General features: G+C 43.2%; 3 protein-coding genes across 8 annotated transcripts; all 3 read right to left on the bottom strand.

The window, feature by feature from the left end:
* Positions 1-11845: 11845 nt before the first annotated feature.
* Positions 11846-42181, bottom strand: LOC310846554 (calcium-activated chloride channel regulator 1-like). 2 transcript variants are annotated; one of them, XM_083743329.1, is made up of 15 exons: positions 42080-42181; positions 34035-34212; positions 31638-31778; positions 28633-28783; positions 27607-27718; positions 25510-25678; positions 24018-24239; positions 22506-22730; positions 20675-20852; positions 19923-20029; positions 18885-19109; positions 17772-18042; positions 16696-16860; positions 15235-15474; positions 11846-13208 (listed from the first exon to the last, which is right to left on the bottom strand). In XM_083743329.1, the coding sequence occupies exons 2-15, from the start codon at positions 34185-34187 to the stop codon at positions 12715-12717; spliced, it is 2853 nt and encodes a 950-aa protein (XP_083599455.1). In that variant the 5' UTR covers positions 34188-34212; positions 42080-42181; the 3' UTR covers positions 11846-12714. The 2 variants fall into 2 exon arrangements, with proteins under 2 accessions (XP_083599455.1, XP_083599456.1); XM_083743330.1 differs by having other exon boundaries at positions 34035-34251; positions 42044-42166.
* Positions 42182-46642: 4461 nt separating this feature from the next.
* LOC310846549 (calcium-activated chloride channel regulator 1-like) lies at positions 46643-73330 on the bottom strand. 5 transcript variants are annotated; one of them, XM_083743320.1, is made up of 16 exons: positions 72928-73330; positions 66408-66502; positions 65734-65936; positions 64024-64164; positions 62882-63032; positions 61888-61999; positions 60464-60632; positions 58767-58988; positions 56960-57184; positions 56592-56769; positions 55180-55286; positions 54127-54351; positions 51790-52060; positions 50704-50871; positions 49385-49630; positions 46643-47407 (listed from the first exon to the last, which is right to left on the bottom strand). In XM_083743320.1, exons 3-16 carry the CDS (start codon positions 65905-65907, stop codon positions 46827-46829), a joined length of 2970 nt encoding a protein of 989 aa, XP_083599446.1. In that variant the 5' UTR covers positions 65908-65936; positions 66408-66502; positions 72928-73330; the 3' UTR covers positions 46643-46826. The 5 variants fall into 5 exon arrangements, with proteins under 5 accessions (XP_083599446.1, XP_083599444.1, XP_083599443.1 ...); XM_083743318.1 differs by having other exon boundaries at positions 72932-73330; XM_083743317.1 differs by lacking the exon at positions 66408-66502 and having other exon boundaries at positions 72932-73330.
* Positions 73331-74957: 1627 nt separating this feature from the next.
* On the bottom strand, positions 74958-99214 carry LOC310846553 (calcium-activated chloride channel regulator 2-like). The gene is made up of 14 exons (XM_083743328.1): positions 98952-99214; positions 93816-93953; positions 91644-91794; positions 90207-90315; positions 89415-89583; positions 87928-88155; positions 87161-87388; positions 85824-86001; positions 85521-85627; positions 81798-82019; positions 80941-81211; positions 79835-80005; positions 78041-78277; positions 74958-76468 (listed from the first exon to the last, which is right to left on the bottom strand). Exons 1-14 carry the CDS (start codon positions 99138-99140, stop codon positions 76041-76043), a joined length of 2826 nt encoding a protein of 941 aa, XP_083599454.1. The 5' UTR covers positions 99141-99214; the 3' UTR covers positions 74958-76040.
* Between the last annotated feature and the right edge of the window lie 8390 nt (positions 99215-107604).

Genomic DNA, 107604 nt, shown 5'->3' with positions numbered 1-107604 from the left:
CGCTTATAAAATAAACTTGTTTATTTGGTTCAATTTTAGCAACTGTCTGGACTTAGTGTTTTACCCGAGAGTAACGGGTTGTTGGCAGCGGGGAAGCGAGCACAATGGTGGCACAGGGATCAATAGACTGTTAAACGTCCGGGGACCCTGTGTGATCGCCACAGCCACCTCCAGCTTGATTTCTCTAGCCGTGCTGGGCAGGGATGCAGAGAGCATTTACCAGGTCCATACCTGCCAGACCCTGTTCATGTGATCGAGTCGCATAAACTGAAATTGATGCTGCAAAGTTGGACAAGATGCAACTCCGCCCCCCTTCAAAATGGTGGACCAGGTGATGGCAGAAGACCTCTGTTGCCTCCAGGTGCTCATTCAGACCAAGAGGCGAGGTCAAGTTCTGGACAATCTGAAAAATATCTACTGGACGTCTACTCCACCACCATATAACCATTATCTAGCCTTGCTTTGCTGCCTTGAACTCAGTAGAGTTGTGGGCTCCACAGTGCCGGAGAGGGTGCTCAGGAGTGATAAATGTAACAAGCCTTCTCATCTCGCCATTCCACAATGAGATGAGAGCCTTGACCAGAACACTGGCTCTTTCCATTGGGGAACCCCCCAGAATGTTCAGATGGATCTATCAGGATCCTCAAGTCTCTGAGGGTGCATGGCCTTAATCGGTCAGCGGAATTGGGTAATTTGAAAAAGGAGAAGTCTCTGAATATATTAAAAAGAGGAAGCCTCTTTCTGGGTAACGACTGGAAAAGGTAGATAAGAAGCAATCCATATCCTCTGTAGATGGGTGGATGGGCTGGTGCAGTTCCATGTAGTATTCAGCAAACTCCTGATTTATACCTTTAGAATGAAAGGTTTTTATCCTGCTGCCATCGGAGTGAATAGAATCTGGCATTTAGCTTTCTCTCCTTTGAGAACATTCGCTAGTAACTTTTATCATACTTATCCTTTTGCTTTATATAAACCATTTGTTCAATTCTTTTTTCCCTCAATCTCTAAGCACTCCAACTATTATGTTTAGCCAATTACCTGTATCTTCTTGAAGAGTGTTTAGTTCTGCTTTTAGTCTAGCAATCTCCTCTTGCAGAGCCACCACGGCTGCTAGTTGTGTGTGTGTTTTCCTTTGTCGCTGACTCTGATAATAATCTTCCACACACCTGCCTACCTAGCTTCCCACATTAATGGGCGGAAGCGGAAAAAGGACCTCCGGCCCTAGGAATTGGTTCCTAGGCGTGCAAGTGTGTGTCCACAAACACACGAAGCCTTCATTTGTCCCCCCCCCCCCATCCCAAATGCTGCAGTCCTATGTGTAACATCCCATTGCACTCAGTCAAACTTTCTTCTGACCTATCCTACCCCCAGATGTTTTCACACACACAAAGTCGCAAAGCAATACAAGTTTATCCTTCCCACTGTTGGCGTTTTATGCTCTTTCGTCTCCAGGAATGAATGACTGACTCGGGTGTAGCAGCAAGTAATGTGAATACGTTACATCAGGGAGAAACATTCCGGTTATATTAGGCAAATCTGCACACAAAAATGGGTGTGGGGAGAGAAATTTGCACTCAAATGCTAACAAATGATCCTGAGGACTTTTCGTTTTTAACAAAATGCAACCATGGAAATGCGGAGACTCAAACCTGAGTTTGGACAAATGAGAAAGTGAGAAAAATCAAAATGGAGACATTCACGCAGTCCTCTTGATTGGCTCACTGGGCTGCTTGGATGAAAGCTTTCCTCACTCAAGCCTCACTTTAGGATAGCACACACGATTTCTTGCTGAAAGTTGCCAAACACCAAAAGACAAGAAGTCAAGTTTGCTGCCGCCCATCCATTGACAGCATCCCTCTGTCCCTTCCAGTGCCTGAAATGCAAACATACCTGTAAAACTAGGTGGTTTTTTAATGCTGATTCCAACAGGTAGGGAATATTTTGAGTAGCTCTGAGGGGATATATAGCTGGGTACCACCCATATGGAAAGGAACAGAAAATTATGAGGAGTTTGATGTTTTATTGTGCTTTTAATATTCTGTTGGGAGCTGCCCAGAGTGGCTGGGGAAACCCAGCCAGATGGGTGGGGTATAATAATAATAATAATAATAATAATAATAATAATAATAATAATGGCTCATTCCAGTTCATGACAGGGATGGCTCTGGATCACGTTTGTGGAATGCTGTCCCTGGAGAGGGGCATCTGCCTCCCTCATTACTGACTTTCAGGAGAAATTTAAAGGCATTCATGTTTACCCAGATATTGAATTTGGTAACTTTGAGAGTGTGTGGTTTCTTTTAAGTGTTTTAAGATGGTTTAACATTTTTAGATTTATTTATTTTTTAAAAAAATATTTTTAGGTTCACTCCTTGGGGAGGAAGGACTCTGTTTTAGTAAATAAATAAATGCATCTGATTCTTTTAATGCTGACTCATTATTCACCCAAAGGCACCGTTAAGCAACCATTCCATAGAACTGGTTATGTAGAAAGCATGGCAGGAAAAGCCACACTGGCGGTTGACTTAGGCAGGTGAAACAAAGGTCTTGACCGATAAAGAACATTAAGCGAGGGGGTTGCCTTTTCTTTGCACAAGATAACTGTGGTTGAAATTCAACATTGCGCTCTTCCCATTGTTCCGTCTGCACAAGCGTTCCAATTTGCAAGACAGAATAATACCTGCATGTCAATTTCAGGGGGGACATTCAGGGGTGGAATCACAGAATCTTAGATCTTAATACAGAATTTATATTCCTTTAACATCTGCCAAATAAAACTCAATGCGAAAGGTCACCTCTCTTCCAACATCCCTAATACGAAAGGTGTTTTAAAAAGGATGTATTCTTGCCCCTTTTCTTTTTAGTTTATTTTTATCAGATCTTCCAGAGCACATTAAAAAATAGAGTCACATGCCCCCAAAACCAAAGAATGTTATAATGTTTAATGTTCTATTATTGCTTTATATATGTTGGAAGCAGCCCAGAGTGACTGGGGCAACCCAGTCAAATGGGCAGGTTATAAATAGAATGATGCCGATGATGATGATGATGATGATGATGATGATTAAATAGGACACTCCTATTTTCATCAGAGAAATGTTGAAGGGTATGCAGATATGGTTAAAGCATATTGGTTACAGGCTACAGTGTGGGAAGAATGAAGGTAGTTTAGTTAACTTTGCAATACAGTAGTACCTTGGGTTACATATGCTTCAGGTTACAGACTCCGTTAACCCAGAAATAGTGCTTCAGGTTAAGAACTTTGCTTCAGGATGAGAACAGAAATCATGCTCTGGCAGCGCAGCAGGAGGCCCCATTAGCTAAAGTGGTGCTTCAGGTTAAGAACAGTTTCAGATTAAGTACGGACCTCCAGAACTAATTAAGTACTTAGCCTGAGGTACCACTGTATATGAGATTTGTTAAAAGGCAAGACCTCTGCCCAGTGAAAGATATCTTTCGTATCTTGGATCATGACCAGCCCATAGCATTATAGGGTCAGAGCGCTGAGCTGAGCTGAACTCAGTTCCAGAGAAAAGGCTGGGGAACAAACCACTGAAAGGACACTGAAAGTCGTTGGCAAGCTTTTTCTCTCTGACACATAGACAAAATCTTTGGGAGTGAAATAACTATTTTAGGAGAAAACCAAAGCCAAAAGTGCTAAAGGTCATGTTATCGGCCAATTTTGAATTACCGTATTTTTCGCTCCATAAGACGCACCTGACCATAAGACGCACTTAGTTTTTAGAGGGGGGATGCAAGAAAAAAATATTTTTAAAGGGAACGCTGGGCAGAGCCTGTATACATCCCAGGTTCTGCTCAGCGCTCCCTTTAAAAATATTTTTTTTATTGCATTCCCCCTCTAAAAGCCAGTCAGTCTCTTCTCCCTCCTCGGGGAAAATCCCGCAAGAGCTGCTTGGGGGCTTTTCCTGCCTACATTCGATCCATAAGACGCACACACATTTCCCCTTACTTTTTAGGAGGGAAAAAGTGCGTCTTATTGAGCAAAAAATACGGTAACTAAAAGTGCAAGGGCAAGGCAGCCTGTCATCCCGCCATCACCATTATGGTTTGTTTTTAGAATTAGAACCATTAGCTGTAAAAATAAGAGAAAACAAGCCGGTTGATCCAGGGGCTCCCGATGTGCGGTGTTGCTGCAGCCCAAAAAATTCTGCTCAGCAGCCCCTTTCTTTTGTTTTTGGAGGAGATTTCAACCACAGGGCTTTGGCCTTTAGCGCTTCTGTTTTTTTATATATATATATAATATTTATTAAGGGTTTTTAATTACAACACAAAAAACAAAACATACAAAAATATCACATTTTATAACATATTTTCTTATCCTCTTTGGACTTCCTCACATCTCCCGCTCCTACGTTCCAAAATTATAAAAAATTAGTCCAGCAATTTATCACCTTGTCCCCACCTTACAATCTAGTTTTCCAATGTTATATCTTAAATTTTAGATATATTTGTTTCGCTCTTTAAAACATTTAGCTTTACCTAATCATTATCTAAAAAATTGATTATTTCATGAATTTAACTTATCTTCATAATTCACTTCATCTGATTCGATAGTGCCAAATTGTTTATGATCAAGCATCCTCCTTAACATTCATACAGTTTACAATATTTTTGCAAATAGTCCTTAAATTTCTTCCAGTCTTCTTCCACCGTCTCCTCTCCCAGGTCTCGAATTCTGCCAGTCATCTCGGCCAGTTCCATATAGTCTATCAGTTGCATCTGCCATTCTTCCAGTGTGGGTAAATCTTGGGTTTTCCAATGCTTAGCAACGAGTATCCTTGCTGCTGTTGTTGCATACATAAAAAATGTTCGATCCTTCTTTAACACCCCTTGGCCAACAATACCCAAAAGGAAGGCCTCTGGTTTCTTAAGGAAGGTATACTTAAATACCTTTTTCAGTTCATTATATATCATTTCCCAGAAAGCCTTCACCTTGGGGCAGGTCCACCAAAGGTGAAAGAACGTTCCTTCATTTTCCTTACATTTCCAACACTTATTATCAGACAAGTGGTATATTTTTGCAAGTTTGACTGGGGTCATGTACCATCTATATATCATTTTCATTACATTTTCTTTCAAAGCATTGCAAGCAGTGAAATTCAGCCCAGTAGTCCACAACTTTTCCCAGTCTTCAAACATAATATTATACCCAATGTCCTGTGCCCACTTTATCATAGCCGATTTAACCATTTCATCTTGTGTGTTCCATTTTAACAGCAAGTTATACATTCTTGAAAGCACCTTAGTCTTAGGCTCTAACAGTTCCGTTTCTAACTTCGATTTTTCCACCTGGAATCCTAACTTTTTATCAAGTTTAAAAACTTCTTTAATCTGAGCATAGTGTAACCAATCCCGCACTTTGTCTTTCATTTTCTCCTGACTCTGCAATTTCCAGTTATCTCCATCTTTTTCTAAGATTTCCCAATACTTCGGCCATTTGGCCTCCATATTGGGTCTTTTCCGGGCCTTAGCTTCCAATGGTGAAAGCCACCTTGGAGTTTTATTTTCCAATAAGTCTTTGTATTTTGTCCAGACATTAAACACTGCTTTTCTGACAATATGGTTCTTGAAATTCTTATTGATCTTGACCTTGTCATACCATAAATATGCATGCCAGCCAAACGCATTGTCAAAGCCTTCCAAATCTAATACATCAGTGTCCTCGAGAAGCAGCCAATCTTTCAACCAGCAGAAAGCTGCTGATTCATAATACAGCCTTAAGTCTGGCAGGGCAAAGCCCCCTCTTTGTTTCACGTCAGTTAATATCTTAAACTTAATTCTGGGCTTTTTGCCCTGCCAGACAAATTTAGAAATATCTCTCTGCCACTTCCGGAAACACTGTGTTTTGTCCACAATCTGTAATGTTTGAAATAAAATAAGCATTTTCGGCAATACATTCATCTTTACAGCAGCGATTCGGCCTAACAAGGAAAGTTTCAATCTTGTCCAACTTTCTAAGTCTCTCTTAATTTCTGCCCAGCATTTCTCATAATTATCTTTAAATAGACTCAGATTTTTTGCTGTTATGTTTACCCCTAGGCATTTTACTTTTTTAACCACATTCAACTCTGTCTCTTTCTGAAACCGTTCTGACTCTGTAACTGTCAAATTTTTCCCCAATACCTTGGTTTTCTGCTTGTTTAACATAAATCCCGCTACCCGACCAAACTCTTGAATCAGTTGTAATACTTTTTTCGTACTAGATTCTGGCTCCTGTAGGGTCAAAACTAGGTCATCTGCAAACGCTTTAAGTTTATATTGCTTCGCTCCGACCTGAATACCTTCCACCAGCCGGTCCCCTCTAATCATGTTCAAGAGCACCTCCAGGACAGAAATAAATAACAGTGGGGAAATCGGACAGCCTTGTCGTGTTCCTTTTTCAATTTTGAACTCTTCTGTAATCACATTGTTGACTATCAGTTTAGCCTTTTGTTCTGAATAAATTGCGTCAATCCCATTCCCAAAACTCCGTCCCACCCCCATCCCTTCCAAGTTTCCCTTCATAAATTTCCAAGAAATATTATCAAAGGCCTTCTCCGCATCTATAAAAATTAAGACTGCTTTTGTATTGATATTTGTTTGCAAAAGTTCCAAAATATCAATTATGTTCCTTGTATTAGCAAACAAATGTCTGCCTGGGAGAAAGCCTGCCTGATCTTTATGAATTACCTGATTCAAAACTTTTTTAAATCTACTTGCTAAAATGTCTGCAAATATTTTGTAATCCACATTTAGAAGAGAGATGGGGCGGTAGTTCTTAAGTTGAGTCTTTTCAGTTTCCGATTTTGGTATCAATGTGATAAAGGCTTCTTTCCACGATTCCGGCGCCTTCTTCCCCTCCAAAATTTCATTGCTAACCTCCAACAATGGTTGTATCAAATAGTCTTTCAATGTCTTATAGTACTTGGAGGTGAGCCCATCTGGCCCTGGAGATTTGCCCAATTGCATGTTCTGAATGGCTTGTTCAATCTCTTGTCGTGTTATTTTAGAGTTCAGGATTATTCTATTTTCTTGCGACAGTTTTGATAATCCGTTCTTTTTCAAAAATTGTTTTATCTCAGCCTCATCTTGCGGCCCTTGAGTGTATAATTTTTTGAAATATCTCTGGAAGCACTTTCTAATATCCACAAGGTTCTGAATATTTCTTCCTTCAATCTCTAAGTTTGTAACTGTATTTAGTTTTTGTCTCTTCTTCAACTGCCATGCTAGCAGTTTCCCACATTTATTCGCCGATTCAAATGTTCTTTGTTTCATTAGTTTAACTTTCCACTCTATTTCCTGGTTTATCAATTTGGAATATTGTGCTTGATAGAGTTTAATTTCTCTCAGAATCGGCTGTGACTTCGGATTAGATCTTAACTTCTTCTCAAATTCTTTAATTTTCTCCAAAATCTTATCTTTTTTCTCATTTTGTGTCCTTTTCTTTACAGCATTCTGTTGTATCAAGAACCCCCTCATCACGGCCTTACTTGCATCCCAGATGATTCTTTTTTCCACTGTAGTGTTCAAGTTTATCTCAAAATAATCCTTCAAAGCTTTTTGGGCTTTCTTGGTAATCTCCTGATCTCTAAACAAATTGTCATTCATCTTCCATCTAAAGGAGCCGGTTGGTAGTAGTGTCATGTTCATCTTTACGGCATTATGGTCGGAGCAGGTCTTTGGGCAGATTTCCACCTTTCCGATCTTAGGTGCCAGACCTCTAGATATCCATATTTGGTTGATTCTCGTCCATGTCAGTTGGGCTTCAGAAAAGAATGTTCCTTCTCTTCCCAAGGGGTTCTTTGTCCTCCAAATGTCAATCAAGTCCATATTGTCAGTCAGTTCAAAAAAAGTCTTTGGTAGTCTGCCATCTTTTGTAAGATTTTGATTTTGTGACTTATCCATGTTGGTTGATACCACGCCATTCATATCTCCCATCATGATGATGTTATCATAGTCCAGATAGTCCAGGACACTCTCATGCAACTTCTTATAAAATTCTGATTTCCCTTCATTTGGTGCGTAGATTCCTAATATCAAAAATTTCTCTCCTTGATATTGTATCTCAATTGCCAAAATTCTTCCTTGCTCGTCTTTGAATAAAAGTTTAGGTGATAGGCTCTCCTTTGCATAGATCACCACTCCTCTTTTCTTCACTCGGTCCGAAGAAATAAATTCTTGGCCCAATCTTTTATTTATTAGCACTTTTTTATGGAGCCTTGTCACATGTGTTTCTTGCAAACAAATAATATCCAATTGTTCTTTTTTCAATATGTAAAATAACTTCCTCCTTTTTTCCGAAGAATTGCACCCATTAATATTCCAGCTCAACAGTTGCAGAGACATCCTGAACAAATCTGTTATTTCTCAAGGGGTGGTATCTTTTTCTCTAGATCTTCAGGTTCCAAGGAAGAAGGTACAGCAGATGCTCCAGGCCCCAAAGGTGTTTCAATTCCTTTCTGAAGGTCCTCTCCGTAGGCACTCAAAAATTTATCTCTGTCTTCAAGTGTTTTAATCTTGACTTTCTTCCCTCTGAAGGTGAAGGATAATCCCTGAGGAAATTCCCACCTAAAGATGATTGAGTTGCTCCTTAACAATCTGACCAATTCAAGATAGGCAGATCTAAGGTCCAGCAGTTGTTTCGGGATATCTTTGTAAATTTCAGCTCTTCTGTCCAAAATGTCCAGTGACTTTCCATAGTGTAAACCCAAAATCTTGTCCCTTTCCTCCTTCGATCTCAAAGTTATCAAACAGTCTCTGGGCTTATCTTTCTTTGCAAATCTTCCAAGTCTGAAAGCCGATACAATTTTAAAGTCCTTTTCTTCCTGTATAGGCCAGAACTTGGAAAATTCTTTGGTCAGGAACTCAACTAAGTTTCCTTCTTCAGCTTCTGCTATTGACCTTAACCTTAAATTGTTTTCCCGGTTCCGCAGTTCTATCATAGACAAATACATCTGTTGCTCTCCAACTTGTTTACAAAATGGTTTTACCTCTTGTTCTAAGTTTTCAACTTTTTGGCTAGTAGCCTCAGCCAGTTTACGATTCTCTTCAGTGGCCTCAGTTAACTGCCTAATTGCTTGTACGTTCTGTGCCACCTGTCCAGTTATTTTGTTTAGACAAGCTGTATTTTGATCAATTTTGGCTGTTTGTTCATCTGCTTTCTTGTCCAAAGATTCTACTCTTTTATCCAAAGACTCCAATTTTTCATAAATTTTCTCTAAAATTGAAGCAGTTGCTCCTGAGGCCATATCTTCCAGCTGTAACTGCTCAGTTTCTTCTTCCCCTGCCAGCGGCAGAGTAGACACAATTTCTTCCTCCCCTGCTGCCGGCAGGGTAGGTACAGATGATCTACGTGTCTGTAAGGCTGAGGTTAAAGTTGTTTGTCTAGTTCTTGCTCCCCTTTTTCTTGTGCCGCTCATTCCAATCTTATCTAGGAGTCAAGGTCAAGCTGAGTAGTTCCCATGAGAATACAGCAGCCCAAGAGCAAACAGTCAAATAGGAGGAAAGGAAAAAGAAAGTAAAGTAGTGTCGCTGCTGTAAGTCCAAAATCCTCTAGAGGGAGCTTGGAATGTCTTGAGAGAAGAAGTCAAATCAAATAAGATCAATAAAGTCAAATTTAATGTCCAAAGACCTTCAGTAGCTAGTGTTTAGCAGAGTTAGTATTAACAGCATAACATTGTTTCTGACAAGTGCCAACTGGTATTTCAAAGTAGCAAGTCTAAAAATGCTCTGAATGTTGCAAGTCCAAATACACAATAACCAAGTCTGCAAACTGACAGTTCTGCTGTTCAGGCAGCCCAAGTACCTGGGCTTCTCAGTCAAAATTTGTAGTTCCCAAAGCAGAAGATTAACTCAGTCCAAGTAAAAGGTAAATCCAATAAATAAGTTAAATCCTTACTTTGTCTAAAAGCAGCTTCAATGGGTGCTCAAATCAGATGGTTTAAAAAGCCTCTACAGTGGCTCCACTCCTCCAGCTCTTTTTGCTTTGAAATTTAAATAGCAGTGGAAGACGGACTTCCTTTTAACATCTCTCCGCTTTCAGCCAAATTTCCATTAATTTAGACTCCAATTGTGAAAAGTCCCTCCTTACTCATGGGTTGTTGCTTTTCTGTTCCGAATATTTGAGGAAAAAAGGTCAGCGCTCACCGACAGCAGCTGCGCGGCTTCATTCTACAGAGTAGCGATCGACTCACAGCACCGCAACCCCCTCCACGATCCGAGGCTCCTTACGGGGTCTCTTCAACGCTTTAAGGGTCGCTTCTGGCACCCGCCGAGTCCCACGTCCCCAGGCTCTTGCTGCCTGGGGTTTTCCAGCGCGGGTCTCCGCTTTGCCATAGCGGACGACCCGATTCCGTAGAGCTTCCTTCTCACAGCACGAGAAGGACCGCCATTGTCGTTCGCGCCGCTTCCGGAAGTGGCCTTTAGCGCTTCTGGCTGCGGAGTTTCCTCCGTTTTTTCCCTGACCTTTGGGAACAGCAATTTTGAGCGGTTATTTTAAAGAACCTTGAATTGAGTTTTAGTGGGGGCGAAAGAGTTTAAGTTATAGTGATTCCTTTGCTCTCCTTTTTGGCTTCTGAGAGTTCCCTCTCTATAAGCTTGGTGAATTCTACACACACACCCCTCCTAATTTGTTTAAGGCTGGTTGGGGAAATTCCTGGGGCCGGCAGCCATTTTCCCCAGCTTATTGGAAGGGAGCGCCATTTTGCACTGGTGATATTGCCATTTCTGGCATCAGCACCATCTTGTTTTGGCGGGAGCGCCATCTTGTTTAGGGATCGCCATTTTAACGGTTAAAGAGTTTATTTATTTTGTTCTTTGGGAGAGCTTATTGAGATGCCTGTTAAAAGGAACCCTAGTCCTGCTCTCCCTACAAAAAGGGTAATTAGAGGCCTGTCTCAGTCGCTGCATTCAATGCAGCAGTTCCTCAGCAAACGCTGGATTGTCTGGGTGCTATCATGGCCAATATTGGCTTGGACCTTGTGGCCTTGACAAGGTTTAATTCAGAGCTTGAGTCATTAACCCTAACCCTGGCCCTTCCTCCTCTTCTACTGTTTATGAAGCCCGTGGTCCCTCTGATGCGAGTGAAGGGAGCGAGGCTTTTGAGTCCTCTGGGGTTTTGTGGTCCCAATTGTAGTTTTACAGGATTCCAGTCCCACCTAGTCCTAGGGGTCATCCCAGGAGTATGCGTGCCACGGTTCAGCAGACCTTTTGGTCTGGACTACCATGTTTGCAGTCAGCACACCCGGGTTTTGGGAGCTCACAGCTTTCAGCAGCACAGATTATGGGGAGAGGAACTTCTTATCAGCCTAGCACCTCACATGTTTTTAGTTCTGTTCAGGAGCAGTCGGTTCATTTGAGGGAGGTGCTCTACATCCACTCTTCTGAGGAGGATCTTCTGGTGCCCAGGGTCCCGTCATCTGGTGGCAAGCAGCAGAAGAGTCATTGCTCCAAATGCAGGGCCCAAAGGCACAAAGATGGCGATTCCTCCTCTTCTACGGGTACGGGATAGTCTCTGGTTCAGGTGATAGGGATGGGAGAATGCTCTCGCCATCCCTATGTGAAGGGTATTCCGTTAAAGGAATCCAGAGACTCAATGGTTTGGTCAACCCCTGAGAGCGGGTTGTGCCTGTGCCGGAATCCAGGGGGACATCTGGGTGGCAGAGATAGCCTGTTCCCAGCTTTCCACTTATCGAGGTGTTCACCCTAGGCTGACCTATGCTGGTGCCCTGGGTCAGCGCTGCCTGCAAGAGTGCAGGGAGCCAGTCGAACCAGAGCCTATGCAACCAGTCACTTTCTGTAATCAATAAAGTTGTGGCCTAAATTCTGCCAAAAACCGAAACTAAAATTTGAGTCAAGTGTGAATTTATTTAGGGGGGAGGTTTCTGGGTCTGAACACACAAAATGACAAGGATATTTTAGCCTGACATAGAATCAATCAAGATAGAAATTCTCTAAGCATTAATATGAAAAACAATTACAAATCCATATAAAAAAATTCCTCTGAATCTCCAGACTTCCCCCCACCCCCTCTATGGGTCCCAAGGTCAACGTTTACACCTGCATATCAGACTTTTATCAACATTTTTTTAATCCATCTGAATTGTCCATAGTCATAGTCACCTTACAAGTAAGATTAAGACCCTGCTAATGTTTTCATCTGCTTACAATGGTCTCCCAAGTTAATTATATTTTCCCCATTCTTTTTTAAAGTTCTTGTCCTCTTGAGCTTTCCAGTTAAGTTTTGCCAGAGTCCATTATAAAAATAATTATGAACTGTTGCACAAACAGTCCGAAGATCTTATAAAACAGTGCAAAATACTAAGGATTTTTAAGTATTTGTGGCCTCTTTTGATGAAGCAGAAACTATTAGACTTGCCTTTTAATTGTATAAATATATTTGGGGGCGGGGTATTGTGTTTGCTGTAAGTCATTTTTATGTGTAAAGGGGCTAATAAATACTACTACCAGTGTTTTCTTCTTCTTCTGGGGGTACTATTTGCTTCAGTGAATCTACTCTGAGTAAAACAGAGCACTCTACTCGGAATACAACTCAGTATAATTTACAACTTATCCACTTTCCTTCATCTGAATTGTAATGGTACGTCATTACGATATAACTATACTGTACTGTTCATTTATTTCCTTTGTGTTGGCAATATATGACATATTGTGAAATGTTGAAGAAGTGGCTATTTTTTTATATAAAAAAAGAGCTCAAGGAGCAACAGTAGTACTGGTAGTCGTCGTCACATAATTTCCATATTTCCGCTTACGTAGAATGCAAACTGCTATACCTACAACAGCCAAAAAAATAATTACAGAAATGCATGCAATTATCACAATTATAATTGTGGATTTGTCAACTGAGCCAGGATGTTTGTCATCTGGACTAGACAGAATAATGGAATTGTCAGCTGGAGTAGGGGAAATGGTGACTGGACGAGAACTTGGCCATGCAGGAAGGAATACGACTGCTCTGGCTATATTAGATATTTCTCCGACGTTGTCACTCCCATCAATGCAACGAATGGCAAAGTAGATGGAGGTGCCAATTTCTTTCGTGAAGTTTACTGGCTTGTAGTGAAAGGATTGCTTGACCCCAGCAACTTCTGTCATCAGGCCAGCGGTGTCCACGGGAGTCGCACTATCAAAAGTTGCATTGGTTAACTCCGAGGGACTTTCACCCATCTTTATTTCATATCTTTCAGCTGCAAAATAAAGGACCCACAACAGGCATGCATTAGATGTACATGGATCAAGGAAACAGTGACAAGCCTATCTTTCAGTGCATAACTTCCTGTCCTCCAGGAACCCTAAGCATATTGCACACCAGCCCATTGCATCGTTGTGTGTTGCAGAAGACACTGGGAATTAAAGAACACACAAGATCTATGTCTGCAGTCACGGATTAAGAATAACAATGCCCAAATTTGCTTTCTGTGCATTTCAAACTTCTTGCCTTTAGGGAACTCTTAGCACATTGGCGTTGAATGCACACCGCCACTACATCTTTGCCTGCTGCAAAGGACTCTGGAGAATGTTCCAGAACACATTGTTAGTTTACATGGGCTGCTGCTTAGGCTTGTTGAAGTTCACCGTAATTCCTTGCCAATGCAAAAACATAGCCCATGTCACAGAACCCAACAGGGTACCTATTTCAGACCCTCCAAGTGTCCCTATTTTCCAGAGACAGTCCCTGATTTGCAAACGCCATCCCAGTTTCTGATCTGATCCCTCCTGGAATGCCCCACTTTTCCCTAAAGGTAAAGGGACCCCTGACCATTAGGTCCAGTTGTGTCCGACTCTGGCGTTGTGGCGCTCATCTTCCTTTATTGGCTGAGAGAGCTGGCGTCCAGCTTCCGGGTCACGTGGCCAGCATGACTAAGCCGCTTCTGGCGAACCAGAGCAGTGCACGGAAACGCCATTTACCTTCCCACCAGAGCGGTACCTATTTATCTACTTGCACTTTGACATGCTTTCAAACTGCTAGGTTGGCAGGAGCAAGGACCGAGCAATGGGAGCTCACCCCGTCGCGGGGATTCAAACTGCCGACCTTCTGATCGGCAAGTCCTAGGCTCTGTGGTTTAACCCACAGTGCCACCCATGTCCCCACCCCCCTTAGGATGCCCCTATTTTTACTGGAGAAACATTGGAGGGTATGGAGTTATCTGACCCACAAGTCATCAGAAGGCAGCCCTGTATAGGGAAGTTTTTTAATGTTTAATGTTTTATTATGTTTTTATATACAGTGGTACCTTGAGTTACAAATGCCCCTGGTTACAAATGCTTCAGGTTACAAACGCTGCTAACCTGGAAGAGTTACCTCGAGTTGAGAACTTTGTCCCAGGATGAGAATGGAAATCGTGTGCCAGCGGCGCAACGGCAGCAAGAGGCCCCATTAGTGAAAGCACACCTCTAGTTAAGAACAGTTTCAGGTTAAGAACGGACCTCCGGAATGAATTAAGTTCGTAACTAGAGGTACCACTCTATGTTGAAGCCGCACAGAGTGTCTGGGGCAACTCAGTCAGATGTGAAGGGTATACAGTGGTACCTCAGGTTAAGTACTTAATTCGTTCCTTAACCTGAAACTGTTCTTAACCTGAAGCACCACTTTAGCTAATGGGGCCTTCTGCTGCTGCGCCGCCGGAGCACAATTTCTGTTCTCATCCCAAAGCAAAGTGCTTAACCTGAAGCACTATTTCTGGGTCAACAGAGTCTGTAACCTGAAGCGTATGTAACCTGAAGTGTATGTAACCCGAGGTACCACTGTTAATAGTAAAATTATCATTATGGAATAGGATGTCCCTATTTTCAGTGGAGAAATGTTGGAGGGTACGCTATTCCACAGAATAAAACCTTACATTACTCATCTGCCTTGCCGGGGGGTGGGGAGGGACGATGGCAAAACACATACATGACTTAAAATAAGAACAAAATACGGATTTAAAAATTGAAGCAACAATGCTGGAAACAGGCAGCCCTCCTCCCACTGAACAACAACAGCAGAAGGCCAAAAACATCAATTAGAAAAAATCAAAATTGAGTGTGGCTGGGGACATTGAAGGGCTAATGGAACTGTCCAAGGGAGACCCTGATGTACAGTATTACATGCCTATGAAGTTAGTGTAACTAAAACCGTTGTTTGGCTCTCCACCCCCCAACCAGGTTAGTACGAAATTTAAATATTTCTCAAAGAGTCCTTACTGAAAGATTAAAGCAGAACCCCACATTTACCTTTCCCCACATCATAGTCATTTCCAGGAGCTGTCCAGGAGAGAAGAAATCCGCCATCACCAGTTTGCTGTACCTCAAGGTTGGTGATTTTACAGGGTGGAAGAACATCTTGACTACCTCCAGGAGAAATTCCTGATACTACAAAACTACCACCAGATACAATTCTGGTGACATTTCCCAGATTTCCTTCAGTTTCGCTCACATTAACTTCAGGTTTGGGGGGGTTCATTGTTATATTACCTACAAAAGAGGGGAGAAAGATATGTCAGATGGGTTACATTACGGCTGATAGGCAGATTATATCCAGGTATACAGGTAACCCATGACTTATGCTAATTATTGCCAGCACACTGGGATGTCTCCCTCTTCTCCCACACCCCGCCTGTTTCTCACCATACCCAAATCTGCTCCAGATGCAGACAGATTTAGGGGGAGAAGAGGGAGGAGAGCGTTGTCTCGCACAAGGAGAAATCTTTGTGAGAACATTTTGCTTAGCGCTTTCTCGATATTACCACGCCACATGTTAGATTTTTGTTTGTTGCTGAGTATAGTAACAGGCTGAGAATAAACAACAAACAATAAAAATGGGCAAATGCCTAGTGTGTGTGTGTTTGTGTGTCCCCACCTCCAGATAAATTTAAGACGTTAAAATCACTTTATTATACACCACCATCTCAATACGGATCCACCTCCATTCCTACACTGAGCTGCTTCCCCTACGCTGAAGCTGCTGTATGCAGAAAAATATCACAGTTATGTGGGCAAACGAATCACGTGCCTCTTTCCCACCCACACGTAGCATCAATGCATTACATATGTGGATCCAGCTATACATCTGCAAATAAAGCATTTAAAATATAATGTGCAATATACAAATGTGACACTAGAAGGCAACAGTCAGCTACACCAAATTTAATGCATTTTTCAAAACTTTTTCTTTTTTTAAGCATTTTCACAGGGGTTTTTTATATGTGTGTAGATTCCACCATGGTTGCCTAGAGTTGCTAGGGGGAAAATAAAGCCATTTGATCTAGACCAGGCATGTCCAACCACACTCCTCCTCTCTTCCATGACAGTGGGTAAATCACAGTTTTTTTTTATACTGGGAGGAGATCACAGTTTCTTGGGAGTTGGACGTGCCTGATCTAGACTTTCGGCTGGCAAATAATAGAAACAGATGGGAATCTAAAATGCCGAAAGAAGGATACCAGAGTCATATTTTAAAGCCTTGTAAGAATTAGGGAGCTGTTTCATTGGTTCAATGACACATTCGATTAACACATCCAGAATATTATGGGATAGAAGAATATGGGCACATATGTACCCATGCATCAGAAAAGTGTTCAGATCTACATAAAGACCCTTATGAAGGGGGAATAGCAGGAAGAAACTTGTGTTACTCCCAAGACTCCCAATTTCACATTTTGAGAATCACAGGGCTATTTCATAAACCAGGCTTACCATTTTCTTCGTAACCTGGTACATAGAGAGCTTGACTCTGCCTACGGGACCGTTTAAGAACCTTGTCCTTTCCTTCGACACGCACTTTTAGGTTGTGTCTGCCATTTCCTTTGAGTGATGTGAAATACCTGGAGTAGATCCCGTCGTTCTTGATAAGATCAGCACCTGAATACACAGATATAAAAATGTAACATCCCAAAGCTCACCTCTCACTGCTGGTCATTAAAAAAACAAAACCCTACATAACCTATGTGGGAGGTGTTCATTTCACAATGTGTGTGGTTGTTTTAATGGAAACAGCTAATATTTGATTCTGATCTCTGTAATATAGGATCATAAGGTACCAATGTTTTAATATTTGTGCCTCACAGACCAACACAAGTTGTAACCAACACAACACACCAGCATTATTGTAGCTTGCTGTATACCTGACAAGCTCCATTTTTGGCAGTGCCAAGCAGTTAACAAAATCAGGACACTTATCAAACTTAAAGACGCCCTTTCCCCATATGAACTAACCCAGATCCAGAGATCATCATCTGGTTCCTTTCCCTGTGTGTGATTTCTGAGGGAAGTTGGGAGGCTGGCAAAGAGTGAGTGGACCTTCTCTGTAGTAGCTCACAGTTATGAGCTTCCTGCTCTCCCAGGAAGGACCCCTTGCCACCAATCTTGCTATCGTTTCAGCACCAGACAAAGATGTTTTTGTTTTCCCAAACATTAGTAGGTCTCCATACTATCCAACATTTGACAGATAGCTTTTGCATGGCTTGATGAAACTAGGGAGCCCAGATCGAGATCTTGATATATAACGGCTCCAGTTCACATATGCAGATAAGGCAAATCACATGCTACAGGAAAAGCCAAATGCATACACTGGTATTGGTTGCAATGTATGTACTCTATCGGAAAAGAATGAATGAATTTGCCACTGCAAAAGATGAACAGCCAAGATCAGCTTTTGAATCCACTATGTCAGCTTAGATGATGCTAGATTTGATGAGTTAATATTCTGCTTCAGGGAAAAAATAAATAAATCCAGAATGCATACTGCCAATAACATTTTGAAATAAACTTACCTGAACCATTGTCAAAAAGCTCCACCTCTTCAGGTGTTCCAATCTCTGGCTCAACTGTGGCTATGACTTTTGCACCAATAACAGGTAAGAATCCTTGGCTGACCTCTGCATAAATAACCATCGGACTAGGAAACTTATTGGTATCGCTATTCATAAAGGACTTCACAATCACCGGGGGCACATTGACAGATGCTGCTCTAGTTGTGACTGTTATCGATATGACCTGAGCGTTTGAATATGTATTCTGAATTGAGTAAATCCAATCTCCTGTCTGAAATATAGAAAGATATTGCATATCTAAGTAATGTTTGTGAATACAGTTCCATTCCTTTGGTTATTGTTGTGTTTTGATAAAGATGGATGACATTTTCTACAAAATATATATCTACAAGTGCAGAAGGTACTAACAGCAGCGTCAAGCTGGACATATAATGCTCGTTTACTCCTTCCACAGTGAGCGGCAGTTGCGGTCCACTGCGGTGCCTCCTTAAACCTGCAGAGTCTCGCCATCTTTCCACAGCCATTGCCGCTCCCTCCTGGCCACAACAGAGCATCACAGGCACCAGTAGGCCTGCAGTTTGAATCGGCCAATCTGCGGCAGCCTGGGCGGCAGGGCTTGGGGAGAGGACCTGAGGGACACAGTCTTCCCTCAGGTCTGCTCCCCAGGCATAAAAGTAGGTCGGGGCTGCCCTAAGTGGCGCAATCAGGCAGAACAACAAAGGCCTCAGACGTCGCATGGTATAATGGACTGCCTAATAGTATAGATATAACATAAGATTCCTGCATTGCAGGGGACTGGACTAGTTTATGCTTGTGGTCCCTTCCAACTCTACAATCCTACAGTTCAATGATTCTATGATTATTCTGTGAGATTCTGCCCTATAAGGGATAAAGTATTAAACTGGTCAGTTGCACAAAAACTATCATTTCAGACAAGCAACTGAATGTTAAATGTTGTAAGATTAGTAGTGAATGGCTCTTAAATAATTTGCTGTAGTGACGCAACCCTTCACTAACACAGCTACAGCCATTTCTCCCTTTTCAAAAAGGAATAGGCACATTCCTAGTCATGGTTCGACGCATAGAGAAGTTTCAGAAGAGCTCAGCTTTTACCTCTGCGGTTCCATCAATCTTGAGGCGAGCTGTTCGGACGTTGGTGTTGTCAACTGCAAAGTCTTTTTCAGTGTACTCTCTTCCTTTGGGATCTGTGAGCAGAATTTCTGGTGGGGATGTGTCCCACGTCACCACAAAGAAAGTGTCATTCCCCACAGTTTTATCAATGGTTACAATACCATTCAGCTGGTCTTGGGAACCGACACTTTGCCCTCTACTTTCAAGCTGGTGGTGAGGGGAGGGGGGAGAAATAAGTATACAGTATCTGAAAAGTTTTATAAATTGAATACATATGGTTTATTTCCTTTCATAAGATGTAAAGAAATGAGTGCCAGTACATTGTTTAGAAGGTGCCTTCACAGTGGTTAGTTCTGCTGGACAAGAATACGCAATACTCAGCCTTTAATAAAAATGCTGGTACAGTCATGACATGATAGGTCTTGCCCCATACAGATATTGGTTTGTCCAGTGGTGATAAATTTAGTTTCTATCAATATTTCAATGTTAAAGACATGGAGGAAGGCAGATAAGCAGCTACATTGAAACAGGTGGAAACAATCGCACCTTTACCTCAACAGCCTTGGAAATGGCCAGCCAATATTTGGACAATGCTAGATGAGGCAACTCAAATCTCCAGTTTCCACATTTTGGCAATGGATAGCTGGGCTGGAACCATGGTGCTGGGTTGTTGTTTTTAAAGAAACGCTTTTGTCATATGCTATTTTCCTAATGAAACCTCTTCTCCAATTTGTTATTTATCCAGGCAAAGAAAAATGAATTATATTACACATTCATTTGAACTCAGAATGGTACATTGTGAAATGTTTCAGCTCTGCCAAAATCCATTTTGGCCGTTTGCCCTTCTCTGTTAATTCTTTTAATACCTGTTCCTCCCCCTGTTCAATAATAGAAAAATGTGGGCTGTAGAATTGATTTCACTCTGTGTTGACTTTAATTCTTGTAGGGTGCCTAATAATAGCGATAGTGATGATGATGATGATAGACTGCTGCATGCACTCAAATCTTTGCAGTTCAAACCTGAATAGATTGTTGACTGATATCTCCACTTCCTGAAGAAATTCCACTGAAAGCATCGATGAGACCGTTGGAATCCAAACTGTCAGTGGCAGAAAATTTTGAACCTCCTGAAATGTGGTTGAAATAATAATAATTAGAAGAATTTTTCAGGTGGAATAAAATGCAATTAGCTTTTGTATGATACCTTGTAGCGGCCACTACATGGAGGCGGGGGGGGGGGGTGGGATGGTGAAAATATCATTGAACAATCACATAATTCTTTCACTAGGGTTTTTTATTTCATAGAATGCCACCACCCAAGGTGTTTGTGTTTTGTGGTCATAGGCAGCAACTGGAGTGGCTAGGGAAAATTTAGCCCACTTAACTCAGTGGAAGGACGGAAACTCTAGATTTTTTATTGCCCTTGTATCTCACCACCTCACCTAACTCAGCGCACACAAACCCCTTCCAATTTTATCCTCACAACCAGTCTACTGAAAGATAGTGCAAAGTCACTCAGTGAGCTGCAGCCAATCGGATTCCCGGAACGGATTAAAATTGAGAACCAAAGTACAACTGTAACTGTTGTTTTTAACTGATTTTCTGTCTTCTCTCTCTGTGTGTGAGGGAAATGGCTGCTGAGAGAGGCTTCTCTGAATACTGCTGCAGACAGTGTGTGTCTGAAGTGAAACAAACTTTTTGCAAGACACCAGCTGGCACTAAGTAGCACAGAAGACTCCTGTAAGACTCAGACATTTCGTTCAATCACTTACCCGTCATCTCTGCCAATCTTTCTAGTTCTTCTGCAGCACTTGGTCCCAAAGCAATGGTGTGAATTATAGACCCACTATTTTGAACTTCTTCGAAACAAGAGGTTATAGCAGTATCTTCGCCATCGGTCAAGAGCACAATTTCACAGCCTTTTGTAGTTGAATACTTTTGTAAAAAGACCTGTATGGAAAAAAAGGATTGAAAAATTAACAGCAATTAGTAATTTAGAAGGGCACACACTTAAAGTGTATGACATAACTGCTACAAAGCTCTGCAAGTATGTTGTACGGTTGCTGTTCTGTGACATATGTGTGAATTAATTTCGTACCTCTATAGGAAGTGGACTGCAGTGAGATAAGTGCCATATATGTTACTGTTAAGGGAGAAACAGCATTTGCTACTTCACTACTTTCAAAGGGTAGAAAATATGTGCAAATTGGGTTGCTCACTCCTCTCTCTAGCTGCTGTTCCACAACAACTGCCATAGCATTCCCCTAAAATCCATGCCTAGGAACAGAAGACCTCACAGTTTCTCTTTTTTATATTCTTAAATTTTAATCTCTGCAGTTATGCAGCAATTTCAGAATTTTATTTTTAAAAATCCTCATGAAAATTATTCAGCATTTTAGTGCAAATTTCTCCTAATAAACATGTTTTTTATTTGCAGTTTTCACTCAAGTGCATATTTTTGCAAGCAGTTTCTCCCAATATAATGCATCTTGATTATAGATTTTTCCCCATGTGATTATGCATCTTGATTAAAGGTTTTCCAATAATAGATTCCATTTCATGCAAACTTGTACATAATATGTTCATTTTTGTAAACACTGGTGAGCTGGAAAACTAAAGCAATTCATTTTGGATTGAAAACTAATAAATTGAAAACTAATTGAAACTAATAAAAATTATTATCAAAAAAAAGAGAGGAAAACTTAAAGCACCAAATCTGGAAAATTTTGAATTTTGAAGGGCAGTATGTTTGGGTTGTCAAATTGCTTAGGAAAGTGATAAACTCGACTTTAAATGCAAACTGAACAAATTCCCCCTCCCTATCCCCATGCTTGGAGACACCAGCTTTAGCGCTCTCTTTGGCCTCAATATGGAAAGGGAGAGAAAGCATATAGCTTCCGCTGCAGGGAATTCACAGTGATGCACTATAGCTCCTTCACAGTTTAGGACAAGTTTATCAGGCTGCCCAGTCCCTAAGATCATTGCTAAGTCAAGCAGGAAGAAGAAGAAGAAGAAGAAGAAGAAGAAGAAGAAGAAGAAGAAGAAGAAGAAGAAGAAGAAGAAGAAGAAGAAGAGGAGGAGGAGGAGGAGGAGAAGTTTGGACTTGATATCCCGCCTTTCACTCCCCTTAAGGAGTCTCAAAGCAGCTAACATTCTCCTTTCCCTTCTTCCCCCACAACAAACACTCTGTGAGGTGAGTGAGGTTGAGAGACTTCAGAGAAGTGTGACTGGCCCAAGGTCACCCAGCAGCTGCATGTGGAGGAGCGGAGAAGCGAATCCGGTTCACCAGATTACGAGTCCACCCTCTTAACCACTACACCACGCTGGCTCTTTTGGCTCCACTCAAGCTATGAACCTGAGCTTTCAGGTGAGTAAGAATCCAGAACTGGTTGAACACCACTTACCCAGGCAGCAAACCACCTACTAACAGCACCTCTATCTTGTCTGCACTGAATTCCAGTTTCCTTGGCTTTTATGAGACCTGATATGCCTCCTAGAACACAACTATTATATGCAGCAACCCTGCCTTCTTTTATATGTGGCTACTCAACTAAACAGAAGCATAGGAAAAAATTAATCTAAATTTTTTCCCTTCTCCTTCACCTGAAATCCTGACCGCACTCCGGAACATATGTTGGTTCCTCCACCAGCTGAGGTAGGAAGATAGTCCGCAAGTGTTTGCCGCACGCTGTTGCTGCTGATCTGTTTCAAGCCAGTCAGAACTGATGCTCTGTTGTTGAACGTGACTATCCCAACCCAGGATCCCGCTTCAATAATCTGCAGGACGAATATTTCCGCAGCTTGCTTCAGCCTACCAATGCGATTGTTCTGCATGTGAATAATAATAATTAAAAAACAAACAGCATTCACATACTTGCCAGTGCATTCTGAGAAGCAAATAAAAAATTTCCCTGAAGCTTTATTTGTAAGTATAGTGATCAGCAAAACATTCGTGAATATAGACAAATCGATAATGTTTCAGAGTATCCAAATAACCTCATCCATGTTGTGATTCAGGGCGCAATCCATCTGGAAATTTTTCTGAAATGGATGGGAGGTGCACAACAGCAGCTTTCATTTCAACACGGCTTGTCTCGTGAATTGTGCTCTCGAATAATATTTCTCCTATAATATTTTTGTGGCTGCTGAACACATTTCCATATGTTATATATGGAAATACCAATTCAGTTAACAGAATCTTGTTTCTATTTGCCAGAACATTGGCAGCTGCTGAAGCTTCCTGTCCTATTGAGAATCCTAAAAGACCTGATTGATCTCTTTAGATATCTCAACCGAATGCTTGCAGTTGGATTTCCCCCTTCCTCCTTCCATGCTTCATCCATTCTGTCTCTCCCCTACCCAGTGTTTTCCATCTCCCATAATCCATCACTTGCTCTGGGTTCCCTGCACCAACAGAGAATGTGACTGAGGTTGCCCTCTGACACACAACGGCCACATTGCCCTTCCCTGCAGCTCATCTCCTGTATGGATTTGTTACCGCAGCTGGATAAATATCCAAATAAACTTATATAATCAGGTAGACCAAGTGTGCTGAATGTTTGCTGAACTACAAATCCCAGGTCACTGGCCATGCTTGCTGGGACTGACCGGAGTTGTAGTTCAGCAGTAAGTGGAAGGCTGAAGGTTCCCTACAACTGAGAAACAACAAAATTGAGCCTCACTGTTCCTATTATAGAGTGTCATTTACTACAGAAATGTCAATGCTGTACTGACATTTATAATAATGATTTTATTTTTTATACCCTGCCCATCTGGCTGGGTTTCCCCAGCCACTCTGGGTAGCTTACAGCACATTAAAAAATGTAAAACATCAGGAATTAACATTTCACAATACAGGGCTGCCTTCAGACGTCTTCTAAAAGTCAGATAGTTGTTTATCTCCTTGACACCTGACAGGAGGGTGTTCCACAGGGAGGGCGCCACCACCAAGAAAGCCCTCTGCCTGCTCCCCTGTAACCTCACTTCTTGCAGTGAACTGCCAGAAGGCCCTTGGAGACAGACTTCAGTGTCCATTTGTTTTCGCTATGGACATGAAAACCATGATTTTTGAACTTTCTCAAAACATATCTTCTGAACAATGGAAATCAGACTTACCGCATCCATACTTCCGGAAACATCAAGCACTAGACACAAAACTCTCTCCTGTTTTTTCAGCAAGGAGACAGTGGGATCAGGTGGGGGAACCGTTATTGGAGATGAACTGGCAAAGTCGGGAGAGTCCATAATTACTTCCCAGGTGCTCCTGTAGTTGCACATTTTATTCTGCAAATTTGTTGCTTTAATATTATGGTTGCTTTTGTTACAGAACTGAGTAACCTAAATAAAAGATAGGAAGGACAGGTCAAGATCACACCTCATTAGCAATTCCTACTTCATAGCAGCTGTTCCTTAGGAAGAGGTGCTGCAAAGATGGACATTCATCAGCACACAGACAAAAAAAGGCTACAGGGTGTTCAGCGGAATTTAGTTCTAGACGTCTGTTGCCCTTAACCTCACAAAAATGCAATGAGAAGAGTTTCCAAAGAGTCTGTTCTAGTTTACTTATTGACATAGCTGTCAACTCCCTCCCCCTTTTTAAGGGAAATTCCCTTATTCTGAATAGGATTCCTGGCAAGAAAAGGGGAAAGTTGACAGCTATGCTTATTGACCTCCCAGGGCTTGAACAGACATTCACTTCTCATGTCACAAGTTAATGTCTGTGGCGATCACACAGGGTCCCCGGACATTTCACCGTCTATTGATCCCTGTGCCACCACTTTATTTCTCGCTGCCACCACCCAGGCCCTACCTGGGACAATACTGAGTCCAGTCAGGGTTAAATTGGAACATAAACTTCTGTTTATTTATTGCAGTTTAACAAGTGTGTGGTTTCATAAACGGTCTTGGTCAATTACAATCATGGGGTGCCTATCCAGACCTATAACTTCTGCTACCTGCTCTCACTCACTAAACCACCTCGCAGATATTTACTTGTCTTCCTAGCTCCTAACTGTTCCTGACTCAGCTTATTTCACTACGCTAACTCAACCTACCCACAGACTCTATCCCAATTCACTCCCACTCCAACCAACCACCCAACTCCCAACGAATTCCCCCTTCGCCCCTCCCAGAGCTGGTTTTATAGTCCCTCTGACTCCACCCCCTGGGTTCTGATTGGGTAACTTCTTTAACTATTTCCTCTCCAGCACTCTCATATGTTAACGTCACAATGTCCATACATCACTACAAGGGGGAGTCTCAGTGCTCATGTGGCTGAAATAGCAACGGCACAACACAAGAGGGAGGTATAAGATAACACAAGAAATCCCTGGTGTATGCAGGAGTAGAAGAAATCCTGGGCAAGCCTCAAAAGTTTAAAAAGTCAAAAGGGGTGTGTGTGGATAGAAAGAGGTTGTCTGTGTGAGCCTCGTTCTGCTGTGAAATGTTTTTTTCTGGGCTCCTGCAGGTGGAGGAAGAATGAAGTCCATTCCCCCCTTAAACACGGAGGTTGAGGTTGCCTACCTCCTTAGCAAAAAAAAATAATTTTGTGTTTTTGAAGGCAGACACCGGAGAAGAATAGATCCCAACTGAGATTTGTCGTACTTACCGAAGGGAGACTTTGCAAATACATTATAGAAGCTGCAGTATTTTGGCGCCTGCTTGGGAAAAATACGCATCCGTGTTCAAACAGCTGAGTTTGAGGATCAATTTTGCAACGTCTGTATTGTTTGACACCAAGTGGGAATATGTATTGACCGGCAAAATCCATCGAGCACCTAATCAATATAATAGAAACAGATAATGGTCAGTCAGTCTAAAAGTCGAGAAATAAGCAATTACGTGCTGGCATGTTGTTGTCCATGCCACAGTTGCTAAAACGCCCACCAGCACTCTCAGAAGATCAGACTATAGAATTCTAAGTAATGTGGATATAATACAGTTTGATTAAGAGCTTATCCACTTTTGAGTGGCGTGGCACAAGGGGAAGTGATGATGAGCTCTCAGTCACATAGGTTGCTTCCAGACAAGCATTTTATGTCACAAATATATGGGTCTGCAAACAGGGATTTTTGTACCATTTTAAGGCAGTTTTCTTCCTGTGGCGATAATGTGAACCTCTGGACTAATAACAATTTTAATATATAGTTTTAAAGTGACCTAATTTACACAGAATAGTCAATTCGGGGGAAAGGTCTCTTTTTTCCTAAATGACTATTGTGTGCAGATTAGATCAGTCATTCATTCCTGCCTTGCTGCTATGGGATATAAATTAAAATAACAATAACAATAGAAAGAATAATGACGACAATGCCGATGCAACAGCAACAACAACAACTGCATTTGGCTGTGGAAATGATTAAGACTGACTAGGGCCGCCATACCTCTGGAATTTCCCAGACATAGCCAGGATTTGTCCGTTGAAAATGGCATCTGGGCAGAATTTTCGGCAAGCGGCTATAAAATGTCTGGAAAAACCCAGGTATATGGCGAGCCCATATTGGAAGTGTTGTTTTTTTGGTGATTTCCCTCAAGTGGTGATTTCCCTCAACTTTGCCCCACCCCCCTTCAAGAAAAATGCTCAACAACCTTTGTGTCTGGATTTTCACTTTTTGCAATATGGCAATCCTAAGACTGATCTGTGGGGACACGGGTGGCGCTGTGGGTAAAACCTCAGTGCCTAGGACTTGCCGATCGTATGGTCGGCGGTTCGAATCCCCGCGACGGGGTGAGCTCCCATCTTTCGGTCCCAGCTCCTGCCCACCTAGCAGTTCAAAAGCACCCCTAAGTGCAAGTAGATAAATAGGGACCGCTTACTGGCGGGAAGGTAAATGGCGTTTCCGTGTGCTGCGCTGGTGCTGGCTCGCCAGAGCAGCTTCATCACGCTGGCCACGTGACCCGGAAGTGTCTCCGGACAACGCTGGCCCCCGGCCTCTTAAGTGAGATGGGCGCACAACCCTAGAGTCGGACACGACTGGCCCATACGGGCAGGGGTACCTTTAAGACTGATCTATTGCAACAGTTGCAACCAGACTGTCTAGGGGTGTTGATTAGGTTGGCCTGTGCTAACTGCTACATCCCGAAGGACTCCTTGATATGAACAATGGGAAGAAGGCTTACTGGAGTAACAAGAGGTCTCTCGACACCCTACCTAGGCTTTCTCATGGGATGCATGAGTGCTTGGAAGACTGCAGCTGATAAGGAGTTGGGCAAGAAAAAGTAGGTAGTGGGCAACATGACAGTGACCTACAGAGATGGCCGTGTGGCACATCTAGAGCAGGTCTACATTCGGGGGAGCAAAACCCGATTCCTCATCTTGCCCGATATGCTGAAAAATGCGCCAATGCTGAAAAGTACGGAGAACGAAAACCAGGGCTCTGGGGCTGGAAGGGGCAAAGCTGCTATCCTGAAAGCCAGAGGAAGAAGGCATGGCATGGGGCGTGACACATTTTCCAGAAGTGGGGTAACTTCGGACGCAGCCTTTTCTCAATGAATTTAAAACTGTTGTTGTAGAATGTGGTGGTGATGGGCTTTTGTATTATTCAATAAACGTGTTTCTTACAAAATGGGGGGGGGGGAGAGAAAAAAGGTACTCATTGGGGGTGCTGTCCACCAAGACATTGCAGCATTTTCCCCTAATGAATAGTCTCTTCTGTATATCATCAAATTACAGTCTAGGCAATAACTGGACAGTATGGGATGGTACCTTGTTGCTTCAGGCAAGTTGTCTCCTCCAGTAGCATAGAAAGGTGCATCGTTGTTATACTCATCAAAGACACCCCATCGCAGATGAGCCCACTCATGAACAAAGACCCTACCTGTGGAAGACCAACGACAAAGTTCATTGTGACACACTTTTTTGGGGCGGGGGAAAGAAACATATAATGTACAACACACACACACACACACACACACACACAATCAATTAAATAACATGAAAGGGATAGGCAACTTTTTGATCTGATTCAAAAGTCCCTCCTTCCCTCCTATCAACGTCTATAAGGCTTCAGTTCAGTCATGGTGCAAGCCAGCAGTGGTGTTGTGGTTAAGAGCGGTGGACTTATAATCTGGTGAACCGGGTTCGCTTCCCCACTCCTCCACATTCAGCTGCTGGGTGACCTTGGGCTAGTCATACTTCTCTGAAGTCTCTCAGCCTCACTCACCTCACAGTGTTTGTTGTGGGGGAAGAAGGGAAAGGAGATTGTTAGCTGCTTTGAGACTCCTTAAGGGGAGTGAAAGGTGGGATATCAAGTCCAAACTCTTCTTCTTTTTCTTCTCCTTCTTCTGACAACATCTTGTAGCACAGCCTCATGACCTTGTCATGGACTCTCATGTTGAATTTCTGACTCAAACCATTGACTTGACCTCTTGATGGAATATTGCTGGGCTTCACCTGTGAGCCTTTAGCTCTCACAACACAGGGTATTATTGGCTAATAAATAAAGCCAATTTATTAATGGCTTCAGGTTGAGGGGATGAGGTGGTACGATGGAATGGGAGCATGTTCAACTAGCTTCAAGAAGGGAGATGTTGTGACTGGTATATTTTCTGATGAATCTGACATGGAAATATTGCTGATCTGTTACAGACAAATTAGGAGGCTTTCGAGTAATTAAGCAACTATATTTAAGGAGTTAATGAAATTCCTGAGAAAGCATTATCTTTTGAAACCTTGACTCACATTTTAATAATAATAATAATAATAATAATAATTAAAAAAAACAGGTACTACCTCGAGGACCATAAGCATTATACAAATTGTCATTGGTCAAGAAGTTAGGAGTAAAATGAATGTATCGCCCTGGTTCCCCACATCCGCCATATTGCAAGGTGTAGGGATCGTCTCCATATTTGGGGAAAGATTCTGCCACTATGACATCGGCCTGAAATAAAACAGAACACGGCTAAAAGATCACAGAGAAAAGAAACAACCAATACCATTGATATTAATCTTATATGGTGATTAATCTTATACGGTGATTTTGGTTCTGAACAGAAATACAGTACAGTGGTGCCTCTGGTTACGTATTTAATTCGTTCCCGGAGGTCCATTCTTAACCTGAAACCGTTCTTAACCTGAGGTACCACTTTAGCTAATAGGGCCTCCTGTTGCTGCTGCACGATTTCTGTTCTCATTCTGAGGTAAAGTTCTTAACCAGAGGCTTTACTTCTGGGTTAGAGGGGTCTGTAACCTGAAGTGTTTGTAACCTGAGGTCCCACTGTACACAGATTTGGGCCCTAGGGTTGCAATGCACATTTAAAAGAAGTTATAGCCTATTGGGGTATTCTCCTAAAACAGCTGAGATCGTCTTTTGAATAAGTACCTGTGCAATTTGTGAGGTGTGCAGCCTAATACTACGCAGGTAGATGTAGAAAGAAGTCTTGATATTCAGTTAGGCTTACACTCAGTAAAGAGCATATCGGACTGCCGGGTTACTGTCAGTGAATGTATACATAGTCACAATGATAGGCTGTCCAGATCTCTAGCTGTCTATATTTTGTGAAAGAGATTCAAATGCACACTCGTAAATTCTGATCTGTATAAGTGAAGTGGATTGAAGTGCTCTGTCACCCTAGCACAATAAATCAGTTTGTTTTGAAACGGCCTTTTGCAGTTAGGAAATATGTTGAGAAACGAGTGGACCAATGATCAACAGGAAGATGTATAACACCCTGCATAGAAATCAAGATGAACGTTCATGTAACCCATGGGTAGGCAAACTAAGGCCCGGGGCCCGGATCCAGCCCAATCGCCTTCTAAATCCAGTCCGTGGATAGTCTGGGAATCAGCGTGTTTTTACATGAGTAGAATGTGTCCTTTTATTTAATATGCATCTCTGGGTTTTTTGTGGGGCCTGCCTGGTGTTTTTACATGAGTAGAATGTGTGCTTTTATTTAAAATGCATCTCTGGGTTATTTATAGGGCATAGAAATTTGTTCCTTCCCCTTCAAAATATAGTCCAGCCCCCCACAAGGTATGAGGGACAGTGGACGCCCCCTGCTGAAAAAGTTTGCTGACCCCTGGTATAACCTTTCAGAACAAAAATGCTCAATATGCACTTAATGTTCTCTAACCTCTGCATAAGGAGGCCTTATAACTTAAGAGCAAGCAGGATGATGCCAAAAGCATAACTTTGGGAGCCAAAGAACTGTAGGCTAAAACAAAAGTATCTCAGAGAGGTAATGTATATATGTGTTTATATGCTAATGCTAGAAGTATCCCAGCCAAGATGGGCAAGCTGAAGTACTTGCTCTTAGAGGATAGTTTGGATGGAGTGTGCATGACGGATGTCAGATAGAATGGAGAGAGACAGTGGAACATGGTTATATCTGGATACTGACATTATAAGAAGGCCAGGCAGGAGCATCCTGGAGGTGGTGTTGCTCTGTACATCATAGAAGACATGGAGTCCAACAAGCTAGGTTAAGAGTGGTTGAAGCCTTGTACTAATCTCCAAAATAGATGGACCTTTACAAGGATCCATCACTTGGGTTAAAGGAATCCACATTTGATGCCTACGATACAAGCATATTATGATCATATTATGCCTCGTAAATCTTCACAACAGCCATTGTGTTGGTTATGCCAAGAACTCATGACTGATTGACGTTTGAAATTGCAGATAGGTAGCCGTGTTGGTCTGCCATAGTCAAAACAAAATAAAAAAATTCCTTCCAGTAGCACCTTAAAGACCAACTAAGTTAGTTCTAGGTATGAGCTTTCGTGTGCATGCACACTTCTTCAGATACACTGAAACAGAAGTCACCAGACCCTTCTATATAGTGAGAAGGTGGGGAGGGGTATTACTCAGAAGGGTGGTGGGAATGGGTGATTGGCAGATAGCTGTGATGAGCCTGTTGACCTTCTCACTATATAGAAGGGTCTGGTGACTTCTGTTTCAGTGTATCTGAAGAAGTGTGCATGCACACGAAAGCTCATACCTAGAACTAACTTAGTTGGTCTTTAAGGTGCTACTGGAAGGAATTTTTTTATTTTGTTTTGACGTTTGAAAGTGAGCATACGCACTGAGAAGTGAGTTTAAAGAATGAAAAATGCTCAGGATCACCAAAAGGCTTGTTACTTTGCTGACTTGTGAAATGGCAAATGCTTCAAGTCCATGACAGCATATGTAATAATAAATTTGTTAATAATAGAAATAAATTTTATTTATACCCCACCCTCCCCAACCGAGACCAGGCTCAGGACGGCTAACACCAAATATATAAAATACATTAAAAACACAAAATCAAGCGATTCGTTTAAAATACAATTCAAATCACATTTAAAATCAAAATAAAATTAAGTGGGAACCCACAAATCATAACCGTAGGGGTAAGGAATTAAAATTTCACCAGGCCCGGCCACTCATGCTAGCATTTAAGATTTCTCAAGTTCCTTATTGCATGCATTCCTTTGAAGGTAAAGGGGGATCCTGTTTTGGGAGCGCACCAGGGTCCCCAACCCTTTTAATTGAGCCTTGACCATTATCACATCCGTAAGAACAATATATTTTATGCAGCCCAATTCCCCTAGACTTACCTTATCATAGGTTTGTGTAGTTACTCTCTGATATCCATGTTCAATCAAAAGTAAACTCAGTTGCATTCAAAAGTGATGGCATAGTCTTATTCTGTATTTATTTTTCCCTCCGATCTTTCCATTTGCCCCCAATCTTTTTTAAAAAATAATAATACTACAAGTACATTTGCAACTTAAAGTATTCCCCTTGACTTTACCTTGTCATAGGTTTCTGTAGTTACTCTCTGATATTCTGCTTTGTCTTTCCATGTTGAAGGTATGACAAGTTTTACAGCCTTGAAGTAAAATCTGTGTTCTGTAGCACTGAAGAGATATGTTGACGCCTCTTTGACCATGTCCTAACAAGGAAAGGAAAGGAAAGACCTCTGTCTGTCAGTGACTATATCTCCATTTGGTTTTACTGAATGTGCCCTTTGGTCTTTTCTGCCATCTTTCTTTCCCTAAATCCCTTTCTCCAAGAAGCTATTGCATGGGTAGGCAAACTAAGGCGCGGGGACTGGATCTGGCCCAATCTCCTTCTAAATCTGGCCCACGGACGGTCCGGGAATCAGCGTGTTTTTACATGATTAGAATGTGTCCTTTTATTTAAAACGCATCTCTGGGTTATTTGTGGGGCCTGCCTGGTGTTTTTACATGAGTATAATGTGTGCTTTTATTTCATATGCATCTCTGGGTTATTTATGGGGCATAGAAATTCGTTCTTTTTTTCCTCCTTCAAAATATAGTCCGGCCCCCCACAAGGTCTGAGGGACAGTGGCTCGGCCCCCTGCTGAAAAAGTTTGCTAACCCCTGGGGTAGTAGATGCATTGCACATTCCTGCATCGGGCACATTTTTTGTGTGGATACTCCTGTGTCATTAACTGCAGCCTGACATTTAAGGATTTTAGCATGCAAAACTACACCTGGGACTCAGCTACACAGCTGCAAATAAAACGTTTTAAGTGTGTTTCAAGTGCAATATACAATGTGACACTAGATGGCGAAGGTGAGCCTTATGGAAAATTCAATGTATTTTTTTAATAAAAAAAAAGTTGGTTTGTGGTTTTTTCCCAAAAGCATTTTCAGAATGGTTTTTATTTGTGTGTAGATTCCACCTAGATATGAGGGGGAAAGTTCTGCAAAAAGTTGTACCTGACAAACTTCTGGGTAAATTACCTCCTGTTAAAGACATTTTTGTTTTTGTTGTTCAAAATGGTAGCCATTTTGTCAAGTGATGGTGGAGAGAAGGGCTGTACTTGATAGTGGCATCCCACTTCTGGAATTATCTCCAGAAATTTGGTGCTTCACAGAGCTCTGATTAGTTTAAACCTACAATTCTAGATAATTTGAAAGATTTCCAACTGCTGAACCAATTTGCCATGTGGTGTTTAAACCTTTTGGCAAAAACCAGAACTTTTGCCCCTTTTCTTAATCAATTTTGTTTTTTTCTTGCACTACCAATCGATTAAAAGATTTCAAAAGTCTTCTCACGGGGTTTGAGACAATAAAATTGTATAACCAGCACACATAAGTTCAGACAATGACCATTTCGCATGGGGGTTCCGTTCCCGGCCCCCAAGTGTGTCAGCGGAGTTACTTTTGTAAAAATCTACAAGCAACTTATTACTTATTTATTTCTTATTAATTGATGGGGTGTTTTACATCTGCAGAGTCACACCGCACATTTAAAGCCCACGACTTGACCCCAAAGATTTCTGCATATTGTAGCTAATTAAAAGTGCTGGGAACAAGTAGCTCTGCGAATGGGAAAGGTAAAGCTGGGGGAATTCACTTTAAATGTGTGTTGGCTGTGCTTTAAATGTACAGTGTCAAAACTTGAGCAACATTCACCTCCAAGTACATGGCAGTGTTCTGGCACACAACAAAACCACACAGAGGAAGGTATGTGGTCCTTCAGGAAGTCTGTTGCTGTTTCACAATCTATCTCTCCCTTTCCCTCTATTTTCAGCACTCAGGGTGTGAGCACCAATGCATGTATAGAGCAGGGGTGCCAATTTGAATAAAATAGGGGGGGCAGATCAGTGGCGTAGCGTGGGTTGTCAGCACCCGGGGCAAGGCAAGTAATTTCGCCCCCAACCCATGGATTTGCGCCCCCTAACCCTAACCCCCAGATGTTGCGGCCGGTGCGGCCGGGCCCCCCTGCAACCCCCACGCTACGCCACTGGGGCAGATAAGTCCTGCCCCACATAATCAATCACAATATGCATCACACAAACATAATTTCAATGGCAAAGCCCATCAACTTGGGGGGGGTGTACCTGGCCCCCTCAAATATTTTACTGGGGGAGTTGAAGAGAGCTCGTCCCCTAGGAGTTGGCTCCTATGTTACAGAGCCAAAATGGTGGCACCAGTTCACAAGAGGGAAGGATCAGAAGGTTTGGAGTCACTGCAAGTTTTGCAGATTTTTAAAATATATATTTTTAATGCGTCTGTGGGGGAAGACAGCCTGTTTTCTTGCAGCTGCCATATATGTCTGAGCCTTGTTGTAGGGAAACCTACACTCATAAAATGCACAGTGCATTTTCGCAGTCTATCACAGTCGCTGAGGGGTAAGATGCTAATCAAACATGTTCACAACTATTTAGCCGTCTCACCTTTATGCGTTCAACAAGTTTGTCATCTTCAGGTATCCTAGGATTGATGGCAATGACCAGGTCTTCAAACCCACCGTTGTCGAGTTTCACCATGGTACCTGCCACCCAATGCAGTACTTGCAATGCCAGCAGAAGCCGACAATTCATCATCATCTCTGCTTGCGCCTCTTAGTCCAGCCTCACAGAGAGAAATATAGAAGGGTTATTTAGACAAGTGCTTTGAAAGAGAGAGGCAGAGAGAGGCAGAAAAGCCCTTTTTCGACAGGACAAAGAGTGCTGCAAATCAACCCAACCCCACGTTTCCTTGTGCTATTCATCACAAATACCGTTAAGTTCTCATTCAATAATATAAGGCACGGCTACTCACTTTAGAGGCTCAGAACACGAGGCTGCTGGCTAACACACAACTTCACAGGGAAATGAAAGTAACCGCAGTACAAGAGAATGGGTGGAGTGCTCCAACGGGCAACGGGAAACTGATGTTTAACTCTGTCATTGCCATCTCCTTAGAATAAAATCCGTTATTTGCTGACTGATGTAAAGCTCCAGAATGTATTTTGTAGAGTTAAGCTTTCACCTCTATCCGTAGCACATTGTATTTTATTTTATTGCTATGGCTAGTGGCTGATGCAGATAAAGATTATTCTGATTCTACCGTTGCCATCTCTGAGCAGGGAGAAACTCCAGAGGCCCCAAGTGCTCTTCCAGGTTTGGTTTCCTTCGACTGTAGGTCAGTGGAGAATGTGGCGTCTTTAGGACATACTAGTTTTATTCACGCATGGATACAAGCTGAGCATAGGATGTAGGGGCTCACAGCATTAACACCCCAACAGATCTTTCTTCCCTTTTGGTTTTCAGGGGAGCCCTAAACTCCAGTACAGCGCAAAATGTGTATTTGTGTCTCTAGCTTCCTACCTGCTTCCAGCTCAGCCACGCACAGCTCTGGCCAGTCTCCTTCCTATCAGCTAGGTCAGGGGTCAGCAAACTTTTTCAGGAGGGGGCCCGGTCCACTGTCCCTTAGACCTTGTGGAGGGCTGGACCTATCCACTCGTGAAAGCACCCCTCCTCCTGAAAGGAGCCCCCTCTGCTGCCACTCATGCTGCAGCTGCCAATGTTGCCTTGTCTTTGGCAGCAGCAGTGGCGTCCTCTGCCTCGGCCAGGGGTCCACGGGGCACAAAGCCCATGATGCTGGCCTGGGCGGCGGAGGCAGCCTCCCCGCCACCTCCTGCCGCTCAACTCTTGGCCATACGTGGCCACCTCAGCGGGAAGGAAGGGATGTTGCCCAGAGACGTCTACGGCTTTGGATTGGCTGCAGGAACTTCCTGTCGGACTTGCGTTCGACCGAGCGACTCTTCCGGTCGAGTCCTCGGACGTGATTAATGACCTGAGCCATTGATGAGGCTCCGAGCACGTTCTCCCATTACGCAGAGTATCCAGAACACAGGGAAGGAGCCGAGATAGTATGAGCTACATTGCAAAGAGTGTTTTATTTCCAACTACGCAGACAGAAAAGAAATATACATGCTCTCTCTGTGAAAGCAGAGAACCAACTGGGAAAGAAAGGAACAGGAAACCAGTAAACATCACATCCGTCTCCCGTCTTCCTGCAGCCAATCTGAAGCCATACCAGCATCATGGAAGTCAGTCCCCGCACAGCGAGTCCTGCATGCTCTCCAGTTTAGTTCAGGGACTGATCGAGCGGGCGGCAGGGAATAACGAGCCCAGTGAGCCGCATCCAGCCCCTGGGTCTTAGTTTGCCGACCCCAGAGCTAGGTAAAGGGGTGGAAAAAGCCCACCCATTTGTTCTATGGCACAAAGCAACTTCTTTGGCTATGCTAATTGTGGTGCTTAACTAGCTAGCCAAAGTCCTTGAGGGCTCTGATACATTCTATCCCCACAGATACAGGATTCTTTCCAAAATGGAAAGGAATTAAGGGCATCACCCAGATTGATCCCCCCCAGCTCACAACATCACATAGCTTCTGTCATATGCTGAAGGCACACTTTATTATGTATGGTTTGCATCATTTGTCTTAAGTAAATGTTAATTAAATACAAACTTTGGGGCTCTTTTTTTCTTAGCAAAATCACCGATTACATCTTCATACTTCATTTTGCACAGATTACATCTTCAAATTTCAATTTATTTATTTTTTATTTTTTGCAAAAGCTCATTCTTAGTTGAGAATACTGCGAGTGAATACAGTTGTTTCCATCTCATGGTTGGCTTAAGATAGTTCTTTATATGTTTCAGTTTTGAAAAAGAGATCTCCCCTTCACAACATGCTCCAAAAATGGCAAAATGCATTCTAAAAGCAATGTTGACACTTGGAAAACTTGTCTGTTATTTGTGCGATGATAATTCTAGCCATCGATTTCCTGTCTTGTGCATACATGAGAACAACAGTAATCCACCTGTGAGCTAGCCACAAGGAAACTAAACCTGTCTGAATACGCCACTGGCATATTCAAACCTGGCGTATGCCACTCCAATGCAACCTGGAGATGCTGGAGATTGAACCGGAGGCCTTTCACATACAGTGGTACCTCAGGTTAAGTACTTAATTCATTCCAGAGGTCCGTTCTTAACCTGAAAAAGTTCTTAACCTGAAGCACCACTTTAGCTAATGGGGCCTCCTGCTTCCGCCGTGCCGCCGGCGGAGCATGATTTCTGTTCTTATCCTGAAGCAAAGTTCTTAACCTGAAGCACTATTTCTGGGTTAGCAGAGTCTGTAACCTGAAGCGTATGTAACCTGTAAACTGTACAAGGAATATGCTTTGCCACAAAGCACAAATAAAAATTATTCGTTCATACTTTGCCGCTGAGCTACAGACCCTTCTCATAGTTGGGTGGTGGGAGTTCGCTTGCTGTTATTTTGTTAACTCTTTCGTTTGCATTTCTTTCCTGTGCAAAAATATTCGCAGCGTTGTGAGATGGACTCAATTGCCAGCTTGCCAGAACCACTGCCCACAACAGCTGCTTAGATTTCGAAAGGGACATTTGGACCAGGAAAATGGTGGGATACGGTATTCCTATTCCTGCATTGGGGCGGGGGCGGAACCTGGATTGAGATTTTGATTGGGGGGCAGGGGGAGAAGCCAGAGGCAGAACATGGAGAAGAGAAATACAAGTGGGGTACACTATGCTGAAGAAGTTGTGGGGAGTTAGGTGTCTTTTTAAGGGAGACACCTAGGCTATGTGAGGTTGCTTTCCTCCAATGCAATCGAAATTGCCTTTTTACATTGCTGCACCCACCAGAGGGGACACAGGTGGCGCTGTGGGTTAAACCACAGAGCCTAGGACTTGCCGATCAGAAGGTCGGCGGTTAGAACCCCCGCGACGGGGTGAGCTCCCATTGCTCAGTCCCTGCTCCTGCCAACCTAGCAGTTTGAAAGCACGTCAAAGTGCAAGTAGATAAATAGGTACCTCTGGTGGGAAGGTAAACAACGTTTTCGTGTGCTGCCGTTCGCCAGAAGCAGCTTAGTCATGCTGGCCAATTGACCCGGAAGCTGTACGCCGGCTCCCTCGGCCAATAAAGCGAGATGACGCCGCAACTGCAGAGTCGGTCACGACTGGACCTAATGGTCAGGGGTCTCTTTACCTTACCCACCAGAGAGGAAGCAGGGATGTCTTTACCTGATACACATTACATGATCTGCTTCCCTGTGCCGCCAACCCCTCACCTCTCAAAACTTAAATAACTCTGTCAACTCTGCATGCGCAGCTGTTTCCTGTAGTGTTGACACCTCAGCTGAACTGTAGCTTACATTTACAAATCATATGCAAGCCGGTTCGAAGGAAACAACAGTATTTCTCAAGAAGCTACAGAACACATGTGGATTGCGGCTCACACCAAGTGTGCTTGGCTTCAAACACCAGTGTTGGGTGTGCATGGGAACCCTAAATAGAAATATGGACAAAACAAAAAAAATTTCCTTCCAGTAGCACCTTAAAGACCAACTAAGTCAGTTCTTGGTATGAGCTTTCGTGTGCATGCACACTTCTTCTGAAGAAGTGTGCATGCACACAAAAGCTCATACCAAGAACTGACTTAGTTGGTCTTTAAGGTGCTACTGGAAGGAAATTTTTTTGTTTTGACTATGGCAGACCAACACGGCTACCTATCTGTAACTAGAAATATGGAGGGAGGGAGGCTATAGCATGTAACAGGATGCTCCTGAGATCTACTATGCTGTTGCATCAATAGATTTTTCTATTGGCAGATATCAAATCTGCAGAGGTCTGTTGGAGAGATTTAAAAGGGGTTCCTAGGCTGGAGGTATCCCTCCCAGAAACACCCCCAAAAAGGATACAGGCTCCAAGTGAAAACATAGGCCCTTACTAAAATACAAATGTTAATAGGGACACCCTCAAAAATAAGGAGGAGGCTGTAAAGAACCACACCCCAAGCTATGTTTTTTATACTCTTCCAGATTACATGCATGATTTCTTTTCACCAATCAAAGGCTCACAGCAATCTTAATAACGTTTGATAACATATAACCACTTTTCAGTGCCTTTCCTTATTAAGACTTTGACTAATTTTCCTATTCATTAATGGTCTCCCAATATTCTCTTTCACCTGTCGACAAAACAGTTCAAGATCAATCACAACTGCCATGCCTAGCCAAGTCTTTTTTCATGCGTACAATGGTCGCCATAGATTCCAACAGTTTATTCTTCCTCAGTGTCCTGGAACAGACACTTGCTACATACAGGACTAGTTTCGTACTGTAAAAGGTAAGAAGGCAGTTTAGCTAGGCTATAGGCGTTTTCGTGTGCTGCTCTGTTTTGCCAGAAGCAGCTTAGCCATGCTGGCCATATGACCTGGAAGCTATACGCTGGCTCCCTCGGCCAATAAAACGAGATGAGCGCCGCATCCCCAGAGTTGGTCACGACTGGACCTAATGGTCAGGGGTCCCTTTACTTTTACCTTCTTATGCACATAAGGAAATACTGTTATTTACATTGGGGTCTTAAAGGTACTTGTTGAGAGGTTCTGAAGGCTCAAGAAACACTGTTGCTGACACTAGCTTCTAAGTGTCCTTACATCTTTACCCCAGCCAAATACTCCTACAAACCAGTTCTGTCACTGGGGACAATCTGCCTCAAAGCTCCAAAGCTCATCCGGTTGTACTTCTGGCTGCTTGGACCGTTTGGCCAACTTTCAAAGACCTACTTGTGCAACCTTCTTCTGGTAAGTCCATCAGACCCTAGGCTGACTCAGCCACCAGCTTTTGGTCTTCATTAGGCAGGTATAAACTAAATATTGGGTTTTAATGTTCAGACCTCAGCTATTTTAGTCAACTTTTCTCTTGGGTCATTTCCCCTCAAGCCTCCCTTATCAGCTTCCTTCTTTCCAAATTTCGATCATCTCCCTACACAGGGCTCTTTTGGAAGGAAGGGCAGGATAGAAATTCAATAAATAAAATAGTAATGCTGACCATTATCTCCCAGCTGACTGGGACTGCAAGACAATCAAGAGTTTGCTGTTGCCCAGACAAATCAGCATGAATGCTTCTGATGCCGAACATTTCTAATAAATTCTCAAAGCAATCGTCTCTCTCCCCCCTTAGAACCTAGCAGTACTAGGTTCACAACACCACAACAGACTTGCAACATCATAGCAGAACAAGGCCTCAAACTTTGACATTCACAGAGGTTACAGAGTGTGTGTGTGTGTTTTTTCCCATTCCAAACATAAAGTCATGCATTTTCCACATGGTAGAAGGGGTGTAATCTGAAAAAGCAGACCTTTTGGAATGACATAGAGGAAACTGCTTTTCAAGCTTGTATAAGAAAGATTAGAGTTTGTTTCCTACTTTGGAAACCTAAAATTACATCATTATTTTGGAGGGACGGTGTCTAAGTCCACAGGTTCCACCTTCTCCTACATTCATGACTCCTGGACCTACAGCAGTGGCAGCTCTATATTAGGTGAGGTGAAGCCTGTCTACTTCAGGCGGTGGATGCGACCCCTGGCCCCCTCCATGGCCCTGCCATTGCGCGGCTGACAACTCTGCTGCGGCTTGACCCGCACCACCAACACAGCCACACGGCCATCACCACTGCCCGTTGCCACTGCTGCTGCATCGTGGCAGTAGCCTGAGCGCAGGCCTGGGTACAGCTGTGGTGATGGAGCTGGCAGCAGCACAGGTGATATAGCAGGGGCATAGAGGAAGCATGGTGGGGACCCAGATCTGTATGGGGTGGGCGTTGTTGTGGGGACAGGGGTGGTCCATTTTGCATACAGCAGCAAAACATCTCAGGCCAGCTCAGACCTACAGTTCTGCCTATACAAACTTTCAAAAGGTTGGTTTATCAGGACTCAGAAAAGGTTTGAGACATCAGCTGCATGCCCATGGCACAATATGAACCAACATCTTCAGCATCTTGAGACATATCCTCTTTTCGCTTTGCAATCAGTAAGAAGATATTTCAAAGACAAAATGGAAAACACCTACGTAATCTTAAAAAAAATCTAAGGAGAGCAAAAAGAATGCAGAATTGGGGGAGAAAAGAATGCAGAAGTTTTGAAATTTGAGGCTTCGGTGCTTCTGACGGCAGGGGAAATGGGTGGGGTAATTTTAAAAAGGAACAGGAAGCTGGTTTTTGGCAACGCCTAGAAACAGTTTCTCAGAAAGTGATTTTTTTTAAAAAAAATGTGTAACCAGCTACTTGACAAACGGTACTCAAAGAGTAAGCTTGAGTAAGGCTTTGTATCAGGAGCTGATCTTTTAAGAAAACAAATCGGTTGAACTGTCGCTTAGTATTTAAACACAAGATTAACATCTTACTGAGAAGCATAAAGAAATACTAGCATTTAAAACGGCGCATATCTAGTTGTCAGGATAAGCCAATGAACTAGAAACAGGAAGGGCATGCTGGTGAGAAGTGTGTTTAGAGAACATTCACAGACACATTCCAATGCCTTACCAAGTTCTACCTAAAAGACGCCATCCCTGTGCTGCAGGCACACCGGTAAAGAATAGGGGAAATATGCAGGAATCCCCACAAAGCTAAACCATTTTGTACCAGCATGCCACTTATCTGTAGAAAGAAACCAAATAAACTGAGCACCCAACTGCAGAAGCATTCAGCTGTGCTGACTCAAGAGTGTTTCCTGCAAGTCAGGAAAATTGCTTAACAACAATAACCAAAATGTCAATGTCATGCAACAGAGAAGCAAGGGTGCAAATGGCCAGACTGTAGCAAAAACAACAACACCACACACACACACACACACACACACAGAGAGAGAGAGAGAGAGAGAGAGAGAGAGAGAGAGAAAGGGCACGTGCAAGAAAGCAAATCTCACAGATTTGCAAAAGATGTGCATTGCAACATGCCAGTGGAGATTTCTGTTCAGCCTTGGGGCAAACATGCAGGAATTTAAACAAAGCAAAACATTTTGTATGGGTATGCCATGTAACCGTACAAGGAAGCACGGTGCACACATCTGCAGAACGCACGAGAATAAGAATACAGTTGTGGCAACTCAACATTGTTTCCAGCTACTATTCAGGAAAAATGGAAAGGTTGAAGCCTAGTTGACCACCCTGATACGGCCAAAGAGCATACCAAAAACATTTAAAATTGACTCTCAAGCAACAGGTGAATTGCCTTCCCACTAATAAACATCTAGCCCACTGTGTTGCACAGATATCACCTGAAGCAGAGAATCTGATAGGCCGTAGAGGACATTTGTTACCTAACCAGATTACCGATTATTTTATTTTATTTTATTTTATTTATTTATTTTATTGCATAAATTCATGGTTTGGAGAGCTTGGCTGTACTTAAAAGGGCTTTTATACACTCACACACATCCCCGCTTTCATTAAACCCAAGAGAAGGCAGACATAAGCTGCCTTTTCGATGCTTTTGTGCTCTTGTATTTACTAACGCAACTCTTCTGTGCAGTGCATCACTCTCTATTCTAATAATCTAACACTGTATAGCAAAATAGCAGATATGTTATTCCAACACAGCATGAGCCTTACTAAACGACTTGATCAGGACAGCTAACAGGTAAGATTCTTACTATGCCCAGAGTTGTGTGATACTGCGGTCTGATGAAGTGTCGTCCTCCATTCGAGAGTGTGTGTCATAGACTAACATTAGGCTTTCTGAGAATTTTCCTTGTGATTCCTTGCCGAGGACCTCATTTTATCTGTACACAGCAGCATGTTACACGTGATGCCTTTCTGCTATCACCATGCCACACTCATATCTTAAACATTGCATTATCACTTACCTCCAGATACATAGCTTGCTGCAGTACAAATTAACTATTTCAGCCATTGCTCCACCTCTTCCTATGTCGACTTTCCTTATTTAAGTTGTGTTTCTGTCATGCGTTACAGCTTTTTCTATTGCTGTTATTTTTTCATCAATGAATCAAATTATTTAGAGGCCCCTTGGTAGGGCATAATTGTGGGGTTTCTTCTTTTAAGGTTTCCCCCATTGCACAGGGCCAAACATCTACCTCTGATAAACACACAGAGAGATACTGACATTCAGACTTTTTAGTGATGTGAAACCTGTATTAGGATGATATGTTTTCAAATCCTTAAAATGATTTTTTAAAAAAGAGCCTAATGACAGTAGGATTGATAAAGCAGATTTCTCACAGGTTACAAAAAGATTTCCAGATGTTATTGGAATGCACCAGTTATCTACCAGACTACCTTTGAATTGGGCTATCTGAAGATGCCAAGGCAGTGATTCATGCACCACACAGACTAACCCACTAACAATGAAGAACAGTTAGGGTATAATTGAATAGATGAAGGAACTGTTGTTGTTGTTGTTGTTTAGTCGTTCAGTCGTTTCCAACTCTTCGTGACCCCATGGACCAGAGTACGCCAGGCACTCCTTTCAAATCCAATCAATGGTTGCTGTAAAACATAATATAGTGGTATGTTGGCTCTCAAACTTAATCCGTTCCAGAAGTCTGTTCCAAAACCAAAGTGTTCCAAAACCAAGGCATGCTTTCCTATAGAAAGTAATGCAAAACGGATTACTCTGTTCCAGACTTTTAAAAAAATCCCTTTAACAGCAATTTAACATGGATTTTACTATCTAACAGGACCATTGATCTATAAAATGAAAGCAATAATCAATGTACTGTACTATAAAATAAATAAGACCGTATTGTAGATGATAAAAATTAAAATTTATTTTCCCCCTTAACTGTACTGATGATAGTCACTGTTTGGATAGGGGGCTTTTATCCATTTCCACAGTCACACAATCAATCAATCAATCAATCAATCAGTAGCTGAACTGGGTTCTACCCAGTCACAAAAACAAATTAACCAAAAAAGCCTCAAAAACAAAAAAGCAAAGTAAATAGCAAAAACAAATGCGCCAAACTTAATCCATTCTGGAAGTCCGTTTGACTTCCAAATGTTCAAAAAACAAGGGGCAGCTTCTGATTGGTGTAGGCACCCAGGAAATAATAGCCAACAACCATATTGGATGTTCAGCTTTTGAAAAATGTTCGAAAACTGGAACCCTTACTTCCAGGTTTTCAGGGTTTGAGTACCAAGGCGTTTGAGAATGAAGGTACCACTGTAATCAGGAAATACATAGAAATCCCTACAGGCTTGAATAAAGCCACCATAGCTTGCCCAAATAGGATAACATAACTCACCAATTATCAGCCTCCAGGGTGCTTAGTGTTCTAGATGCCCAACCAGGAACTTGTTCTAAATATCAGTCTTTTTCCATAAACTGTTTTGAGGTTTTATTACAATCAAGCTGGGTATAAGCTTTGTTAAATGAAAATAAAATAAAAGTTTGGACAAAGGCAGCAGCAAGCTCATCACATTCAACATCACACCTTTTGGAGGAGGATAGCTGTGGTTGGGCAAGTGCAAGCATTGTGGGATGAAATGGATTATCCTTTCCAATCTGGGTTCAGGCCTGGCCATGGGACAGAGTTAGCCTTGGTCTCAGTCTTTGCACAGAGCAGGACAGGGGAAGTGGGACCTTGCTGCTGCTTCTTCATCTCTCTTCAGCTCTTCATACCATTGACCATGGTATCCTTCTGGACTTGCTCTGTAGAATAGGACCTGGGGCACTTAGGTTTTATTACAACCAGTGTCCACAAATGTGAAATAACCAGTGTTTTCTGTCTCCCACTTGGGTTTATTTTTAATTGAACAGTCTAAATACATGCTTCATGAAGTTTTCTAAGCTTGTAACAGTTAAAACCTAGAGGTATATACGTTTGAACAGTGTAAGTGTTGCAGTATCCCAGAAATTTGTGGAAATCATTACAGAAAAATTGAATGAAACAAATATATATATTTATGGAAAGTCCTTTGGTTTGCAAGCATGGGTTGAAGGTGGATAATGGATATCAGAAGGTGGTCTAAACAAATTTGAATGTCCAGATGGTTTTCATGGCTATTTTACATTTGAACAAATAAATTAACAATATTAAATTGACGGTCAAGTCAGGCAGTATGAACAATTAGGAACTATGCTCAATTATCAAGGGATTGGTTTCCTAATTGCTGGGGGCAGGAATACTGACATAAATATATGACATAGGTTTTAAGGTCATAGGTAAATGGAACGAGAAGGTGGATGTTTTGATTGAAGTTAAAAAAACGGGAAGTACTTTTGATATGCTTGGATGACTGATACATTTGGGGTTCTACAGTTTTAAAAACAGTATGCAAAACTTTGTCTGCCTTTGCAGTTAAGGCGGACTCAGTTAGGTGATGCAAAATGTCAAGGGATGGGAAACACCTTTGGAGTTTTCCATGAAATACTGTGACTCAGACACATTTGTTTTTAGTAAATGTCAGTACCTTGTTTTGCTCATAGTGTGGGAGGAAAGAATGATACAAATGTAGGGTCTGAGCAGGACGATGCTGCCTTTCTTTCCTCAGAAGAGGTCCTGTCACATCGTTCACAAGATAATAATGTTATGAGCAAAACATATATAATTATAATATAATATAATATAATATAATATATAATAATGATGACACAAGGCAAGCATCCCTGGGGAGAGAATTAGGAAGGAAAGTGTTTGTAACATGCTCTAAACCCACCCCCACCCTCTCATTACACTAATATGCAGTTATCTATACTTATTTTTCAGTGCCTTGTTGATTAATTGCTATACTGTATTCAAACAGGTGCATAGCAACATTGCTTTCATTATCCATGGATAATATATCAGTCATACTAGCGGCCTAAGGTTGCCTATCAGTGCACCCCCTCGCATTCCTTTCTTGGTGCTAGGTTGCTTATCAGTTATTGCATTCCATCCTAGGACTCTTTCGTACTTAAAAACAACCTGTTTCTTCTCTGTTAGAAGAGGTTAGGAAGAGTTCATACACATCGGCCGAGCAACGATGCAAATATCAAATACGGAGTTTCAGCAAAGCAAAATAGAGTTCCAACAGAGACAGATATAGGGGAATAGGAAATCCCCTTTCACGTTTATTTAGCAAAATGTAAAGAGCACTTGATTGTAAAAAAAGAACAAAAAAAAAAACAAAACTCTGTTTACAAAAATATGGAAGCAAATATTAAAATGAATTGTAAAAAGATTAAAAAGCAACAACCAAGTATTTAAAAGTATTCAGATGACACTAAACAACCTGCAAACTCCTGGGAGATATTTTAATAAGAAAAACCCAGGCATTGCAACTTTGAAATGATTGAAGAATCAATCAGCCCAGTTTTTTATGGTTTTCCTGTAGCACCTCTATCACGAGACTCTCCGTTTTAATAACATTCCATATCTGTCTCCTCTTCACAGCATTTTATGAGCCAGTTTACATTCCTTGAACAAATTTTACGTATCATTGGGAGAAAAAGGTCACACCAGCACCATCTAGCTCTGAACTTATGAAATAGCATTTAAGAATAACCCACTAACGTTCAATAGCTAGTCAATCGTTTCTTTGAGTATCTCCTCAAGTGTGATCTGTTTTCTCCTCACCCAAATGTCAGTCACTCCAAGGACTTGGAGAAATCCTGTTGCTCATAAATTACCGCGATGGGCCCTATACAAGATTGCATATTTATTGCTGTTGTTTGAAGGGATTTAACGGCCGATCTATGGTGCATTCCTATTTCAAATGCCGCATCTGAAGTTTTAGCAATATGCAATGGGAGTGCCTTGTTGTCAAATCATTTTGGCAGAGAGTTTTTCAAGAAATTTGTGCTACTGTACTCTAAATTATTACAGTGGACGCTGGCTTCGCTCCGTTACAACCAGGAACTATACGGAATACAAGCAACAAGACGTTCATCCTTTTTTCTATTGGGAGCATTACAATTAGAAATAGCGCATCATTAGAGATACCATACACTATTTACTTCCAAAGCCTGATAGGCCAAAGTTTAGGGGTTGACTGCTATGGAAAAGAAAACGGAGGAAAAACCAGATGTTTGCAGGGAGTCAAAATGGAAAGTACATTTGAGAGTATACTACACGGTACTCTCTCATAGTTTATTACCAGGAGTCTTCCACCTGTCTCTCAAAAATCTATATACTTGATTGTATATGATCCCCATTTAATATTGGTTGCTGGCTTTAAAATATAGATGCTGAGCCAAAAACAGCACATGAGGCTTATAAAGCACTATTAATTTTTATTGTGAATATGTAAAATCATCTCCAGCGCTCTCATTTTCGTCGTAGTGCCAGAGTTTGTGGGCAGACATCCAGGTTATGTTTGTTTTCGGTAGCTTTTGTTCTTGTTTGTTTCAATATTTTGTTTGTAAACACTAAAACAGTTAATAAAATATATTATCCTTTACAAAATAGTGAAGTCATTCTTATTAACAACATCCATGTAAGTGTCATAACTTCTGTATCTCTGCTTACGCAAAACACAAACTGTTATACTTACAATAGCACAAATTATAATTGCAGAAGCACATGCGATGATCACAGTTTCCATAGTGGTATTTATTGCATTGGTATCATTAGCACAGGTGGGTTTCACACTAGAGGGAGTTGTATGTTTGTCATCCGGGGTAGGCGAAACAGAGTATTTGTCAGCTGGAGTAGTGTGAGCAGTAGTGTGAGCAGTAGTGTGAGCAGTAGAAGTTGTGACTGGACTAGCAGGAGTAGGTGGCAACGCAGGAAGAAGCACAACTGCTCTTGCTATGTTAGAGACTTCTCCAATGTTGCTGCTGCCATCAATGGCACGAATTGCAAAGTAGATGGAGGTGCCATTTTCTTTCATGAAGTTGTGGGGCTTATACCGAAACATTTGTCTGACCCCAGCAATTTCCATTGCAAGTCCAGTAGTGTTCACAGAAGTGGCATCTTCAAAAGTTCCATGTCTTAATTCCAAGGGATTTTCACTCATTTTTATTTCATATCTTTCAGCTGTGAAATGAAAACACACAACAGGCATCCATTAGGATCTACGTCTTCAGGAATAACAGAGACAAAAATCTGCTTCCGTGTATTTACAAATTCCTTAGGGAACTCTCAACATTGGATTGAATGCATAACTGCCATTGCATCTTTGCATGTCGCAAAGAGCCCTGAAGAATGTTCTAAGGCCAAGTTCTCCGTTCACACAGGCTGCTTGTTGAGGTTAACTGTAATTTCATGCCAGTGTAAGAATATTGGCCTATGTCACAGATACCCACAACCTTTTTTGGGGGACACACTTGTATGATGACCTCTGTTGGGAGAGAGACAGGGGAAATGTGTCCCTGTTTGTTCTCCTCAACCTCTCAGCAGCTTTCGATACCATCATCCATGGTCTCCTTCTGGAGGGGCTGTCCGAGTTGAGGGTGGGAAGCATGGCTTTGCGGTGGTTCCAGTCCTACTTGGATGGTTGCTTCCAGAGAGTGATGCTTTGGGGGTGGTCTTCAATTCCATGGAGCCTTCAAGGCGTGATTCCTCAAGGTTCAATTTTATGCCCTATGCTGTTTAACACCTACATGCTGAGTGGGGCAATCTGGAGTTTTGGAGTATGTTGTCAGAAATATGCTGGTGACACACAGCTCTACTTCTGCAGGTGTGGCAGTGAGTGTTCTAGACTGCTAGATGAGAGACAACGAACTGAAGCTCAATCCTGATAAGACTGAGACATTGGTAGTGGGCGGTTCCCTGGACTGGATGTATGCAAGGTGACCTGCTCTAGATGGAGTTACATTCCCTTCGAATGTTGCTTGAGGCTCAGGTGTCCTCAGTGGTACAGAGTGCCTTCCCTCAGCCCTGGCTGGTGGCACAGCTGTACCCCTATCTGAACAGGGATAGCCTAACACCTGTCATCTATGCTCTGGTAACCTCTAGGTTAGATTACTGCAATGTGTTATATATAGGGCTGCCTTGGAAGACAGTTCAGAAACTTCCCCAGGTTGCTAACTGGGGAAAGACGGCTTGAGCATGTCACATCGATCATGATGCCAGGTGAAAACATTTCTCTCCAACCAGGCATTTGGATGATTAACATTCTACAGCCATTTAAATTGTTTGTGGGAGGAGAGGGTGTTATAGGGTTTTTCTTGTTTTTGTTTTATTATGTGTTTTGTGTTCTCACTTGGTTTTCGTTTTTTTCTAATGTGAACCACCCTGGGTTCTTCACATGAAGGGCAGTAGAGTGGTACCTCAGTTTAAGAACAGTCCTGTTTACGAACGATTTGGTTTACGAACTCCACAAAACCTGAGGTAGTGTACCGGTTTGAGAACTTTACCTCGGTCTAAGAATGGAATCTGAATGATGGAAGGGCACCAGCGGTGGGAGGCCTCATTAGGGAAAGCACACCTCTGTTTAAGAACGGTTTCAGTTTAAGAATGGACTTCCAGAACGGATTAAGTTCGGAAACCAAGGTACTACAGTATACATATTTAATAAACAGTGATGATTAAAAAATGTAAGAAACTGTCATGGGCACCATAGGGTACCCATTCCACAGAAGAAAAACAGCCACTCAACTCTCCCATTCCTGACATCTGAATCTAGACTTTTGCTACTTTATTATGCAGGAACTTTGGGAGGATGTTGCCATGCGGGTGACAGTGTTGAGACACCCTGGTTTTGGGCTATGCTGCTTTTGCAACCCAGTGGTATTCTGGATCCTGTTGGAGGGAGATTTGTGTTCCATGCTTATATCAAGGCAGTTCTGTCTCAGTGCCAGTTGCGGAAGGCAGTTTGCGGAAGGCAGTTTGGGGTAGAATGTTACCTCCAGGATATTACAGGGAGATGTGGCTGGTGTAAATTCTCCATCCATCCACCCCATTATACTTTTTTTAAAATAATAATAATAATAATAATAATAATAATAATAATAATCTTTTCTGTAAGCAAAGCAGCCTTGTGGGTTGATTAAAGCAGGCTTCCACACTTACCTTGTCCTGTATCATAGTCATTTCCAGGAGCCGTCCATGCCAAACAGAAATGATCATCATCCTCATCTAGTTTTACCTCAAGGTCAGTAATTTTAGAGGGTGGGAAAAGATCTGTGTTGGTGTTTTCCAAAGGGACTCCTGATACTACAAAGGAACCACCTGAGGCAACTCTACTGACACTTCCTAGATTGGTTTGGAGTTCATCATCTGTAGGTTCAGGTTTGGGGGGGTTCATTGTTATTTGACCTACAAAAGTGGGGGAAGAAGAGCCATAACTATAAACATCTAAACTTCCTTGGTGCTTTACAGTTTTAACAGATTTTTATTTTCATTGTATTGCATTCCTCTTGTACCACTTGAGAAATCAATGTAATTGAGAGGCATATAAATTATCTACATGCAAGACAAAACCAGGCTGCATTGCATATGATTGGCTAGAAATACTATGGCAAGAAAATGGCAACTTGCTCTAGACTTTGTGCTGGCAACTAATGGAAACAGAAGAGAATCTGAAATGCTCAAAGTATAAGTACTGTATATGCAAACAATAAATCAATTAAGGCTGCATCTTGTGCACTTAGGACCAAAAGAAGGATGGCAGAGTAATATTTTAAACCCTAGTCAAAACAAAAAAAATTCCTTCCAGTAGCACCTTAAAGACCAACTAAGTTAGTTCTTGGTATGAGCTTTCGTGTGCATGCACACTTCTTCAGATATCTTCTTCAGATATTGGTATCTGAAGAAGTGTGCATGCACACGAAAGCTCATACCAAGAACTAACTTAGTTGGTCTTTAAGGTGCTACTGGAAGGATTTTTTTTTGTTTTGACTATGGCAGACCAACACGGCTACCTATCTGTAATTTTAAACCCTAGTAAGAATTAGGTTGTTTCATCGGTTCAAATAACACATTCCGTTTACCCACTAATTTGGGAAGCGCACAGTAGATTAGAATATTATAGGAGAGAAGGGTGTGGGTGCATCAGAGTTGTATACTCAATGGTCCAGATCTACATAAAGTCAACGATAGGGAAGGAAGATGCTTGTGTTTCTACTGAGAGACCCAGGACTCAGCTGCATTAGTCAAAAAACAATGTTTTGAATGTGTTATAAACATGCACACCAGATGGCGCTGTAGAGCACAAACCTTTTCTTTGAGATTTTACATAGCGTCCCCCCCCTTTGGTTACAGTATAACAATTTAATTTATGACTTATTTATAGCATTTCCCCCTTGTGTGTAGATCCATCCCAATTTCATACTTGGAGAACCACAGAGCTAACATACCAGCAGTAGAGCTATTTCATAACACTTGCTTACCATCTTCTTCTACAAATCCTGTTAGATATAAAGCTTGACTCTGTCTACGGGACCGTCTGAGGGTCTGGTCTTTTCCTTGGACACGCACTTTGATATTGTGTCTACCGTTTCCTCTGAACGATGTGAAATACCTTGAGTAGATTCCGTCATTCTTAAGAATATCGGCGCCTGAGTACATAAATATTGAAACATGACATCCGAAGCAACTGTCATACTTCTGGTCATTAAAAAAAGACAAACAACCTACAAAACCTATGTTCATTTCACAGTATGTGTTGCTGTATCCGTGGAAATAGATGATTCTGAAAGTGGTAGTATGGAATCATAATGTTAATAGCGGATGTCAATAAAATACAGGCCAACAAAACTTGGGACCAGCCAAACACACCAGCATGTACTCTGGCCTGCTGAACTCCTGACGACCTCAATTTTTGGCAATCCCAGGCATTTAGCAAAATCAGTACATTTATCAAACTCCTGGTGGATTACCGTGATAAATAGATCTAAAGGACCCCCTTTCTGCATAAGAACCCAGGTCCTGAGATCCTCTGGGATGCTTCCTTGTGTGCAATCTCTGAGGGAGGTCTGGAGGCTGGCAATGACCTCCCTCATATAAAGTCAATAAAGGAAAAGGAGAAGGAGGAGGAGAAGGAGAAGGAGAAGGAGAAGAAGGAGAAGGAGAAAACAGGACTTAACTGTAGTGGCCCATGGTTATGTAATGTTCTCCCAGATACACCAACCGGGCACCAATGTTGCCATTGTTTCAGCACCAGGCAAAGATGTTTTCTTTTCCCCAAACATTGGTAGGTCACCATGCTCCCCAACATTTCACAGACACTATTTGCACAATTTGATGGAGCTTGGGACAGAGCCCAGAATGAGGTCATTATATGCAATGATTCCAGTTCACAAAGGCAGGTATAGCGAGCCACATGGTACAAGGCAAGTCCCATACATATATTTGGATTTGCAATAATAATGCATTTACTCCATTTCAAAGGAGTCAATGAAAATTGACTTTTGAAAAACTTGCTTTTGGAAAAAAATTAAATGCACACTTCCGTAAATGCTTCAAAATAAGCTTACCCAAACCATCATCATAAAGCTCCAGTTCTACTGGTGTTCCAATCTCTGGTTCGACCGTCACTGTGACTTTTGCACCAATGACAGGCAAGAATCCTTGGCTGACTTCTGCATAAATAACCATCGGACTAGGAAACTTATTGGTATCGCTTTTTGTGTAGGACTTCACAATCAAAGGAGGCACAGAGGCAGAGGCTGCTCGAGTGGTTACCGTTACTGATATGACTTGTGCTCCTGAATGTGTGTTCTTAATTGAATAAATCCAGTCACCTGTCTGAAAATCAAGTGTTGAAATACAGAAGACTATTGAGTATCTAAGTTGTGTTTATAAACGCATTTCCATTTCTTCTGGTTTCTGTTGTGCTTTGATAAAGGTAGGTGTCTTTTTATTAAAATGATTACAATTATGTACTGTATTGTTTGCAGGCTAACACAACCAACAATGGTGAATACTGATTGTATTTGCTTGCCCGGTTCTTTCCTTGAGCACAAACACAGTAGCAATTTCTATTCCCTTGCCTGCTCACTGCGAAACTTTCTGCCATTCCATTCCTAACACACACACTTTTGTAAAAAAGAGGGAAGTCAGACCTACAAACTTTTTTCTCTGTTGGCTTTAGCCTAGTAAGTGAGCAGTGATGCCATAGGGAAGCTGATCTCTCTCTCTTGCTACAGGAAGGAGTGAAATTAGCAAGGCTATGGTGAAGGGGCTTGAATAACTCATAGAAGCTATGAGCTATGCCATGCAGGGCCACCCAAGATGGACAGGTCATATTGGAGAGTTTTTACCAAACGTGATCCACCTGGAGCAGGAACTGGCAAGCCACTCCAATATCCCTGCCAAGAAAACTCCATGGAAAAAGACAACCCTGATGTTGGGAAAGATTGAGGGCACAAGGAGAAGGGGATGACAGAGGACGAGATGGTTGGACAGTGTTCTCGAAGCTACCAGCATGAGTTTGACCAAACAGCGGGAGGCAGTGGAAGACAGGAGTGCCTGGTCCATGGGGTCACGAAGAGTCAGACACAACTAAATGACTAAACAACAACAACTTGTGGGAGAGACTGGTTTGCCATTTTCATCTCTGTTTGCCACCTCCCTCAAGGATCAGCCACCCTTCAAAGTCCTATGCTCCTCTCCAGCATCTCATCCTACCAAAACACATAAGAGCTTGATATTACTCAAATAAGCAAAAGAGTACTTGATTTTTTTTATAAAAAGAAACATCTTAATCGTTGAAGAAGATTATTGAAAAAATTGCTTCTTAGATGAATTGGACACAGCTAGTAATTCTCCAACAGCACACCATGAGAGTATTACTCCTTTGGGCACAAGAAAGGTAGACAATAAATAATTACAGGCTCCCAGGAGTGCCCAGTATTCTGCCACCCTAGATTTTTGAAGGATTCACTATTCTACAACGTACTAGGTGGGTTCCAGGGGGGGTGAATGATGATTACTCTTATAGGCAGTGGCCGTTTTGCATGGGGGTTCTGTTTCCGCCCCCTGAGTGCCCTACCCCATTATGTCCCGCCTCCATTCCAGCCCACCCTGCCCCCTTTCAGGTCCAAAAGGACCCTCAGGTCAATGATCAGGTGTCAATTGGACAAGCCTAAAATGGTTCCTGCTTATAATCCGATTCTTAGTACCAATTTGGAACATGATTCAATTGACTCCTCACTCTGATCATTTTGATTCATTTCTCATTTCACTACTGTTAACTATTCCTGATCTGGTCCTTTAGGTTTTCAAAGCTAATGTTATTGTTTACCTTTTTTATGGCAATTTCAGAGCTGGCTGAAAACTCAATGAGCCAGTAATTTCCCATTGAAGTATGTATCTTGCCTCAGGGTATGCTGTATGCTCAAGTGAGGGTGGTGAGGTGACAGACACATGCAGGTACACACACCTGCATATTTGCTCACTTCCCAAATGACCTTTAGGATCAGGAAGACAGGAAGGAAGCTTGTGCATTTCCCAGGTGAGGTCCAGCTTCAGGGAAGCCAACACAGATTCAGCAGCAGCTGTGAAGGGACCTTAAAAACACTTCATGAACCGTTTCATGGTATTGGACTCCGCAGACACAGCCCTCATCACCATACTCTGAGGGTGTGGGAAATGCTAATCTGGAATACTGAAGCTCATTAAGACCACTGCAGAATGCTACATATGGGACTTCTGGAAGCAAATGGCTCTTCCCTGCTTGCATAATCTATGTGCTACTTTAGCTGTAGTGGCAGAACCCTTTGCTGGCACTTGTTCCAAAAAAATGCAATGAGACAGGCATTGCCCCATTTGGTTAGACAAGCAGAGAAGTTTGAGAAGAGCTCAGTTTTTACCTCTGCGGTTCCATCAATCTTGAGGCGAGCTGTTCGGACATTGGTGTTATCAACTGCAAAGTCTTTTTCGGTGTACTCTCTTCCTTTGGGATCTGTGAGCAGAATTTCCGGTGGGGATGTGCCCCACGTCACCACGAAGAAAGTGTCATTCCCCACTGTTTTATCAATGGTTACAATACCATTCAGCTGGTCTTGGGAACCGACACTTTGCCCTCTACTTTCAAGCTGTTGGCAGGGAAGAGGGGGGAGAAATAAGTATACAATATCTGAAAAGTTTTATAAATTGAATACATATGGTTTATTTCCTTTCATAAGGTGTAAAGAAATGAGTGGCAGTTTAGAAGGTGCCTTCACAGTGGTTAGTTCTGCTAGACAAGTAATACGCAATACCCAGACTTTAATAAAAATGCTGGTACAGTCATGACATGATAGGTCTTGCCCCATACAGATATTGGTTTGTCCAGTGGTGATAAATTTACTTTCTATCAATATTTCAATGTTACAGACATGGAGGAAGGCAGATAAGCAGCTACGCTGAATCAGGTGGAAACAATTGTACCTCTACCTCAATAGCCTTGGAAATGGCCAGCCAATATTTAGATAATGCTAAATGAGGCAACTCAAATTTCCAGTTTCCACATTTTGGCAAAGGGTTGCCAAGGAGATACAATCTTCTGGGCTGGAACCATGGTGCTGGGGTGGTTTTTAAGGAAACACTTTCCCCATATGCTATTTTCCTAATGAAACCTCTTCTCCAATTTGTTATTTGTCCGGACAGAGAAAAATAAAGTTGATTTGAACTCAGAATGGTACATTGTGAAATGTTTCAGCTCCGCCAAAATCTATCTTGGCTGTTTGCCCTTTTCTTTGAACTCTACCTGGGGTCTCCCTCACTATTACAATAGCAAAATATGAACTGTAGAATTGATTTCACTCTGTGTTGTCTTTAGTTTTTTTATGCTGCCTAGTAATTTTAAGCAAATAATAATAATAATGTTAGGGATAGCAATGATAGTGATAGTGATGATACACTCAAATCTTTGCAGTTCAAACCTGCATGGATTGTTGACTGATATCTCCACTTCCTGAAGAAAGTCCACTGAAAGCATCGATGAGGCTGTTGGAATCCAAACTGTCAGTGATAGAAAATTTCAGACCCCCTGAAATATGATTGAAGGAATAATTAGAATAGTTATTCTGTCAGGTGGAACAAAGTCCAATACGCATTGTGCCTTGCAGTGGCATGTGCAGGTGTGATTGTGCAGGCACAGTTCGGAATTACAGGCGCTGCTTTTTAATGTTAGGAACTGTGCACGCCCAGCAGGCCTTTGCTGCATCTTTCTGTAGTTGGGTCAGGATCTGTGGCCTCTGTGAAAATAGAAATAGTATTTCTTATACAGAGGCATGTAGTAAAAAGAATCTGAATACTCCCTTTTTTGTCAGTTCCTCTAAATCAGATACTGTATTTACATCTGGCCAGACATTTACAAGGAACTAACTTCATGAGATTTGAAATCTTAAGTTTGGATTATAAGGAGCATCATTAAAAATAAAATAAAAAAACCCTACACATTTAAAAGGGAGGCCAGGGGTACTGCTGAGTTATTAACAGATTTTGGAAAGAAGCTGATAGATACAAATTTACATAAATTTTGCAAGCGTTTTTGCTAATTTTCCCTAGGTTTCTTTTTTTTTTAAAAAAAATGCAGGCATCAATATAGTGTGAAAACATTATATCAAAAAGCTGATTGCAGATCTCTTACATATTTTTACATGTGTCAGTACACATGTACCTAATTCTTACATACATGTTCCTGTCATGCCTGTGGACTATTTAGGTTATTTCAATTGACACAACTGCAGTGCCACTCTTGCTCACTAGGGGGAATGAGCAAGAAGTATGTGTGTTACTATGGTTAAAGATTTGTTCTCCAATAAAGATTTATTGGTTAAAGAATATGGAGAAGAGTCATCAAAATGCCAAGTTATAGCATAGTAAAAGCAATGAGCTAAAAGCCAGACAAAACAGAAGCCACTCAATCCTTAACTATGACTGGAGAGTTGAGGGAAAGACAGAAAATGGAGAGTTGCCTTGTATGGAGTTTTGGAATGGGCTTCTCAGTAACAGTAACTAGCCTGCGCCTCAGTTTTGCATCCTTTACCACTGGCTTGTCTCAGTCAAAGCCCACAATCTATTTCCAGCAGTGGCAACCAAATGCCAGTTGAATACTTACAAGAAGAACCAAAATGGATTCCCTGCAGGTTTTAAATATGGCAATCTAATTTAGCTGTCATGGCTGAAATAAACGTTTCTGTGGACGGAGCAAGTAGGAGGAATATTGTGTGGCTGGGAGTAGCTTGGCGAAGTGGCTGGGCCTTGGAGCGAACTCACTTTTTGGGGAGACACCAACTGGCTACCAGGTAGCATAGAAGAGTCTTGCAAGACATTATTCTTGCTCACTTACCTGTCTTGTCTGCCAATGTTTCTAGGTCTTTTGTAGCATTTGATCCCAAAGCAATGGTGTGAATTATAGACCCACTTCTTTGAACTTCATCCAAGCAAGAGCTTATAGCTGTATCTTCTCCATCTGTCAAGAGAACGATTTCACAGCCTTTGGTACTTCCATACTTGTGTAGAAACACCTGTATGGAAAAGAGGATTAAAATTTTTAGCAGCGATATTGAAACAAACAACACAGAAGCCACAGGGCAGCGTTTTAGGCTTAAATTCCGCTTGTAACAATATGCACAGGCGTCCTGCCCTCTTTTGCATCCGGTCACTCTACTACGTAAAAGCATAGGAATAAAAGAATCTGAGGGAAAAATTCTTCACCTGAAATCCTGACCGCACTCCAGAACATATGTTGGTTCCTCTAGTAGTTCTGGTAGGCAGGTACTCTGTGAGTGTTTTGCGCATACTGTCGTTACTGATCTGCTTCAAATGAGTCTTAACTGCTGCTGTGCTACTGAATGCAACTATTCCAACCCAGGACCCCGCTTCAATAATCTGCAGGAGGAATATTTCTGCAGCTTGTTTCAGCCGAACAGTGCGGTTGTTCTGCATATGAATTAAAAACAAAACAACAACAGCATTCACAGGTCTGCCAGTGCATTCCGGGAAGCAAATGAAGATGACTGAAAACACAATTGTTAACTATACTTCAAAAAAACAAGGTTTGATAAACATATAAGAATATAGACAAGTCCATAACATTTATGAATATCCGAATAATCTCATCCGTGTTGTGATTTAAGACACAATTCACCTGGACGTTTTCATGCACAGACTCCATTGAAATAGATGGGAGGTGCACAAGAGCACCGTTTGTTTCAGTGGGGCTTGTCCCATCAACTGAATAGTCATTGAATAGTATTTATTACATAACGTTTTCATTCTGTAATAATGAACCACAGAACTGTAGAGTTAGAAAGGACTCTAAGAGCCAGGAGTCACAGCTGTTTTTGTGGCTACTGTACAAATGCCTATGTTATTATTGGTGCTGACCTTTAAAGCCCTAAACGGCCTCGGTCCTGTATACCTGAAGGAGCGTGTCCACCCCCATCGTTCTGCCCAGACACTGAGGTCCAGCGCTGAGGGCCTTCTGGCGGTTCCCTTGCTGCGAGAAGTCAAGTTATAGGGAACCAGGCAGAGGGCCTTCTTGGTAGTGGCGCCCGCCCTGTGGAACGCCCTCCCACCAGATATCAAAGAAAAGAACAACTACCAAACTTTTAGAAGACATCTGAAGGCAGCCCTGTTTAGGGAAGCTTTTAATGTTTGATGTTTTATCGTCTTTTTAATATTCTGTTGGGAGCTGCTCAGAGTGGCTGGGGAAACCCAGCCAGATGGGTGGGGTATAAATAATAAATTGTTGTTGTTGTCATCATCATCATCTCCTGGGAAATATCAACTCAATTCTACAATTATTATTATTTTTTCTTATCAGTTAGATTATTCAAACCCTGTGATGTAACTGAATTATATTGGTGTCTCTTAAACCCCCTTCCTCAAGAGCTAAGTGGCTCTTCTAGGCCCGTGAATTTCTGCAGAAGGGAGCTCTGAGTATCTGTTGAAGCTTCCTGAAGTATTGAAAACCCTGAAAGACTAGACATGTAAACTGAATGCTTGCAGTGGGATTTCCTTGTCCTGCTTCTATCCGTCCATCTGTTTTGGCTCCCCACTCCCATGTTTTTCACCTCCCACAGTCCATCTCTCCCTCTGGGTTCCCTGCATCAATGTGACATTAGGCTGAGGGTTGCAGGCAGTGATTGCCTTGCACAACAGCCAAGTTGTCCTGCCCTAGAACCTCTGACCTTTATGAACAACTTGCTGTACTTTGATAAATATCCAAATAAACTAATCAAGTAGGCCAGACGTGGAGAATGTGTGGCCCTCCAGAGGTTGCTGAACTGCAACTCCCATCACTGCTTTGCCATTTTCCGTGCTTCTGGGGCTGATGGGAGTTGTAGCTAAGCAATATGTGGAAGGTCAAAGGTTCCCAATAATCAAGGTGCAGCAAAATTTAGCCTCACAGTTCATAAATGCCAGTGCTATATTGACACTTGTTTTCGCTATGGACATTAATACCATAATTTCTGAACTGTCTCAAAATAGATCTTCTGAACATGGAAATCAGACTTACCAAATCCATACTTCCGGAAACATCAAGCACTAGACACAAAACTCTCTCCTGTTTTTGCAGCAAGGAGACAGTGGGATCAGGTGGGGGAACCGTTATTGGAGATGAACTGGCAAAGTCGGGAGAGTCCATAATTACTTCCCAGGTGCTCCTGTAGTTGCACATTTTATTCTGCAAATTTGTTGCTTTAATATTATGATTGCTTTTGTCACAGAACTGAGTAACCTAAATAAAAGATAGGAAGGACAGATCAAGATCACAACCTCATTAGCAATTCCTGCTTCATGAGAGCCATTCCTTACAAAGAGGTGCTGCAAAGATTGACATTCCTTGGCACACAGACAAAAAAAGGCTACAGGGTGTTTGACGGATTTTTAGTTCTAGACCTATGTCGACCTAAACTTCACAAAAATGTAACAGAAACAATCTCCAAAGAGTCTGTTCTAGTTTAGCTACTGATCCAGGGATTACAGAGACATTCACTTTGCCTGTCATGGGTTAATATCTATAAATAACTGCAAGGGAGAACATCAACCTTTATGTCACTGAAATGGCAACAGCCATACACAAGAGGGAGGTATAAGACAACTTGGGTAATCCTTGAGGTACGCAGAAGTAGGGAAAAAATATTGGGTGAACCCCAAATAATTTTAAAAGCCACACACACAAAAAAACACCCTACATAGAAACAGGCTACACATGTCTGCATCACTCTGCTCTGGGGTTTTTTCCTGAACTCCTGCGGGTGAAGGAAGAATGAAAGCCATTTGTCTAAGGCACTGGGGATTAAGCTGCCTCATCAAGCAGAGCCCTGCTGCCTTCTTCCTCAGATGGAAAAGGCGTCTTCTGTGTTAAGGAAATAAGAATAGGAGGAGATAGGGTTTAGCTACACCCAAGAGCATTGTCCTGGCAGCTTAGCCAAGCTTCAGCAGTCGCCCAGCAAACTCTTTTCCCCTCACCTCCATCCCTCAGCAAAAGAACACGTGTTAATGAGATACCTTCGCACCTGGAAGGGAAGCAGAGAAAGGCCTCTCACTGGTGCCAAAGGTCTGGGCATCCTACAAGGGAGAAAGATCGCCTGCTACATAGAGTGCCAAGCATCTTGCAACTCAAAGCGAGAAGAGTTGGCTTAACTATGAGACCATCAGCCAGAATGAAATAGCTAGTTCTAACCTGGACCAGCTGGCTCCACCGGAGGAGTACTTGGGCACTAGCCAGCCACCTGCTGGCTGTCCATTTACTCACTTGCCCTCTCTAGCTATCTGCCTGTTCACTGGGTCATTCACTCAATCACTCATTCACTCACTTGGTCACCTACCTAGTCTTTCACTCTGGGCAGTATCTTGCCTAAGAAGGGGAAGCTTTGAAGGCTATACCCCACCACACAAAAACAAGCAAGGTTTCATTGCAGAGCCTCACTTGTTTATATGAATAGGAAACTCAGTTCTCTGAATGTTGGTCATTACGCTGCAGAAAGCGCCATTCTTGCATGAGGGGAAGGTATCAGGAGGGTTAGGGGCAAACCCAAAGTTTGCAGAAATACAGAGTCAGAAGGTGAAGGAATTATTGAGTAAGAGAAGAAAGAGATGAACAAGTAGCTCAACAGAAACAGTGCCGGATTAAACCCCCTGGAGGCCCCTAGGCAGTCCAAATCTCATGGGATAACATTGAACTAAGAAAGCTGGATTCATCATACTTACTGAAGGGAGACTTTGCAAATACATTATAGAAGCTGCAGTATCTTGATGTCTTTTTGGAACAAACAGGCAACCATGTTCATACAGCTGAGTTCGGTGGTCAATTTTGCAATCTCTGTAACTTTTTCCACCAAGCGGAAATATGTATTGACCAGTGAAACCAGCTGAGCATCTAACGAATGTAAAAAGAAACAGATACAGTCAATTTAAAAGTCAATAAACAATCACTTGGTGGTATGATTGCTATGCTATGCAGTTTTCTTCCATGCCAACCAGAGGAAGGGTGGAATTTAAATTGAATAGACAACAACAACAACAACATGTTGCAACTGGATTTGTAGGAGGAGCTGATTAAAATTAGCCTATGGGAAACAATGGCAAGCATTATCTCTGTGCTAACTGCTATGTCTGGAAGGACTCCTGAATGTTAACAATGGGAAGAAGGCTTAATGAAGTAGCCATGGGTTTCTCAACACCCTTCCTAGGCTTTTGCATAAGAGAAGGAATTGGTTGCGGGCAGGGGTGAGGAAAGGAATGTTGCTGCCCCTCACCTACATTGGAGGCAGGAGTAATAATAATAATAATTTATTATTTATACCCCGCCAACAGAATATTAAAAACACGATAAAACATCAAACAATAAAAACTTCCCTAAACAGGGCTGCCTTCAGATGTTTTCTAAAAGTCAGGTAGTTGTTTATTTCATTGACATCTATGGGAGGGCATTCCCCTGGGCGGGCACCACCACTGAGAGGGCCTTCTGCCTGGTTCCCTGTAACCTCACTTCTTGCATTAAGGGAACTTCCAGAAGGCCCTCAGAGCAGAACCTCTGTGTCTGGGCTGAACGATGGGGGTGGAGATGCTCCTTCAGGTATACAGGGTTGAGGCTATGGGAGTGGGACCTAGCAGCACACAGTGATTGCTCATTGTTTTCATGAGTGCGTGCAGGAGTAAAGCTGACAAGCCATCATAGTGAGTCTGAAAATGGTCTTCACAGAGACTGAATCAGTGGCGTAGCAAGGTCAGGTGGTACCCGGCACAGAAAATTTCTTGTCACCCACTGAATAAGCTGGTTGATGTTAACGGGTTGGGCAGAGCACAAGCAGCCACTAGCTGGGGTTACCAGCAGGCAGGGCATTGCCCAACTTGGCTCCCATAAGAAATTTCCTTTGTATATCTTCCAATTACAGTTTAATCCTCTAGAGGAGCCTTTCTCAACATCCGCAGGTGTTGTTGGACTACAACTGCCATCATCCTTTGACCACTGGTCCTGCAAGCTAGGGGTGATGTAGCCCAACAACATCTGGGGACCCAAAGGTGCTCTCTCGGCAATAATTTACACCACTAAAAAACTAGCAAGCCCAAGGCAAACATCACTTCTTAAAGAAGAGATGCATTTGTTGGAGGTATAGTATTTGTGAAAGTACCTTGTTGCTTCAGGCAAGTTGTCTCCCCCAGAAGTGTAGAAAGGTGCATCATTGTTGTATTCATCAAAGACACCCCATCTGAGATGAGCCCATTCATGGACAAAGACCCTGCCTGTAGAACACCAATAACAAAGCTAAAATTTGCGACACAGTTTTTGGTTTTTTGAAATGTACGACACACAGCTAGTAATTATAGCAAATATACATCCTGTTAAAAAACAACACTAAAATATAATTTGAAATACTGTGAAATCACACCAGCAATTGAATAACTATAGAAGGGGTAGCCAACTTTTCAATCTGATTCAGAAGAGAAGTCCCTGTTTGTCTCCCTACATCACAGAAGCCAATGAGCTGATGACCCTTTAATCAACAGTTGCATCTGACAGGGTGGGTCTTACTACGCCCCCTGCATTCAAAGCACACAACTTCCTGGGAACTGTATGTAGGAAATCATGTACAGTGGTACCTCGGGTTAAGTACTTAATTCATTCTGGAGGTCCGTTCTTAACCTGAAACTGTTCTTAACCTGAAACACCACTTTAGCTAATGGGGGCCTCCTCCTGCTGCTGCTGTTGCCGCGCCGCCGGAACATGATTTCTGTTCTCATCTTGAAGCAAAGTTCTTAACCCAAGGTAACATTTCTTGGTTAGCGGAGTCTGTAACCTGAAGCGTATGTAACCCAAGGTACCACTGTACTTTAAATGTATGGTGTACAAGCAGCTGTGGTAACATGGGAAACAGGAAGAGAGGCTCAGATAGCTTCAGCAAGATAGCGTTTTGGGGTTGAAAATGTATTGATGAACCTCATGTGAAACTATTGCAGATTTCTTATGTAAATTTATGAGCCTTTAGAGCGATTAAGCAACTGCATTGAAAGTCTTAATAGTTTCTTAGGAATTCTATCTTTATTACCTTTTGAAAACTTGACTAGCAATTCTAATAATTAAAAAACAGCAACCCAGACAATTTAATCTGAATTAACAGGTGCTACCTCGTGGACCATAAGCATTATGCAACTTGTCATTTGTCAGGAAGTTAGGAGTGAAATGAATGTATCGCCCAGGTTCCCCACATCCGCCATACTGTAGGGTGTAGGGATCATCTCCATGTTTCAAGTAATGATCCGCCACTATGACATCTGCCTAAAATAAAATAGAACAAAGAAGATATAGAGGTAGACAGTCCAGTCTGAGCTTCCATTAAAAGAAAAAGGGAAAAAGCTTACTAGACAATGCTACTATACAAGGAATAGCTTCAGGTATTTATTAAGAATACAATTGTCTATAAGTGAGCCCACGAAATCAGGTGTACTAAATTCATTAGTCCTTAAAGATATTTCAAGATGTAATTCTGGTAACTGTTGTGTCATGAATTCTATTAAGTAGTGGGTTGACAAAGCAGATGACACAGATATTTCTCCAAGTGGTTCTTTATAGTAAACTGGAACTGAACTGAACTGAACAGCTCAGCCAGCCTGCTTTTATAGGCAGCTGGCTGTCAACTTTGTAACAACAACACCCCAGGGTTTCCCGCCTAAATTAACTGACGTGGACCTGAGTGAAAACTATATGCACAATACCCCTGGTGGCCAGGGTGAGAACTTCAATACATAACAAATTCCTTTTGGGGAGAAGGGTGGGAGAACACACCAAGGCCCCCAACCACCTTAACCCAGCCTTAGATATCATCACGTCTATAAGAACATTAAGCAGTATACAGCCCAGATTTGCATGTTTACTCAAATCCAGTTGCATCCAAAAGTGGGAAATATAGATATTATTGCTTGACATCTGCTTTACTTATCTTTAGGCACCAGGCAAAGACATTCCTCTTTTCTCAGGCTTTTGGCTAATTAAACATTCTATGGACTTTTACACTGGGGGGGAGGGTTGTTTTTGTTATTATGGTATATATTTTTGTGTTATTGTATTGTAAAGAGTCCTGCAATCTTCGGATTAAATGTGGTGTAGAACTTTATAAATAAATAAATAAATAAATAAATAAATAAATAAGAATTTGTATTAGATCATACAATATCTTGTATCCCCACCCCCCACAATCTCTCCATTTGCCCCAATCTTTTTAAAAATACCACAAGTATATTTAAATCTTAATGTATTCTTCAGCATTTACCTTATCGTAGGATTCTGTAGTTACTCTTTGATATTCATTTTTCGGTTCCCATGTGGAAGGAATTATAACTTTCACTGTCTTGAAATAAAATCTTTGCCGTGTAGCACTGAAGAGATAAGTTGATGCCTCTTTCACCATGTCCTAACAAGGAAAGGAGAGAGCTTTGTGTGTCAATGGCTAGTTATTGGCATTTGTGTTTACAAAATGTGCCCTTTGGTCTCTTCTGCCATCTTTCTTTCCTGAAGCTGGAGTGCCTTGCATGTTGAAAAGTTGAACCCCTGTCTTCAAAAAGCTGGTAGATGCAATTCACATACTTTTTTTGGTGGATCCTCCTGTGCCACTGAGTGTTGCTTGACATAGTATGCAAAGCTATTCCTGGTATGAAGGAGAAAATAGTGGGGGAAGCTGTACATGACAGGAAGGCGGCCATTTTTGCTTGTTTTTAAGTGGTCGCCATATTGTTTGTGCAAGTCTACACTGCGCAACAACTTCGAGTGCACAATCAGCCCTGTTTAGTGACAAAGGTTCTTCTGTGTTGCTTATTAACAGAGCAATCTGAGGCAACTCCTGCAAAGTGGGACAGTTGTATATTTTTCCTTCAATGGAGCTGGCCATGGGGCCCCCAAACAGATTGAACTATTGCAATGCCAGGCAGGAAGCTGAAGCCTAGAGCAAAGAAAGCGTCTTCCTCCACTGGGGGCAGCTGCCATGTGAGCTAAGGCAAAGCCACTGAGAGGAGGGGAGCACTTCCCAGAAAAAGCACCCAATTTCTGGAACAATTTCCTGAAATCTGGTGTCGAAGAGCTCCAATTAGTTAAAGAAACCTATGAACAGGACATTTTAACCTCTAATGATCAAAACGTGCACAACATTTACCTCAGAGTACATGTCACCAGTTCTGGCACAGACCCTTCCCTCTGTTTCCAACACTCAGGCTGTGATTGCCATTGCTCGGGCAGCCAAAATGGAAGCGCCCATTTGCAAGAGTAATCTAGCGGGAGCACCCCAGGTATTGCCGAAATTAAAAACAAAAAACCAATAGGGAGAGACCTCAAAAAGGAAGGAGGACTAAATGTGCTCACTGGAAGGAGGTGCTAGGGGGAGATAGAATGAACTACCCCAGTTGTATGGAATAGGGAAGAGGAATATTCCAGGCTATCATTTTTTTTCCCTTGCAAGTGACCTAGGCTTGCACTATGGCAGGAACATTCCTGACATGACCTGGTTTTTGGGTGTAAAAATGGCGTCAGGGTGGAATTTTGCCAAACCAGCGAAAACCAGCTCTAACAACTTAAAATCACTACTTTGGGGGGAGCTTTTGGGGTCTTGCTAAGAAGCTCAACAACCTTGTGGAATGTTACTTTTAAAAAGGGATGAAAAAGTTGTGGGGTATAGGGGCATTCAGAAGTACCCTGGCACCCACGCTTGCAAAATGCAGAATTCAGACAGAAACTAAAAAAAGCTCAACAATTTTGGCGGTTTCCTACAAAAAAGCTTAAAAGCTCTGTGGGTGTGAGGAATTCTACTTTTTGAAAAATGGCAACCCTATACAAGTCCCACCTGTACACTTGGGATGAGACTTGTGGGATAAGGTGGGGGGGTCAAAAGCACCAGGTACCCCACGCTTGCAAAATGCAACTTGCGTTTTCCTAGAATATCACTGTCTGAAGTCGCTTGTTCAATACATTCAGAAACATTTAACTATCTTACCTTGATGGCATCCACCATTTTGTTGTCTTCCGGGATCTGGGGATTGATTGCGATGACGACGTCTTCAAAACCACCCATGTTGAGTTTTACCCTGGTACCTGTCACTTCGTGCAGCACTTGCAGCAGCAGCAGCAGCAGCAGCAGCAGCAGCAGCAGCCAGTGGTTAAGCGCCATCTTTCCTTGTGGCACTTATTTATTTCAACCTTACAGAAATAAATAACAGCAGAGAGGCTTGTTAATGCAAGAGCTTTGGCAGGGATAGAGAGACAGAAAAAAACCAAACAAACCTGTTTTGAAAGGACAAAGAATTCTGGAAATAATCCCCAACCTGGTGTTTCCTTGTTCAAATCTTTGTGAATACTTTTAACTTCCTATTTAACAAAAGGCATGGATGCTCACTTTGGAGGCTCAGAACTCAAGGGTGTTTGCTGATGTACAGGCAAACACAACTACCTAGGAAAGCGAAAGCATCCACAAGAATAAACTAAGGGGTAGAATGGTCCAACTCATAACAAAAGAAATCCTCGAATACAAAGTTTAACTCTATCGTTGCCGGTTACCACTAATACATTGCAAGCATTTCTAAAGAAATCGAAACTAGAGTCAATAATAGCAGCAGTCTGGAACTTCTAGGTTGCTTTTATAGCTAGACACCCTGAAAAGAAAAACTTCACCTTAATCCAAGTGATATTTTCCTAGCTTTGTCTTATTTGGTGCCCAGGGGTGCCAAAAGGGTGGAGTATACCATATATTCGGCCTTCTTCTGCACCTGACAAAGAAGACACAAATCTGCATAAAATTTGCAAACACTTTATGTCTCATGCAAATCTGTACCCTCTTTTGCAGATGGGGATTGTGCACCAAAAATAAAGCAGGGGTCACAGAATTGTAGAGTTGGCTAAGGGACCATGAGAGCCATCGAGTCCAACTGCCTCCAATGCAGGAATCTTTTTGTCCAACATGGGGCTTGAACCCATGACCTTGAGATTAAGAGTCTTGTGCTTTAGCGACCGAGCTATTCTTGATGGCGAGTCAAGAACTAGAAATATAGCAGGGGTGAACCAGTGATGACCAGTGCCCAATGGGACTGGGAGGGCACAAAACAGGGAGCCCAAATGCAGATGGAGCCAGAGCCTCTGTTGCCACCTGAGGTCTACCTTCCCAGACCTGCAGCTGGTGAGACCAAGTTCTGGACAATGCTGGACAACTATGGGAAGATACAGATGATGAACCAACCACTAACAGTGCCTTAATCTGGACTGAGCTTCAGTTTATTGGCTCTCACCCAATCCATTACCAAGTCAATACATTGACAATCAACCCTTGCCTTCCTACTATTACCATGCCACACATTTTTCCTGGCACTGTCTCTTACCTCAAGATAGATAGTTAACTGCCCAACCTTGATATAAAGTTTTTTGCTATATCATTAGCCAACATTTTACTCCATATCACTCAGCACCCTCTTAACACAATTCACTTGATAGCCAACAGCTAATCCATTTTTTGTTGTTCTGGAGTAAGGTCCCACATGATTAGAAAGTATCCTGGCAACACGATGAGTTACAGAAATGGCTTTAGGCAGGATCAAAACAGTCGCGAGGGACTACCACACCCACAAGCTGCAAATCTGTAACTGAACTACTGCAACGCACCCATGGAATCATGATCCTTATGAGCAAAAGGCTGAAATCCAGGTACCTGCTGTGAACTCCATCCTGAAGCCAAGAGCAAGAGATCACCGCCAAGTAAAACAAAGCTGGAACAATGGAAAATTAAAACAGAAGTCCCACTAGGATGAAAGAGCCAAAATACTATGGACCCAGAAATTCAAACATAATGGCACAAAGCCAAGACGGGAAATGGCCACCCTGGAATGGTTGCAGAGACTTTAGGATGGTCCAGGTTATATGGTGTGTCAATAGAAAGTGGGTGGTCACTAAAGCAAACTCTTGCTGAAACAAGAGACGAGATAAAGGAAGATGCTAAGATGAATGAAACCATGGCCAATTTGGACACCCCAGGAAGGCCACCCAATAGCTAGGGAAAGAAAGAAAAAGGCACAAGAGCCACAGGCAGAAGGACTTTCATCACATGACTCTCCAGAGCCACCTGCAAGTATGAGTAATGCCCACTCAAGGTACGGAAGAAAGTTCAAACCCCAAGAGTAGGTGGACAGCGTTATACAGTAGAAGCAATTAATGAACCCTGTACATGCCTTGCCGCTGACATAATCTGGGACAGCGTGGTCCAACAAGCTGCCCTCAATGCCTTTTGGGGTGGTACTTGTCATTTAATGACCCCCCCCCCCATAGCCCTCACGCTGCCTTCCCAAACCCGGGTAAGTGAGGTGCTGGGTTTTGAGAAGGAGGCAAGAGGGCTCTGGCAAGGTCCCAGAGTCTTCTCCCACCTCCTTCCCAAAGCCTAGTTAGCGTCTTATGGCTTCCCACATAAACTTGATGCTGAGCAGCAACTTGCGAAATGCACAGTATAGGGTCTTGCTTGGGAGGTATTTATTTGTGGGTATCTATTAATGAATTTTCATGTGGTACATTGATCATTGTGACATTGGTCACAAGCCATTTGCTGGAAGAACCTTTCCCCCAGTTTCCAATAAACATTGCCGTAAATTTGACACTTGTCCATGAAACATTAGTTATTTATGTATATTGCCATACATTTGGGGGAGGGTGGGAACAGGTCGCAGATTTTAAAGCAGACTAACAAGAAAGCATTTTAACTACAGGTGACATACTTCTTGACTATTTCTGTAAGGAAGATCAAGGCAGTTAACATAGTTTAATGTTAATTAGAGTTCAATAATATTAGCTAAAACACAAAATATTATGTGAGGAAGCTTACAAATGGCACATTGGTCACTATGGAATTATGCATGAAATATCATTGATTGGGGGAGATGCACATAAAGTCACAACGTTTGTGTGTCTTTCTGTCTTCCTCATTTGTCTTTCTGTCCTCTCTCACACATGTGGCAGCAATCAGATAGGTTGGTATCCAACTCTCTTGTCCTATCAGCACAAGGATTTCCGCTTGCACAACTGCCACACACACACACACACGTGCTGAAATCTGCAGTAGAGGATTGGGGGACCCCCAGAACAGATTTAGGGGGCAGAGTAGAGGGGAACAAGAGGAGGGAAAGTCCCATTGTTAAAAATCCTTGCCCTGATTACAGACTTACTTAACCCTAAATTGGACACAAGCCACAATCCAAGCACCCCATCTAACCTTCAAAAGGCTTGTTTTGAATAAGACATTGTCTTTTCAGAGCGTGTTTATATGTGTATTACAAACAATAGTGGGAAAACATTTGGAAGACCTCATGGGTGTGTGTGAAAACTATTTCCTGTAAATCAAGTGGAAGAGAGGTTTGTTCCCTTTCGTGTTTGTTGATTTGTTTTATTAATTAAGAGGTCATGAGTTGTACTCAAGTTTAGTGCTACTCCGTGTTGACCCAAATCTCAATGGGTCTACTCTAAAGAAGACTTTGTTGAACCAGTGAAAGTAGATAAATAGGTACTGTTGTGGTGGGAAGCTAAATGGCGTTTCCGTGGCTTCCATCACAGTATCCCGTTGTGACAGGAGCGGATTAGTCATGCTGGCCACATGACCCGGAAAGCTGTCTGCGGACAAACACCGGCTCCCTCAGCCTGAAGCGAGATGAGTGCTGCACCCCATAGTCTCCTTTGACTGGACTTATCCATCCAGGAGTCCTTTACCTTATGAGGAAAAGGGAGTAGAGCAAACATGCTTGAAGAAAAGCCTGGCAAAAGCAGCCCATTCCCTTTGGGTCCCTCCCAGTTGCTGAGCAACTTCAACGCACCAGCCTAGCATTTAAGAGGAGGTCCTCAGTGAAGAGGCCTCTGGTTCTGTCAAAACGTTTTTGAGGAAGAAAAATTCTCTACATTTGTGCAGCCTACTCAACGTTTTTGGGTATCTCTCGTCCCTATGGGACTGTGCTTCAGTATTGACTTTGGACTGTATTCTGATTGCTGGACTTCAGACTTGGCTACTTGGATTGGCCTTGGGCTGTGTTTCCTGACCTTTGGACTTCGCTTGCGTGGCTTGAGCCCCGGACTTTGGACTTTGCACTTGCCATACTGATTTGCTGAGAGGCAGTCCAGGGGTTCAGGACACGGAGCAACTGTCAATCAGCAGAAAACCTGGTTGATGTTTGCTCCGATTCAGCAATAAAGACCCGGTTTCCCTGGAGAAATGGAAGTGTTGAATATGAGCCCTCTCTTACACATGCAGGGTTAAAACACAACTCCCATTCAATTCCTGGTAGAAATGGGCTAAAACTCCTGTGCAGAACCACATCCCTTCTATGTGCTGATGCTGGCCATTTGGGGGAAAGCTACTGTTAATTGTGTAGAGTGGTACCTTGGTTCTCAAATGGCTTGGTACTCAAACAACTTGGAACCCAAACACTGCAAACCCGGAAGTAAGTGTTCCGGTTAGCGAACTTTTTTCGGAAGCCGAATGTGCTCCATTTGGAGTGTTAAGCTTCCAATTTGAGTACCACACTGCCGTTTTGAGTGTTACACTGAGGTCTGTCTATTTATTTTGTGCTTTTGTTTTCGCAGCTTTTTTGTTTTGTTTTTGTGACTGTATGGAACCCAGTTCAGCTACTGACTGATTGATTGTGTGACTGCAGTACATTGTTTATTGCTTTCATGTTATGGAATAGTGGTCCCATTAGATAGTAAAATCCATGTTAAATTGCTGTTTTAGGGGTTGTTTTTAAAAATCTGGAACAGATTAATCCATTTTGCATTACTTTCTACGGGAAAGCGAGCCTTGGTTTTGGAACGCTTTGGTTTTGGAACGGATTAAGTTTGAGAAGCAAGGTACCACTGTACTTTTTCGACTTCTTTGATGGGTTGTGGGGTGCTGTACATAAATAAAAGAACCAGTATAGCAAATGCATTGTGCAAGCCAGAGTATGCTTTCAGGAAGCCATAACGATGCTCTAGCCCTGCGCTAAAGGCCATGGAAGGTAAAAAGATGCTGACCAAGCATTCTTCTTTACAGAGGGTCATTCTTCCTGTCATAGAACTTTGAGATAAGCACTGAGACAAGCCCTATATCCTTCCTGGTGATGAGGGCATCTGGATAGGGGAGAATGCTAACAATGGCACCAAATGGACCATTAGAAAAATTCTGGTTTCCTTCCTGTCCCCTTCCCCACCGCCTTCCCTTTTTGCAAATAAACAAGATAAGTAGATAACTTTTCTCTTTGATCCATTTGAGCCTGCACTGGGGAAACATAGGATCTTTGTTTAAATAAGGATCTTTGTTCCTTTTCAGAGTTCTGTGAGATGTTCATCCCATAGAATGTCCTGTTAGGTTAAGAAACAAAGCATATTTGTTTCAAGAGAAATGAAATTTATCCCATCCATCCCCATTAAAAGAGAGGGAAGTGGATGCCCAAATTCTTGGAAAGTTCCCAAGTTTGGTAGAGTCCACAATCTATTTATTATATTAGGGGATCCCCCCCCCATTTTAAGTAACTTCAATCAATCTCTGACTTTTGTCTTCTGGGTTTCTGGGGGTTTTCCTGTTGTTATTCTGTCTCTCACAGCTACAATAAACCTACTATTAAAATTATGGACTGGACATTTCTTCGTCAGAGGGCAAACGGGCAAGTTTAGCAGGAGATCAAATACTTTGCCCCCTCACTGTATAAGCATTTTGTTTTTTAAGATTGAAAGGTAAAACAAGTAAAAAAAAATTTACAACAATAACATAGGGAAATCTATTCTGTGGTCTTGGATGATAACATTTAGAATGCTGCATATGGTGAAGAATTTTCCAGCACTGACTCGTCTTTTCTAAGCTCCAGCCTTCCTTCTGCAAATATTGCTATGCACTGGTGCTAGAGGATGAGAAGTACTCCTCTGATGCTTAGGATTCTGCACTATGGGGCCACACTCAGCCCCAATGCTGTCCACCCCTCTGTGCCCTGAAATATCAATTGCATGGTGCTGTGGTGCCACACTGAATTGCTAACTGCTGGTCCAACATCACATCTCAGTTCCAGAGCAACGAGACCAGGTATAAGTTATATTATTCATGTGTATAACCAAAGTGAATAAGGAAAAAAAAAAATCAACATCCACTTGGATGGAGACAAGCAAAAGCTTGTGACCTACTGTGGGAGAAATTCAGTTCAGTTCATATTTAAATGTAATGTTACCTAATTTGCACTTTATGAAACAGTAAGTGAACCATAACGTGGCTATCCTGTGAAATTCATACTTTTCGGAATTTTGCAAGACAGTTCTCCAGCTAAGAAATATGCACAAAATGCATACATTCCCCACATTTACAAGGATGGGGTTCCCCTTTGTTGCCTCAAAAAAATAGGGACTCTCACAGGCTAATTGTTATAATTCTAGGCTCCATTAATTAAGAAAATACACAATGACACACACACAAAATTGTATTATGAACTCAGTAATACTTTTAAAGAATCTTTAATTAATCTCACTTTTTATTAATCACAACAAATGTTATTAATTGTTATTACCTGCCGTTCAACAGCAATTTAAACAGCAGCTTAACAAATTTTGAAGGGGAAGGCATGCGGGGCCTTGTTCCACCTTATTGCCCCAAATCCTCCCTTCAGCACCTGACAGCACCCTCAGACACCCAACCAAAGGGTGGGATATTTGGTGAAAAACTCGTGGAAGGCCACAATCTGTATCACAGTTGTGACCTGGGCAGGATCTACACACAGGGGGAAAAACACTATAAAGAAGTCATAAATTAGATTGTTATAACAAAAGGAAAAAACAACCCTATGTAAAATTGCACAAACAAATTTTGTGCTCTACAGCCCCATCTGGAGTTGTATCTTTACAATGGAGTTACAACAATACAACTGACTGAGGGTAGCTGAGTCCCTGGATCAGAACTTCACACAGCTGCTTCCTTAAAAATAAAAACAGTCCAAGGAAGCTCACTTTTGTAAAAGCATCTTTATCATGACATGTAGGTTGGTCCTAAAATGTGAACATCACCAAAACAACAACACACACAAAAAAACCCCAGCTTTTGAGGCTCATTTGATGATAGACAGAAACTCGAACTGCTTTGCCTAAGTGCTTTTTGGATCTCATTATTCACCAGCTAGCAAGAGTAGAAGAGCTAAGAAATGAACTTGCTTACCCACCTGCTCAGAGGGTTGGATAGATAAAGCTGTGCAGTGGGGCAGGAAAATCTCTAAGAAACAAATCCTGGCAGGCCTGTTATTCTCCAGAAAAAAGTGTCAGAGCAGTGAAGGGGACAAAGCAACAGATCTGTGCTCACATTCTCCCCCTTTGTAGGAAGGCAGGTATCTGTCTGCTCGGGACAATCATTAATGCATCTGCTGAAAGTCCAGGAATCTGTCTCCCACATAAAGGCTACGATCCTCAAGACCCTACCCTTGTTCCATTTATCTTGATGTGACAGCCACATGATTTATGGACATTTTTTCCTAGAGGAAGCAGACTAACATATTTGTCTCTGCTTCAAGCACACACACACACATTCTGACCTTCCCTAAGATGAGCTGAGCTCTGGTTTGAAATTCAAGGGCACTTTGCCAGCCTTGATGGAGCAGAAATCTTGAGGAGAAATGAGCACTGCAGATCTTGTGTCCCTCAAGACAGCACAGTTGGAGGGGGAATCACTCGCTGCCAGAGCCATCTTTTCTATTGGGCTTGCTGGCGCATTGCGCCAGGGTGGTCTGGGAAATGGGGGGGGGGCGCCAGAGGGATCTTTGACCCACGGTGTCGGATATGCTTAAGACGGCCCTGCTCGCTGCAGCCATAGGAGTCCGAAATATACTCGGAGTCGAGTGTGGATTTCATGCTCTTTATTCAGCTCATAGTAGTGAGGAATGAAAGTTCCCCCAAAATATCTGCTTTAGATACATTATTTACACAATGGGCCACACGTGATTGGCTAATTCCTGGGTACTCCTGTAGGCCAATCAGGTTGCGGATTTACTTCCACCTGGAGCTGGATTGGATGGCTCTTGCGGACCAATCATACTGCTGCATTGTTCTAGGACCAATCAGACTGCTGCATTCTGATTCCTATTGTTCTAGGACCAATCAGACTGCTGCATTTTGGATCCTATTGTTCTAGGACCAATCAGACTGCTGCATTTGGATCCTATTCAACTCAGTACATAACAGAGTCAATGGCTGCCAAGGGATGGAGTGTTGTTTTTATTGCGACAACGTCTTCTGGAGGAGAGTGGCCTGCAAGCTATTGGCTAGCCTAGAAAGGGGGCCTCATATTATCTGCTCTGTGACTCTAGCAATGTCTGCAGTGATAAACATAGGCCAGGCGAGTTTGGGAGTTCAACTTCTTGTGGCTTCTGCAGTACCTGCATTTGGCCTCTCCACACCCTGTGGAATGAGAGGGCAGCCCCTTCTCTAGTTGCTTTGGGGGCAAGCTTGCCAGAGGATGGTGCTGCTTTGTGGGCTGCAGTGAGGTTTCGAATTCACAAGAAACCCACACCCTTTCCTTTTAACTTTCTAACCAAGAAAATTACGGGGGGGGGCAGGGGGAGAAAGAGATGAACTGGCTTAATATATCATTAGGATGGGGAAAGCAACTTCATAAAAATTAGAGCCAAATTTGAAATTACAAACCTTCTTCAGCTTTGCTGAGTTAAATTTTTTTTTGGGGGGGGGGGGGGGTTCCACGTTCTGGTTCTACAAGACGGTAAAAGGGAACATATATTTCCCTTCTTCCTCCATAGTTAAGAAATGGATGTAAAAGAACGTAAAAATAGATTGGCTGGATCAGACCAAAGGCCTATATAATTCTGCATTCTTTTCTCACAATGGCCAACCAGATGCCAATGGGAAGATGACAAGCAGAAAATGAGAACAGCAGCACTGTCCTGCTCATGTCCCCCAGTTATTCAGCAGGAAGCTGCCCTGTCTCCTGAGTGAAGATGCAAAATATTAAAACCTTTCCTCATAGGAGAGTTGACCCAGCTTCATTTGGCTTGCCTTTTTCCAAACCTTTCCCAACTCTAACGTTTACTTTTTGGCATTCAGAACGGTTTACCGTATTCCAAGTGTGTTCACATCATAGAATTCTATAAATATCATATCAGCGATTTTATTTGCGTGCCCAGGCAGAGATCCCCCAGCCCCGAGAGACCACCAGAATGAATAATGACTTGTGACAACGTGTTATGGAATTAAAAATTGGTGACAACTTTATTAAACCTTTCAGATGTAGGAAGGCATTGGCTTAGGCATTGGGCATGTATCCCTCCCAGCCCCCCAGCCAGAGGAACTGGGGCTCCTCAGGGTGAATGGGACATGGGAGGGTGTACAGCAAGATGCTTGTGTACGCAGGCAACCCACCCCATATCCCCGCAACGCAGGGGAGTTCACTGACAACCTTTCAGTGTATGGTCAGTGACTCCCATTTTACAAACCCCTTTAAGAGGGAACCCTGAAGCCAACTGCATGGTTGCTGCTGGCACCGTCTCCTATTTAAGTAACTGGCTCCACCTCCCTGAGGAACTGATTGGCTAGCTGAGGTTTGGCGGGAACCTTCAATGACTAACACAGGGAGGCAGGCCAGCCCAACCAGCTGGTGGGTCCCACGTGGCCCGAGGTGCTGCATGCGGTCCCGCAAAGGGCATCCACAAAGGCAGGCGTGAGCACTCATTTCAGTCCCTAATTATCACTAAACATAGATTTCTCCTTTTCCCCCACTGCTGCCACACACTGGGTCAACGTTTTCATCGAGCGACCCACCATAATCCCAAGATCTCTTTCCTGGTTATGTTATATTTGTCTAGTTAAAGCTATGGTTTTCCCAGGAGTGATGTATGGAAGTGAGAGCTGGACCATAAAGAAGGCTGATTGTTGAAGAATTGACGCTTTTGAATTATGGTGCTGGAGGAGAATCTTGAGAGTCCCATGGACTGCAAGAAGATCATACCTCTCCATTCTTAAGGAAATCAGCCCTCAGTGCTCACTGGAAGGACAGATCCTGAAGCTGAGGCTCCAATACTTTGGCCACCTCATGAGAAGAGAAGACTCCTTGGAAAAGACCCTGATGTTGGGAAAGATGGAGGGCACAAGGAGAAGGGGACGACAGAGGACGAGATGGTTGGACAGTGTTCTCAAAGCTACGAACATGAGTTTGACCAAACTGCGGGAGGCAGTGGAAGACAGGAGTGCCTGGCGTGCTCTGGTCCATGGGGTCACGAAGAGACGGACACGACTAAACAACGACTAAACTTCAAAAGAATTAAACGCCTAAACTGCCAATGCTGAATCTGAATGTGATAGTATGGCTTCATCAATTGCTACTTTCTTCTTTTTCTTCGAAGTCCATAGAACGGTGCTTACAATAAGGCAAGAAGCAACCAATAACAGCAGCCCACATGTTATCAGAACGACTGCTAAGGCACCGTACTTGGCAGGAGCGATGTGAGTAGCCTCCCCAGGAATAATAAGTGCTTGGGCTATGTTGGAGAGGTCAGAGTACAAGAAAGACTTATCCACTGTGCAGATGCCCATGTAAATTAGGGTGATGTTTGCCGAGGTTTCTGGTTTAAACACAAACATTTCCTTGGAACCTGCAGGCTGAGGTGCCAAGCTGGAGGTATTTATGGGTACAGCGTTTTCAAATTCTTCCCTCAATTCCAGAGAACTTTGGCTTATTCTCACTTCGTATCTTGCAGCTGGAAAAAAAAAAACAAGATAACAAAAGGCTATAAAGTGTTGGTTTTTTCCTGCAGTTGCCTGGAAGTAACAAGATTCAACACTTTTCACCCCAGGCTATTGCCTATTTACAAGAAAGTGCCCTCAGAATTGCAGCCTTAGCCAACCAAAATAAGCAGACAATACTACCAAACAGGATATAATTAGCAAAAAACAACTGTTTCAGTCTAAGGACACAATAGGACACCAAGGGCATTTTTACCATTGTCAGCACTCAGAGGCAGATACAAATTTGCATCTGAATTAACATGAGGGCAAGTGGGCCCTGCAACAAAACATTATACTGTGCAATGTGCTTCTACCCTCTTTCACTCTGGAGCCCCCACAAACTGTCGGCATACCCAGTCCTTAAAAGTTTGTTTTGAGGTTTCCCCCCAATTTTTTTTTTTAAATGATAATAATCTGCAAATATCAGGGTTTTCTCAAGCCTGTTGATATCTCCCTCCTTGTACATGGATAGAGCCATTCTGGCTACATCAGCAAGGCATTCCTATCTGGATAGCTCAGTTGGTTAGAGCATGGTGCTGAGAACGTCAAGGTTGCAGGTTTGATCCCCATATGGAACAGTTGCATATTCCTGCATTAAAGGGGGTTGGACTAGATAGGGGTCAGCAACCTTTTTCAGCTGTGGGCCAGTCCACCGTCCCTCAGACCTTGTGGTGGGCCAGACTATATTTTGAAGAAAAAAATGAACAAATTCCTATGCCCCACAAATAACCCAGAGATGCATTTTAAATAAAAGGACACATTCTACTCATGTAAAAACACGCTGATTCCTGGAGTGTCTGTGGGCCGGATTGAGAAGGCGATTGGGCTGCATCTGGCCCACGGGCCTTAGGTTGCCTACCCCTGGACTAGATGATCATCAGGGTCCCTTCCAACTCTATGATTCTATGATTCTAAATGTTCTTCTCTGCCAAAAGCACACAAGACATCTCTGTTATCCATGGGCAGCAGAACTAGACAAGTGTATAAAAGCATGCAGAGCAACTGATCCACAAACTGAGACTACTGGGGCAAAACTACTGCAGTAAAGAGCAGGTTTAACTAAGAGAGGATCACCACCAATACTTGCTATGATGATATTTAAGAAGGAACAAACAAGGAAGGAATTATTTGGTTTCCGGTTTCCCTCTACAAATAGGATTTCCAGAGTCCAAGTTACAGCAGAGATGTGCAGAGGGTCATTTTGAACTGGAATTCTGTTTTACTTATATTTATGGGTCTCAAAAGTATATATATATCCAAAGCTCAGTGCACATCCAATATGGATTTGCTTGCAGATTTTATCAACGTAGTTTAAAACAGGGTTTCCCAAACTTGGGTCTCCAGCTGTGTTCGGACTACAGTTCCCATCATCCCTGACCACTGGTCTTGCTAGCTATGGGTGATGGGAGTTGTAGTCCAAAAGCAGCTGGTGACCCAAGTTTGGGAAACACTGGTGGTTGTTTTTTGGGGTTGTTGGTTTTTTCAAAACACCCTACTTTTAAGCAGTTTTCATTAGCAAAGAAAATAAGAAACACTGAACCTACCTTGTCCCTGGTCAAAGTCATCCCCTGGAGCTGTCCAGGTTAAAACAATTTTGTCCTCTTCTGTTCTGGCATCCAAATCAGTAATTTTGCATGGTGGGAACACATCCTTATAGGGGCCAGTGGGAACTCCAGATATGGTGAAAGCATTCCCAGCAGCTATTCTGCTGAAGCCCCCAGAGCTGATGTGCAAATCTTCACTATTCATCAATGGCCTCGGTGCATTCATCTGGATTGTACCTATGCCACACAAACATAAACAAATACACAAAAGAGAGCTAAAGACCAGCTGAGCATGCTTCCAATGAACTAGCAACTAATGGACTTTGGGGCAAGTAGGCCAGAAAAGAAATAAACAACCTGACAGCAATGGGTCCCTATCTCATTGGTAGAACCCGTGTTTTCCATGGAGAAACATCCAGGTTCCGTCTAAGGTAACAGCTTTGGGGATGCCCAGTAACATGATACATGGTGGGTTAGAGCACTGGTTTTGCTGCTGCAGGGCTGGAGTGAGGCTGAGACCTCGTGGCTGCAATAGAGGGGAGTGCTGGATTGGTTCAGAGGGCCACTGATGGTCCCTCTGATGTAACCACACAATCCTGACCTTGCTGCTACCCTGCCCCAGCCAGGTTAGCCATTGTGATGCCCATGGCTCTATCCCTTGAAAGCCCTTGCTAGCAGCAATAATCATCTCCATTCCTTCTAATACTGAGTTTGGTTCGTCCGATGCCTATCCCCTTAGAAGCAAAATGGGGCTACCCCAACACAGAAGGTATGGGCTTCTTCATATTATGGAGACTCACCAAGTATGTAACAATATAAAAGGTAAAGGACCCCTGACCATTAGGTCCAGTCGTGACCGACTCTGGGGTTGCGGCGCTCATCTCGCTTTATTGGCCGAGGAAGCCGGCGTACAGCTTCCGGGTCATGTGGCCAGCATGACTAAGCCACTTCGGGGGAACCAGAGCAGAGCACGGAAACGCCGTTTACCTTCCCGCCGGAGCGGTACCTATTTATCTACTTTTACTTTGACGTGCTTTCGAACTGCTAGGTTGGCAGGAGCTGGGACTGAGCAACGGGAGCTCACCCCGTCACTGGGATTCGAACCGCTAACCTTCTAATCGGCAAGTCCTAGGCTCTGTGGTTTAACCCACAGCGCCACCCGCGTCCCTTCATGTAACAATATATGTGCTTGCAATTTTAATTTTTATTTTAAAAGCTGCTAGAAACCAAAGTCCTGAAAGAAAGACCTATGCCCAATGACCTCTACAGAAGGATGGGGGCGATTTGACCACAGAATGCTGAGGGTGCCAAATTGGGGCGGGGGAGAAGTGGAAGGAAAGAAAAATATCCTGTCTGAGACCTTAACAGGCTCCAGCAACCTTCAGAGAGGATAACTGGGTTGGGCAGAAAGGAGAGCTCAGCACGATGAAGCTACAAAACACACTACAGAGGCTGAATGTTTCTAGGATGTATGCATCTAGAAATATTTCATCCCAATGGACCATTCATGTATCCTGCTTGGATATGCGTGTCGACGAGTTTTTTAAAAACTAGGTTTAGGTTTCCATGAAGTACAGCTAATACAGCCTGGTGAGAGTTTTCCACATGATTATGAAGAGAATTCAAAGAGCCAGCCTGTGGCCATGACATAAATATTTCCATAGCGGTGCTTGTGCAAAGTAGTGCTTCTTCTCGCTGAAAATGTAATACACTGAGAACACCTTCTGTTCAAGTCCATGGAGGTAAACAAGTGCTTGAGAGCACGGCTTGAAGACTGACATCCCAAAGCCTTACCATTTGTTATGTAACCAGGAATATACATTGCAGGGCTCCAGAGCGTTGCAGGGTATGGGCTAATTGTCTGGTTGTCCCTCTGGACACGAACTTTCAAGCTATATCTTCCGTTTCTCACGAAAGAAAAGAGGTATTTGGAATACACACCATCGTTTTTTATCATATCTGCACCTGCAGCAGTGAGGGAATACAAACACAAAAAGTGTTTAATCTGCTTTGGAAAAATCCTCTTAGTCTGTGCTTGAATCAGCCAGTTTCTGCCACCCCACAAAAAATTCCCTAAAATATAATATTGTTTAAGTAATGGTGAAAAGTACCACTAAGCCTGCAATTCTATACATATTTCCTTGACGGCAAGCCTTATGGGACACACTTCTCACTTCATACTCCATTGTATTCCATTGCCATTCAACTCATATACAATTGATTTTCCCTTTAAAGCTTCTGGACTTATAACTGTCATTCATATTTGGACTTCTCCAAATTTTCCAGTGCCATTCTCAGTCAAAAACCTTACCCAAATGTGTTTAAAATATGTATTTTAGGATAAAGTACATTTTTTTTTTTGGTAAGGACGCAGGTGGCGCTGTGGGTTAAAGCCTCAGTGCCTAGGACTTGCCGATCGAAACGTCGGCGGTTCGAATCCCTGCGGCGGGGTGCGCTCCCGCTGCTCGGTCCCAGCGCCTGCCAACCTAGCAGTTCGAAAGCACCTCCGGGTGCAAGTAGATAAATAGGGACCGCTTACCAGCGGGAAGGTAAACGGCGTTTCCGTGTGCAGCTCTGGCTCGCCAGATGCAGCTTTGTCACGCTGGCCACGTGACCCGGAAGTGTCTCCGGACAGCGCTGGCCCCTGGCCTCTTAAGTGAGATGGGCGCACAACCCCAGAGTCTGTCAAGACTGGCCCATACGGGCAGGGGTACCTTTACCTTTACCTTTACATTTTTTTGGCAATAAAATACACATTTTCCAACTTAAACACACATTTTTTCTATGGATTTTTTTTTAAAAAAAATTGATGTGCAAACAGGACAGGAATCTGACCTGAAGCAGATTGATCCATTCATCAGCTATAACTAAAAAAATAAACTTATAAAAACATATGTTACCTGCACCAGTGTCGAAAAGGTCCAAGATAATTGGATCTCCACTCTCTGGCTCAATAATGGCAGTCACATTTGCACCAAGAATGGGAGAGAAGCCTTGATTAACCTGTGCGTACACAATCATTGGACTTGGGTAGGCGTTTGTATCTTTATTCGTGTGGGTTCTCACGGTGATGGTAGACACGTCAGACTTTACGGCTCGCGAGGTCACGGTCATTGTGAGGACTTCAGGGAGCCCATGAGAGTGAGTGAGTAAGTATGTCCAATCCCCAGCCTGAAAAACAAATTTATATACGCTCAAAAGCATTCAGCCTAAATAGATTTTTTTAATTGGGTTTTATAAACAAGAATAACGCTGTAGAAATAAGTACACCAAGTTTTCTCATGCCACTTGTATATCACAAAAATAGCATAATAAATGTGGGAAAATATCTAGAACAGGTGTTTTATTATTAGTGGTCAGTGTATAAGTTCTTGGTTCATGAATTGGTTTAAACAATTAGAAAGAAGAAGGGGGAAAGGAAAAGGGGGAAAGGGAGGAGAAGGGGGTGTGGCAAGTGGGTGGGGTGGGGGGGTTATGCTTCTATTATTCTACTTAGTGTGTGTGAGGGGTTGTGTTAGCGTTCCTTGTGTGGGTTCTGTTCCTATTCACTTGATGTATTTCCTTGGTGCTGAGAGAAGTTGGGTGTGGCTTAAGGTGTGGTTGGTTGTCTTTGGTTGGCTGTAGTGAGAATTGGTTTCGTGTGTGAGCGGGGTATGAGTGAGTATTTATAAATCATGTTAGCCAGATTGATTCGTATTCCTTTTCCATCCAAAGGCAAGTCCCCGATAGAAACAACTGAAGGACAATTTACTGTTACCTCAGCAATCCCCGGAATCTGCAGGCGAGCTGTGCGCAAAAGTGGGTCGACATCAAATTCCCCATTTGTAAAGTGTTTTCCTCTAGGGCCACGAAGAACGATACTGGGTTCCTTTGCCAGCCACGTCACTACGAAAAATGTGTCGTTTCCTACTGTGCTGTCAATAATCGTCGACCTTTCAATCTGACCATTGCCCTTCACCCTTTCAGCCGTGCTTTCAATCTGTACAAAACCAGAATAATGATAACTTCCCATTTGCTTTGACACAGGCATGGCCAAACCTGGCCCTCCAGATGTTTTGGGACTACAATTCCTGTTATGTACTGAGTTGAATAGGATCCAAACTGCAGCAGTCTGATTGGTCCTAGAACAATAGGATCCAAAATGCAGCAGTCTGATTGGTCCTAGAACAATAGGATTCAGAATGCAGCAGTCTGATTGGTCCTAGAACAATGCAGTAGTATGATTGGTTGGCAGGAACCACCCAATCATGCTCCAGATAGAAGTGAATCCACAACCTGATTGGTTTACAGTAGAATTCCAGAATTAGCCAATCATGTGCAGCCCATTGTGTAAATAATGTATATAAAGCAGATACTTTGAGGGGACATTCATTCATTCCTCCTCACCACTATGAGTTGAATAAAGAGCATGAAATCACTTTGCGACTCTGAGTATATTTCAGTTCCCATCATCCCTGACCACTGGTCCTGTTAGCTAGGGATGGTGGGAGTTGTAGTCCCAAAACATCTGGAGGGCCAAGACTGGCCATGCCTGCTTAACATATCCTCTTTTGTCATGTAGCAATTTAAAGCAGTTGAAATATTCCATTTGGCACACGTTGACATCGTAATGATCCTTTATCGCATTTAAAAACACTACAGGTGACAAGCAATTAAAACAAATTAACAAAGCCAGATAGGGGCACAGAAATCCCCTGAAACAAAATCCACACCTTTTCAGCCACAGCCATGTTCCAAAAATACTTTCTTTGATCACTCTGGCAGATGAGTACTATGGCGATTGCAGAGCAAGTAAGCAGTTAAGTTCCTTCTGGATTCTCCCTCCCCAGCCCCCCACCCCACCCCCAAAAGAAGACAGTACACATCACAAAACAGCACTTCAACCCTTAGGCTGCAATTCATGGATTTCAATGGAATGGAAGATTCATACTTGTGTTCAGGATTACAGCCTTGATTGTTATTCTTCCCTGTACTTAAAGGTAAAGGGACCCCTGACCATTAGGTCCAGTCGCGGATGACTCTGGGGTTGCGACGCTCATCTCGCTTTATTGGCTGAGGGAGCCAGCATACAGCTTTCGGGTCATGTGGCCAGCATGACTAAGCCGCTTCTGGCAAACCAGAGCAGTGCACGGAAATGCCATTTACCTTCCTGCCAGAGTGGTACCTATTTATCTACTTGCACTTTGATGTACTTTCAAACTGCTAAGTTGGCAGGAGCAGGGACCAAGCAATGGGGGCTCACCCCATCACAGGGATTCAAACTGCCGACCTTCTGATCGGCAAGCCCTAGGCTCTTGGTTCCATATATAGGGATGTGGGTGGTGCTGTGGTCTAAACCACTGAGCCTCTTGGGCTTGCTGATCAGAAGGTTGGCAGTTCGAATCCACACAATGGGGTGAGCTCTTGTTCTTGTTGCTCTGTCCCAGCTCCTGCCAACCTAGCAGTTCAAATGCACGCCAGTGTGAGTACATAGGTAAATGGCGTTTTTGTGCACTCTGGTTTCCATCACGGCGTTCTCTTGCACCAGAAGCGGTTTAGCCATGCTGGCCCCATGACCCAGAAAAGCTGTCTGTCATCTCGGCCTGAAGCGAGATGAGCGCCGCAACCCCATAGACAAGTTTGACTGGGCTTCACTGCCCAGGGGTCCTTACCCTTTACCTTCTTTAGGTACCTATGGGCCCTTTTATAACTTGCCATGGGCTGCATCAACAAGCAGAGCAAGTATGTACATAATTAAATTGATAACTAAGTAAATTGAGGTATTAAGGTAAGTTGTAAGATTTGCACATTCTGGACAGGAATGACAAAGGGCCAAATTAAACATGTCACCACAGTTTGTTTGGTTTTTTTAAAAAAACACGAATATCTGGTTCTAGGAAAGGAGCTGGCAGGACAGTGGGATGGGAAATTAGTGAACTGAGAGGAAAGGGAGGTGTAACCCTTTTACAGCAGTGGGTGTGACTCTGGAATGCTTTCATTGTGTTTTCTATGCTTAAAATAGTTTTTTATGCTTCAAGTAGAACGCACCTTTGGATTGGTGGGCCTGGGAAAGATGGTTATCACAAAGAAACTTCCTCCTCCCTCAATTTTTAAAAAAAGTTTTGTTTTTTTTTGTTCTGGGTGTTGTTACTTTATTTTTTTAATGTGGTGATGAATAGATAAATGGATAAATTGTGTGTATACTGCTTTAATTCATCCACACACACACACACACACACACACACACCCAAAAGATACATATCCCACCTGAAACATAGACAGAGGCAAAACTGAGAGCTGAACGAGCGATCAGTTGCTTGTAATGCCACAATGCCATTCAAACTTTACAGCCTGAGGAAATTAAGCTCACAGTGCAACTCACCTGCATGCATACCTGAGGGACAACTCCAACAGTAGAGCATGAGACTCTTAATCTCAGGGCCTTGCGTTCAAGTCCCACGTTCGGTGAAAGATTTGGACAGAATGATCTTTGTGGCCGCTTCCAAATCTATGGTTCTAAGACTCTCTCTTTTTTATTTCATCTGCCTTCTTCCCAATATGCCCTCAATTGACTAATTGTTGTCCAAGCAGTCATATCAAATGTCATATCAAATGTCATTAACAAGATTCAATCCTGTGGATTGTCTCACCTTTACTTTGAGTCTATGACGTACAATCAAGCTAGAGATGTGATCTCCCGGAGACTGAGTGATATTGCCAGACAAGAGGACATAGCCCAGGTAAAACCAGGGATGTTCCTAGGGGACCAGATTTATCGGACCATACCATTCCACTATGTGGAATACCGCAGACTTCTTACAGTGGCTAGATTAAATGTCCTTGACTCTGTGATATTGTGGGGAAGGTACAGGGGAGTACCATACGCCCAGAGAACCTGTCATTGTGCTATCGGTGTGGTTGAGTCCACCGAACACATTCTCTTGACTTGCCCTTCTTATGCAGAGCTTAGACAAAACTTTATAGACCCACTCCTATGTCAACTTAGCTTCCTACCCGGGGAAAACCAGGTTTTATACTTGCTGAATAATGTCACTAGAGCTATACCTTTCTCGGTGGCCAAATTTCTTTTTTTAGCCTTTAAGCGTCGCAAGACCATAATTGACTGTATTGACATGGGGCTATCTGTTTAGCCCTTTTAGTGTTGGCTAAGCTCTAAAATCTTCTTGGATGTTTTTAACTGTGTATTGACAAATGTATTTGGTTTTTTTTTTCTGACTGATGGTCGAATAAAAAGGTTGATGACTAATTGTTGTCCAAGCAGTCATATGAAATTCAAATAATACAAAATTTGAGATAAAATCTAGAGCTGCAGTATGAGATATAAGGGGCACCCATTCTATTTTAGCAAACTAAAACAATGTTCTAAAATAATAGCTTATGAACGTGTGGGCTCCAGAACTGCTTTCTCCATGCCTCCTATTAAAATGTATTCGCCTTATTATGTAAAACAGCAAGATATACAGTATCCACATTAACAGACCTGGACAGGTTGGTGGCTGGTATCTCCATCACTTGCTACAATGGCACTGAAGACGTCTATTAGACCAGTTGAATCTTGTCTATCAGTGACAAAAAAACTCAGCCCCCCTGAAAAAGAGAGTACAAGGAGATATCTTAAAATCTGAATAAAAAATTAACTTCATTTGACTAAGTTATTATTTCAGAGATTAATGGAGCTGTCCAGACTTTGGCTCACACTGAATTTTCCTTTGAAATATTCTTGTTTGTTTTATGAGCAACAACTGCAAAGGGTGTTTGCTATTGCTAAAACAGACAGTCTTACCTGTCATTTTGCCCAGTTGTTCCAGTTCTTGGGACGCAGACTGCCCCAGAGCGATGGTATGAATGATTAAGCCAGCGTCAATGACATCAGAGAAACACTTGCTAAGTGAACTGTCGCCTCCACTGGTCAATAAGATGATTTCAGAACCAGAAACACTTTCGTCATGTTTTTTAATTACCTGGAAGCAAATAATTAACCATAAATATGAAGGACACTCGGTAAATTATCTTGGCAAAGATAAGGTCACAAGTTAAGAGACTCCTTAATACTTCACTATATTGCTGTGATTCATATCCACAGGACTAAAGTCATGTATTTCCAAAGATTTGTATACTGACAACTTTTGAGAAAAAATAAGGCAATGAAAAGCATCCATTTCTTTGATGGTTTTAATTGTTAAATAGTAAGGGTTTTGTGGAATTTATAAATGTTGAGGACATCAGCAATGGGAGCAAGGGAGGAAGCAAATCTAAAAAATAACTATGAAATAAATAAATAATAAAAATAATAATATTTGCCATGTCTAGCCTTATGCTCATCACTTATTTATCTCAGACTTAGTATTCCTAATCTGCAAAATAAGACTTATTTAACAACAGGACACAATTGACTCAAGCCACTGTTTTGCCCTGGCTCTAGGTGCCAGACCTCAAGTTTTCAGGGGAAGAAATCTTCGAGCCTAAAGTCCGCCTACTTCTGACACAGCAGATGCTGAGTGAGAGCCAATTTATTATTGTAGGTACAGAACTTCACCCTCATCAACCTATGTTGTTGTGTGTGTTTTTTGTGGGTGGTTTTATTGTGCTGTTATTGCTCAAGCCCTGCTTCTAAGCCTCCCACAGGCATCTGTGAGAACAGAATGCGGGATTAAATGAGTCACTGGCCTGACCCAGCAAGATCTTCTATGTTCTTATTTATTTTGTTGCAATTTTGCATGCTGTCTACTCCCTTGCTGTGTTTTTATGGAAGTGCGTGTCAACCCAGAAATTAAGTCCTATGAAGACCAGGTGCATCTTATTAAGTTCCATGCATAAAAGACTGCAACTTAAACAAGGATTATGAGTCTGAACACTTAATGTGGGACTCATTTCGGTTTATTTTTATTCCGTTTTAAGTTTTCTATTTTTCCTTCTGTATCCCAATTTGCTGTCTCTTGTTAGCTAGATAGAGGACCTTTCCAAAGCCTTTTCTTTTCAATTGCATTTGGAAGATCTGTTCAAAAACACTGGGTGACTACACAATTGCCCGCAAGAATAGTCCCAGTTCCTGCATCAAAAACCAAAAATGTTCCTATGAGCCGAAATGCGGCAAGAGAGGCAATAATAAATAGGACTTGCCTGCAGCGCCAGCTGTACACCCGTGCAAACATTTGCTCTGTCGCCGTATGAAGCAACTGGCAAGTCGGAGGCAAGCTGCTTGCGTATATCAGCACTCGTTACTTGCCGGATCTGAGATTTTACTTCTCCTCCTTCACTGAATGTGACAATCCCAACATAGGAGTTCTCTTCCACAATTTGCAGTAGATACACTTCTACTGCCTGACGCATCCGAATGATTCGATTGTTCTGTAGGAGGTAAAATATCACCTGTTATTCATTCACCCATAATGCAACATGTTTTCACGGACACAATATCAGGCAGGGTATACTGCCTGTTCAAGAATTCTCCTACAACCAGAAAAATTGCATGTGGTTCTCCAAACAGAAGACTGTCTTGGGGGTGGGGGTGGAGAAAGAGGTATCATTAAAAGTTTATTCTTCTTCTTGATAATGCTAGAGATTAGGATAGAATGGAAGAACAATAGCCCCATCTCTCTCCCCAACCACAAGATGTCTGTGACAAAAGTATCTCTCACTAAACGTAAATGAACTGTGAAAAAGACCATGAATTGAAAGTGGAGACGATAGATGTGCATTTCCCTGTTTGTGTTTGTTTTGTAAAACAATTTTTTTTTAATAACAACTATTTTTTTTCCTCCGGCACTTACCTGACGTTGGTGATCTTTAATAAACTCTATAATCAATAGCATTTTTTGAAAACAAAAGCAAAAGAACTTCAGTTTCAGAGCAGGTGTTCATTTTTGCCTCAAAGAGTAAGACTTTACCTCATCCATGCTGCTGGAAAAATCCAAGACTAAACAGATCACTCTGTCTGTCGCTTGTAAAAGTGAGAAGGTTGGGGGCAAAGGACTGTTGTTGCTGGTCAGAGGAATATCGGATTTAAAGTCATCAGAACTCATGATGACATCCCATGTGCTCTTATAACTGCACATCCTGTTCTGAGCATTGAGAGCTTCAGCGTTATGGTTGCTTGAGTCACAGAATTCAAACACCTGAAAACAGAAAACAGCAAGACAGTTCTGGGCACCACAATTTAAGATGGATATTGACAAGCTGTAACATGTACAGAGGAGGGCACCCAAGATGATCAAGGATCTGGAAAGTGAGCCTTATGAGGAACGGTTGAAGGAGCTGGGTATGTTTAGCCTGGGTAAAGAGGAGACTGAGATTGCCATCTTCAGATATCTCAAGGGCTGTCACGTAGAAGATGGAGCAAGCTTGTTTTCTCCTGCTCTGGAGGGTAGGACTCGAACCAATGGCTTCAAGTTACAAGGAAGGAGATTCCAACCAAACATTAGGAATAACTTTCTGACAGTAAGAGCTGTTTGATGGGGGAACTGACTCCCTCGGGAGGTTGTTCTCTGAGATTGCTGTTTAGACTCTCCTTCTTTGGAGGTTTTTAAACAGGTTGGATGGCCATTGTTTAGGGATGCTTTAGTTGAGATTCCTGCATCACAGGGCGTTGGACCAGATGGCCTTTGGGTCCCTTCCATCTCTACAATTCTATGATTGTGTGAAACACTTGCAGAAAACATCTCTATTAGTAACCACAGAAATTGCACACACACAAGGGCTTAGAGAGAAAGGCTCCCAGCTCTCCAAGTGCTGTTTCCATCCCATCTTCTTCTGGAAACGAACAATTGCAAATGACAGAAACAGATTGCCCAGAATATCCAGGAAGTTGTGACGATTTGCTATGAGGTAGGCGAAAACCAAGTGGCTGGTGCCAATTTGCCAAGTGGAAAAATTCCTACCAGGCCACCAACCAAGGTCCATAGCAAGGTCAGAAAGAAAACCTTATAGGGTGGGAGGGCGGGAAAAAAGCAGGAACAGCTAGCAGGCTGCAAAGAGGGAGATCCCCGGCCGCGTCCTGCCTTTATAGGGCAGGCCCCACTCCCGAGCCAGCAGACTGGCCAGCTAGGGGGTGACGCAGCCAGGAATCCTCTCCAATCACGCGGAGCCGCTGCCCGTGTGGAGAGGCCGTGAAGCCTGCAACCCCACCTCCATCTTAGTGCGGAAGTGGCTTTATGAGCAATCCGTTCAAGAACATCACCTAAACACCTGGGAAGATATAAGCCCCCTTTTCTACATGCAACCTTCAGGCACTGATCCTTCAGATGCTGCTGGACTCCAACCACCCCCAGCCAGCATGCCCAATGGTCAGAGATGTGGGAGATGCAGTTCAGCCACAGTTTCCCCATCCCTGAAGTACAGGAAACGTCATGTACAATCTCTCTTGAACTGTACTTACAGAAGATAAGCTTTGCATGTACATTATGGAGGATGATGCATTTTGTTCCTTGTCGTGTATAAAAGTGCACCCTTCTTTTAAGAGCCCTGTTGCCTGGTCAATGACACAGCTGCCTTCAGTGCAGGATTCTTTCTCGCAGACATAAATTCCCGTTAGGTCAGAAGAACACCTAGGAATAGGCACAAGGCAATCGTGACATGAATATATTGTGCTTCCCAAGGGAGTGTGAGTGCAAAAGAAAACAAACGTTTAAAACTTTTAAAGAAACATGAAGCAGGTAATTTTTATTCTGAAAAAAGCACACCTGTGGCTGCAGCTGCATCAGTCTTTACAAAAAAGAGCACAGTTAGAGGCAATTTATTTGGTGGAGCATTGAATTGCCATTATATGTAAGCGAGTTGTCTTACGCCCACAATTCTTGTCCTTGTTTATGGTTTGTATTGAATGAAGTTATTACAAGCTCGTTATGTACAATTCAGAGTTCCTTTTTGGGCCGACCAGAAGAAGATTCACGAAACAGAGATTGAAATCCAGGCATCTCGTTGTCAGGATCGCACCATCACAAGTATATACAGAGAGAATCGCTCTCATGAACTTAATTCAGGAATATTCGAACTGTTTGGCTGAGATACTGAATGGCACATGTCATTATTATTTTGGCATTGTAGATATTATTTTAAATTCCATGTAATAGAAGGTGTTGAAATGCCGCACATTATTGATAAAGTGTTTTTTGCAAACTATATACAGAGTTGTTTAGTTTGAACACACCTGCACATACACAAATTTTACCTGGTGGCTTTCACCTGGTTTTGACTCGATATGTAGAAAGGCTTTTCACTGTCATATTCATCAAATACCCCCCATCGAAGGTGGGCCCACTCATGGACGAAAAGCCTGCCTGTATAAATAAAAGCACGGAAATTGCATTGCGACACTTGCTAGTAATCTAACACAGTCCCATAGAAGCAAACGCTACAGAGCAAGTAGTGTTGCAGGAAAGGAGATTGTGTGCTTGACTTGTAAGACAGGAAGAGTTCAAGTTCCTGTACTGACACCCTAACTCAGCGGTTCTCAACCTGTGGGTCCCCAGATGATGTTGGACTACAACTCCCATCATCCCTGAGCTCTGGCCTTGCTAGCTAAGGATGATGGAAGTTGTAGTCCAACAACATCTGAGGACCCACAGGTTGAGAAAGGCTGCCCTAACTGGTTGAGCCTTCCCCAAAAGTTGAATCTGCAAGCTTCCCAAACACAAATCTGGTCTTGAGACCCTTAAAGTCACTCTTTAAATTGTAGGTCATTGTAGGGAACCCCAATGACATTTTTCTTGGCTATCGATTGCAGTGAAACCCCCAGCCCCAGCCCAGTTAGGATACCTATTGCAGCTTACGAAATGCAGCTGTCCAAGTGTCTTAAGGCTGCCAATGGCACCAGTTTGTGCCAATTTTCAGAAGTTGACACCTTCCCAACTTTGTCAGTGCCTTTATCACAAGAAAATATTTTGGAGAATTTCAAATATTTTCCTAGCACCACAGCAATCGAGAGATTGTGTTATCTCTCGATTGCTGTGGTGCTAGGAAAATATTTGAAATTTCCTCTAGCAAACAGAGCATGCCATTTAATAAATTTCCTTTTTAAAAAACCACTGCTTTTAGTCAATTATTTCCCCCCATTATCTGAAAAGTAATATGTAGTAATATGATACTCTATGTCCCAATTCAAATGTGAGGCTTCTGATTTCAAGATTCAACAACCAGTACTTAATTTCTGTTTTGAAAATGTTAGGAGTTTTTTTGGAAGGACCAGTTCCCTTGTGTTTATACTGAATGTTAACTACAGGTGGATTTTTCACAATGGCATATGGTATGCAATATATGTATGTATATATATATATATATATATATATGCTTTCGTAGATTTTCACGGGTACAGGAATGCAGGTTTTGGTGTCCTCGGGTGTCTTCCCGCGGGAAGACACCCGAGGACACCAAAACCTGCATATATATATATATATATATATATATATATATATATATATATACTTTACAGTGTGATAAACGTTTATTAAAAACTAAAAAGAGTCACGTATGAAGACACCGTTACTGTTAATTATTAAAGATATTATTTGTTGATTACAATGCAGATGTGAGATTTTAAAATTGTACTTTTTTGAAACACAAAAGGTAACGGAAGAAGAAAGGTAATAATTATTTGTTTAGGATTTACCATGTGGTCCATAGATTCCAATCGAATCATTATTTACCAGGAAGTCAGAGGTGAAATGTATGTATTTTCCCTTTTCTCCACACCCTCCATATTGCAATGTGTATGGATCGTGTCCATGTTTCCAATAAGGAGGAGCAACAATGACATCTGCCTAAAATGAAAGTTTTGTTTAATGAGCAGGTTTGAAATAGGTACGCTTATTATTAATTACTGACAAAAGCAGGAGTTCAGTCCAACAATTGCTTAAATGTCATAAGTCAGATTTCATAATACTCTCCACCCCCACCCACCCAGAACAGACACACTGGAATATAGTAAACATGTTTTTGAACTGCAAAAGTACTAAACTGCACCCTTTTTAGTCATACTATGAGACTGCACTTGACAGTGAAATCTCATGCATGCCTACTCAAAAATAAGACCCAGTCAGTTCAATGAAGAAGGTTAAACCACAGAGCCTAGGACTTGCCGATCAGAAGGTCGGCGGTTCGAATCCCCGCGACGGGGTGAGCTCCCGTTGCTCGGTCCCTGCTCCTGCCAACCTAGCAGTTCGAAAGCACCTCAAAGTGCAAGTAGATAAATAGGTACCGCTCCAGCGGGAAGGTAAACGTCGTTTCCGTCTGCTGCGCTGGTGCTGGCTCACCAGAGCAGCTTCGTCACGCTGGCCACGTGACCCGGAAGTGTCTTCGGACAGCGCTGGCCTCCGGCCTCTTAAGCGAGATTGGCGCGCAACCCCAGAGTCGGTCACGACTGGCCCGTACGGGCAGGGGTACCTTTACCTTTACCTTTACAGTTCAATGAGGTTTACTACCAGAGAAACGTGAAGAGGAATGAAGTCTCAACATACAGTAAGTCCTAATGCTTGTTAATTAATAACAGGGGCACCAACTATAGGGGGCTTTGGGTACCTGGGCACCCACAAAAATGTTGTTGTGGGTGCTCAACACCCACACGACAGGGGCCCCCCACAACCTCTGAGGTTTTGCAAGGCCTCAGACAGCATCTCTGAGGCCTCAGAGGTGCCACTGGAAGTCAGGTTCTGAGGCCAGGGGGCATGCATGACGTCATGATGCCACACACAGTGGGCACCCATAACCTGGGACCCAAGTTGGCTCCTCTGATTAATGATAGCATCAACACAGCACATTTAAAAGCTGGAAGGTATGAAGAGGCACACAAATGCACTGTGGGTGTGGGCAGTAGATAACTACAGTGGTACCTCAGGTTAAGAACTTAATTCTTTCAGCCGGTCTGTTCTTAACCGGAAACTATTCTTAACCTGAGGTACCACTTAAACTAATGGGGCCTCCTGCTGCCGCTGTTCCGCTGCCGCACAATTTCTGTTCTCATCCTGAAGCAAAGTTCTTAACCCGAGGTACTATTTCTGGGTTAGCAGAGTCTGTAACCTGAAGCACTGTAACCCAAAGTGTCTGTAACCCGAGGTACCACTGTACTGTATTAGCTGTACTTACCACATGATCAGAAATAACCTGCTCTTTGTGCTATTAGCAATGGAGAGTACAAGATTTGTTCTGAGCAAATCTTGAAATGACTTCACACATTATGTTCCCCCCACAAATAAGGTAGCTTTGAGATTCACTCGCTATGCAAGCAAATAAACTCATAGGACGGGATATGCTGTTCATTCAATTAGTAAAATTTATATACCACTTGATTATAAAAAGCCTCAAAGCGGTTTATGGAGAAGAATAAAACAATGAGATAATCAGCAAAAACAGTAAAATGCAACTGTTTAGAACAAAGATAATTAAAATCAATGATAAGCTAAAAACCAGATTAAAGCACAGATCAAGATTATACATATCTGGATATGCTTGGCCAAACAAAAAAGTGCATGTATTATATACATGCCTGTAGCAAACCAGCATCTTTTAGGATCAGAACAATCTTGAGAATTTTGGATCCAACTAACGTTTACATATTTTTAAAAAAGCCCTACTAACAGAGTATCCAAAGGCATTACCATTTAGTACTGAAACGAGATGAGCGCTGCACCCCATAGTCGCCTTTGACTGTACTTAATTGTCCAGGGCTCCTTTACCTTTACCTTTACCTTTTACCTTTACTGTGTTCAGCAACTATTTTAACTGGAGGTGGATGGATGGAAGAAATGAGGAATAGCAGGCCCAGGACACTGCCCTTAATACATACCTTTGTGTACACCTCTTGCGTTGGCTTTGCGTAATTGTTTCTTTCCCATGTTGCAGGTATTAAAATTTTGACACTCCCAAAATGAACCCTTCCTTGTGTAGCATTGAACAAGTAGAAGGAAGCTTCAGTAATCATTTCCTAATAAGAGAACGAAAAGATAGGAAAGTGGATTAGCGGGAATCATTAGTTCATGCAAGCAGGAAAGTGTAAACTCATAAATCATTGTGCAATCAGCAAGTCAGACTGGAATGAAGCTTTTGGGGCGGGGGGGACATTGATTTGAGAAATAGTGAAGATTATGTTAACCCAGAAATTTTTAATTAATAATTTGTCCTATTCAGTGCTATTTTTCTAGAAAAAGAGGTCCTGAAGTTAGGAATGGTTTAAAGACCCCAAATGGCATGAAGCTGGTTTGTGAACCAACACATTAAATGGCGGTATTTTATAACAAAGTACTGGATACATAACACACGTTGGATGATAAAAAAAATCCCAGCACTGGAAGTGCAAGGAGTGTACAGCAAACACAGACTAAAACAACCCATAATAAGCAGCTGCAGGGCTGAGGAAGGCAGGAGAAATGCCAGAAAATGGCTTGGTAGTGATATCTGCATTCCTGAAATGCTTTGCTGCTTATGAAAACATTTTATGATAACTGAAAAGTGGCAAACCTTTCCCTTGATCCTCATAGCTAAAGGTGAAGCATTTGTGCTTCAAACTACATAGAAATTCTACCACAGAGAGCCAGGACACAAGGGCTATTTTATCAATTTCACAACGCTTTCAAAGCAGTAGCTTTCATGCAGCGTGCGTGAAGCCAGATTCGAAACACACACTACACACAGCTTGTCTGGGCAATTATAATTGCCTCCATAATTTCACAACTGTAAATATAGGCTGATGCAGCAAAAACAACCGGCTTCTGTTGCGGCAGGTTCACTCGCATTAAAACTAGACCTCTCCAGGCCACTCCTTAAATCCACCATCTTAACAGAAGGGTTCAAGCACCACAGTGTCGATATGGCATGTCCATTCTACTAGGAAATCCAAAGGGATTTCCAAACCAAGCTTGCCATTATCATGAAACATTTGGATTCACCTCACACGCATTCTTGAGCCAAGGAAACACAAATCTGTTCTCCTCACAATAAATATGGCTAATTCTAGAAGCATTCTGTACAATGTGATCCTATGCATATGTTTACTCCAAAGGCGGACTTGATCCGATGGGGTTGACTTCTTAGTAAGTGTGTTCAGGACTGCATTCTTAACTACTCCTTCGCAGCCCTTCCTTGATACATTGTCTGGAGGCGGTTGGAGGATGGATGGAGGATAATGGATTGGGGATGAATCTCAACAATACAGAAGTACTGTTTGGGGGGGGCAGGGGGGCAAGCAGTTGTGGGGGACTCCCTGGTCCTGAATGGGGTAACTGTACCCCTGAAGGACCAGGTGCGCAGCCTGGGAGTCATTTTGGACTCGCAGCTGTCCATGGAGGCGCAGGTCAATTTTGTGTCTAGAGCAGCTGTCTACCAGCTCCTTCTGGTACGCAGGCTGAGACCCTACCTGCCCACAGACTGTCTCGCCAGAGTGGTGCATGCTCTAGTTATCTCCCACTTGGACTACTGCAATGCGCTCTACATGGGGCTACCCTTGAAGGTGACTCAGAAACTACAACTAATCCAGAATGCGGCAGCTAGACTGGTGACTGGGAGCAGCTGCCGAGACCACATAAAACCAGTCTTGAAAGACCTTCATTGGCTCCCAGTACATTTCTGAGCACAATTCAAAGTCTTGGTGCTGACCTTTAAAGCCCCAAACAGCCTTGGTCCTGTATACCTGAAGCAGTGTCTCCACCCCCATCGTTCTGCCCGGACACTGAGATCCAGCTCTGAGAGCTTTCTGGTGGTTCCCTCACTGCACAAGAATTGAAGCTACAGGGAACCAAGGAGAGGCCTTTCTTGGCAGTGGAGCCCTCCCTGTGGAACACTTTCCCTTCAGATGTCAAGGAGATAAAGAACTATACAACTTTTAGAAGGCATCTGAAGGCAGCCCTGTCTCAATACGTTTTTAATGTTTGATTGTGTGTGTTTTTTCTGTGTGGTAGCCGCCCAGAGTGGCTGGGGCAACACAGCCATATGGGTGGAGTATAAATATTTATTTATTTATTTAGCTAGCTAGCTAGCTATAGTTGCTAAACAGCAGTGCTAGAAGAGATTGGCATAAAAGCATCATTTCTCCAGTTAGGAGGAGGCTATTCCCATGGGCACAGGGGATATGTGGGGGAACAACTTTGCATTTCTCATCTCACTGACAATAGATTTATCAGCATCCAAGGATCACAGTCTATGACTTCCTGAAATTGTAAGTAGGGTTACAAGTCCCTGCCTGTCTGGAACCAGTTACATCGGGGAAGGAGCCAGGAGGGAGGAGTGGAGCAGGAAGTTGTAGGAGCTGAGTGAACAAGCCATGAGAAGCAGTGGCGTAGCGTGGGGGTGCAGGGGGGGCCGGCCGCACCGGGTGCAACATCTGGGGGGGCGCTCACCGCCTCCGGAGTCGCCGAAGAGCCTCGGGCGCAAGCTGTAGCAGAGCCCCATGTCTCGCGGAACCGACGAGCTGTGCGCGCGTCCGGGCTGAAGGCGTCCGGCAAGCAGCGGCTCTCAGCACTCGCCGCGGTCCCCGCGCGTCAGGGCCACGGAGGGCGCGCCAGGCAGCCCCTCCTCACAGCCCCGCCGCTGCTGCTGCAGCTGCTGGGCCATGTTGCATTTTCCTCGCCTCTCTGCCCTCCTCCTCCTCTGGGCAAGCGGCGTCATTTGGGCGGCAGCGCCAGCGGCAACTCGCCTCAGATCACCTGACATGGACCCGCCACCGTGGCTACCTTACCGTAAATACCCCAGCCCAGGCAGCAGCAAGAAGAAGCTGGCAGCGGCGGCAGGTTAGGGGTTAGGGGCGCAAATTACTTGCCTTGCCCCGGGTGCTGACAACCCATGCTACGCCGCTGATGAGAAGTAACACGTAGTTTGCAGAGTCCTGGGCAGGTATATCCAATGACCTTTCTCACCCAGATCCAGAAGATCTGGTGAATTCTGAAAGAGGTGCAACTTCATAATTTTCAGGGTGTGCTGCAGTGAAGTCTGGCACAGAAAATCCCTTAATTCCTGACCGCTGGAATCAGAGACCAGATCCAGTCCAGATGTACAGCAAAAAAGAGGGGGAACACTTTCAGATTTTAAATCCATAACTATAGGGGATCAGGATCCCAATCATTATTCTTTACTATTATATATATATATATATCTGGATTTAAGATTACCGTTCAGTTTTTGGCAGCTATTTGACAGGCAGAAATGGTTCGTCGCCCTAGGGGTAACTAGGGTTAGGGTGGCAGCCAGATCTGCCTAGAGATAGAGCATGCAGGGGGAGGTCAGTAGTGCCCCCAGGGCCAGATGTAGGTTTGATGAGGCCCTAAGCTACTGAAGGTAAAGGTAAAGGTACCCCTGACTATTAGGTCCAGTTGTGGCCGACTCTGGGGTTGCGGGGCTCATCTCGCTTTATTGGCCGAGGGAGCCGGCGTACAGCTTCCGGGTCATGTGGCCAGTATGACTAAGCCGCTTCTGGCGAACCAGAGCAGCACACGGAAATGCCGTTTACCTTCCCGCCGGAGCGGTATCCATTTATCTACTTGCACTTTGATGTGCTTTCGAACTGCTAGGTTGGCAGGAGCCAGGACTGAGCAACGGGAGCTCACCCCGTCACGGGATTCGAACCGCTGACCTTCTGATTGGCAAGTCCTAGGCTCTGTGGTTTAACCCACAGCGCCACCCGCATCCCTTACTGAAGGTAATGGGGCCCTTTATATGTTCAGCTGTCCTTTGTCAACAACAAATTGTCACAGTTTTTTGTGTTGAATTTATGCTATATGGTAATTTACAGACCTAACTGGGGGAGCCGCTAAGCTATAGCTTGTTTAGCTTATACGTAAATCCAGCACTGAGCCCCCCCTGAATGCTTGGTCAGGAGCAGCAGCCATCCTTCGGAGAGGCAGACTGCCTTCTGTCTTAGGTTCCAACTGCATTTATTGAGACTAAAGTACCCGTTTACGAACTATGCGCCCAAAGTCAGCATCAGCGGTAGCCAACAGGGTCGTTCTGTAGTGCCTGGTGTATATACTCGCTACAGGAGCATTAGGCAGAATAAGAGCTGTTGACAGTGACACCACCTTACATAGATGAAGGAAGATACTTCTCCCCCCAATACCAGCTGAATGAAAGGATTCAAACAAGCAAGCAGTGGATCTAACGACCTTTGTTCTTTCAAAGTGCACCTTCAGATCACAGCGAGCATCCTTGGGATTCCACACTTTCCTCCGTGAATGCTTTGGATCTGATCAATACGAGGGTAGCTGTAGCTCTTGCTGAGCATGGAAATGAGAAAAATACTTTGCAAAAGGCGCAGAGGAACAAATGTGTTCAGGAACACCACATGTTTGTGGAAGATGCCTCGACGTGCAGCCACGGAACAGAATTTTAAAGAACAGATGCTTCAGTACATTTTGCTTAAAGGCGCAAAGGGAGGTCTATGCAACACCACGAGCACCGTGACCAACTCCTGGGGGGGGGGTTGTGCAACTGGTGGGTTTCACATAGAAAAATCCCCCTGAACGCATTAAACCACTGAGAGTCGCGAAATTGGCACAGACAACCTGCCACCTTTTTATAGCATTAGAGCTGTGTTTTGCAAACAAAAAATATTTGCACCCTTGCAACTGAAGACTCGTGCGGAGTTCAGAAGACAGGGAGACAATAGAAGCATCTTCAGTGTGCTCAGTCGTGCCCGCTGGTAAACTAAGAGGGGCAGGGGCAGGCAAAATCTGAAGCACCAAGGCTCAAAGGCAATCCAGGTGGCGATACATAACCGCAACGCGGAAGATGTGCGTGATGCCAAAGTGGTAAAATGACAATCGCAGGCAGGCAGAGCCATCAGGACTTAGCTGCGATGCGTACATTGCGAGGTCGGGGCGGGGGTTGGACTGGATGACCTTGCGGGGTCCCTTCCCCCTCGGGTCCGCTTCCCATCACCAGATGCGCGAAGGGTCCATTGGCAACAGCGCCGGTTGCCTCCTCCCTTCATTTTTACCTTAAGGCTGGAGACGATTTTCGCCTCTTGGGGGACGGAGGGGTGAATGGCGACCAGCAGCCCCTGGTAAGCGCTGCCCTTCAGCGTGGCGGCGGTGACCCCCCCTCCGAGGAGCTGCAGGAGGGCGAGACCCACGCTCAGTCTCAGCAGCGCCACGGGGCCGGCCCCCGCGTCGCTTTTTCTGGCCATCCTTTTCTGGAGGAGCACGTCGGAAGTCCGCAGCGCTTCCCTCGCAAGACAACAACGCGCGGCAGGTTTCGTTGCAGCTGCGCGCGACGATCTGGAGATTGCAAAAACGAGGCGCGTCGTATGGAGACGGGATTTGTGTTTTGTGGTTTTGTTTTGTTTTTGTCTTCCCTCCCCCGCGGGCGCTTCGTATTTCTTCGCCTTCTCTCACTTCAGCTGCTTCTCGAGATCGGGAAAATGGAGAGTTTCTCTTGCGCATGAGTTGTTCTCCCTTTCAGACGCGACGCAACTTCTTCTGAAATCGCAGCCCTCATCCCAAGTTGCGCTCGCCTCTCCCGGAGAAAAGTCGTGCATGGGCAAAAGGGAAGCTGATAGATCGGGTATGTGCCCCCTCACTGGACGGCCTTAAAGCAGATAGTCCCCTAGCGAGGGTGGCAGACAGAACGCGCATCTTTCTGGCACCTTGGCAGCTGTAATACCACGTCGAGCAGAATTACTTATATTTAAACAAGTTTAATCGTCCTTTTGGGCTGCTTGTCCCAGGTGGCTTTTACAATCAGAATGCACAAACGTAGCATGAGTGGCAGTATAATATATATATGTATAGATTGTGGACTTTCCTTCCTTGGAGGTTTTTAAGCAGAGGTTGGACGGCCATCTGTCGTGGATTTCTGTCTTGCAGGGGGCTGGACTAGATGACTCTTGGGGTCCCTTCTAACTCTACCGTTCTCTGATTCTATGTTAAAAATCTGAGCATAACCAAAGTAGCCCAATGCCCTTAAAGACCCTGAGATGCCACTTCAAAAGTCGTGGAGGAACATGCTATTCCTGAGTGTGGGTTCATACAGGTAGCAGTTTTAGCTCCTCCGGGAGTATTGTGTGCCATAAAGCAGGTTTGAAGAGCTGGCAGCCTTCCAGATGTTGTTAAGACTAGGTAAAGGTAAAGGGATCCCTGACCATTAGGTCCAGTAGCGGATGACTCTGGGGTTGTGGCGCTCATCTTGCTTTACTGGCCGAGGGAGCCGGTGTACATTTTCCGGGTCATGTGGCCAGCCTGACTAAGCCGCTTCTGGCGAACCAGAGCAGCACTGGAGCTGTACCTATTTATCTACTTGCACTGTCATGCTTTCGAACTGCTAGGTTGGCAGGAGCAGGAACCAAGCAACGGGAGCTCACCCCATCGCAGGGATTTGAATCACCGACCTTCTGATCGGCAAGCCCTAGGTTCTGTGGTTTAACCCACAGCGCCACCCATGCCCCTTGTTGTTAAGACTACAAGTCCCATAATTCCAGACCATTATGGCTGGGACTGATGGGAGCTGGCTTCTTCCAGAGGTTCCCCATCTTTTCCCTGGGGGAATGTTGCTATACATAGAAACCCACAACCAAAAGTCTGTGCAAGGCTCTTTAGCCGTAACCTTGTTTTCTGTGTGTTGTTTTGTGTGTGTGTGTGTGTGTGTGTGTGTGTGTGTGTGTGTTTGGTAGCAGTCCCAGCTAAAACTGGGCCTGCTAACAGTAGCAACAGAAATTCCTGCCCCCAAGGAATTTGCAAGTTAACATTCAATTTGGGGCAGCGGTAAAGAGGAGTGGAAGAAGTTTAAGTTCAGTTAGATTCCAGTAATGGTTGACAATTGAAGTGCTGTGGCAAAGGTTTTAATGGAAAGTTGGGTTTTGAAGGCGGATCTGAAGGAAGAGATGGAGGTGTTCCTGGAGAGAGGTTGGGGCGGGGGTGAGAAAGGGCGCAGGAGAGTTTCAGACAGCTATGATGGGGTTACCGTATTTTTCGCTCTATAACACGCACCCGACCATAACACGCACGTAGTTTTTAGAGGAGGAAAATCCGTAGACATGCCACCCGTAGGCATTTCCTCCATAACATGCACAGACATTTCCCCTTACTTTCTAGGAGGAAAAAAGTGAGTGTTATGGTGCAAAAAATACGGTAGTTTACTGCAGCCCATTTACGAATTGCTTCATATGAAACACCTGAAAGCAATTTAAGAAACACTATAATAAAACAACTATAAAATGATTTCCACATATTTAAAATAATTTCACATATGAAAACAATTCCCACATTCTAAAGATCAGACCTCCCGATGAGATTTATCTGCTGCAAAGAGCATTGTGATCACTGTGCTATGGTGCTGGTAGTGCTACAATTCTATGATTCTAAAGGACTAAGATGGGGGGGGGAGGTTTAGGTTGGAGGGCTGAAGATTACAGGCTGGGGGCAAGGCAATGAAGGGCTTTGAAAATAATAAACAAGGTTTTGTGCTACAAATGACAGCAAGCAGGAAATTATAATTAAATGAATGATTTCAGTAACAAGAAGGTGGCTGTAGCAGTCAAGGCAGGAGACGGGTGAAGAACAGGACATTGTGGCATTTCTTACTGTTTAGAAGATTTCTTGTGTCCCCAAGTCACTTTTTCTCAACATTGTTCACAGCCTTCCTGATCTGGCCCTCCCACCTGGCCTTTTTTCTTTTGTTGCAGATGCCTTTTGAGAAGCTACAGGTGCAATCCTGTGTGCGCTTACCTGGGAGTAAGTCTCAGTGTGGGACTTAACTTTTGAGTAGCCATGCATGGAATCAGGCTGCGCATGGACTGTCCGCCACAGCAGAGCTGCATTTTCTGAGAAAACCCAACACTACCAGGTCCTGGCTATTAGGTAATACAGTGGTACCTCTGGTTAAGAACTTAATTCGTTCTGGAGGTCCATTCTTAACCTGAAACTGTTCTTAACCTGAGGTACCACTTTAGCTAATGGGCCTCCCACTGCCGCTGCACTGTCGCCGCACGATTTCTGTTCTCATCCTGAAGCAAAGTTCTTAACCCAAGGTACTATTTCTGGGTTAGCGGAGTCTGTAACCTCAAGCGTCTTTAACCCAAGGTACCACTGTACAATATAATCAAATGCACTTTTTTAAAAAAAAAGCCTAGTCTTTTTTTCAGATTTGCTCCAGTGACTGGTCTACTTTGCAGTGCTTCCACTGGTCCAGCAGTCAGGGAGATGGCAAGAATTTTATGGTTGAACACCTTCAGATTGGGTAAATGATTAGCATTGCTTGCTATTCCTTTGGGTCTTCAAACCTAGATTAGCTAGGGAAGTTTATCTTCTCTATACCTTGACAAAACACAAAGGATACACCCATGTGGGGCTGTGGGAGGGTTGGGTTGAGCAGCAATGCCCAGCATATGAAGGTAAAGGGACCCCTGACAGTTAAGTCCAGTTGCAAATGACTCTGGGGTTGTGACGCTCATCTCGCTTTACTAGCCGAGGGAGCCAGCGTTTTGTCCGCAGACAGTTTTTCCGGGTCATGTGGCCAGCATGACTAAGCCACTTCTGGTGAAACCAGAGCAGTGCTCGGACATGCCGTTTAACTTCCCGCCGGAGCGGTACCTACAGTGGTACCTCAGGTTAAGAACTTAATTTGTTCTGGAGGTCCATTCTTAACCTGAAACTGTTCTTGACCTGAAGCACCACTTTAGCTAATGGGGCCTCCTGCTGCTGCCGTGCCCCCGGAGCAAAATTTCTGTTCTCATCCTGAAGCAAAGTTCTTAACCCGAATACTATTTCTGGGTTAGCGGAGTCTGTAACCTGAAGCGTATGTAACCCGAGGTACCACTGTATTTGCACTTTGATGTGCTTTCAAACTACTAGGTGGGCAGGAGCTGGGACCGAGCAATGGGCGCTCACACCATCATGAGGATTCGAACCGCCAACCTTGCGATCGGCAAGCCCTAGGCTCTGTGGTTTAAACCACAGCACCACCCGCGTCCCTAATGCCCAGTAGAAAGCCCCCCAAATGGGTCATTCTGATGGCAGGGCTGACCTGACTTAGGATCTGATAGTTCGTATCACAGCCCACATTGACCATTGCTGGACCTTAACAGTAGTCTCCCTGCCACACCTGCTTGGTGCTGTGAGTGGCAAAAGTGCAGACGTGGTGGTTGCCCTCCAGAGACTCGGCAGTTGCAAGAATTCCGGGTTGCTCTGTGCTTGCGTTAACTCATCAGCATGGAACAAAACCTGAACTGTCAGCAAACCCAGGTAAACCCTATTATCCGGCAAGTCTAGGCTTGAACCAGACACTGAAGTGAGGATGAGCAATCTCTTTGCTACTTGCTGCAAAAGGAAACACTGTTCCAGCATTAATATTTTTGAAAATATTTTAGAACTGCAATGCATATTCTATATTATTATTATCCTCCCTGTCATTGATTAAACACACACACATCAAACAATATTTTTATTTGTAAAACAATTATTCTGAGGGGCATTTTGCTGAGTGCTAGATCATTGCACCATTTTTCTCCCTGAGGCATGCAATGGGTTCATTGAGAGCAAGAAACACCCATAAACCCTTCCTGAATATGCAAATGAATAACGATGGGCCAACTGTTTATATTATACTACATGATTATTTCAGTCAGTGATATACAATGTGTTTATCTGTGTTGAGGGTGCTGTTGTTGCTTTTCAGTGTGCATTTGCAGCCTTAATTTTGGGCAGGGAGAAGATTAAAATATATAATTATTTTATAAAGCTTCACTGCAAACAACTTGTATAGTAAGAAAGAGATCAGATCAGATTAGGGAGGAACCGAATTGCTTAGCAGAAGCCGGCAAGAATTCCAGTGGCTGGCTATTTGCTTCTGGGAGTATGTGACATTGGGAGTTAAATGGGCAGGCTCCTCGTCTTTATTCAACAATTACGGAAACCGGTGCCTCTGGAATCAGAGCATCCAGTGTTCAGCAAATTGCAGACTGTGCACGGATAATATATAAAAATTAAGTTTCTGCTAGGCGCTGGAAGCAGAGAATCCTCTCGAGAGAACACGACTGCCAAAATTAAAACAACGGACAAAGAGCTGCTTTGGAGTTTCCTGTTTCCTAAATCGTACCTGAATGAAGATTATTTTTACAGCGTTTGATAAGGATCTGAAGAATGCAGCGACGCATTATAATGCAGAATATTTGAAAGAATTTGTTTCTTAAAATACTTAAACAGCAGCTTTAGCAAACAAACTACCCCCCACCCAAAAAACAGACACAATTACGTTGCAGAAATTAGGAGTGTTTGGCAAGAAACAAGAGTAGATTTGCATCTGAAAGGATTTGTTTGCAAGCTGGGAATTGCAGGTGGACAGTGTTAAAGAGGCAGGTTTTTTTGGGGGGGGTCAAAGCTGGTTCGGTCACACGGGTGTGAAGCCTTGGGAGTGCCACTGGGGGGCGCCACAGCTATGATTTAGAATGAAGTGCCAGAGAGGCAGAGGGACGCTGAATTTTGGCTGAAATTTGAGACCACTAGCAGAATGCTGTTGTGCTGATGTTGAGCTTGCAGGCTTCCCACTGGCATCTGATTGGCCCTGGTGAGGACAGGATCCTAGTCTAGATGGGCAGGTTCCAGCAGGCTTTTCTTCTGTTATGTCAGCTCACATCCGTGAATACAGCATTCATCTGCGTTTAAATCTAAAAATCAACACATATAAATCTGTATTAGCCCTCCAGATGTCCAAATAGGTACACATGGAATTGGCATTTATATATAAAAAATATAGGTTCGAATTGTACCAAGGATGGTGAGGACTATTGGATAATGAACAAGGGTATCCAGGCTCAAAATAGAAATCTCTTGGCAACCCTAAAGAGCATCCACTTTAGTTGCCCTGCTGCTAATCTGCATTCCGTAGGAATAGTGTTTAAAAGATCACTAACACCTGCAAGTATATAACATTTTGCCAGTACAAAATTTATACAGATGGCAACTTAAGACCAAAATGAATATATCCCTGGACATGCCTACATCATTTGCCTCAACGAGGCCTTTTTAGCATTGTATTTTTTTAAAAAAATCCTCAGATGTGTTCCTAAGCCCCACAATTAACATAGCATTGCTAGGATATCAGCACACTGCTATAGAAGCAGTCTTGCTTGGAAATGCAATGCTGTACGTGCCAATTCAAGAAAAAGGTCACACTGAGTTCATGGGGCTTAATCCCAAGTAAATGTGTATAGGATTTCAGTCTTACCAAATACAGATACAGTGGTACCTCGGGTTACATACGCTTCAGGTTACATACGCTTCAGGTTACAGACTCCACTAACCCAGAAATAGTGCTTCAAGTTAAGAACTTTGCTTCAGGATGAGAACAGAAATCGTGCTCCGGCGGCGCGGCGGCAGCAGGAGGCCCCATTAGCTAAAGTGGTGCTTCAGGTTAAGAACAGTTTCAGGTTAAGTACAGACCTCCGGAACGAATTAAGTACGTAACCCGAGGTACCACTGTATTCCGGTTTGTTTGTCGACCATTCAATTCTCTTACCGTGTGATTCCTGAGGGAGTCCTTGTCGACTTAAGTTTTTTACTCAGCAGACATTTTGCAACAGAGGCAAAATTTTGCCTGATCCTTTGCCCAACTGTTCTCCTGTCTGGAATCCGATCCTCTCTGTTCAGTTTCTTTCGTTGTTCCTTCTGTGTCCTGCTGCAACTCAATTTAGGTTTCAGAATGGAGACTGAAAAGCAGCTTGCCTCTTGACAGAAACTTCCAAGAAACATCTGGCTCCTTGAAACTGGATCCCTTGGATCATATGAAACAGTGCCGCAGAGCATGGTTGCCGGCAGAAATGGCTTTCAAAGGGATTAAAGAAGCTGATGGAGGACCTCTGCCTTCAACCTCAAAATACCAGTCGCTGGGGAGCAACAGCAGGGGATGGGTTCTGCCGTTGTGCCATGGTTATGGGCTTCCCATCTGGCTAGCCACTGTGAGAAACAGGATCGTCTTGGTATGATCCAGCACAGCTTATGTTCGCACTCGGGTCTACTGCAGGTGTCCAGACCACACCTGGGGAACTACTGAGTTAACTGGTTTTTCATTATTTTAGATGCAAACTTGCAGCATGAGCTGAATCAACATTCAGCAATTATGTCATTAAGAGCAATACAGTGGTACCTCTGGTTGTGAACGGGATCCGTTCCGGAGGTCCATTTGCAACATGAAAGGAACGCAACCCGCATATGTGCACGCGTGGGTTGCGATTCGCCGCTCCTGCACATGCACGTGACGTCATTTTGCGTGTCTGAGCATGCACGAGCGGCGAAACCTGGAAGTAACCCTTTCCGATACTTCCAGGTCGCCGCGGGACGTATCCTGAAAGAACGTAATATGAAGCGGATGTAACATGAGGTATGATTGTACTGGAATAGCAGGGGCAGTTTAATAAGGCATGTTTAAAGGATCATGCACAGGAATAGTTAATAGCTTTGGAATATTTTGAGCTATAGCTTACCGATCTTAAGGACAAGTGTGTGTGCACACAGACATATGCACACGTGTACATAGCCCCAGCTGCCATCCCCCTCATGTACCCCTTTTCTTGTGCAAGCGCATGAAGGAGACACTGTGGGGATCCCTGCAAGGGTGAAGTGTGGGGAACCAGGAGGAGGACATCTTTTTCTCTTGACACCTTCCGCCCGCCCAATTTTTCCTCTCTTTTTGCAGCCTTGCCCCCACAGGTATGCCAATAAAATATTGGGAGGGGGGGACGACAGATAAGCCCCGCCCCACATAATTGATATATGACGCAGTGCACACACACATCATTGAAAGTACTCAATTAACTGAGGGCCTGCCCCCTAGCCTCCGTAATGTCCTCTTTCTTGGGGGTATTTTTTACCTGTGAATTCCCAAAAGAAGCTCAATTTCAGGTTGTGATCTTCTACCTTCTCGAAATCCTGGCTATGCCCATGCACACAAATATTTTATGGGGGGGCAAGTCTCCTGGGCCCCTAGGAGTTGCAGACCCTCCAAGTACTGTATCCCTATTTTCCAGGGACATCGCTGATTTAGAGAAGCCGTCCTGGTTTCTGATTTGATCCACTTTTCCTTATCCAATGTCCCTATTTTCACTGGAGAAATGTCAGGAGGGTATGGAGTTATCCAACTCCCCAAGCCGTCTGAAGGCAATCCTGTATAGGGAAGGTTTTCTAAAAATGTTTAATGTTTCATTATATTTTTATATATGCTGGAAGCTGCCCAGAGTGGCTGGGGCAACCCAATAAGATGTGTGGGTATAAATAGAAAAATTATCCATTATGGAATGGGGTATCCCAAAGCTCAACCATTTGGGTTTGTTCCCAAAAGCTGGACAATTTTGGCAGTTTCTTTAAAAAGGAATTTTACTTTTTGAAACATGGCAACCCTATACACAAGTCCCACTTGGGATGAGACTTGGGGGTTTTTTTGGGGGGGGGGGGGTGTCAGAAGAACCCTGTCACCTACGCTAGCAAAAGGCAACCTGCATTTTCCTAGAGTATTTCCCTGTGGAGATGGCAGAATTGAGTCAGTGGTCCATGTGCAGATTCTGGCTTGCGCTCTTTATGAAGATTTGAGGAGTGAGCAGGGCTGGATTTAGGTTTGATGAGACCCTAAGCTACTGAAGGTAATGGGGCCCTTTCTATGTCCAG

Source organism: Podarcis gaigeae (assembly GCF_964106915.1).
Source record: "Podarcis gaigeae genome assembly, chromosome: 6".
Taxonomy (NCBI): Eukaryota; Metazoa; Chordata; class Lepidosauria; order Squamata; family Lacertidae; genus Podarcis; species Podarcis gaigeae.
The sequence above is the reverse complement of the archived record's forward strand: the minus strand, read 5'-3'. Positions and strand labels throughout refer to the sequence as shown.

Bases quoted from the DNA above. Each gene is read 5' to 3' on its own strand.
- LOC310846554 (XM_083743329.1), bottom strand. From the start codon at position 34,187: ATGATGATGAATTGTCGGCTTCTGCTGGCATTGCAAGTACTGCATTGG. The intron at 25,679-27,606 runs GTACCATCCCAT...TATATTGATTAG, and splicing joins AACTTGCCTGAAGCAACAAG to GTGCTCGATGGATTTTGCCG. The intron at 16,861-17,771 runs GTAAGTTTATTT...CTGTGTATTCAG, and splicing joins GCTTTTTGACAATGGTTCAG to GTGCTGATCTTATCAAGAAC.
- LOC310846549 (XM_083743320.1), bottom strand. From the start codon at position 65,907: ATGGCGCTTAACCACTGGCTGCTGCTGCTGCTGCTGCTGCTGCTGCTG. The intron at 64,165-65,733 runs GTAAGATAGTTA...TTTCCTTGTTAG, and splicing joins AAATGGTGGATGCCATCAAG to GACATGGTGAAAGAGGCATC. The intron at 58,989-60,463 runs GTAAGTATGATG...TCTTTTATTTAG, and splicing joins ATTTGCAAAGTCTCCCTTCA to GTTACTCAGTTCTGTGACAA.
- LOC310846553 (XM_083743328.1), bottom strand. From the start codon at position 99,140: ATGGCCAGAAAAAGCGACGCGGGGGCCGGCCCCGTGGCGCTGCTGAGA. The intron at 89,584-90,206 runs GTAAAATTTGTG...GCCTATTCCTAG, and splicing joins AACCAGGTGAAAGCCACCAG to GTGTTCTTCTGACCTAACGG. The intron at 82,020-85,520 runs GTCTGTTAATGT...GGTTTTGTACAG, and splicing joins CCAGCCACCAACCTGTCCAG to ATTGAAAGCACGGCTGAAAG.